Here is a 144,179-nt window from a genome sequence, read left to right as displayed (position 1 = left end):
ACTCTCTCTATAAATATTCTGTAGCTTTAGCCAGAGTCTGGAGGATATCAGACCTGTCTCGGCTTCCAGTTAAAATACCTGTTATGTGTCATGTACAAGTCTGGTCCTTCTTTGTAATAGCCTGAAGGTTTTTTTGCCTAAAGATACTTACCCTGGTATTTAAGACACATCAAGAATTTACATTTACATGTAATTTTCACTTCAGCCAAGTATTTTAAGTCATTTATGATATTATGCCCCATTGAATCGACACCCAACTTCCCCAGGGCTTCCTTTTCTGGACGGAATATCACACATCTCTTAAGTGTTATATTTGGAAGAAGAAAACAGGGAGAAAATAGTAACATTCTTTGCAAAAAGAAGAATGATTGCTGGTGAACATCTTGGTCAAGTAATGTGTTATTAATTCATAATAATGTGTTAGAAAGTGTCACTTCTGTTTAAATATTTTTGACAAAGGATGTAACATAAATCTCTAAGTAAATGTCTGTCTAATATCATCAACAGTTTGTCAGAGAAATGGTTTAAAGGACATATGAGGTCCTTGTTAGGGGCCCAGTAGCAGTTTGCAAGCACTGTTTTCAGGACTTCAGATGGGCAGATGGGCTTCTTTTTCACTGCTGCCTATCAGACTCATTTGGTCCTGTTTTTCTATAGACTTTTAGTCTGTAGTTTTTGTCCTAAGTACAACACCCCCATGCATAACACCCCACTGGAAAGAGTAATCTGGTAATCGCCTGTTCATCCTTGGGAGAGGAGGGGGAATAAGAACACAGTAAATACCCAGAGCAAATGTACAAACCGCACATCAGCAGCCAACACAAGCCGGAATCGAACCCCAGGACTATAGAACACTAAGGTGGCAGTGCTAACCACCATGCCTGGCTGTTACCTTTGGTTTCTTTTCTTGAGCCTAAAGCCTTCTCTAACTAGATTATGGTCAGTGCCCACAACAATCTCACTGAAGCTAGGATGAAACAGACACAGTGCAGAAGCTGTGTTTTACAGGAGGCCTGACTTCATATATGAGCTGGAAGGGGAGGAAGGTTTCCAGATGTCATCTTCTCAAAATACAAGAATGGCATTCGTATCTTTAAGAAATCCTCTGCTGGGGAAACAGTTACACGAATACTAAGTTCAGCCTCACAATGTCTAGGGCTTTAGTCCAAGAAGATACATGTCCACATTCTTTTTAATCACCTTTGCTTCTTCTGACCTTTATATGCAAGAATGTTATTTAAATTGGGTGTGAGGCTGAGCTAAGTCTAGCCAAATTCCTCTATTGCGACACCTCATTATGATAATTTCATTCGTTCATTCAGGGACACCTCATTTGACAATGAGAGGAGTGATCACTCTTGTGTAGCATTAATCAGTATTTTCGTTTTGTCTCCATTTTTGTTCCGCTAACACACGCCAACAAAAACAAAACTTCCCTGATTGTCATGGTAATAATTATTTTTTAAGTTATCCTCTGTGAAGGTGATGCGGTCTTAGCTTTACTATATTGTGAGCCCCTTTTACCTGTCGTGAGAGGCATTAAAAGCACAACAAATGAGTATCAGGGCCAATAGTTTTAATAGCTTTTAGTTTTATGCAGAATTTATCTTGTAGAACTTCAGTGTTTAAGGTGGATGTGATTAAGGAGCTGTGGCTAGAGTTTTGGGTTCAAATCTCAGGGATGAGAGAGTGCTTCTGTAACTTTATGCAAGATATTACACCCAGATACAGGAAATTCAACTGTTTAAATCTGTTTGTTTTCTTTTAAAAAGTCATGCTGGATAAAAGTGTCAACCCAATAAATTGATACGTGCAAAACACTTCCAGCCTATAAAACTTTCAGACTATAAAAAAAAGAACTGTTTGACATGCACTCATATTTACTAGCAATACTAGCAAAGTTCCTAAAATACAGCAACTAACTATAGATTAGTCGCAAGATGTGTGTGATGAAGTCCATATGCTTCAATTGTATTCATCCTCAGATTATGAAACCCTTATTCTAAAACTCTGTATTTCCTTGCTGGCATAATGCACTTTCATATCAACTTCAAAGTAAGTGTAGGAGACGAAGGAGCTTTGAAGCAAATTTGAAGATCTAAAATGTTTGAACTTTAACAACACTGTTTTATCAGGGTTTTACCACACTATCACCCGACTTCATCTTCATGTTACATTTCACTCAGCCAAGTAACTGTGACACGTCCACTGCAAATTACTCGCAACAGCACAGACTGCAAGTGACAGATGAGTCAAAGCACTGAAGCTGTAGTTGAAGTAGTCATAACTGTGACACGGGGTTCAGATTTAAGTCAAAGGTAAAGCAGACTGTGGCTGTAAATTCATCTCATCAAACTTTACCTCTAGCAAGGTTAAAGTTTAACACGTTAACTTTTAAGTATATTTTAAAAGAATGCTGCAAAGACGTTGCTAGTAAAATTTCAGTGGTAAAATGCATTGGAATGGAACAGAAGGCCAGGCTTCAGTGACTAAATGGACAATTAAACTGTCAGTTAGCGAGTCACTGTAATTCAGCAACTTGTAACTCTTCTAAAAGCACCATTGAGAAGCTCAAATCAAGCATGGCCAGGAGCAAAACAGTGTCAGCAAGGAGTACTGAGGGTGGTATTGCGTGCAGAAGACAGCAACTGTTCGTCTCGTTTCATTCGAACAGGTGGTATTTAAACTACAACAGACGGAGCAGAGACCTGTCAAAAAGGACAGAGGGTTTCTTTCACTTTTATCTTCTTCTCTAGACGATATCAGGCATTTCCACATACATTCTTTATGTACTGGTAGATATGAATTTGCCATAGTAACCTTTATTTTAGTTTCATTCCCACTGTTCAGCCAAATGCGTTAGTAAGGAACAAAATCCATAAAAAACAGAAGATATTTCAAATAGTTCTATGACCTTTATTGGAGATTAATTACAACTGAGTATATTTCTGTTTTTTGCCAGATAATTATATTTTTGTATTCTCTCATCATATTTTTGTTTTCCCATTATATTATTATACTGCTCCTCTCCATTATAATGACTAATTCTTTATTTTTTTCTTCTTTGTGCTGTGGACTCAGTGCTAACTCTTTTGTATTGTGGTCTCTTTTATTTCATTTCATTTCAAACTATGTTTTGTAATATGTTTATTTTTCTCAAGTATATTTAATCCTCGGCTGGTTAACCACTAAATTCTGATTACATACAGTATTAGGCAAGCTCCTTAAGTGCTGTAATATCCCATATTACATGTTCCCTTCTATTTGTTCAGCTTACAGGATTCCAGTATGTGCACACACCACTTTCCTATCTATGAAAACGTGCATTAGGTTCAGATCGATGGATTCCCAATTCCAAACACTGGTGGAAATAACTTATGAATGCATGCATGAGGAGAACTGAGGAAGAAAGAAGACACGAAAAGAACACAGTAGTGCCTTCTGGACTCCTGGAAGCATTCTTGATCCATTTCTGAGGAAATGGAGTAATATCTAGTCTGTGTACAGAAAACATGTCATTATGCTATTTCTAATATTGTGCTGTGTAGCATGTTTGTAAGAATGTACTGTACTGTATGTAGTGCCATGTTACTAAACAAGTTTTATTCTCACCTAGTTTGAAACCTCCCGATTTCTTCCCTTCGGAACTTGGTTACAGAAGTTAATACAAATAGAATTATAAACAATTCTAGCCAGGAATAAGGTTATTTCTGTATAATGAGTTTTAAATAACAGGCCTACTGATGCACATGTAGTTAGTCCATTCACATTAACACCAATGACTAATGCTAAGTTCATCAGCCTCTTAAAAATGTAGCAGCATCTATTTGATAATAAAAAGCCATTGTAATGTTACAGTAGTTGCTTCACTTAAGGTTGTAACTATGATTAAATATTATGCTGAATGGCTCAGGTTGTGAAGGTGGTGCACCAAAATGCAGGTAGAGTCCAATTACCCAGATATCAGGCAACTCTGATCAGGATAACTCTAAGGTGCAATGAAATCATCCCCAGAGTAGGAATAGAAGAATAGGAACAGAAGGTTGTTGACTGGTGGCTTCTGGATAAGATATCAGCAGAGGTGGAATTCAGTCAAGGGAATCTTTCACAGCTACATCCCATTATGCAAGTCCCCAAAGAAGCAGAGAGCATTGGTAGAAGAGCCAGATACCCCCCCACCCTCCCAAAGTCAACAGTAATAGACTAGAGAAGACCATCTCAAAGGCTACATGTGGAGACACAAGCCTTCCCTGCGATGACTCACCAGAACGCCTAACTTGGCTCTCCGATGTAGAGTTTCACTTACTGAGAGATTTTATTGTAATCTTGTGCAATAAGCACACAGATATTTCTCACTGACTGATTTCTTACTGGTATTTCATGCAACCAGTGCACTGCTCTCCTGACATAGGATTTCATTTCTGAAACTAATGCTTTCTATTTTGTGCTGAAGCCTCCACAGGAGGCGTTCATACAACAAGAGTGCTGGCCGTGTAGATTTGCTCTGAAGGAGTACAGGATTTTCATTAGAAGCGATGGGAGGAGGCAGCCTCATCGTCTGAGGAATAGTCAACCAAGGGGGTCTTAATCGCGTTGTGAAGAAATTCTGAGATTTCTGTAATGGGGTCAGAGTGTGATAAACTAGAGAGAAGGGCATATCTGAAAACTAATATTTCAGGTCAAAAATCATTTTTGTATCAGTCTATGCCCCCTTTGCCTCTCGAATGAGATTCCTGTCTGTTCCCTCTTGAAACTTGTTGTAACTCTGATATTATTCTGGTACTGTCATGAATCATATACTTAACAAATTGAAGTTGCTTGGGATGAATACTCAATCACAAGCCTCTACAGTGCTGAGAAATTATACATGTATGACTGACTGGTTGTGTGGAAGATATATGATGTGGGTCTAACCCCCCCCCCCAGCTAAGGAATTTATATTTTTTCAGCTCGGCATAAATCAAACTCTAGAACTGACATCATCTTTGGTCTCAAACCCAGTTTTCTGCAGTAAACAATGAGGGAATAAAACCCCATGTTGCTTTCAGATCGCTAACACATAACTAATGTATTAGCAATCATTCATGTCTTTACCTTATCATGGCAGCTATCTTTTAACTGGTAAATTGCTGTCTCCCCACTGGTATTTTTAGTTAATATCTAATATCTAACCCAAGTTAATATCTAATATTAATCAGAATGGTCTTCACTCCCATCCTATGGGACGCTGGGAAACAGTGCAGAAGGCCACAATTAGTACAGGAAAGAAGTAAACATGGCAAGAACAATCAAAGAAATGCACAAGGCTAAAGTAACAAAGTAGTGAAAATGGAGAATAAAAAAACCAATGATGATAATCGGAATGGTAAAGAAAAATAAGTCCTTTAATGGGTTTGCAGTTTTGACCTGCTCTGCTTCCCCATACAGTTTTTCCAGCAAATAATACAATACACCTGTCCTGCCTATAAATTCCTGGGTGTCTCCATGGCTCTTACCGAAATTACATCCTGTTCACATGGGCACACTTTCACAGTCATGCTAAAAAAGAAATGTTCGGGGACAAAAGGGCTAGACTCCACCAAGAAGGGCATTCCTGTTTTACCACCCAATCTTAAGGGTATCATATGGAGCTGACAAACCATTTGGCTCCTCAGCAACTAGCCAACAGCCCCTGTCCCTAGTAAATGTGGATGCTTAACTATAGACTTAATTTCTCATATGTAGCCATGAGACCTACATAAATAAATTAATACATCATGATCAAACAGAATTAGAACACAGCTGACAGCATAACATTTGTCGTCTCCTTCATTATAATTTGTCATACCATTTATATGGAAATACCCTGCTAGTATTTGTAGATAAAATGAACCAGGGATCAGATTTAATTCAAATACTCATTTTGCAAAACCCTCAGTAATAGTGTTTTCTGTCTTCTCGGACACTAGTCAGCAATATCCTTTGTCCCAGTTCGTCATCTTATTAGAGTCCCTCACACAATTGAAGCACTCTGATAGAACTTTGAGTAGTTGAATTAATTTAAAAAAAGCACTGTCTCCTTCTTCTTTGGCTACTGTATGTGGTGAACAACTCGCTATATACACTGTATCTCTGTGCTAGTCAAATGCACCACACTGATATCTTAAAAGCAAGCTTTACATTTTTTTTTTGATATTTTAAAATTATGTTCATAGGTCACAGTTTATTCTGCACAATTTCCAAATGTCTTTTAGCTACTTTCAAAATGTTCGTGTATTTCGGTCTGCAGCTCTGGTTTCTCAACTTCACTGCATTTGTAATACACATTAATATCACATTTACAGGCTTAAAACATTTTTGGTGTTAATTCTACAGCAAACTGTGTTAAACTTATTGGATCTCATGGGAAGTAGCTTTTTAAGTTTAGCTTTTGACTTCAGCTCCTTTGAAAGTTTCTTAAAGAGGTTATTGGCAGTGATATTTTGCGATATCCTGGGATGAAAGGATATCTAGGCTGTTGTGATAGGCAGGCTCTAATATAATAAAGGAGTTGGACACAGGAGCAAACTGAAACTTCATAGCAGAGAAACAGTCCAATATTTTTCAAAACAAAGCAAAAGAAGTCTGGCTTTTTTGGAAGCCTGACCGGACTAGCTAGCACAGTTTAGTATGTGGTGCCATGGGGGTAGTTGACACCGCATTAGGCAGGGGCAGGCTAACACTCTGCCCTGTCACACCCCTTTATAAACTCCTTTGGGTTCCTTTTCTTTACTTACACACACTCTCCTCCAAGAGTGTGGATCACACTGAACCCCTCATCCTGGTAACAGGACACATGACTACATTCCGTTTCTTCTGGGCCCTTTACCTTCGGAGTCTCAAGTTCACCAAGTTCATCGTGTTGTCCCCACTGCTAGGAACCTCCTGCTCCCAGACCCCAACATGGAGCCTCCTGTTCCTACTCCCTTAGGCCACCATTCCATACTCAACTAGTGCCTCGGACTCCCAGGTCCACCTCCAGCCTTGACATCCTCTTCCCAATGCCACCAGGTTGGGTTACACAAACACACACTACCTACATCACCGGGTCTCTTCCGCACTACACACCATGCCGAGACCCAACACACACCTCTCCGGCGTCTCTCTCACATCTCTAGGTTATGAACTCACAGCTGCCAGCGAACCACATTGTGCCCAGCCACTCTCTCCCAGAGGGTGCAGCTAGATAGACCCCACTCACTTTCCCCAATACCAATGTATTGCCAGGGGGAGGGTCCCTCTACCACACAACCCACTCTGGTCCACACACACTAACTCACTAATCAAATCACAACTCCTTCATACAGCGGACATGACGGCCCTGCTCTCGCACCCTAGCAGGATGCTGTCCATTTAAATCTTCCGATTATCTCAAAGCTCCGTTTCTTCCGTCAGTCTCCTCGCCGACTGACGTTCTCACTCTCTCTTACAATCCCCTCCGGAATTGTCGTTCTTCTTCACCCCCTCACGGGGTTGCTACGGCGGATAATCAAGTCTGTGCTCACTCATGCTGTATATGGCGGCACGCTTTTCTAACTTCGCCCCGACTAGTAGCGTCTCACATCCGCTACTGTCATACTTCAGGCCGTCTTTCCCACAGCAGAGCCTCCCTATTTGTCCTCTCAACACTGCAACAACAACAAGACTGAGGTCCTATCGAGTCTTCCCCCCCTTTTAAACCACTTCTACACCTGCCGTTCATTCACTTATTCACGTCAGGTGTGGTTTCCACGGCAACGCGTCTTCCTTAATCCGGGGCTTGGCCTCCCACAACAGACACTCCCGTGCATTGTACCACAAAAGAACACAGTTTTAACGTCTCTCTTTTTTCTTCCTTGGTCACTATACTTTATGTTTCTTTTCATCTGCACATTTATGGCTTTGAACTACCTTTCCCACAGCAGAAAACAATAATAATTCCTTCGGACCAAAACGATGCCCAAACACTTTTCATATGGGAGAGGACCCACTTCATCCACCACTGAAGTGCAGCACACACCTGGGTGATGTACATAGCTGCCATCATGTGCCAGCAGCCTCTCTGTACAGCAGAATAACTAAAGAAAACTAGAAAAATAAATAGAGAGGGAACTTTAAAGTAGTCAAACTGTGCAGACCCATAGTGGAAATAATCCAGGAGCCAGGAGTCTCGTTTTTAAATCTCATCTAAATAATTTTTTTCCAAGATCAGGGTACAAGATGGTAACACTACTGTGCGCACTCTTGGTCGTTCAGTCTAGAAAGCAAACGCAAATTCTAAGAGCATCAAGAGGGTTCTGCAAACTGAGTAATAACGCTTACTCTGAAAATGCCTTATTCAGGCCTGAATATTTATTCCTGAAGATCTCTTAGAATCTCCATTTCTTTCTCTACCGCTTTTGCCACCATGATGTGAGCTCCCTGACAGCAGGCGCAGACTTCCCACAATCCTTGCAGTCTGGCCTGTTTCCTGTAACAGGTGCTGCTTTTGGGAGAAAAATGCAGAAGTGGGAGAATAAGACCTTCCTCCCTTAATCTTTGCAGCCATTTCTGCTCAGGCCTACTGTCCTTCAACCACGGGAGACTAATGAACTACGGTTGTCTGAATGGACCAAGAGTGGCAATGAGATCGTTTCAGCATAAACTCATCCCTAAAAGAGGACTATGCTGTAGTAAAGCTGATCAAGAAATCTGAAGGAAGCATGGGGTCAGTGGCCTAACCACCAGTGCAGTGAAAATTGTCATCCATGTCAGCCAAACTGCAGTGAAACGTGTACAGAGATGTCTGCAGGAGGAAAGAAGGAATTGGCAACTCCACCAGCCACAGAAATGGAGATGATGAGCAAAACACTGTAATTCTAACTGACAATAGTGGCATAGCAACTGGGTACTGACAGCCGGAGTTAGACTTAACAGTCATGCAATCCAGGCGTAATAAGCAGGTTCTGTGCTAGTGGGGTACCCAGAAAAGCAGGCACCTCCTGGGGTGCCTTTAGCCCCCCTTCATGATGTTCTCACCCAACAGCAACACCTTCCCCCCTGAAGACTGCTTAGAATCCCCACAACACCTGTGAACCAGTACCAGCTAAACCTTGTGCCAGTCATTATGTTATCATTGTAGGGCTTCTGCATTCATCTGGGATTTAGACTATAATCTGGTTTCTCCAACTTTCGCAGTTGCTGCATGGAAGCCGTTGAAGCTGTTCCTTGTTAGTCATTTCGTGCTGTTGACTACATTTGGTCCAATCACAGAAGCTTCCTGCCATTTGGCAGCATCACAGGAGCCCTGACAATGGAGAAAACATAGACTCTGAATTACCTCTTCCTGCCAGCAACATCCTTTAAACCAAAGATTGCATTCCAGATTGAACTTCTATAGGTATTGTACTGTACGTGTGTGCAACTCATCTTTTTGAGTCACAATACAGCAGATTATACCGTTCTAGAACGTGAAGATCACAGGCCCAAGTGCAAATATTTTAATGGGCCCCCCCTCTCCTGACATCACAGCTCTGGCAATGCTATAACACATAAAGTGACCTAGTAACCAACTCACTCATCTGAAATTCACGCTCTAAGACTTATGCTCTGCACAAATGTCTTTAAACTCTTTGTTGAGTCCTTGGAGAAAATATATTTGTCCATCTGTTATGTTTTCAGCACAATGTCCTCTGTCATTCAGATATACTGTACATCACCTGGTACACAGTCCTCTGTCTAGGGGATATACATCACCTGGTGCACCGTCCACTGTCATTCTGTTGTACATCACCTGGTACGCTGTCTTCTGTCTATGGGATATAAATCACCTGATACACTGTCCTTTGTCATTCTGTTACACATCATCTGGTACAATGTCCTCTGTCATATTGGGATATACAGTACAGAACATCATCTGTCTCTAGTTCACTGCCCAAGGATTTGCTGGAGGTGAATTCCTTTTCATCTCTCTGTGTTCCAACCTTTTCTCCACAGACTCCACAGGTACAGTGAATGCTCTGTGCAAGCAGTGAGCTAGAGATAACCTAGGCTTACCTCTGTCAGTTGCAACCCATAAAAACTATTTTCTTTTGTCTGTATGGTTGCCACCTCAAGCTTCACTTTGTAAGTTTTAATGAAATGTTCAATGAAAAATAAATAAAAAAGAACTCAAATAAAAAAATAAATATGCTTAATGCATATCCAACTCTGTTCTTAACCAGATTCTTCCTGAAGAAAAACTTTATTATCAAGAAAATGCAAGGAAACTATTTCGAAAGTCCCTTTATGGTAATAGATATTCAGTAATGGTGGTATACTGTAAGTACAAATAGATCACCTAATAAACTTTTTACTGTATTTTTTTGTGCGCTGTATTGTAAATTAAAGATGCGCCCATGCTTAGATACAGTGCCTGTTTCTCCACCAATGCTAAAATATCATCAGTTACTGTACACCAAAGTGTTTCTGTGATTTTCTAAGAAAGAACTACATTAAGGCAGAGCTGAGTTGATTCAGCAAACACTAGAGACCCTGTTGACTTTGGCTAAATCTGGCAGCTGAGAAGACTCTGCATAAAGACACAAAGATGATAACCAATTTTCTCTTCTTTTTCAAGGTTTTTGAACGGGGCAATGAAAAAAGGAAATTTGCAGCTACTGGTAAAGTTTATGTGGCTTTGTGGGATGTTAATGTTACAGACTATACCCAGCACTTTTCTTCCCTTTTCAAAGAGCTAAGGGAAAAGGTGATAAATGTACCTCAGCTGAGATTGTGTGTCACTGTGAATGAAAGACTTTTTTAAAGAATATTGACTTGGTTAAAATATTATACCTTTTAAGGTACAAGATACTCTCAGGTACAGAAGAGCACTATCTGATAAAAGCATCCTGTGCATATTGACGGGTACATACTGTATACCAAAAGACCACATTGTTTAATTATTTCCCTTGCACTTCACTATTTTTTTCTGAATGCCCAGCATGTCTTGGTCGGCATTTTAAACAAGACTTACAGAAAAAAAAAATATTAATTAAAAAATGTTAAGCAGGAAAAAAAAATAATTCAGATCTTATTAAAATCCATTTTCACTTGTGTTTCAAAGACATACTGGTAGGTTAATTGACTTCTAGGATTGGCCCTGGTGTGATTGTGTGTGTCTGGGTCTGCTCTGTGACGGACTGGTGTCCCATCCAGGGTGTATCCCACTCCGTGTCTATTGCTTGCTGGGATAAGCTCCAGCTTCCCTGTAAACCTTTATTGAATAAATTGGCTAGAAAATGTATGGATGATTTAAAAACTAATTAATCATACCATTACTGAGGAAACTGTGGATTCAATTAAGATTGTATATTAAATATACAACAGCGAGAAGGTGTTAGAACTTTATCTTTTTAAATCAATTTATAGTAATGTGTGAAACTGAAAACATGTCATTGCCTTTGACCATGATTTGACATCAGTACAGTATCTGCAAATGAAAGTCCAGCTAGCGTCAGAAAGAAAAAAAGAACAGTTAGCGATATTTGAGTTACACATTAAGCTTTGCTTGGCTTGTAACTTAAAAGAAATGTTTTGCTTTCGGCTTATGAACTCTCGTCCAGTTCAACAACAGTGACTGTTACTCAACTGCTGCACTCCCAGATCTTGACAGAGTTAAAGTACCCCCTACAGGCAAGTGCTTGTTCACTTACTGCATAGTACTGCTGTCGTTTTCCTTTATCCAGACACAGGTTTCAGAGGCTCTTGTTTGGCAAAAGAAAAAGCATGTTAATTTCTACAGTAAGGTGTAAATAAATCAAGCTCCTGTCCCTTTCAATGAGAAATGAAGCAAAATACCTTCATTAATTACGTTAATGAAAAATGACTCAAATGCGAGAGTTGGTCTGCGAATTCTGTCACTTGTGGAGCTCAAAGCATGATTAAGCTCAGCCTCATTCTACAGGTTTTTGTTAGTGAAAGTTGTAGCTTGGGTGACTGATGGCTTTCCTGATAGAAAAAAGATACATTGCGGCATTTTTAAAGGTGTTTTAAATAAAACTTTAAAATAACTGAAGCCATTCCTTTGATTGTCAGACTTTCCGGCATTAATCAGCCCTGTCAGCAAGGCCATGGAGCACGGAAACTGAGAGTGTACATAGCAGAGTCTCAGATAATATTCACTGTTCCTATTCCCTGCATAACCAGAGAATCACAAATTAATCTAGTCCGAAAATAAACTCATTATTATTATCATTTGTGTACATGAAAATCGCAACTACTGAGTATAATCAGTTTTAGATCTATTATCCAAACGCTTGTGTTGTTTTTACTATGATGGGGAATTATTATTTTCTACGAGTGGCAGCACCCTGCTGCTCTGCAGTCTTACTAGACAAGCCCTGCAGTTGCAGTTCTCAGTGTGGAGGAGCAGAAGAAAAGAACTGGTCTCCTGTATGTGTAGTCAGTTGCTAAAGCACTGAAGACTTCTTTTTACCAGAACCTAACTGGCATCCTTCCTTTCCCAAAGACGCTTTGCCAGACCACTGTGGTCCTGCCAGAAGACACAAAGAAACACACCTTTAATGTCTCACATGCTTAGCAGTATTGGTTCACGATTACAGTGCGATAAATTATTTCCTACATCACATGACGCATGTTTTGGCAAGAAGCCCGACAAGTATGCTGCTGCCGCCAGACGCTGCCACACACACAAGCTCTTTCACGTGCGCGCACATAAAACTTTTTTTTCCAAAACAAATACAGCTGTGAGCTGATAATGTGTTGCAAGAAAAATGTAAGATCAAGAGAAGCAAATGGAAAAACAAATTAGCTATGAAAATCTTCACAGTGCCCAGATATTGTATATTAGAAATGATTCCTTATGTGTTTCAAACCTCTTCCTGTAATATCGCCAGTGCCCACTGGAGGACATATGACAGTGATTGGGAACAGCAATGCTGGTATATTGAGCCTGCTTTATATAGCCCCCCCTAGTGTGCACTGTCATTGTGGCTGGCATTGTCCCTGCAGGGTACAGAGAAGAGTCCTGAGACCTGGACTAAGACAGGTAAAAATAAAAAAGCGATGCTTAGGTGTGGCCCAGTCAAAGCCTGCATCTCAATCCGATCAAGTGCCTGAAGCAGGAGTTGCAAATTGCTGTTCAGCAACAGTCCCCACTCAACAAGAGGGAATTTGAGCAATTTTACACAGAAAATTGTGCACAAATTACAGTGACCTGATGTGCAAAGCAGGGAAAGACTTATCCAAGAAGGATCCCAAGAAGTCTTCCCAAGACGATGGTGGCTGTGATTCCTGCCTGTAGTGCCTCTCACAGATATTGGGGAGTGAATACTTATGCAAGCAGTTATTTTCTGTTTTATATTTAATAATTAATATAATTAATATAATTAATTTAGGAGGACATTTCGTTTGTGTTGATTAATGGCAAAAAAATGCTAATAAAATATATTATGATTCCGTATTGTAACACAGCGAAATGTAACAATGGAAGGCTCCACACCTGAAGAAGGCTCCAACGTTGAGTCTCTTTTCTTTTCAGCATGGAATAAACCCTTACTCGTTCCTTTGCAGCCTATGCATGCAGACGCAGCTACTTACTTGAAAATTTAATAATGTCCAAGAGGGGCAAATACTTTTGAAAGCCACCACATGCAAGCACATGTAAGTCTATAAGGCTTGTCCTTTCCATTGCTGCACTTTATTGCAACAGAAAACCAAGCTAATTAAGTGATAACAAATTTGCCACATTCTTAAGAAGCAGTGGCCATGAATCTTCAGACCAAAGGTATCAGGCAGAGGTGGCTATCTGTTATTGAACTCAGTTATTGAACTCAGTTGTCCATATGGTTTATTCAACCAGTACATAAAATCTAAAGGCAGAACACAGTCAAGTGGATAATGTTTAGCTCTGAAGTATCCCTTAGGTATAGGAGACAAATTATTCATGTTTTTTTCATTTTGTCGTCACGCCGTTTAAAGCTGTACATTACTTTTTGATCTGGAAAAATCAGCTCTGAGAAGAAAAGATTTGTCGTAATTCATACAATTTACAAACTGTGCACCAGATCCACACAGCTGGGATGAGTGACATGTGTCGCAGCAGTGGAGAAATGAACATTACCACTAGGTGGCAGTGTTCTCTTTGGCTGCCCCTTTACACAGTGTTCTCCAGAACTATTGGCACAGTAATTGATAACTGTTATTTTAGCTTTACAGTCAAGCAATTTGTTGTTGGCATCATGAGATTAAATTGAATGATTATACAGAAATGCTTTCATTTTGATTCGATAAAACAGTTTCGTAATAAACAATTTGTATTCTATTCAAACGAACTTTTCTTTGAACACCAAACCCTCTGTGTCATCATTTGAGAAGATTTGGTTCTGCCGCGTTGAGCTCTTGCCTGTTTTGGGATGTTTTGACTTAATTATTTTCCTTCCGCATTATAAAATGCGCAGATTGAGAAAATGGAGATTGACTTTGGCCACTGTTTTTTGCTGATGAACTCCGTGGCACATTGGTCATGAGGCTTGGGTCATTGTCATGCTGCACGTTGAAGCAGTAGACCAAGTAGACAAAACATTTCTATAAAAAATAATATCAATAAATATGTTAAACAAGTGAGGCAGTTCCGGTCGTGGCCATATGCTAAGGTGGCAGTGTTCTGAGGTGCATCTTTCCTCCTCCATGACATTACCTACACTGTCCTTCAGAAGTACAAAGAAGTAACAGTAATTTATGAACAGATCAAACCAATGCACCAAAAGCATTGCCGATGATTACACGGGTTTAGCGAGCTCAGTGGGTCACAGACCCATAGTGTCAAAGGGACAGGCAGCCAAACATGAACTTTTACACTCTGAAATTTAGTTGAACTCAAATAATTATGAACACCAGAAATTGCTAGAGTACACACAGTGGTTATATTGCTGTTTGATTATGATGAAAAGTATGGAATTGCCCAAAAATAAAAGACCCATTATAATTCATGTTAATTTCATGATCACAAATCAAAAATGCTTGTTTGTCCAGCAAAGAGATGTTGTTAGTTTGCTTTTCCAAAGCTGGAGGGCACTGTATGTAATAGAATTGTGTACTGGTTGGTGTGTTAGTAGCCAAGATTCAGTACCTTCTAGGTAACAGAGCCTTAGATGTCACCTGAGATCTCTCTGAGGCAGACCTGAGAAGCATTATGACCAGGCACTTGTGTCACGGTGAGAACTGAGATTGCACATGCAAGCTGCTTATCAGTGGAGGTCATCAGCTGCCTTTCCACAAAAACATTCCTCGGAGTACTGTCCCAGCAGTCATGCTGAAACAGCACCAGAGCAACTACCTGTACTTTATTCTGTGATTTGCTCTGGATGAGGCACATTTTGCCCCCCACAACACTGCAAGATCGGTCAGTGAATGTCCAGGTGCAATATCATCCCATTTCCAAAGTGACTGTAGTCCTTTGTCACAGTATCATGACTGACTTCTGGCCCACACTTCACTGAACAACCTATCCCAGACTGTGAAGGCCATTGCAAGCTTCTGCTGAAACCTTTCATACCAGGGCATTAAAGTGACATTCTAATAGCATCAACTTCACGCAAGATGGCAACCTACCAACTCATATTTGCCCCACACCACATTGACAGCTGCAACTTTTCAACTAGATCACATGACCTGCAAAAATGCCCTTGATCAGTTGATTCAGATGTACTGTAGGACATGATATGTAGGATCACATAATTAGATACCCTGTTCAATATGTGAAGGCTGCCATCCCCAGGAATACACTTACAAAATATATTTGCAGTAACATGTAACGCCTTGATTCACTTCTCAGTTAGCGTGCAGTGTGCAATACTGTACATTCAATAGTATGGTGATGTAGCGTCATCTAGTGGTGAGGTCTTCCATTACCATTCACATGACAGCAGCCTGTGAAATGCTTTCAAGTTACTGTGTATCTATCTATATGTTTGTCTGGGACTTTTATTCAAATTGACTTACATTTGTAATTTATACAGCTGAGTTTTTATTTGGACAATTCAAGTGAAGTACTTTTCTCAAGGTTACTCACTTGGGCTTCACAATCCACAATCCTCAATCCTGAATCCACAATCTTCCAGTTACAAGTCCATAAACCTTAACACTGTTACAAACTGCTGCCCTCCAGTTGGGTGAATAGTTACAAAGAACTTTCTGTCGGAGGTGACAGAGAAATAGAAAATAGAAACCCGTAACTTTAAAATGTAATTAATCAAAATACCATAAATATATTTTCTGCCTTCGCTGTTTTATTTAGCATATGTGTTCCACTATTTGACTTTCCAGTATCTGCTGAATCTTAAACATGGTAGCTGCAGAATACAAAACCTCCATACCTCTCTCTTCCTGAAACTCTCAGCATGTCGATGTTATCATGCAGATGTTTTTGAGACCTAAGTTAAAGTGTGATCCTTTTTTAACAGTTTTCAATATAGTGATGTTGCTGCTTAGTGCACTTTGCCAGAACACACTAGATCTCTGTCTCAATTTGTGCATTCTTTGTTGCAAGATAAATAAGGCAAAGTTGTCCAATGGTGTAACTGCACTAGGCGGAAATAGACCTGCCAATACAGTACACTTCACAGCAGCTGTGCTGTTTCCTGTAGAATCTAAAATAAGCTTCTTCAAAACGTATTATACTGTATACTACATCACGCAGTGCGAAATCAGTCTGAGAAAAGGTGGTGCGGCTCATTTATCAACTATGTGTGTTGTCTAATTCAGTAATCACAGTAAAACAGAATTAGTACTAGAAGTGCTGTAAGCTGTAAAAGAACAGCGATAAAAAGCCACACTATCTGATGCTGTGACCCTGAGGTTTCTTTAGGAACGTTACTGTGTCTCTTCCGTTAACCGCCTCCATCCCTGTTACTGGTGTATGATAAGCACACGGTGAGTGAGAGCTGCGCGGCGTGGTTGGTTTCGGAACAGTTTCACAGCGCACTGGAAACAGGAAGCCCCCAAAGGGCCTCTGTGGCAAGAGGGGACGTGCTGCACCTGTTGAGAGGGCAGCGGACCGCGGCCCCCGAAACCTGTCATGTGGAACACCCCCGAGCACATTGGGACAGACACCCAGACCTCAGCCGCCAAATACAACCCTCCCTTGAAAGGCACGGACGAAAAGGAAGTCTATGAGAGGAGTAGGCTTTGATTGAAAACTGTTTTCCAAGGCAGTCAGATAGAATTTCTTGAGTTCCCGATTGCCATACACGTGTGTATTATACATGATGTCCAATAAGAAATACGTTTTGATTTCCATTCTCGTGTCAGTACAGCTTGCCGTAGAGGTCATGTACGCCATGCGGAATGGAAAAGCTCAAACAAGGGGATCCCTTCGCAGCACATATATCTCCTGGAGTGCAAAGAAACTGCACCATTTTGTACAAAGCCAGTCACACTCTTTCTGAAGTTTTGTTTCTTTCCAGGAATTGCACGCATCATTTCTTATAAAATATGCTGAATCTTGGCTCACAGAAAAGGAAAGCTGAAATTCTTGAAGGCATGGCTAGGAATAGCAAAACCTCCAGATTAGATAAGCACTTTACTGCAAAAGCACAGTGTCAGTTTGGTAGTTTGCTTACATGCACAAACTGTACACGTCTTCCAAGTTAAACATTTACTGTCAGGTCAGGCAATGAACTGCTCCCACCTTGCTAGTTCCTAATCACTCATTCATAAATCAGGGACACTGCTATCTTTATTGATCCCATGGGAGAGTACAGCACGTGAGAGAAGTCTTGACTGTGGTTCGGTGGCATGTCTGTGGTTCTGAGCAGGTACGGAGGCTGAATAGGCACAAGAGAAACTGTTGCCAATGCATTGTGGATAATAAGAGGATCTTTCTACTCTGTGAGTGGAGGCTCACAGACTGCATTTCCATGCAGTTTCTGTCTATGTGGGAAGTACCATTGGTCCACTCCTTCTGTAAATTCACAAGCTAGCTTATTTTCTGATGGAGGCTCACTGGCTGAAATTGTATTACGATATAATGGCAACATTTTAATTTAGCTTCCCAGCTGCACAACCGTACGTGATAGGGGGTAGAAGCTTAAAAAGATAACTGAATAGAAGAAAAAGCAACAGATCCTTCGACCAGTGTCTAAACAGTGCTTAGAGCTTCAAGGATTTCATCTCAACATATTTTACTGGGGAGAAATAAACAGAATCTCTCTGTACGTGTGAACCATTTTTCTTTGTTAAGGACTTCAGTTGTAGACTTGAAGACCTACAAGTCATAAGCATAAAAATGGAAGCAACTGGTAAATGAGTGACATGAAGCAGATCGAAAGAAAGGGCTTCTGCACAGGTGTGGCTCATGAGAAATGCAAATTACATCCCTGATATACAGTACATGACACCAGCAGGCCTAGGTGTCATGCACTTTATACAAATACTGGGCAGGCCTGGTTGCCTATAATAACGACTAGCATGGTTTCAGGAGGAGACCTCAGTGACTCTGAAAGAAGAGTGATATCAACATTGACCTGTGAGGGAAACTCCACCACCCCAACACACTTCCTACCCCAGGACTATTAACGACAACTTTCCCATCCTACAGGATGATCCCTCCATTGGGGCCCTCTTTTCTGACCGTCCCATCATCTCATATTGCCGACCACCTAATCTGCGTAACCTCCTTGTTCACATCTCCCTTGACCGCCCTCAGCAACCATCCACACCAGGCACTTTCCCTTGCAACAGAGCTCGCTGTATCACCTGCAAGTACACATCCAACACCACACTCATTCAAGGCCCCTCAGGACAATTCCGGATCACCCAGATGGCATCTTCTATCTCCAGCAACCTTATTTACTGTATCTCTTGCAGTAAATGCCTAGCCATCTACATTGGAGAAACAGGAAGGAGACTCTGAGACCGCTTCAGAGAACACGTCAGGGCTGTGAAGATTAAAGATCTCTCCAAGCCCATTGTTTCCCATTTCACCTCTGATGGCCATGACCACTCTAATCTCTCTGTCTGTGTTCTCAGAGATGGTTTTCCAAACTCATACGTCATAAAGACTACAGAAACCTAAATTATCCTGCAGCTAGGATCACACCTTCCCCCTTCTCTTAACGACAGACTACTTTTCTTTTAAATTTTCTCCATTCATTGGAGGTTTCATTTCACACCTCTCTACACCTATCCTGACTTCACACCTCCTGATTGGCCTCTCTTTCTGTCCCCTGCTCCCGCCCCTCGCTCCTCCTCTCTCCCAGCCTTTGTTCTCCCTCTACATTACCTTTGCCTACTGCCTTGTCTTTCTCACACCTAAAGAAGACTCCACGGCCGAAGCATTGTGTTTTCTTTCTTATTTTTTTCAGCATGGAATAAACCTATTACTTGTTCCTGGGATATATACAGTAGATATATATCTATTAACTGAATCAGGGTGCTTTAGGAGTGGGGTTGGATCCTTGGCCTAAGAGAATAATGATGAACAGAGCTGTAAAACATGTACCTGCAAATGACAGGATCAAAACTGAAACTAAGGAGAACTGCTTGTTGTTTCAACAGCTTCATCAAGCAAATTTCTATCCTGAAGCTGTGGCTTTGCCCTACCTTATCAAGTATACTTAATCACAGAATCTCACAATCATAACCAGGAGCAGCTAATACATAAAGAAGAGAAACTGCCAGGTTTGAGTTCAGCCACCTCCATGCACACAAAGCAGTCTCATCTTGGAATCTGGGCAAGACTTGACAGGCTTGGACTTGACAGGGGATCGCTGGCAATGATCTAAAATGGGCTTTTAGAAGACTTCCTTCAAACAAAAAAAAGTTACTGCTGTGCCATCTTGTCCTTGCATTTCTTACACGGACCAATGCCCTACTCTTACTCACAGAATACAGTATGATATTTAATCTGTGAATCTTAATACAGCTTCTTCACAATCATTGTACTCCAAGAGCTCCAGTCTTGACGTGGTCCTGCAGCTGAATGCGTGACGATGCTGTATTTAGTCAGCTCCTCACAGTCCAGCTGACTATTTACTGTAACTGTAACATAAAAACAGTAGGTATTATTTCTTTAAACGTCATTACCATTCATTTTGATTTATTTCAGTTTTAGATTCAAATCATCACAAGAGTGATTTTAATGCCAAGCTTTGACTGATCACCAGACAGCTTCCTTCCTGTGACAGGTGGCCTTAAACACAGAACTCGACATGTAAAACTATAACAAGAGAAAGAATGGCATGGTTTGGTGTCCATGGAGGTGGGCACCACTTTTCCTTCTGGCTAGGTCCTTGTGGTGACTAACAAGGGGAAGACCTCTTTGAGTAAAGGGGAACACTGTATATAGACAGTACACCTCTAAGGAGAGGCTGCCTGGTGCAGTCAATTTTGTTGGTGAGCCATCTGGCACTCTTCCCCCTGGACCACAATTTACAGACCAATGCCCAGCATGACGACGTTGGACACTGCGCTGTAGGAGGCACCATCATAGAGATGGTAAACCAACCTGATTACTTGGTCATTACCATAACCACGGTAACTCTAGTGTCCTTCCTAAACTCCAGTATGGGCTTGCACACTCTGGCCTATCTAAATCTTCCCTTGAACTGATTCGGTGAAGGAAAAACCTCACTCCCGTGCTTAGTCTGCTAAGTAGTGGGACTCGTGTCACACCAACCTGAAAAACAAAATGCAATGTTGTGGCTACCTATGTTAAATACTGACAGGAAAACTGTATAACGCATTATAACAGTGTTAGGTGTATTTTGCCAGTAGGTTATTTAAAAAAAATAAGCGTTCTGTCGGAAAAGTTGTGACCCTGCAGAGCAGGGAAACAAAGGAAATTGGAACATTTTCAAGAGCTCTTTTCGGTATCTGAAGTTTTTGTTATTCTGGTCAGGACTAGGAGAGGAGAAATAGAGAAGAACAAGGATATTCTGTAAATGGTGTTGGTGGACCAGTAGGAGGCAGTAGTCCTCTGGACTAGAATTTCCAAATCCATGAAATGAGTCCCTAACTGCTTGGATGTGAAATCCTACGGCTCTTTTCCCAAACTGTGGGAGTGTTACCCCTGGTGACCTGCTTAGACTCACGATGGGGGAAATCCTCTGCCCCCAGGAGAGGAGACCTGAGGCATACATGGAGGCTTTCCTGGCTTCGGATGAGGTTTACCGAAGGGTAAGCAAGAAATGTAGAGAGCTGGGATCCAGGTCTCCACTTTGTGATTTCAGGGTGGAGCCCATGCGGAAAGAGAAGCAGAGTGTCACGAGCGGTGTGATGAACTCTATGCAGGCCGGGCAGCGAACGAGTCCAGTAGGGCAAGGTGAGGACAGAACCGGGTATGCAGGCAGGGTCGTATTCAAGAGACGGGCAAGAGAGTGCAACAAATCCAGAGTGAGAGGCGGAGACGTAGTCGGGGAAGCAATCAGTGTCGTTTCCGAGAGGCTAGAAGAAAAAAAGGGAATCTCAAGGCTTTGGAGGTGGGAGCTAGGAAAACAGAAGACTCTTTCATACCAAGCCGTAAAGTGCAGGTTGGGGAGGTTAAAATAGCAGGTGCGGTGGGAAGCGAGAGACGTGATAGGATGATTAATTTGTATGTTGTCGTTTTCGGGAATTGGATCGGGCTGGTGTCTGATTGACAGGGGTCGTGGAAATGCCCCGGCGATTATCCGAAATTATGCGGTTGATTATGAGAGAGCGTGACACAGAGGACCATCACAATGCTCACGTACAAGCTCTCCGCGCTGATGGAGCTGGTAACCGCATTCCTGAAACAGCACGTGAATTGATTTCCCAGCCCCAGGACGTGAGAGACGGGTTCACACGCTTTATCCAGCACTGAAGTGCAACAGCCACCTGTGCGCCAGCCACTACACAGCAGAGTATGGGGAGAAGTCAGAAGCTGCTTCATGAATTGAATGACTTGGTAACATTTATGAGATAATGGACTACACAAGCTCAGAGTGGGATTCACCCAGGTCACCAGGGCTAACACTTCCACTGTTTTGAAAAAGAGCCATAGGATTTTTCACATCCAAGCAGTTGGGGACTCATTTCAATGTCTTATCCAAATGATGGCACCCCCTACTGTATATATTCAAGAGCATTCAACTAGGGCATGGATATGGAAGTCTAAAAAGCATCTGTTACAAGTTGTAAAATCTGTGTGATTTTGGCTGAGGTAGATAAATGCACAAGACAAGAAATTTAACTGGAGAAATAAATGTACTGCAATAAGCAGTCTTATGCTTTACCACTGTAGGCTGTTCTCAGGTGTTGAATGCTTCAGTAAGGAAGAGAGATACTGCTTGGTGATCGATTTTTTTAATGTCCTGCAGTGATATGGGCAGTGGAGGCTGAATGTCTGAAGGTTTGCTGCTTTCTGGGTGGTGGAATATGTTATGGATGAGGAGTTACAGAAGACGGAGTCTGCGATCTTTTAGAGAGCTCTCAAGATCTGAAATCCTAAAATTAATCCCAGGGAGAAATGTAAAGTTCCCAAGAAAGGAAGAGCAGTAGGTTTAGATAGTACAGGATAACTCCATAAACACCATTTCAAGATGGAGATGCGTGATGATGTTGAACTGTATGTTAATACAATTTCCTAATTTTAAAACTTGAATGCTTTATGTAGAAACCTTTTTTTTTAAATAGTTGAAAGATAAATTTTTAAAGCATATATAAAGTTAACAGATCCGTGTAATGCTTTTGAATGATCTTTTACGTACAGTTGGGTGGATTTTGGTTGTTACGGACCTTTTCCACCAGGGGGAGATCAAGTACAGAATTTCTTAAATCGTAACTGCGTTCATGTGTGCGTGTCCAATATTCATGTGTAATGTGGTGGGGGATATTGTAGTACTAGATAATCCAACAAAAACACAAGAATGCATGCAAATGTATCCCGCCAGTAGCAAGGACGTAGTCTAAGTCCACCATTAACAGCAAGAATGTCTCAGCAACTGTACCCTGTGTAGGAAGGTTTATTCTTTTAGGAGGGACAGAGAATTCTTACCAATTATTTTTCTTTTTGTGCTCCTGAGGTTTTAATGTTGTCAATTGTTGATTAAGTGAGGTCGCTGTTACAACCCCCCAAATGACCATATGGGGAATGAGGACTGGGAAGTCTCTTCTTTGACAATTCCACTGTTAAAACCAGCACTGGATACAAACAGGTGGGGGGCATTTTGCCCACCTACATTAGCTCAATTTTAATTCAGTAGTTAACTGATCAAAGCATGATATCCAGGAGTTTCCAGACAGAATGCAGGGTATCAGTTTCAACAATATTGCAAGGGAACTTGTTCCATACTCCCGCAAGCATTTGTGTAAAGAATTGCCTCCTGTTTTCAGTTATAACAGCGCTTTCACATGATTCCACTTGTGTCCCCTGCTGTCAATGAAGTTGACAGGATGAACTATTTAATGTCTTTGAGAACTTTGAATTCTTGAATTGTGTCACGTTCTCTGTTCAAGATTAAAAAGTTTAAATTCTTTTAGCCCGCTTGTGTAGGATATTCCTTTGAGATAAGGAAGGTACTGTACCTGATTGCGCTATGAAAAGGCTGCTTCTGAGAAAAAAAATGTAGGCGTTAATGTAGGTGTTTGTGTCGAATGTCTACTCATTCCAGAAGAGCAATGTCTTTCTTGTATCATGGTGACCATAATTGTGCAGCTTATTCTAAATGAGGCCTTAGAAGTGCTTTGTAAGTATATGACATTTTGTTTAAACATAAGAGTACTTGACTTGAATTCTGCACATTTTTCTAAATTTGAAATATGCAATTGTTGTTTGTTATACCTGTTCAATTTTTGGAATGACCAGTTGTGTGTTTATCATGTCTCATCTCAGCTCCTGGCTAGAAACCCTGCAAACACACACTGCGGACAATGAAGAAGTGTGGGCAGACTCTTCAGACCTGTTTGGTACCGTTGAGCCACTCGTCTTTTAACACATCACAGGCAGCACTGGCCTATAGTGGCGCCCCCTCATGGACGCTATCACAACCCTGCAAGCGACCAAGGGGTGGCTGGCTACCATTTTACTGGTTGAGCTACACTTTATGCCCAAATTACACGCTTACATATTATAAATACTCTCATTCTGGTTGCCTTTTCCTTTTGTAAACACCCAAGCCATTCTCATAAGCAGCCTCTTCAAGCTGAGTATTTCCTATACATTTGTGGTTAATAATTGTGTTATTTGCATGCAACACCCTGCACTTGTCTTCATTAAATGACTTAGCCCACATTTTGAGTTTTTAATTTCTTTTTCGGTGTTTGCACAGCCTCCTACTGTAGTTTGGTATCATCTGCACATTTAATGAGAAATCTAAATCATTAACATAAATTAGGAAGAGCATTGAGCCTAATAAAGATTCATACTCCAACAATTACATCACTCTAATTAGAGCATATACCCCTAATCTGTACCTTCTGTTTCCTGCAAAGGAACAAGTAAATTTATGGTTAATAAATGGTTTATTCCACGCTGAAAAGAGAAGAACATTTCGGCTGTTGAGCCTTTCTTCAGGAAGAAGGTTCCACAGCCGAAAAGCTGTTCTTCTCTTTTCTGCGTGGAATAAACCTTTACTCGTTCCTTTGCAGCCTACGCATGCTGACGCAGATACCCACTTGAACTCCTTCTGTGTATTGTCCATTTACCAGTTCTTAATGGAGCTATGGACTGGAACATCATTCAGTTTCTGACTGAAAACACAGGCACCTTGCAAATCCAAAGTGATCTCATTGAGAGGCAAACCCAAGAGGCCAAATCACTGAGCTGACAGGTCCCTGTTTTGCTGTGTGCTGTGTCAGTTAAGAACTGTAGAGCTGATGATATGTGCACATTGATCTCTATTGGTCAGTTTGCGACAGGTGACTGTGTGATTGAATGGCAGTAAACAGGATGTTTCTGCGGCTGTCAGTGCAACAGCTCTGTCCTCCCTAATTGTGTCAGAAAGGCAGCCGTGGTGAGAAGGCAGTCTTTGAGCGGCAGTGAAGGAAAGATTCATGTGGTTGAAGAAAAGTAAAGATCACAAGAAAACTCTGTGGTTCCTTAAAAATGTTTACTGCAGCATTATGGCCAGCAGCCATATCACCCTGCAACTCACAACTGGCAACCCACTGAAGCTAAGCAGGTGTGAGTCTGGTCAGTACCTGGATGGGAGACCTCCTGGGAAAAACTAAGGTTGCTGCTGGAAGAGGTGTTAGTGGGGCCAGCAGGGGGTGCTCACCCTGTGGTCCACGTGGGTCCTAATGCCCCAGTATAGTGATGGGGACACTATACTGTAAAAAGGTGCCGTCCTTCGGATGAGACGTAAAACCGAGGTCCTGACTCTCTGTGGTCGTTAAAAATCCCAGGGTGTTTCTCGAAAAGAGTAGGGGTGTAACCCCGGTGTCCTGGCCAAATTTCCCATTGGCCTTAACCAATCATGGCCTCCTAATAATCCCCATCTATGAATTGGCTTCATTACTCTCTGCTCTCCTCCCCACTAATAGCTGATGTGTGGTGAGCGTTCTGGCGCACTATGGCTGCCGTCGCATCATCCAGGTGGATGCTGCACATTGGTGGTGTTGGAGGGGAGACCCCATTACCTGTAAAGCGCTTTGAGTGGAGTGTCCAGAAAAGCGCTATATAAGTGTAAGCAATTATTATTATTATTATGGCATGAGAGGTAAAAAAAAAAAATTCTCACTCCAATATAACAGTTGTAGCTTTTCATCCTGTTAGTTTTACAAAATAATGCCCATTAAGAAAATCAAATGCAGTATCATTAATGGAAACTGTCAGACATATAAGCAAGAATAAGAGAAGATAAGGGTTTTAAGGGCAATTCTGTTTATTACAGTGTTTATTATGTGCCTTTTTTAAGACACACCCATTCTATTCTCATAAGTCAAAACTTCTCAGTGTTTTTTCAAATTTTCTGGGAACCTGGGGAAATACTCATTTTAGAGAAGTGACTGTACTGTATGTATGCACTCATGTGTAGTCAGTTGTTATTTGCAAGTATGACTTGTGCTTAAGGTAACAGAATTATATGCCTGTTGTTTATTTAATCATGCTCATCTCATCTTTACAGTCAGTCACTCAGTACACAGTGTGACTCACATTGTGGTCAGGGAACACCTGTAACACACCCCCAGCTCTCCAGCACCAGAGATGACAAGAGCAGCAAATCTGCTTCTGTGAGGGAGGGACGGTTTAACCTTTCTTTTTTTCCTCTTACCAAAGTGCATTTACCAAAGTGCTTGAATTGATGGACTAGAAATATTCCTCTCTTTATATCTTTATGTCTGCCCTCATTATGACAAGACAGCATAAATGTCCCTATTTTTTCTTTTTTAACATTTTAATGCTGCTGTTGCTACTTCTACTACTAAAACTACTACTACTAATAATAATGATAATAATAGCTACATATAATAAAATATAATTTCCAGCTAAAGTCCAGAGCTGAAACTGACTGTGCGGAGTCCAGAAATTCACCATTTGGTTGACTAATTCAATATTCATTAAGTCATTATTGAACCCCCTCCCACTTACTGGCCTTTAAACTCTCCTGCTTCCTGCTTCATCTGTATTTCCCTTGTCGTCCGTGTAGCTCCAGCAGTGGCCTCACTCGAGGGTGAGCTGACTTCCTCCGGCTGCCCTCTGTGAGCGACGCGCGGTTTTCCACTCGGCCACTTCTAGGTACAACAAGTCATCGCGGAGTCTTCTCTGAAATCATCTCCTGCTGCTGGGTGAGGGGATGTCCCGCTTTGCATGAGATGTCATCAGAAGACAAGTGCTCATGCAAAAGGTTACTACTCCGGCTAGCAGTGTGAAGCAGTGGTTAGGGCTCTGTACTGTAACTGTAAAGTTGTGAGTTTACATTTGAGTGGGGGCTCACTGAACAAGCTATTTCACTCAGACGGCTTCAGAAAAAAAGGGCCTTGTTGGAGAAGCGGTACAGTACAAATACAAATTGAAAAACAAGTTCGTCCAAAAAATAATGCAGTATGCTGCAGGTTTCTATTGAATTAATATTGTGGTTAAGTAAGACGTTTTGGAGAGGTTTTCTATCCAACTATGGGTATTGACTCTTAAAAAAGGATGGGTTTGCCAAATATTTTTTAAACGTACTGTAAATGCGGTATTTTCAGCAACCAGAAACAGGCTGAATCCAGAAATAACACAGGATATGTGTGCATTAGTGACAGCCGGGCTTAGTCATTCTGTGACATGAAGCGTGGGCTAGCTAATAACCACTTACATCACAGTAACAATGGCACTTCTTAACCACATTGAAGTTCACTTTCTGTGAAATCATATTCAAGGGGAAAAGAATCTCGCTCTTACAAACTCAAAATGTCTGCCTGAAAATTCCAACTTGCCTGTGCCTCTTGCTCTACAAATAGGATGTAAGACAGTGGGAGTTATAAACAATCATCAGAAATATCGATGTGTGGTTTTCTGCCCCATATTGTCTTGAATAGTGAGCAGAACATGCTAAAAAAATCGTATAGGGATTGCAATTACCAGAAAACAAACACTTTCAAAATAGGAAGCATTAATAAAATAGTCTTCTGAAGCCATAGTTCAACAGTGAATATATAGGAGGAATATAGTTTTGTCTTGGTAGTGAACCAGTTGTACTAGATCATTTGCCAAATCCTGTCACAGACCAAACCAGAGCAAGCACATACAAACATACAAAACACTTCAGTAATTTAAAGAAACTCTAAACTTTTTGTGCATATAGTATCATGACCTATATTGTTTAGATATTAAAATAATTTAAAAAAGCTAACGGACACAGTTTTATTTATGCCTTTTTAAATTATGTCAGATAATTTGTTAGATTTGATTCTTGTGTTCTTTAACTAATGTAATATTAAGCCTTTTAAAGGGAAATTTACAATTTAGAAAGTGAAAGTTAAATTACTCTATGAATGAAAATCCTGTGTTTAAAGCAAATTATCCTTTAGTATAGATTTAGAAGAAGTAAAGAAGTATGTTAGACCAAATATCTAAGAAGTATGTTAAACCAGGGTTTCCCAGACTAAAGAAATGCAATTATTATTACCATCATCATCACAGAACAGTGGTTTGTGTCCCTTTAACGTTCCTAAAAAATCTTTGGAAATACAGCAGTAACACACTGTGGTGTACCAGCTGAAAACTCTTGAGTTTCTTGAATAAAGCATGTTTTTAAGGGCACAGTGGTACAGCCAATTTTAACAGTTCCTTCATCACAAGTGATTTCAATGTTATTGTTTTTTTACATGTTTTGTGTTTGCATGTACTGTACTGAATGCCTTAAACTTATTTCGTGTGAGCTACTCTGTGTAGGACGGTTTCTTTTTTAATCCCCCACTTTCTACCCCTCAGGAAGTCGATCAACAGGGTGTAAATGGCCTGACTGATTTGCACATGCATATAAAAACAAATCCATGCTTTAAGCAAGCTGACTCAAGATTCCTGTATGCAGTGGTAAAGAGAAGGAATATGTGTGAATGCACAGAAGGTAATAATTTATCATACTAGAGGGGGCTGCTCCGAGACAGTTGTTCTAATTACAGGTTAATTGCAGGTTCCATTTCTCCTTCATTCTGTTTCCCTGAGTCTGTTTAGAAAAGACAAATCCTGTGATTGAGGCAACCTTGCCTTCTAAAATGAGCGAGTGATTTAAAACTGGAAGACTTGAATGACCTTGGCCCCTCACTTGTCTTTAAATTGGAATCTTCACTTTGTGAAATTTATAAAGAGATACGAACTTCAACTCGGTAGGATGCCACTGTTTCATAACAACACTTCTTATTCTAATGCGAAAGCCACATGTGTCAAAACACCTTTCCAGTTTTCTTCCCACAGTTGAATCAAGGAGGAGGTGGAGAGAATGGAATGATTATTCTGTTTTCCATTCAGGGTGATCTTTTTCATATAGCCATGGAGATTCTGTTTACAGATCGCGAACTTTGCTCCGTCCATTGAGATCTGCATTCTTCTTTATTCACATATTAACTACATTTTCAAAAACAAATTCTACATTCAGCAGAATGTCAGCAATGCCAGTTTGTGTTTTTCATTTAATGTATATATTACATGATTACACCATGTGTGTTACAAGGTCGATTTAGACAAATTAAATAAAAACAATATTTAAAAATTTAGACAAATTAAATAAAAACAAATACTTGTCTCCTTGTTTCATATACAACATGAATCAAAGTCTAATATATTTTTAGTTTATATGAACTCGAAGTCAAGTTATTTTAAAAGTTGTATTTTCTTGTTGTGTAGGATGTGGCAAATGTGAAGGAATGACACTTTAGTGCATGCAGTATCAAAGCACTGATCGGTTAAAGCATTTGACTCCCTTGTTTCTGAAGCCCAAGCTCTCTCTTCATATTTCTTTTCCAGTTATTTTGTTCTCATTATGCAAAATACTGTACATTTTAAGCTCTATTTAAACTACAAGAATATCTTAAAGTGAAACTTGTCCCAACATGTTAAGAAAACATCACAAATGCAAAGCAAAGTCTAAGAGCAGAGAAGAGTTGTCTGTTTTTACCACTAAAGTAATGAAATAAAGGACAGAGTTGGGAATTATTCATGCAAAGAGATAACATTTGCATAGTAACAGCATGCAACCAGAGATCAAGAGTTTACATAACATTACTCAGTAGTGAAGAAAAAAAGGATCTAAGTTTTTATCTGTAGTGCCAGTTGATATAAAGCTTTAGTCTAACATAATACAGTACGTATACTATTCTATTAACTGAAACTGAACTAGGAAAATTAACTTCCTCTTTAAATAAATTTCCCCTTTATTAGCAGATAACAGCTCAGAGAACACTCAGTATCAACTAAGCAGCATCATCGGTAGTCAGGCTAAGACTAATAGGGAAAAAACTACAAACAGATTTGGAGATTTGGAAACTCAGCCAAAACTACAGACAAAAGATTTCGAAACTTAACCATGTTTTAAATGTGTGATGCATTCAAGACTTGAAAAGTAGAGAAAACCAGCTATAGCAGGAAAAGATGATTACTCTTCTAAAAAATTAAGACACACAAATAAACACAATAATAGAAAACTGGGCAAAACACATTTATAATATAATTCTTAATAACTTCAGTTAAATATTTTATTAGAAATACAATTATAATAGATATTAAAGGATTTATTATATATAATTTTGTGTGCTCTCTCACTTGTAACATGGATATACTTTATATTCCTGCAACCCTCACCTGGATAATCAGCTTTTGATAATAGATGGATCTACAAATGTGGACAGTGTGCAATTAGATATTTATGTACAATATATTTTGACACTGTTCAGAATTAGGGAAACAGATTCTTACATCGTATGCGTGCCTGTGATATAGAGCTACTGTAGACAAATGTGGTTTTCTTTTTACTTTAACCTGCAGACAGATCAGTCATGCTACCGAGATCTTTTATTCTGGTGTCCGATCACCGTTCAAGTGAAAAACAGCTGCTCATTCTGAAACATTCTGAAAAGTAATTGTGTCTCTATGGAAAGGGTGTGACTAGGCACCGTATATAATGATTTTCATCCTAATTCACAGATTGAATTATAGCCATAAGCTAACACCCCCACTTTTATGAAAAGCACTGTGGCTTTCACTATTAATGACCAAATAGACAGGACACTTTCTATTTAACATCTCATCCCAGAGTCCTACAGCACAGATGTTCCCCTTAACCATACTCGGACATTCTTTTGTACATTGTAGTCCAGAAGGAAGAGCTCCACCTATTGGTCCTCTAATATTACTTACAGCTGCAACCTGTTTTTTCTTGGGCAGTTCCTATCCCAGCGCTGTCCAGGTTCTGCCTAGCTTTGCCTCTGAGATGTGACTGGAGCAGGCTACAAGGTAGTAATGCTGGTGTCAGACAGTTTTTTGTAAAGATTTGGGAATATTCTCGTCGTCAGTTATCGAAACATGCCCACTTGTGAAAGAGGAAAAACAGGACGGAAATGCTACTTTTTATTATGTATTTGTAGCTCACTAAAATACAAAGTAAAAAAAAACTCTGCCCAGATGATGTTACAAAAGAATCTTTAATCTTTAACATTTATCTATGTCACAAGCACAAATCCCAAACATGTAAAGGATTAATATTTTCATCTCATCGGATGTACACTGAAAGCTATACAGCCAGTACACTCTGTTATTACACAAACCTATTGCATGGTAAACAGTTTTAGGCAACCTGCACAGCAAATACAAAAGTGTCTCTTCCATAGGAACAAGTACGTAAACACAAGCTAACCTTGTATTTAGAAGCAATATAAAGAGGCAGATCATTGTTTGCCTAGGTGATAGGCAGTGAATCAGCATGAATCATTTCTATTAGAAACATAATATTTGATATGTACACATCACACAAGAATTATCTACCGATATCCCCAAGCATTGCTAGTACCTCTGAAACAGTAGTTGCTGACAATAGCTACATTTTTTATAGTGCACTATTCCGTGTTTAAAAGTTTATAGGTTTATTGATTTTATATGTTTTACATCACATTATACAATGCATAACGCTGTCTTAATGCCTGGAAGCGTCCTCAAATGCTGTTATATGAGAACGTCCCTCAAAACCATGGGTCCAGCTTGTTCACCGTGGGTGCATGGCTGAGCTTGGACACGGGGCTACATTCCACTCGGCTGTCCCTCAAGCACAGGGTCAGGCCTTTCCAAGGCACTGACTCCACAAGTCACCCCAGTAAATGTTCTGGGCCCCTGTCGAATTCTAATTGACTGGCACCTCCCGCGTTCCTCATGAACAGGCCTTCCTGCGCTGGAGGGCCGGTGTCTGCGAGCTAGCCATACTCAGAAGCTGGGGGCCCTCTTACTATGTTGTAGTAGTCTGCTAGGGCACCCAGGTCAATATACAGGGATCCCTTTCTCTTCAGGTGTATAGAGTCTTCATTGCTGCATATAGATGAGTCTGAAAAAAATAATAATTATGATTTAGTGTCCGAAGCATAGATATAAGACCATTGCTCTATGTTAAGTATGAAACCAGCCCATTCAAATGCGTAATATACCAGTCATTTCTTTCAAATATCCCAGAGGGTAGATTGTTCTTCCCTTCACCCACTCCTCCAGACATGCACATACTGCAGAGGCTCAAGAACCCAGCTTTGTGATTAAAATTAACCAGAGACAGAACATTCATCGGGTTTTATTTGTCATTTCATTACTAACGCAGCATGACGGAAAGTGTCACTCATAACCTCAGCAGACGTCACTCGGAAGGGACATGGAGTAACAAACGTTAGGGCAAATTGCGTTGGTCAAGCTGCTGTTTCCAGGACACTGGCTGACACCTTTCTACACACCTGCCTGGGATGTCCCACAAAGTGAGACGTAACATCCCAAATCAAGCACGGGGTAAAATCAACACCCTCACACGGTGAGAGTGCTGATGGTTAAACCTGCTGACCTGCACGCCTGCTTTTCGTACTTCAGAACAGATAGTAAGATTACCTGTGTGGCTGTTTCTTATATCTAACTACACACATCGCATTGGAGTCTTTCTTCAAAGGTGGTCCCCCAGGCAGAAAAGGTTGACAGTCCTGCTCTGGACCACTGAATGATACATCCGATCGCGCAAAGTGAAATAAGGCTGAATTTAATTCGATCCAATCTCCTCAAACGTGACGTACAACCAAAGACAGGTTGTGGAATGAAATATATTCAGAGGGAGCTTGGAACTGGGACCCAGGAGGAAGATTTACAGTTGACCAGACTAGCAGAGAACAGTACCCTGAATGATTATGTCATCTTCCTTTAGAACCGTTTGTTCAAAATTTCTCACAAGCGCTGTAACCAGCTGGAATTCAGTCATCTCGTGAAACCCACGGGACCGCCCCCCCTGGCCTGTTGGAGGAGCAGCGGCGCAGAGGGAGGGGTAGACGTACCCTGGGTGGAGTCAGCCACCTGGCTCTGCTGGCGCAGCATGGGGTGCGTCCCCTCCCACAGGGCGGAGTCCAGGCTCCAGCAGCGCGGCTGATCCGCCCGCGGGGGGTTAACGGCCTCGTCCCGCAGCAGCTCGGCGGCCGAGCGCCGCTGCTTGGGGTTTCTCTCCAGGGCCCCCTCCAGGAACCTCCGCATGGGCGCGCTGCAGTCCTCGGCAATGTCCTCCAGCGGCGGGGCCTGCTTGTGGATCTGCCCGGGGGAGAAAAAAACGAGAGGGGCGTGCCATCAGGGCTGGAAAGCACGAGAAGGGTTATAGAAACGAGAGGAGGCCATTCGGCCCACCTGGCCTGCTGGGCAGTCGGTGCGTAATGGAACAAGTAAAGGTTGATTCCCTGCTGAAAAGAGAAGAAAGGAAACACAACGTTTCAGCTGTGGAGCCTTCTTTGCGTGTGTGCAGAAAGACAGCCGAAACCAAAATTATCCTGAAACTAGGATCACTCCTTCCCCCTTCTCTCAACAACTCATTTCCTTCTAATCCTCTCTTTTCATTTGCAGGTTTTGAGATCACACCTCTTTTCACCTCTCGACTTCGCACCACCTGCCCACGCTGCCTCCCCCCTGCTCCCGCCTCCTCTCCTCTCTCCCGGCTTTTGTTCTCCTGACCTATACTATATCAGCTGCTGACTTCTCTCTCTCACAGCCGACGAAGACTCCACAGCCAAAACGTCTTCTCTTTTCAGCATGAAATAAACCTTTGCTTGTTCCTTTGCAGCCTATACATGCTGACACAGCTACGTACTGGAACAGCTAGCGCTTAATGGATCCAAGGATCTCGCCCAGCTGTTTCTTGACAAAAACCAGGGTAATGGGTTCAACAGCATGACTGGGTAGCTTGTTCAATACTTCCACAACACTTTGGGTCAGACAGTGACTCCTGTTCTTGGGTTTAAAAGCTTTCAAAAGCACAACCCAGGGAAATCTGTCAGCAACCCACTTGTGTAGGGAGTTTCTGGCCCTCCTAAAATACGCAGTGGAAACATCTACAGTATCTAAGTCCCATTTTATTTCTGTTCCCTTTTGTTTTAAGCTATTATGGGATGGGAGCCACACAATATTTTTTTTAAATCAAGCACACACAGGATTTAACAAAGAAACATTTCAAGTTTTCATCGTCCTGTTCACCTCACAATTAATTTGTTGCTTTAAAGCACTTCCTATTTTCTGCATGCACACAACTGAAAGCAGTAATGGAAAACCACAGTTTCAAAATAGTGGTATTTTTGGTTTCAGTAACTTGAAAAAGCAGAACCAGCTGTCTGAGAATGTACTGAAAGTGGAGATGGGTAACAGGATTTGAGAAAAAGAATGAAAAAAAACATTTAGAAAGAATGATTTTAGAACTCTGGCCTCAGTTCACAAAATCTATACTACTGTGTTATTTACTGTTACCTTTAGAATGCATTCTTAAAAAACTGCAAACAAATGAAAAGGGGCATGGTTTTGTTACAACAAAACACTAAATAAACCAGAGGGTAATGACTTGTGAACAGGAATTGAAATTATATTTTTTCCATTTTTCTCAGCTTCTTTTTTTTGAAGAAAAATTAACACCCCCTACCCAGCCACAGCAAAGTGAAGAGAGAATATTTTTTATTATGGAAACAGCTTAACAAAAACAAAACATGACCAAAATGCTACACTTGCAGCAGTCACAAGATTGTATCTCCACCTTACGATGGAACGTACACACTAAGTGTGCAAAGGTGTTGACTGCAACATGTGCAGAGAAATAAAATGAGACAGTCTACTGAAATGACTGAGGCACATGAAGATGGCTACAGAAAGAAAAAGCACAAACACACTGATGATCGTGAAATACTAACTTCTGGATTACAGCAGGATTACAGCCATGAACCTGGCAGGAACATAGCCTTCATACTGTGTATGTGTCTGCATTACTGGTGCACATCAAATCAGACATTCATGCATTAAATCTAACAAAACACAGAAAAACAAAAATACTAACGAGACTTACTATATACAGATAGGAGTGATAGGCAGAAGGAGGGTATCTCTTCACCCAGGGAGGGCTGCCTGTCTGCATGTGAATGACCGTGGCGCCCAGGCTGTAAATGTCGGCCTTCGTCGTGTGACCTCTGCAGAGAACCACCTCGGGGCTCATGTACATCTGCAAACACAATGCCCAGTCTATCAGCTGGCAGAGCTCTTTCCACAGGAGACCTTCTTTTTATCATTTCCATTTCGAACTCAAACGTGAACCCCAAAGCAGTCTTCAGTCCTTCTTTCAATACAATTAAAACAGCACCCACCACCACCAATTGCTATAATGTCAAGGCAGAAACATCATTCAACCCCAAAAATCTCTCTCCCCTTGGCAGTTACACACAATGCTCTTTCTCTCTCCAAGACTTCCCCTTAAAACATGTCAGACATCTTGCTATTAACACCCAGACACCTGGTCACCACTGCTGCCATTCATTTGAGTGGACAAAGACATCTATGGCAAAGTCGGTAGAGAGGAGAGCTAGCGTATTTAAACCATTAAAACCTCTCTGACCCATTTATTGGCATCAATCCATAGAAATGAAGGGAAAAAGAAGGTGGAAATAAACTTCATATCTCAGCATAAACTCTTGTAAACACTGACCATTTAGGCCTTGTGCAAGGACAGGGTACATAACATTACAAACAGACGAACTATTCAACATACTGTAGTCATATAGTAACCTACATCTTTTTATTACACTTCGCTTAAAAACATTAATATAACAATAATGATTTCTTTATGTCCCTTTACATTTTAGAGATATACATTTATTACTAATCAGTTTAACCACATAAAAACACCCAGCGGATATCCAGCAGATGAATCACCTCAGAGGTGACTGCCATTCTCAGCCTTTAAAAGCCCTGACTGTAAATTACTCAGAGCAGCTTTCTTCCTGGTTTCTTCCAACTACTGAAGCCACATTGTCAAACAGCACCCCTTACCTCAGTCCCGCGAAGATCCCTTGGAATGTAGACATCTTCCCTCATTTGGACAGTGAGGCCAAAATCCACCAGAACAGCTTTGGTTGACATCAGCACTATATTGCTGGCTGTAATGGAAAAAGGAAAAACAGAGGTCAGACCGAGCTCTCCAGTAATGGAATTTCAATCAAGCTGACATTTCACAGCGGTGCACAGCAGTAGTTTAAAAAGAGAACTCAGTTGCACACGTGCCATCTGTACAGTATGTTTCAGAGTGGTAAGGCAACTGAACTCTGAATATCTTTTAAACAATACTGTTAGCTTAGCACACGTTGAAAAATATTTGTAATTGTCCACTTCTAAAGCAACGTGCCTGTTATTAAATTATTTCCTTGCATACAGAATGCAGCTGCAGTATCAGGGCAAACAACATCACAAGAATAACCACAGATCCTTCATTCAAATTCAAAGATTTGAATGTAGACACTATTGTAAAAAGAAAGTCCTTAAGAGTGAACATGCCCAAGGGAAGAATATAAAACAAAGTACTTTAAAGAATGAGCCACAGACATGAAAAAAAAAACATCACCACCCTCAGTCACATGCTATAACTAATATTTCAGTGTCCTCATTTCATTGAAGCTCATCTGGAATTTCCAGAAGCCAGCAAGTCTACATTCCAGCACTACACAGTACATTTTTATCTTCTGACAAAAGGAAGGAAACATGAGACTCAAACCACTGATTTCCAGCATCAGGGAGTGTAGCATTACTACATTTACAATAATTATTGCTGAACTTTTCTTACTGACCTCTGTCAATAATTTACCAAGCTCTACTGGCCTTAGTTGGCTTCAACTTTTTAAAGCATGTGTTGATACAGCTTTATTATTAACACATGTGGGGTGGATCTGAGCCAGATTGATTTCATTTTCTGTTCAGCAGTGTTTCAAAAAGAAAAGTTTATTTTTTATCTGACTTAATCAAGGTGGTACAATCTAAATGTATGTCATCTCTTCTACCTCACAATAGCAAATATTCACACACAGAGATTACAGTGAGAGCTTCAATGGAACTGGTAGAGGTTAATTCCATCATGATAAAGTATTTAAAAAAGAAAACAAAAGTCTCAGAAGTGGAGCTTGCTGCATGTGTTCTACCACAATGTTTCAACTACTTGATGTGTGCAATGCCTGAAGAAGATACTGTTTTTGAAACACTGTGCATTTTCTTTTCTATTTATATTCTACTGTGGAATTGACCTCTATTCGTTTCACATACAATGTTGTCTTCCATTATTTGGATCAACTAAAAAAACTGCACTTAAATAACAGACTACGGCACTTTTGGATATCTGCATACTGTATTTCCTCATATAACCAATCAACAGAAATGTAAAATAATATGACCAAGTCTTGTGCAAAAGTGCCAATTATATAATGAATTTGACACACACCATTAAATCCTTAAATCTTCCCATTACTAATTTATTCCATCCGACTTCTGGTTTTGAAAAATGATTACTCTTCTGGTAAAACTGTTTAAAATAATACTGATATTTGCCCATTCACAAAAAATCAGAGATGGTAGTATACTGTATATGCATCATATTGTAACGCAACGGGGGCTCAGGCGGGCGCCCTTGCCGCATCTGGTCGGCCCAAAGTATAGGTGGCTCGAACCCGGGACTTCCGCGTCTCTCTGCAGCGACCTAGCCCCGTGAGCTAGAGAGAGATCTCTCTACAGCCCAGTAGCTGTGGTCCTGCTATCACAGGGAAGGGCGGTGATGTCACCCGCTCTGGTACGCCGGCTCTTACACACACTGCTTGTCGGCCGTAAGCGTTACAATATGCATTTATTAAACCTTCAGAATCATGTAAGAGAAGTACTGTGTTTTGTTCGGATCAGATTCACAGAACATGAATCTGATCATGTTCTCGATGCTCTTGATGGGCTTTGATGCAATCGGACCGACACGACAGCTTACGTTTAATGTCGTGGTGAATAACACTCTTGGAATGCAAATACTCCAGGGCCTTCAGAACTTGCTTGGTGACCCAGATGATCTCAAATTCCCTCATGGGGCCACAGCTCTCCAGCTTCTCCAGTACGGAGCCCCCCTCTCCCGCTTCCATGAAGAGGTGAATCGTCTGGTCCCACAGCAGGGCTCCGTAAAGCTCGGCAATGTTCTCATGCCGGAAGCATGCCTGGATTTCCACATCCGCTGGCTTAAAGTGCTCCACGGGAATCTAGAAGACACAGAGCACAGGGAAAGACTTGCCGTCACTGAATAAAGAAGAGATTTCTGCACAAGTTATTATCTACACAGGTTGCCCTTTGGGAAATCACCATCCCCAGTCTTCCTTCCAACCCACCCACTATACTTTCAGAAGCGTTTTTCCCTTTCCAGCACTTTCGGTTTCCTTTCAGAGCACGCTTGCCAAATCTCTGCTTGGAAAGTACACTTCTGTATTTTTTTGTTTCACATCACGAAGAAAAAAAAAGAACAGAAAACAGTTACCTGGTAAAGTAATTTAAAAAATAATATGGAGAATACATATCTTGTATAGCTTCATTATTCATGAGATGCGGCATTAAATCCAAGATTGCACATGGGTCAAAACAGAAATGTATCTCTTATCCATTACACACTACTGGCAAAACAAAACTATTATAATGTGTGTCATTTGCAGTTAGGATAGACCTCTTTTTCCTTTCATTTTCAGGGCTTTGCTGATATTTACCATATTACATTCAAGTGATTTTTTAACTGATGAAACAAGAAGAAATGCTTCTGAAGTCAGTTTAACCCTCACCCCCTTTTGTTAGGAATTAGAAAGCAGTAGAGTGCATTTCAGGGAAACCCCACCCTCTGCTGCTTTCATGAAAAGATTATGTTTTCTGACTAAATAAAGAATAACTGCATGTGTATGAACTTAAACACTTTGGACAGCTCCCTGTAACTTCCATATTGCTCCAATGTTTTGTTTGTCTGCGTCAATGAACTATAAAGGATATTATGTAGAGTGTAAGTACTAACTGGACTCATGTAGTAGAGCTGGGCAGACAGATAATACAGGCATACTGACACACCACATTCAGGGTGAAGTTATACACCTAAAGTCATACAACAACAGAATCATTGAATGGTGTTTTCATTTTCAGAACCTCTGGAATACTACTGATATCTTACAATACATACAAGTACAGGGTACTTCGGTGTGTTTATGCTTAACGCAATGGTAGAATGAGCTCCGACTGCAGTTTAGAAATCCTGAAATTAGGCTATCAGTTATCTGTAGCATTGGAAATTATACCTTTTATCCTCTCCCTATATCACAACATGAATTAATCTGCAGCTGTTCCTTTATAATCACTGCTCATTTCTACTGTTTGTTGAAGGGAGTTTCTGTTGAGCTTCCTGAGTGGTTAAGTACATTAGTTTCAGTTTGCAGTCTTGTTTTAGGCATTTACGGTGCTTTCCACATCCCATTGCTTTGCTCAAAATCTTTGATCAAAATCTCTCATCTTACTGTTTTTAAAAGTTCATGTGCATTGGTCACTATCCATCTCCAGACCGAGGCTACACCTGAATGTGCTCTACCAAACCTAGAAAAGTTCACTTTTAACTTACGTCAAACGCATTCGTGAACTCCAAATGCTAGAAAAAAAAACATTTTTTCCCGTTTGCAGCACAAATAAAATTAGAAGATACTACACTAACTATAGTTCTCTTTATTCAGTAAATTTTCATTAAACATTACAATCCATTTTTGGGTTAGCTAGCTGTTTTATTTCAAAATATATTTATATTCAGATGGTACAGTGGCACAGTGGTTGGCATTGCTGCCTAGATTCAAATCCTGGACTGCTATGCGTGTGGAGTTTGCATGTTCTCCCATGTTTGTGTGGGTATCCTCTATGAGCTCCAGTTTCCTCCCACAGTTCAAAATATAATGGTAGGTTAACTGGCTTCTGCTAAATTTGGCTGTGGTGTGAGTGTGTGTGTTTCTGTGTCTGTGTTCCTGTGATGGTTTGGCGTCCCATCCAGGATGTTTGTATTCATTATATAAAAAACGTACTAAACATTAGCATGCATCTACTAAAACCTAAAATATTCCTTGAATTATTTTTCCAGCAAGTCAAGCCTATGACGAAACCGAAGAAGATGGTTTTGTATACTGTATAATGTATAATTGTGTAGCTGAGATTCATATGGGTTTTGTCTACCCCACAGAAGAACTATTCTGACAAAACAAGGATGCTAGTCTCACAGCAAGTGGTGAATGTGAACAGTAACAAGCACTCTAGTTATAAAAGCCTCTACAGATTGTACCTTCAACCGGCTCGTGCTTATTGCACAAGACTGCTAAAGAAAACTGTTTTGCAACTGTCAGACTGAAGCACAGCTTGGCTTACTTCCACACACAAGGCAAAGTTACAGTTACCCTAAATGGCACTTTTTCCTTCTTTTTTGTGCATGAGCAGTCTGGGTGGCACTGATTCAGGTCTTCACTTACAAGTTTACATGCCATTCGCTTTCTGGTTTCTGTGTCCTGAGCCAGATGGACTTTCCCAAAAGATCCCTTGGGGATGTGCCCTGAGCCAGGGCTCCTGTAGGTCAGTTTCCAGGGAAACAGGAGCACGTCAGAGTCAAAACGATAGCGCCCATCTTTCACCACCATGTCTTCCTGCAAATAACCACAGAAACTGCTTTCACAGGACTGAAGACGTCGCGTTTGCAAACCTTTGACATAGTATCTCTCACCGCAGCTTCTCGGAAACTGTTCTAATATGCCTTCTGGTATGCCACATGTAACGGTAAATGAAAACAAAATGTATCCGGGATTACAGCAGAAATAAGTGATGCCTATTTCATCTTTGGTTGACATTTTTTTTGTGCAGTTTTGATTTATGAGAATTGAAAAGCTGCTTTGTATGTAATAATCTCAACTATTCAACTGTGCACGTCATTGCACTTTCATTCCAAGCTTTCCTAATTGCAGCACACTACAGGCTTAACACATCTAGCGCCTTGTGAGAAGAACATCTTTTCTTCATTTGAAAACCCAAGCACATCAAGAATAAGTCATTACAGCACAGTACCAAAAAAAACAGATGTTTGAACAGATGTTATACATTTTGCACTTCCAGGCACTTTATCTGCAAACAAGCAGTAAGTATTTGTTCCTTGACATCCCAAACTAAGTGTATTATTGTATCTTTTAGCCCTATCAATGAAATAATGTTGCTTGCTTTGAGTCTCCGAGTAAAAAAAGGAACAATATGAAAGCAATAAGTAAACAAATAAATTAAATGACCCCACCGTGTTAGCAAAAGCAAAGTATGAAAAGAAAGGCAAAAAGGCATATGAATCATGTAGTTATTCAATCTGATAATATTCATCGTGCCACATTTTATGCAATACAAAATCATACATTAAGTCATCTTTATCATTTAATTTAAAGCTTCTGATACTGTGACTCAATTAGCCCTTTTTAAAACTGAATAATATTGGTTATCTAATAAAAATTTCCCTTGCACAGTTTAAAAACTGTGTGCAGTATGTAAAATCTGGCAGATCTGTTTGTAATTACTTTCCAGCCTTTTCCAATTACTCAGGGGGTTCCACACGGCTCTTCCTGGTCCCTGCGTTTTTCATCTTGATTAGTAAAATTACTGTATAAACGTTACCTGGTGCCTGCACAGTTGCCTCTAAACCAACAACACCAACATATTCAATCAGATCCGCTCTATCATCTGCAGTGAATGGCCAGTTTCCTGTATGATTTTGTATTGCATAAAATGTGGCACGGTGAATATTATCAGATTGAATAACTACATGATTCATCTGCATTTTTGCCTTTCTTTTCATACTCCACCTTTGCTTACATGGTGGGGTCATTTAATTTATTTGTTCACTTATTTCTTTCAGATAGTTCCTTTTTTACTCTGAGACTCAAAGCAAGCAACATTATTTCATTGATAGGGCTAAAAGATGCAATCATACACTTAGTTTTGGACATCAAGGAACAATTACTGCTTGTTTGGAAGTTTTACATTTCTGGCATTCGATAAAAATAATTTGAACTAGTCCTGATAACTTTTTTTCCACTTAAAGTCAAATTAAGAGTTGTTGTCAATACTGGTTTATAAATATCTGGGGATTTAAATGCGTAAAGCATAAATTTTCATAACTCATATGAATACATTACAATCTAAAGCCTAGACATAATTTCCCTTATCACAACAACTTTTGCTTTACGCGTTCCTCTGGTTGGAGTTGGACCATCTGTACTCCTCTCCTTGGATGATTGTTTGCCAACTGAAAGGCCACTGAATCTGCAATCCACCATAACATTTATCACATTCATTCTCTGATAGATTCACCATCTCTCCAAACCAGGAGAAAAGCTTAATCGATTTAAGTTACAGACCTTTTACAGGGAAACCCCCTTCTTATCTTTATAACATGCTGTACTGCAATTCTCTGTACCATCCTGCAATGTAAGAAGTTTATCAAACGGAACCTCCTAAGTGCAATTCATGTACTATATTTGGACACAAGCCATCGACTGGAACAATCTGCAGTGTAAACTCCACCTTTGTACTCAAGGGTTTTTTAGTTGTATGGATATATCTTTTCAACCTGACAACTGCACTTGTTGACACTGAAAAGTCCTGTTGGTTCACTGTATGTCCTGTTGTTTTGTTTGCATTTTTGTAATTGCTCTTTTCTGCCTTCAACTGCTTTGTCTTCAGTGCGACAATGACGATAATGTCTGGGTCACGATGTCATTGACGACGCTGTTGTACGGCCTCACCTGTTTAAACAACGTACCTTGTTTAACAGCACGCCCGCCTCTTGTGACTGGTGCTTGAAAACAGCCGGTGGTGTATTAGAAACCCGGTTAGCAAACGTCAGAAGGTCTGCGACTGTTCCATATCTGACTCTTTCCACCAGAAGATTGTCTTTATTATCTTCTGGTACCAAAGAATCCACAATTTCCACATTTTCGTCCATTTCCTCTTGGGTGAGGCTCTCTTCAAACAATTCTGCTCCTTCGTCGGGATAAAAGGTCCCCATAACGCTGATAAAATCCTCCAAATTCATGTGAGCTAATAAAAGTCTTATCCCTTCATTTTCATTCACGTACTCCATAGTGATGCTTTTCTCCACTGTGCCTGAAATGAAACATTTGTGAAACGATTAGTGGGGTTAGCGGAGTGGAGATGTGATTTCATAGTCTGTACACAACCTGTTTGGGAGAATGAACTGTACAGCATACCGAAATAAAGAATGGTGAACACGCGATGAAACTAACGCATTTTCCTTGCAAAGCAAAGGGGATTTCACGAACATCCCTGTGAGGGAACCCCCAGGTAACCCACCCACGCAATCTTCTCATTACACGGCGGGACGCTTTCAAACTTATTCTCCACCTTATGAGCAAACCCCATTCGCCTATTCTACTATATGTTCACAGTTAACTTCAAAGTAGCATACGGGGGGAGTCTGTAGCAATTATGAGCTAGTAATTTCAAAGCAGTTGACCTCGATCTCCTAAGAGTCTGCCGCTTCTTTAAGCATGCAGTGTGCGACAGCAGAAAAGCGTTGCACTCGTTAAGTGTGTTAACTGCCATTCACGGACAAAAACATATACAGTAAACTACAGCAGCCGCCACCTCGATCGTGCGAAAAGCAAGTGTTTTAACAAAATAATGTTGTTCTACAGTCAATATATGAAAATCCCCATTCGAGCAGTACACCGAAAGGTTAACGTTTATTAATCCCAAAGCGATCCACAATGAGGCTTCCCTGTCAATTCTTGAAACCCTAATTTCCAAAGGTGAATGCTCTCTAACGTGAAGTATTTTCAAGCAAAGTCAGTGTGATATTACTAAGGTATGGACAGTAGCACAATAATGTTATGAATCACAACATAACGAGAAAAACCGATTCAATTCATGGTGTATTATTTTACAACATTTACACTAAACATAAATGGAAAAAAAAAACGTTAGGATTTAAACGTTCTTACCCAGAGCAACAGTTACGTTTTAAACCTTTTGAAGTCTACATCGCAGCAGGGTTGCCTTTAGTCCAGCGAGCCGTCATCCAAATTGAGTTTAATCAGCAGCTGCTCGCACGACGTACTGTATTTGATACAGCGGGGGAGGTTCCGAAAATAGAGGAAGTGCAGTGGTTTTGTAGAGGAACGATACAAAATATCGTGCCCTGCTCTTGATCGAATAACCAGTCTTTTAAAAAGTTACCATTTTACGCTTTTGACGTATAGAGAAAAGATTCAAGCGTGTTGAACGATGTTGCTTGATGCCGTGAAAACAGCTTGATCGGAAAATCCCTAGTTGAAGCACATCCTCGCACTCGTAATTATCCGCGTTACATTTTCATCACGAAAGGGGAATGTCGTTTTCATTGAGATTTATTTTTCTTTTTAAAAACGTATTCGTTTTTTGTTTCCCAGACCACAAAATAAATCGTAGTGTCTGAAAAGCACGTTTGACGGCTGCCCGGAGGCTTTTCAGTGTAGTATATTAGTGTTAGCAAGCAGTCACCACAGCAATGATAGCGACTGAATCAAAACAACACTTTTATGGTGTAGCTACACGAGAAACTTTTAAAAGCTTTCAAGACGATTTTTAAATGTAGCTTGTAAATGCCATGTGTTGCTCTGAATTCACCACAAGGATAAGACAAGTAAATGTTAGCCGATCTGTTTACGTCAGTGGTACAGTGTTGAGAAATGTTTCCTCTGGTTTATAAGAACCCCACCTACTCCGAGACCTCCACTGGACAGGAACTTTCCGTTTCATGCGTTTTTGCGCGTCGACCTTTTGAAAGTTAAAAAAAAACGACATGACGTACGGTTTGTGGACTGTGTACAAAAGACTGAGCACCCTGCGAATTAAATTGTAGCAGGAGCTGGCAACTAATTCAACCACTACTGTTTTTTTGTTTAAAAAGAGTGTACAGCCCTTGCAAACAAATCCGGATAGTTCGTTTTTTCCCCACGTTTTAATACATACCCTTTTGGTAATAATAATAATAATAATAATAATAATAATAATAATAATAATAATAATAATAATAATAATAAACTTTATTTTATATAGCGCCTTTAAAGGTGGCTTCTCAAAGCGCTTTACAGGATGACAATAACAATAAATAAGAAGACTACAACAATAAATAAGAAAATTTCACAAGACAGGACACAATTATAATTACAACAATACAACAATAACAATAGAGGAGACCGTGGAAGATGGTATTAAGAAGAGCAGAGGGGTGAAGAATGGAACCAGTTAAGTAAAGGCTTTTCTGAAGAAGAAGGTTTTGAGTCTGGATTTGAAGGAGTTTAGAGAAGGTGACTCTCTAATATCCTTGGGCAAAGAGTTCCAGAGCTTGGGGGCATAGCAGGAGAAAGCCCTGTCGCCCATACAATGTAGACGGGCTTGGGGGACAGTAAGGAGGGCAGAATTTGATGAGCGGAGGTTGCGAGTTGGGGAGTAGGGCGATAAAAGTTCAGACAGGTATTGAGGTGCCAAGCCATGTAAAGCCTTGTAGGTGAGCCTGAGGATTTTAAAGTCTACGCGGAATTTGACCGGAAGCCAGTGCAAGGACTCCAGGATAGGAGTAATGTGAACACTTGCACTAGACCTGGTCAGGATTCTGGCTGCTGAATTTTGGACATACTGCAGCTTGTTCAGAGTTGATTTAGATACCCCAGGGAGTAGAGCATTGCAGTAGTCAATTCGAGAGAATACAAATATGTTGATCAGCTTTTCAGCCACAGTTAATGATAGCATAGGGCGTAGTCTTGCGATATTTCTAAGGTGAAAAAAAGATGTTTTGACAGTATGCTGTACATGTGGGTCGAATGTTAAGCCAGAATCGAATATAACCCCAAGGTTTTTCAATTTTGATTGAAGCTCAAGTACAGAGCCATCTACAGACAGGGTTACAGGACTGGCTTTACGAAGTTGATGGGGGGTACCAATAAGCATGACTTCAGTCTTGTCACAGTTAAGATGAAGGAAGTTTTGAGTCATCCAAATTTTTATGTCAGAGATGCAATTAGATAGAATAGAGGCAGCCACATCAGTGTCGGGTTTGGTATGGATGTAATTTGAGTATCGTCAGCGTAAAAATGAAAGCTGAGGCCATGTGATCTTAAAAGCTGACCAAGTGGGAACATGTAAATGCTGAAGAGCAAGGGGCCCAGTATTGAGCCCTGGGGGACACCAGACTTGACAAGACCAATTTCAGACCTGTACCCATTCAGAGAGACAAAGTGACAGCGATCAGTGAGGTAAGACTTAAACCATTTGAGGGCAGTGTCAGAGACTCCAAACATAGTCTCGAGACGAGAAAGTAAGATGTTATGGTCAACAGTGTCAAAGGCAGCACTGAGATCAAGAAGGATGAGTATGGAAAGAGAACCAGAATCAGAAGCTATTAGGAGATCGTTGGTGACTTTGACTAGGGCGGTTTCTGTGCTGTGAAGTTGATGGAAGCCAGACTGGAGGGGTTCGAAAAGGTTGTTTGTCATGATGTGGTTATGTAACTGAAGTATGACAGCACGTTCTAGAATTTTAGAGAGAAAGGGTAAGTTGGAGATGGGGCAAAAGTTGTTAAGATTGTCGAGAGCCATGTTAGGCTTCTTTGGCACTGGGGTAATAGCAGCAGTTTTGAGGACCGTTGGTACAATGCCGGTGCTCAAGGATTCATGTATTATATTGAGGACAATGGGACAGAGAGAAGAGAAACAGGACTGGAATAAAGTGGTGGGAATGGGATGTAAAATAGATGTGGTGGGTTTCATGCGCGTAACTAGTTTGTTTAGGGATGCTGAGTCAAGAAGAGAGAAGCTGGAGAGACAGGAACCAGAGAAGTTGGATGAGGAGGGAGGAGGTGTGGAAATTATATCCGTAGTGGAGAGAATGTGATGCCGGATGTTGTCAATCTTAGAACTAAAGAAATCTAAGAATGTGTTGCAAAGTTGTGATGAGGCAGATCATGTGGTAGGGCAGTTTGGCTTGAGCAGTCTGTTGATGGTGGAGAAAAGATGTCTGGGATTGTTTTGGTGATTTTCAATGCTGTGAGAGAAGTAGGTGGATCTAGCAGACCCTGTAGTAACCTTATAATCAGATAAGTAATCTCTCCAGGCCTGATAATGTACATTTAGGCTGGAAAGACGCCACCTACGCTCAAGTTTGCGAGAGGCTGCCTTCATGAAACGCAGATGGTCATTGTACCAGGGGGCAGGGCGAGAGAAGGAGATGGTTCGAGTTTTTAAAGGAGCAAAGGTGTCGAGGGTAGATAAAAGAGCATTGTCAAGTAACTGTATTTTGTCCTCTAAAGGGTCAGAGGAAGAGAAACAGGATAAGGAGGACAGAACAGAATTTGCAAACCTTGGGTGATCAATTGATCGCCAGTTGCGGAAATTTACAGAGTGTGAGGGGGAAGTGTTAGAAACAGGTAATTCCAGGTAATTGGATTTAAGTTACATTTGCCACTCACCTTCAAATTTCCAAGTGCAACATTCCTACAGTATCTACAAGTAAAGCATGAAATGTCTGGGGCTGAATGGCACCAACTCAACCACCGTGGGTTTTCTTCCAGTTAAGGTACACAAAACAAACCCGTTTTAAGTGTGTTCAACACACAGTTACCAGTTATTGCAAAATGTGCCTCAGCTATCCTAATTGTGTGTGTGATTGTGTTGTATAACAACAACATAACATTTTTATGTTTGTTTTAATAGGCTGTCCTTAATATACTGTATCATACACCGTATTTAACGATTTTATCTACGTATGCCGAATATTTCGAAAAACTGTTGTTGTATGTAAATCTCCCTCTTTAGGATAAAAAAAAAACTTTAAAAACGCAAATGAAATAAGAAACTTTGTATTTTGTATCTCTGACCTTTATATCCATTCAGACACACACAATACCTATGCTGTGAGCTTGCCAGCTCAAATAACTATCACAAAATCTGTTCTCCACAGAGCTGTGGAATGCGGTCCGCATACAAATACAGTACCGAGTGGTGGAGAATATATTTCCATGAGCAACAACAGAGAACACCCAGAGGAGTGCCCAACAGATAGTACGTCCTAAAACAGCATTGTGTACCATCTGATCACCAATATTGATGTTGGTGTGTTTGCTATGACACACTGATCCACAACTTTCACTTAGAAAAAGGAAACTACCTTTATAAGTATCTTTTATTCAATACACAGTACATTTCTTGGCCAGCCTCTTTTTTTCAACAGCACTGTTTGTGTTGTCATCTAAAAATAGGCTATGGCTCCTCACCACGGAATAAATAGCTATTAAAATATGTTTGTTTTAACAAGCTCCTAAATGTTCTTCCCAGTGGGAAGCACACCTTGACTCAAGAGCAACACCTGGCCAGATGTGCTATTAAAATGAAGACTGTGTTCTTTTCTATAGTCCCATCTTCTTTGTTTTAGAATTCAGTTCAATATACTATAATAGACTTTAAATACTTTTGCAAGTAATATTTTTTGGAGACTTTCTAATTAAAAAATACTTGACACTCCTATCCTTAACATCACATCAGAACCTCCCCATCGATCTTGGCAAGGTGTCGAGATCAAGGTTCCTCAATGACGAATTGTGTGTAAGGTCTTGCAGAGACAATGTCTTACTGGCCGAGAACCCCCCATAGACTGGGCATTGCTTTGTGTATTAGATCCTGTCTGAATTGTTCTTTTCTTGATTCACACCAGACTTGACATTTAAGAGGTTAAATCTTCATAAGTGACCAATCATTTTTTTTCACTCATGTGGTGATTAAGTGTTAATTCAGTTGTCATAGTCACAGTCACTCATTACACCAAAACCAAAATGACACCAAAACCATTTTAATAAATGTCCCAAATCTGTATGCATTCTATTTCTAAAATCATATATGCAGTTAAATGTCTTTTGAAGCACAGTGCATAATCAGTCACAAAAATGCATGTTGGTCAGTTTCATATGCTTTATTATAACATCAGTAATCATGATGATATCAAACTGAATTTCAGTGAAATTATCATTTTAACTGAAATTGACCTTATGATAATAATAATAATTCTTACACTTTTGTTTCATAGTTCTTTTCTGGACACTCTACCAAGGAGAACTCCCCTCCACCACCACCAGTGTGCAGCCCCACTGGATGATGCAAAGGTAGAATCACCACACTTCAGCTATCAGTGGGGAGGAGAACAAAGTAATGAAGCCAATTCAAAGATGGGGATTATTAGGAGGCCATGATTGATAAAGGCCAGGGGGAAATTTGGCCAGGACACTGCGGTAACACCCCTACTCTTTTCGAGAAATGCCCTGGGATTTTTAATGACCACAGGGAGTGAGGACCTCAGTTTTACATCTCATCCAAAGGACAGCACGTTTTTACAGTGTAGTGTCCCTGTCACTATACTGGGACATTAGAACCCACACAGACTGCGCCCCCTTCTAGCCCCAATAACATATTTTCCAGGAGTCTCCCATCTAGGTACTGACCAGGCTCACTTCTGCTGAGTTTCAGTGGGCCGGTGGGCTGATAGTTGTGGAATTGCAGGGTGATCTAGCTGCTGGCATTAAAATTTCTGTTTGTTCGCATAACATTTTAAATGGCTACCTTTGGAAATGATAGGCTGAGACTGAGATCCCCAACCACCATCGTGGCCTTGAAATAGTTAATGTTATAGTACTGTTCTACGTACTGTGCTCAAAAGTGATTTTGAATTTCCCAGAACTGAACGGTGCTCTGCGCTTGCCGTACAACGAGACAACACGCAGGCGCGTTTCTCTTCATGCCGAGTCCAGCAATGGCGTCCTCCTTGTGGATGTGCAGGTTATGTATGAGAGGATGGAGGAGTACTTTGAACAGCATAGAGAGACTGAATTTCACGTCGTGGAGACAGACAAGCTCAAGTAATGTAGCTGTTAAAAAAGAAACAACACGCCGGAAAGACGAACTTGGTATTAGACCTAAATATTTATACAGTACAATGTAAATGATGAAAACGTACCTGATTATGAGCTAGATTTTTGCAAACAACTTGTTTGGTCCACGTGAACGTTTAATAAAAAAACTGCCGGTGAAATCCTTTATAATATCTATGTACTATCGTCCTCTACTATGTACGAAAACTACTGGTGCCTCATTTAAATTTCTTTTTAGAGAAGGGATGAGGCTTTGTCAGAATAATTGAAAACAAACCTTTTTGAAATATGTCTGGTGATTTTAGCGATATCAGTCAGATCTGTAACAGTCCTACTGTTTATGGTGTTGACTGTATTGTAGTACAAACTAAGTTCTAACACCAGTTCGCGAAACGCTATCGATTTTTTGTTGATGTTAATATAACGTTTGATGCCATTGAAAATTGCGTATTGAAAATATGAAATTGTTCACTACTTTTACCCGAATGAATGACAAGGTTCTGAAAGAGCACCTCTTAATTTTTCTGTCAGACTAATAATCGGATTAGTACATTCTAATTTGACTATTTTCCTTCAAGCATGTCAGGAGCACAATTACAAAATCAGCAGGATCAGACAGGGAATCCCCAAATTATATGTATATTATTGCAAGTTAAGGGAACAGTAGTGCCTTGAAAACTAAACTTAATACTTAATCATTTAACATTAGAACGTTTTTCAAACTCAAACCATCATATTCTCTTTAATTACTCTGTGTTAATTGTTTTAGCCTTGACTCAACGTTAATAAAATGTAAAAAATCATCCAAGATGATTGTATGGCATTTTCTTTTGGCCTCATGGGGCTATATGTATTATTTTCTTTTACAAGCAGAACCTGTTGATGAAAGAAAATCGTTTTATATGCTTCAAGAAGAAAGGCAGGAACAAGCAGAACGGTCTGTTCTTATAAGCTGCTCTCACAAAATCACTGAAAAAAGGTTTCTGAACTATTTATCAAGACATGGAGATATCAATACCTTCTTCTTCTATGAAAGTTTTGTAAGTACTTATACTTTACTTTACAGCAGGTGAGATTACTGTACTTTAGATCTGTAATCCACACAAATTCCTTTTTTGGAAGATGGAGAAGACTGCATTTTAAAGGATTTCAATGACTACAATGACTTTCAAAAGGCTACAGAAATTATTTTCTGTTTGTTTCTTTGTGCTCATTCTTATTTTCATTCTTTAGGTGTATTTGTTTTATGTACTGCTTAGGTCGTTTGGCTACAGATAATTTTTTCACATCGGGTAATGTCAAAATTGTAACCTTGATTATATATCATAGAATGTAAGTTGGCTCATGTAGTGTTCTTTTTCTTGAAGGGTGTGTACGCCGTGGTGGAATTTTCTAAGAAAGAAAGTGTTGCATCACTTCAGGATGGAGCCAGCATCCCCAGTATTGAGCATGAAGCGACTGTCCCTTTCAAGTCTAGACTTCTTTCACTTAAATTAAATAACCCTGTTGACCAGTCAGGTTCCCAGCCATCTGTACAGTGCCTACCACAATCTCCTGTTCCTATCAGTGAACTCATTCAGAAGCTCTCCAAAGCAGACAGTGTAAGAATTTACCTTTTTTACAACTCCAGCAATGTTTAAAAAATTATATATTATTTCAGAAAGCCTGTTTCTCAGATTGACTTAACATTCTCAATGTTCTATAGTGGAACTGTAAACATCTTCTGGTTTCAGTATGTCGTGAACTTTTATTTTGTTTCCCGTTGTATCATACTTCAAAAATTCAGAAAATGTGCAATTTGCCTATGGTAACATGCTTTAAGTATTGCGATAATGAATGCCAGAACTGGAAACGAATGGTTTTGAAAAAGAAAGTGTTTGCTATTGGAACCAAAGTTTATTAATTGGTATCTGCTGTGATAGGAGAGAACCTGTGGATCTTTATTACTACTGGAACAAGTTAGGGTTTATTCCACACTGAACAGTAGAAAGATTTTGTTTCAATGCAACATCAGAAATGTTTTTTTTCTCTTTTTCCCCACTCCAACTTCCTAACCTTCATTATATATGTTAAAAACTAAAATGTTGTTCTTATTTTTTTAGCCACAGCCAAATTGTTGGTGCTATAATACTGTATATTTCCAGGCTTAGGATTTTGGAAGTCAATATTGTACAATTGCTGATATCTTCAAATTGTATATTTGTTACAGGATCCTGAAGGTTGATGAATAACTGAAGGTCTTCTGTCTCTTTTTTTTAAATCTCAGATAGACCAACAATTATACACCCTTACAGATACCTACGAGTTGACTGAGGAAAGCATTCGGCTGCGCTTTTTAGTTTGCTCTTTACTGAAGGACATTGCAGCAGCATACTTTCCAGAATGCACAGTGAGGCCGTTCGGCTCCACTGTAAACCAGTTTGGGAAGCTAGGTTGTGACTTGGATATGTTCCTGGATTTGGATGCCATCAGTGGCAGGAATTTAAAGAAGGTAGACTACCATTTCCTTTCGTCATTTATTGCTTTCCCTTTTGTTGTCTGTTCAATTAGTGCATACTAAAGCAGAAATAACACACAAAGAGGTTTATCTAGGGTGGACGTCCTGCAGACTGATTGCATTACAGATGAAAGACTCATTTGCCCAAAGCCAAAGTTTAAATATATACAGAGGTATTGAAATGCAACAAATTCTATTGTTTTAAATGTAATGCCTTTCAGTGTATTATTATTATTATTATTATTATTATTATTATTATTTCGTGGATTCAATTAAACCATTCAGATTTGGATTTTTGGTCATAAAAGTATCATTGTTTTATGAATTTAGACAGTTTTGTGATGTATAAAGAGATTGAAGTAGTCAGCAGAAATTTTCATTCCCTTACAGGTCTCTGTTCCTTCATTTTCATTCATTATTTTTACTTTAATTAATAAATATCCGTTGGGCTTTGAAGCTCTGCAAAGTTATGAACCAAAGATCTGATCTTACTAAAGATAATGCTTTTGAAATTGAGGCTAATTTATATTTTAGATATAATGTAGAGGTCTTTCTTTTTAATTTGTATATACTTTATATCATTAGACAAATGAAATGTTTTTTTTCTGTATAATGAAATTATGCTTACAAGCTTACCTCTTATGCGGACAAGCTGAATTGCCTTACACGGTTGTTATACTGAAGAAGTGAGTCACAGGTGTGTATTGACTCCTAAAACTCATATAAGATCAGTTATAAGTCAGCTTTCTAACCCTCAAAAGCAAGAAGAGATACAGTTCTTAGAGTTCTGTTCCTAGATAGCTTATCGTTCCTGCAACTGCTGTGTGTAACTCAAATGAAGATAAAGTACACAGCTGGTCTTTACTTTAGTTAATTATAATTATATTATAATTGATTATACTGATTATTATAATTATAATTAAACCTATTTTTAAGAGAGTGGTGTAGAATATGTTTAATAAGACTCTTCGGAATCTCTCTTTGTAATATTTATTCAGGTACTTTAGTTTTTTTTTTATGTAATACAGCTTGAATATCAGCTGTCACACTATCCCATCTTTTAAAGGGCATATGTCGTTTGATTTAATTCCCCTTATTTTTCTAATTAGGTTGATTTTTTTAATAAAGCTTTAGATGTATTCTTGAAATACATTAAAAACTGTCAACTGAGCAGTGCATTTAGTAACACAGATTGCACAACACAATCAGTAACACAATAATTAATATACCAATGTCTTGAGCAGAGCAAATGAGAGGCATGTAAGATAACATGCTGTATGTGATGTACACTCTTTCTCATAGCTGCCCCAATGTGCTTAACAATAGTCATTGTACACAAAGTGCAATGACTGTTGTACAGTTAACGGTGCTGTTTCTGCTATCAGCAAAGCAGGTTCAGATCTTCTCATGTCTGTACTCCATCAGGTGACAGATCTCATGCCTTGCCTTCAGCTGCAGTGAAGAGTTTGAAGTAAGCCTGTAAAGATAAAGTGCACAAGACCTAGAGTTGTGCTTGTCGCTTGGTGTACGCTGTGCCAGGTTAGTAACAGGCAGCTGTGAATTTGTCGTCTCGCAGACAGCAGGCGCCTTCTCCCTGGAGTACCAGATGAAGAGGGTTTCCTCCGAAAGAGCCGCCACGCAGAGCATCCTGTCAGTAATTGGGAAGTGCATTGAGCAGTTCGGTCCTGGGTGTGTCGGGGTGCAGAAGATCCTCAATGCCCGCTGTCCGCTGGTCCGCTTTGCTCACCAGCCCTCTGGCTTCCAGTGCGACCTGACGGCCAATAACAGGTGAGTCTCCCGGACTGAGGGGAGAAGGCCTGTGCAGACTAAAAATGACTATCTGTTTTTTATTAAGGCTTGATTGGTCTGGAGTTTAGCATGCCGTTTGCAGGCTGTAAATAGGGGTAAAATACATGGAAGGTCCATATCATACCCACACATTTTGTGGATAAGGTTTACCCATGGTCAAATTGCAGGGACCTATATCTCATCCGGCTGTGAAGGAGGTGCAATATCTTTTTGGCTGTCTTTCAGTTTCCTTTATTCTTGATGAACATATGTAGGAATATACTGTACCATGTACTGTACATAGCGCACAGTAAGTTCTGGACCTGTAGAACCAGGAAACTAAATAGATACATCGAATTATAGATAGTTTTTCCACACTGACGTTTGTGGCCACTGTAAAAGCATCCTGCACTTCAGAACTCTGAGCAGAAGAGCATGTTTTTCACTTCTGCTTTTCATTGCTGTATGGTTACTGTGACATTTGTTACTTTAACCCACCCTATGCAAATAAGCAGAGTTCTAAATGACTTGACATTTAGTATTTTTGCTTCCGCCCAGAAGTTCCTCAGTGATGCAAGCTTAATGAGGTAGCAGTAGCAGCTTTAGAATTGGAGCCTTATCTTTTAAAGTGTCCTTAAATACCAGCAAACACAAAGCTGAGGAGGTCTTTGGAAACTAATTCTGCTGTGGGGAGTAGTTTACAAACTAGTCTCTCAGTGAATGGAGTGCAGAATTAGGCTTGTGACACACCTCTGATACCTGATACAGACGACATTGAAAAGGAGTCCATGTGATGCATAAATTAACAGATTAGACTCGGTAGTCTGCTGCATCTTAAGTATTGTATTTGTATAGGGTGCATATAAATTCTGAGTTTACTTTTTTAGATTTTGTTTTACTTTAACCAGGTGAATTGCAGGATAAGTTCAGCTTGTTCAGTTAATAATTACTGGTCCAATGTCGTAATTTAATGTCTTAATTACCGATTTGTATTTTTGACAAAACAGCCCAATTTGTATGAACTGTTTTCAGTATTAAAGTTTTTTTACACAACATTTTAAAAGTAATAAATGTCAAATATAAAGGTATAAAATTAAATGTTGTACAAGTTTAGAATACTGTTGCCATCTACTGGTAGACAGGGGAATGATGAAGAAAGGTAAAATTATTTCCTGTTCATGTTGTTTCAGTGTTACAGACCCATGTTTGAATAACATGACCGGGATTTGTTTTCTCTTACTTATGTATTTTGATCCCAAGGCATACTTTTCGAATATAGACCTTGAGATAGAAAGATTCTCTTATAAAATTTAATGATTTGTTAGGTACCCCATGAAACATTACAAATAAGAGCCTATCAAGGTAATTTCGTAGTTAGTAGCTAATAAATCTCATCCATCCATTTCTTGGAAGAAATCATCAGCATCAAAACAGCTAGGTAGCTTATTCAAATACTCCCACAACCCAAGAGTGGGAACTCTGTGACACTGTATGTCGTACAATATTGGCAGAACATGAACATTTCCACATGCTCCTTTCCAAAATCTTTCTAGTTTCCTTTTCATTTTATGTTGAAATGATATTAGAACAAATGTTAACAATGTTATGCAATCTCAGCGTTTGTATGTGAAACTGAGAGAGGAAGCCGAACAGCGTTGTGTGCTGATCTGTTTCACCAAAGAGACCTGAAACTACTTTTTTCCTTCACGAAAGCCTTGTGGTTTCCTGGCCCCTATATATCCATATATCCAAAGCAGTGACGACTCTGTTTTCTCAAACAAGACACCAAGCAGTAGAATGACAAGCCTAATACTTCCACTTCCTAATGATCTCACTTTAACCTCCTTCTTGATTTGTTATTGAGGAATGTCATTGGATCTAGGTCAAAGAAAAATAGCTTGCAAAGCACTTTGGGACTTTTTTTGCATCAAAGGATTATATAAAATGTACTATGATGGTTGCTTGGTTGTTGTCAGTGAGACATTGTGTGCATTTTCTAATATAGTTATATTTAAAGTGTTGTGAAATCACTCTAAATTCTTGCTGAAATTATTTCATTTAATTAATTAGCAATTAATTCCACACCACAGTGTTTTCTTCAGGATTAGCCTGGCTTTGATGAAAGCTCCCAGCCCAACTCGTGCATTCTACCCCCGTTTTCACAGCAGCGTTAACACATTGAAGTAAAGGTGTGCTCCTCCTGGCACCAGAGGGGTCGCTGGCCCTGTGTGGTCTGGTCTGGTCTGGTGTGCGCTCAGGCATGCTGTGTGTGTCCCCTCTCCCTGCAGGATTGCCTTGAAGAGCTCGGAGCTGCTCTACCTGTACGGGAGCCTGGACCGGCGGGTCAGAGCCCTGGTGTTCAGCGTCCGCTGCTGGGCTAGAGTTCACGGCATCACCAGCAGCATCCCGGGAGCCTGGCTCACCAACTTCTCCCTCACCGTGATGGTCCTCTTTTTCCTGCAGAAGAGAAACTCTCCTGTCATACCCACCCTCGACAGACTGAAGGAGCTAGCAGGTAGACATTTCACATGCGCTCTGACTGAGATTAATAATAATAATAAAAATAAGTTTTCTGGACACCACCACCAATGTGCAGCCCCACCTGGATGATGCAACGGGCGCCAAACTGCTCCTGTATGCCCACACACGTGGGAGGAAGGGCACAGTACTGAAACCAGTTCATAGATGGGGATTATTAGGAGGCCATGATTGATAAAGGCCAGGATACTGGGGTTTACACCCCTTGTCTTTTCGAGACAAATCCTGGGATTTTTAATGAACACTGGGGCTTGGGACCTCAGTTTTTATGTAAGATCCAGAGGATGGTGCCTTTTTACAGTACAGTAAAAGCTGCTGGAATTTTAGTTTTCTGTGTTATTTAAGCATATTTTTACCTTTACCAAATTAATATATTCCTACTTGCTAAAGCCTAAATATGCTCAAATGCCCTCTTAATAAGAAAAAAACAGTAAATAATAACTGGTCACTGGTTTTTCGTTAACAAAGGCCTATTTCAAAACTTCAATACGAACTTTTGCCAACTTCTTTGCAACACTATAAACAGCTATATGTTAAATATGCTGAAACTATTTCCTTATGTAATCATACAGTGTTATAATGGTGTACAATACTATTCTACAGTCGATGAATTGTACATCCTTTGTAAGTTACGATTGAGTTGTGATTCTGGTGTGTATTTCTAATTTATGGCGATGTGTTACATTTACATAGGTAAGGACATTGTGACAGGATAGATGGCTAAAACTCACCTGTTGATTAAAATGGCACTCTGTGGTTCTCTGAAATAAGACCAGTAAAGCTTAGCTTTCATGTCATCGTAGTGTTTTACCATTCCCCTTAGCTAGATGCAGTTTACAATTAGATAAAAAGATCTTGTCCACTGCATTGCATTCTTTAATGGAGTAAAAAAGATTTTTGTCTTGCAATTTTGACAAGTTTTTGTTTGTTTTAAAAACTGCGATGTCTATTTGCTATCAACCTTCTTTACTGTTTCTTCCTTATATGCTGTACATGTGAAAAGGGGTGATGAATACCCTGATGAAAAATGTAGGCTACATCTTTGAACCACTGCCTAAAAATAAGAAAAGTCTGTACTTTACTTATATCTTCATATAAATGAATGTTTTTAACATTAAGTTAATATATCAGCTGACACACACAACCTTCCCCATTAAAGGAGTACACTGTGTACTGTCATCACTCTTAGATAGTCTGTTGCATATTTAAGAGGAGGTTTAGTGTTGCAAAGAAGTTGTCAAATCTAGGGTTAGAAAAAATTAGCAATAACAGTGGTTTGGAAAATGAAGGCAATTTGTAACTAAAAACCAGTTGCTAGTTATTTATTGGACTTTTCTGAAAAAAATCAATAAGATATCAAGGATCCTAGGAGATGAAAATCAGAAAAGGAGAGGATAGCATGAAAGACTCACACACCAACACAATTCATGGACAATCACTTGCACTTTGAACAAGATGTAGTCTAGTCTTTGTAGTCTATGTCTTCTGTTATCCAATTATTTCCTCCTTAGACCAGGTGCCAGTGGTCACCAAATGAATTGAGCAGTGCAGTCTTACGTTTTCATAAAAACATTAATATATGATTTTATTCTGAAAACTGAATTCTCTTTAACGTGATCCCTAACATTCAACTCATTGAATTTCAGATGCAGTGAGATCTTATAATTTGATGAAACATTGTTGGTTTTTATACCCTTTTCCACTAATTTGATTATGTTATAGAAACTCAAACCCACTGTGAAGAATAAAGGATGCATGTTTTGCATTGACTTTTAAAAATGCATATTTTGTGTTTCAATAAGGACCCATGGATAAAGTTACCATTGAAGGGAACGACTGCACTTTTGTTAGCAACCTCAGCAAGATTAATGTACCAGAAAACACAGAAACCTTAGGTGGGTAAACGTCAGTGCTATTTTGTAGTGTAAATATACCTTTATAGTTCTGTCATTCTCATATATGTCTTCCTCTCTTTGTAGAGCATCTTCTTCAGGAATTCTTTGAATTCTATGCAAACTTTGCCTTTGGTAGATTGTCCATCAACATAAGAAAGGTAAGACTCTGTCATGAGCTTATACTGTAAATAATCTCGAAAACGTAGGGAATGTTTGATCAGTTTTGCAAACAGACCAGAAGGACCAGTATGTCATTCTGCTTGACCCAGAGCAGTTGCCCGTATTTCATTTTAATAGGGATGGTACGTAAGCAGCTGGAATAACGCTTAGAATTTGGAGCGTGTGGTACAGGTTCATACACCTGTGGAAAGTTCATAGAAGAAGGTACACCAGAAACGCAAAAAAGAATTTAAATAATTGTGACTATTGTGCAGCAGTAGTTGTTTAGAAGGCTTGCACTTACAAGACATTTTAAATAATGTGTTGTCTGTGAGCTGTGAGTGTAAGAACACCCCTTTTGCTACAGTTCACTGTGATGCCAGGTGGGCTTGGTTACAGCCTCTACCTGCTAGAGAGTAAATTGGACACCTGCCCTGACTGACTGATTGGACTCCTGTGGAATGGAATTCTCCAGGCAGGAAACGGTTCGTGTGTTTGGCCCTCTGGGTAATTGGACATTCCTCAGGAGAGCAGTCAGAGTATATCTCCAGGCAGGTGCAGAGGTTTGGGAGTTGTATATAAGCTCCTGCAGTTCAGCGAGGGAGTTAATAGTTGAACAGCAGAGAGTTTAGATAGCATAGGACACATTTTCTTCCCCTGTGCTTTAACAGAGGCAGTTCTAACAACAGTTTAAGCTTGTAGAGTTAGACAGAGATAATAAAAAAAAAAACTTGCACAGGTTTTGTTATGGATTGGATTTAGTAAAGCATTTAGTAAAGTATTTTAATTATAATTCTCCAGAGTCTCTGGGGAGCAGTAGATTGGTGCTGCTAATAGTTGGAAACTGGGTGCCAGTGGATAAGCCAGGCAAAGCGTACCAGTAGGACTCAGAGGAGATGGGGAACATGCTTCTTCCTGTGAAGAGAAGACTGGCTGTGGAGTTGTAAGGAAGAAAAACTGAGATCCAAGAAGAGCTTACCTGTTCCTGCTTTCCTGATGATTTTATTGAAGATCGAAGAGCTGTTTTGCAGGAGATGAAGAGAAATTGAACAGACAGTGCTATAAATGCCTCAAGAGTGATTGATTGTTTTTTGGGACTGAGCAGGTTTTTCCGAAAGGAGACTACCGGTACATCGTAGGAGCCCAGGGGGGCTCCATCAACCAAACGCTGATAGATCACCCACAGGCGCACGCGTCATCTGGCGCCTTGCCGGCCTGGGGTGTTTGTGGTTGAGGCGTTTGCATTCACCTTTCACTGGAGTGGACGTGAGGATTCAAGGGCTCTCAAGGACCTTGTTGACTGTGGACTTTGTGTTCCAAGGTATAGAGTGAGGAGCTCTTTCAGCATGAGAGCTGCAGAGGAACAAGTAGAGGTTCATTCCACGCTGAAGAGTAAAGCAAAAGCGGTGACAGCTTTGTGGACTTCGAGCTGTGTGAAGGCACTCTAAGGCAGTTCAGTAAAATCAGCTTCACCAGGGCTGGAGGTCTGACGCTGGTGTGTTCGTAGAAATAAGCACAGCTTTGCAGGTATCTGCTTTAACGGGACCAAGCAAGTGTGGCTTTAAGAAGACACTTCGGAAAGGACGGCCTGGGATTCAGTTTTCAAAGGCTTCTCAAGGGGAATTCAATGGGATAAAATAGCTGTCCTGCTTTCTTTAAGTGGTCATCGTGATTTGTGCCTGTAGGGATTTACATAGCAATCTGAGCGGGAGAACCCAGTTTGTGCCTGTCAGATGGAGGATACCCAGTTCTGTTCAGTCCCCAGTGCGCAGTCCAGTCTGGGAAAGCCGCTGTTACAGTATGTTCGAGCTGTCGCGAATTGGGATGGCACTTCTGACCATCAGCCCTCACAGCCTGTGTTCGCTCTTCAGTTAAATGGGATACATGGATATATGGGCAGGCTGGCCCTTTTAATCCTTCTGACTTTTTAGTCAAGCAGAGGCAGTGAGATTGTGCGTGCAATAATTAATGATTTCCATTTATTTTAAAACTTGAACTAAATCCTACCATTTTATGCCGCAAATCACAGCCTGGTTCAAAGTTTTCCTCATTTCAATACCTACTCTATGTGCTTTAGTGTTTGTGAATGGTGACGGATAACTGTGTTGAACCCTCTGGTCTTCTCACTCCACCTATAGGATTTGTAATCTTATTCTTGTTTGTTTTTTTCTCGTAGAACCACAATGTAAATTGTGTCTCAAATGTGGTAGAAGTACTCTAAATGTACTTCTGATATTGTTATACATTGTACAGGGCAGCTAGTAAGGCTTTTAAATCAATTGAAATCATTTGGGGATGGAAATTTAACTAAAAGTAAAATTGGGACCTGAACCAGTGTGCTGATGAAGCACATTTCTAAAAGTTAAAACACATGGGGATTGATGATAGAATTCAACCACATTACAGATATATCTGCTGTGGATACTTATACACTGTAGCTGGGATTTTAAACTATTCTGACATTTGCGTTTCATGAAAGCACATTTTCATCTCAGTTTACGGCAAGATTTGAGATAAATGCCTGAACGAGGGTTAAACTTAGCCTTTCCACAACATGGACATGTTTGTGTCTTTGCTATGCGTTAGGATGAATTTTGAATGCAGGAAAAGTGTGTTTTTGCTGTTTCAATTTTTGGGCCCAATATTTGCATCTTTTTTCCACATGCTAAACTCTTGTTTTTTTGCATTTCAATGCAAACATTAGGTTACGTTTAGCCAACCTTTAGGGTTAGGATTACAATTACCACTAACGTTTATACGAACGTTATTCCTGTGATCAGGGAGACTTTAAAAAAAGTAATGTTACTGAACCAAATTAGTTTACAGATCTACGTTTAGTTTTGTGCTGCTGCCTTGTTTGAATTGTGATTTTCTGCCATGGATGGTTCAAGCAGTGTGCGGTGAAGCCCGTTCAAATACAACGTTTTGTCTTTAAAGGCTCTTCCAATCCTGGTGTCCATGGGTGGCGAGCCAGAGCAAGACAAGTTCCACATTGAATGTTCTTGCTCCAGTACGACCCCCTGTTGTTATTTGCCAGCAGAGTTATGACGTTCTCTCCCTCTAACTCAAGTGAATAATGTCAGGATTGTAACTGCTGGTTTTCATTATGCGAGTAAAAAATCTCCACTTTTTCAGACCAGAAAACATAATGTGAGAACTGTTTGTTCAGATAATGATTCCGTACCTGGGAGTTTAGATGAAAGGAACACAAGCAGACACACTGGTTCTGTCAGGCCAAGGTTGGGAATCTCTAACTAGACCATTACAAAGCAGCGGCCGCCATATTGTCACCCTCCCTCCTCTGCCCTGCTAGTGGTGTGCCTCGTCTGTGCAGTAACAGGGCTGTTCAGTCCTGCAGTTAGAGTCGGCTCTATTCCCCCATGCTAATTTGATTCTGACTTACTGTCTCGAGAGAGGACTTCGCAGTATGCCCAGTCATGCCAACTGCTCATGGCAAGAGCTAGGGGCTGTATTTTAACACTGGTCACCAGAGATTAAAGCTTGGGAGACATTTAAATACAATTGGATTTGCTTTACCCATCGTTGGGGACATGGATGGGACTTTCAGAAGAGTGTTTCCTTATGATCAGAAATGTCTTGGCTTCACCTTCAGTATTGCACCTGGTATCTTTTTTTTTTCTCGTAGGGTAAGGAGCAGAACAAGCCAGATGCCTCCCCCTTGCACATCCAGAACCCCTTTGAACCATCTCTCAACGTCAGCAAGAATGTGAACCAGACCCAGCTGGAGAGGTTTGTGGAGCTGGCCAAGGAGAGCTCCTGGATCCTGGCGCAGGGTGAATCGAGGAGCCCCTCCAGGACTGGGGACCAAGCCTGGGGCCTGGCTGCTCTCCTGTTGCCCTCCGTCTCCCAGCCGGGAAAGAGCCGGAAGAGGAGGAAAAGGGAGCCTGCCAGTGAAAGGATAAAGAGCCTGCTGGAGTCTCTAAAGACCAATAAGTTACATGGCAAAACTACTGGAAATACAGTGAGCAGTGAGAGGACAGTTCCTAACAAGTCCCACTAGAGGGCACTGTGGAAATTATTTCCCTTCCCTACACTGTGTATTGAAGCCTCTCCTGATAGGATAGGAGAAAAACTAGATATGTCAAGGCAAACTGTTCTGCACCTTCACCGGACAGGTTTGCATATAGAAGAAGAATACCCGAAGTCTTAAAAAGTTTTAAGATTTTAAATTTTCTTCTTCAGTGGATTGCCATGACTGATTTGTATGTTTTTTTATGGTTTCCATATGTGTATGTTTGTACAGAAAATATTCATTTTACGAGAAGGCATGCATATAGAGAGACTCTCCCATGCATACTTTTATAAGCTTCCACAAAAAATAAATACCAGCTTTTATTAATCAGTTATAGTACTCTTGAGATTATCTTGAAACATAATTAGGGATGTGCAAAAAAAAATGAATATTTCATGAAACTAAAAAAAGCGTTCAGGAGCATGAAAGACTGTAAACCCATTTGTCTTTACTAATTTGTTGGTATCTTGATTAACAGGTTTCTCTGGTAGGAAAACATGACTTAAAATGACCTGTATAAAACAAGGTGTAGTAATTTTGTTTTGATATGTACCTATAATGCTGTACAGCAATTCTACAGCAATTCTATAGTTTTTGAAGCTTACATAGGCCAGACACATCTAATTCTCAAGGACCACATAAGTTTTACCAGACCAGGCTCCACAGTTTTTCAGTATTTGGTAAACATTCCCAGTGTTGTCTTTCAGGGAGCTGCAGAAATAAACTTTTGCACATGTCCGTACATTTTTTAATTGGGTGTTCAGATTGCAAACAAGACTTTCTAGCTTTGGGGTTTCTGTAGACTTTGTGGGGCTGCCTGTGGTTTTCTTTGTTTGAACTTCCTCTGATGTATTCTAGTGTGTAAACAAAATAAGAGGCATTTGTTCCACTAAACAAATTCTGAGCATAAAAATCTTGTTTTTACATATTGTTGTATTTAATGTAAAATGTCAAACTTTCTTATTGCAAGTTGAAACGCTCATGGGAGCTGAGCAATTCCCTTTAAAAACCTAAATTAATTTGCTGCAAAAAAGGGAATATTTGTTGCCTAAGCCTTTCAAAAACTGTGATGTGTAGTTATGTGTGGATAAACTAGCTGTTAAGTAATTGGCCTATGGAGTTGACTATTTCAAGAATAGATATTAATTGCTGTTCAAACAGTGTTCTCTTAACAGTAATTGAGCAGTTGTTTTAATACAGCAACAAATACTAATCATATATTAAATTATACTGTAGTTTCATTAGGGTAACTATATTATAAAATTCTGTACCTTGTTGTAAAATTGTTTCCCTAGGGAGATCCTTTATGGAGTCATTTAGCTCCAAAAGAGTAAATGACTCTATGGTGTATGAAGATGTTTTAGAAGAATCACTGCATTGAAAACACGCATAGTTGCACTGTTTCTCAGCTTAGTATGATGCAAGTTTAACAATTAAAATCCCTTTTGTCATCCCACCCAATAGCCCAGAAAACAAGCAAGTGAGTTGAATGTGTTTCATTGTCTTGTTTTTGTCATGGATCACAAAGACTTCGGGTAGAAGTTTGTAATACTTAACTAATGGTCTCCCCAGTTACAAGGTCCAATTGCAAGGTGAGCTTTATAAATACACAGGTACCTCCTGACCTCCTATAATGGACAGCAGCTGTCCTCATAAATTAATTTCTCACTTCTGCAAGTCATGTCTTCAGCAAGGACACTCAGAATTTGCAAGGTAGCTGGAATTGGCTGTTTAATTCATATTTGTAAAAAGCCAAGTAATACTAATCATTTATTGTGCTCATTAAGGCGCAGTACTGTACGGGCTGGTTGACCTGACACAGTTGTGAATGCCCTTTTATAATGACGCAAGGAGTATGTTCAAATGGGGTGGAGCTGTGGCACTGTGACTAAGGATCTGCAACTGTGGCTGCAAGGTTGCCGGTTCAAACCCTCGGCTGGCAGAGGAATCCTACCCCGTTGGGCCCATAGCAAGGCCCTTAACCCCAGTTGCTCCAGGGGCACCGTATAAATGGCTGACCCTACACTCTGACCCCAAGCTTCTCTCTCCCTGTCTGTGTGTCTCATGGAGAGCAAGCTGGGGTATGCGAAAAGACAAAATCCTCATACAAGAAATTGTATATGGCTAATAAAGTGATCTCTCTCTCTTATAAATGGAAGGTGTAGCCTAAGTGTTTTTGGTGGTCTCTTCCTCTCCTAGTTTTAAAGAGTTTAGAGGCTATGTGAGGGGCAGAAGGTGAAGAGAAGATTAAGATAAAAGAGATGGGGTTTGCTTTCAGCTTAAAAGTTGAGAAGCTTCTCACAACCCACAGCTTTTTGGTAGATTCAGTCTTTCAATCTTGCCGTTTTAGAAAAGCTTACTATCCTTTACTTATGCCTCATTATTAAAAAAAGGAATCGTTTTTTTTTTTCTAAGGAACAAGTATCAGATGTTTCAAGGCTTAGCTGATATATCCAGAACCACGTAACCAAATCAGAAAAGATCATTGGGGAGTGAAACAAAATTGCTTTTCAGGAGCCAACAATCTACAGTGCGTAGATGAAGTTCATAGTTTAAAGGCATTCCATTTAAATGGAAAGTATTTAACTTAATTTAAAAATAATTGATCATGCAATTCTAAATAGATATTTCTCATTGTGTAATTCATTTGTTAAACTTTAGTCTTTACCTTTCTGTTGGTGGTGTCTATTGTTTTACTGGCAAGTGTGAAGCTGCTATTCCATTACTCAGCTGTGATTTACAAACAAAGGCCTTTGCGTTTGGTAAAGCAATCTGTAGTCACTTCCTCCTCAGTTCCATGAATTGTTTTAGTGACATTGTGTAAACTTTCTAGTTTAACTTCCTCAGCCTGTGGAGGATAAGTTGGTTTCTTCAAGTTATTTTCCTTTGCTAACATTCAACCCATGAAAGAGACATTGTCCAATTTTTTGTCAAAATGGGAATCTTTTATTTTATCTAAAGAATCCTTTCAATCCATACATTTTCATTTTGGAAGACCTGCATCCTGTTGTATTATTTGAAATTTCACACATGCGTGAGCCACGTTTGGTGCTGCCGACACTTGGATTTTGATGACAGAAAACTGCTCACACTCCTGTTTCATGACCTTAAAAATTAGAAATTTCTAAAGGGAGAAAAGCAAGACAGGCAGTAGAGCAGTGATTTATTATTCATGTATAGTTTGTGCAATATATATGCATTCACTTATGGTCTGGTATTTATTGAAGGTGGGAAGAACAATCAATTTTCTGACAGAATTTATCCAAGGTCACAGGCTGACTTATGCCTGTGTGCTTTGCAGGATAGTGAGTTTCTCAATCGCAGTGGGCAGTGCTGTACAAAGAGTAGCAGCTCTGTAAATGAACACTTCCACAACTTGATGAGTCCAACTCAGTTTCCACACAGATTATTGCTAGTATTATTATTATTATTATTATTATTATTATTATTATTACTTAGCACATTCATTCTTGATCGTAACATGTTAGAGGTCTTTTATCGTCCCAGTCAGCACTTGTGAACAGATTCGGTGGTGTTGTTGATGTCCTGTCCCAGCAGAGAGACCCATGGCTTTTGGACTGGGTCCAGTTTAGGGCTCTGAAAAGGACACCGATGAGTCACTGTGGAAATATGTGTTCAACACTCCACAGATTTGCTTTTTGTTTTTGTAGCTAATCAACATCAGCCAGAGCGCAAAGCTGAGTGTTTATTTTTTATATCAAGGCGGGTGGACACTAGCTGTAGAAAAACAGTTGGCAATGCTCTTCATTAAAGTATATTTATTTTACTGTATTTTATGCGCACTGTCATTTTGGAAAAGCTGATCATAGTTATCTGAAATCATGCTGTAGGGTAGTTCTTTAGGCCTTAACCCCAGTTATTATTTCTTTCGAATAATTGAATCTTCAGTAATCTTCCATATTTTCAAACATCATTGCCTTGCAACTACAGTATGTTTCTTGGCTGAACCTGCTGTACTTGGTAAATCCTGTTTGTACACATGTATCTTCCTTTTCTTGGTTTTATGGTTATTTGATTAAATTTCTGTATGTTGATGGTTTGTTTTTGGAGCTGATGAAAGCAGTTGTTCAGCAGTTTATACATTTTAATAAATGCAGTTACCATTAACTCTGTGATTAGATTAGAGCAGATATTCTCTTCTGATTATGGTGGGTTGCCATACATCAGGTTATATGGATAATGCACAATCTTCAGTAGCTTAAAGGCCTGTTAACAGTGGTATTCTACACCAGTTTGATTCAAATAAAGTTTCCTGCCGTGCTGCTCAGTTTGGGCGAACTGATCAGAAGAATTCCGGCGTTGTACAATGCATCTTCTACTTCTGAATGATCGGATTTGCTGTGCTGATCGGCACATGTTTTTCTACTTTGCACTTTGAATCTCTACTACTTGGTTCCTGACATGTTTTCAAGAGCTCCTTGGTGTTCGGTTTCTGGATGCATTTTTGACCTTTTTCAATTTGGAGTACTCTGTTTATTTTACGTATACTGTCTTGATTTGAAAGCTTTGTAAAGCACATTCAGGTTGAAATAAAACATGAAAGTACTGCAGGAAAGGTAAATACATCTGCAGACTGCTGCACAGTTCTGTAGTGGGGCTTAAACTCATGTCCTTCCCCTGTTTCGTGTCGAGCCTTCTCAGAAGGCAGCCTGTATTATTGTAACATGTTAGAAGTCCTCTGTATCTTTCCTCCTGTGTGTTAATATTCAAAGTATTCATTTTTGAAAGCCAAAATTAGAAAACAAAGGTCACTCAGTCTATTCATATCATGGGACTTTCAGTTGTTTTCTGGTGTTTTTCCCCTTCCAAAGTTTTGAGGCATCAAAAGGGCATTTGAGGCATTAGGTTTTAAGTGATCCTCTTGGTTGAGATGCTGAACCGTTGAGATTTATATGGATTATGGAAAGGATTTGGAATTTACATGTGTACTTCTGAACCCTTTTGCTGTTTTCTAGCGTGTCTGTCGCTGATAGTTTCTCTGGGTGGTATAATCACCCCTGATAGCACTTTATCTTCATAATTAAGTTCCAGCGGGTGTTTGTAAGTTACAAAAACAGCCAGCTAGATGGTCATTCAATCGTCGAGGTGGTGGAATGTAATTTTCAGAGTTTGCTCTTCGTCTCTGTTGCAGGATATAATTGAAGAGTGCATCTGAACGTTCAGCTGCCGCAAAGGGACCTATTGTACTGTGTAGCCGACTGGCTGCAGGCCAACAGCATCATCAGCTGAGTACTGTCCTTGGGAGCTGAACCCTAGATAGACCTCCTCTGAATCTGTGGGTCTGCATCAGCTTAATCTATTACCAGTAACAGTCCTGACAATTCTATCACCCCTACACTCTGCAGCTGGTGTGACTTCTCGCACGTCTGCTTTCCTGTGGAGCCTCTGTGCATCCTTCTTCCAGGACCATGAGATCGGCCACAGTGGGCTCAGTTGCTGTTGTAACATCTGTGCAACTTGTTCCGACCGGCTCCGTTGGCGTTGGTGTTAGCAAACACAGGTGGAACGGCTTCCGTCTTGTGCCATGAGCCCAATGCCTTCTGGTCTGCTCTTACAATCTGAGTAACGTAAGAGGAGAATGAGTTTTGCTTTTTTGAGATGTCTGTTTTTATGATGGAAGTACAATATGTGGCGCAATTCTTTTATATTTTTAATAGCTTCCATTTTTTTCTCTTCCTTTACTGGAATAACTTGAAACAACCTTTAAGTTCACACATGTCCAGTCCATAGATGAGTGCTTTACTTAAACCATGATAGATATGTCCCTTTAAATATTGTAATGCATATTGCCGACATTACAGGGTGTGCGAGCCGGCTTGCCAGCGCGGTGACGTCACCGCCCTCCCCTGTAAATAGCAGGGACCTCAGCTGTCAGGCTGAGGGGAGATTTCCCTTTAGCTCAACTGGCTGGGTCCCTGTTGAGTAACACAGGGGACCCAGGTTCAAGTCCCCAGCAGTGGGAGGACTCGAGAGGACCTGAGGCGGCAGTGGCGAGAGCACTACAATATGCTAGATTTTTATTACTTCAAAAACTGAAAACAGGGGAGCACACAAACACAAAAATGCCACAACCTTGATACTGAGGGCAATGCCCAAAATATGACACACTGCTTTGTGTCCTCCAATATGCCTTAAATTGTATGTTGACAAAATTAAGCTTTGAATAAGAATTTTACATATTTTATGCTCTACTTATTTGTAGGAATGTTATTGCCAGTACGATTGCTTCAAATTTATGATTCTTTATGTTTTTTTTAACTCCCTGCTTAGTACCTTTAATATATGAGCACCCTCTAAAATTAACTGTTCCTTTAAACAATATAATTATTAGTAGAGAAACCACTTTACAAATAAAGTGTTAGATTCTATAATACGATTTTAAAATCTTTTGTTAGATTTTACTATAACAGATCAGTGATAATATATTTTCACTTTGTCATTTTGCTGGCAACAATTTCAGCAATTATACACAACACATTTAAGAGCAGTTTCATTCGCAAGTACTTGTCTTTGTTTATATTTATAACTTCTTTATTCTTCCATCATTCCACTGTTAAAGAATATAAATCTTCACCCATGTTAGTCAGCTCTCAATTAACTGAAATATTGGCTTGTAATGTACCTAATTTAATGTAAGCAAGATGTGCATTTCTTAGAAGCAACTTAGAAGAATGTGGCACAGAAAGGTATTCAAAATGAAATTGGAAAGACTGAATAAAATAGCTGTAAGGGCACTGTGTTATGCTATATGCTTCTGCAATCATGATAACCCCATCTGGAAAAGGAAAGGCATTTTTGGAAATGTAAGGGTGCTTCAGGGGAACAAGATTAACCTTTGAACAAGAAGAGCATTCAGAATTTTAATAGCTGTTCTTTGAGTATAGAAAAGGGAAGATGCAAAATCGGTTTGAAAGCTCACCGTGCGTTCGTGATAGGCAAATGTCAAGTTGTCTGTTTGAAAGCAAGTTCAACTAAAAAAAAAATGATAGAAAAAATAAACACTAAAGAGACAGAAAAAAGTGTTACAAAAGTCTTAAATCATACATCTGTGTGTTATAGCTCCAGGTTCTAATGGGCTTTCGGCAGACACTGAGGAACAAAAATAGATCACAACTGTGGCTGATGACACTTAATAGATATGTTGAAATAAAGTTGCTTCCAGGCACAGACTTGTGATCCTATTCTGTGACCTCACTGGCTTTCTTTGTAGTAGGAGACAAGCACAGTAACAACCAGGGTATTTTCCTCGCTGCTCCTCTGCGGTGCCAGGGTAGATCTGTTCTTCCTGTGAACTCAATGAAATTTCACCGATGCAAAACCTGCACAGGAAAAGGCAGTTTTGTGGGGGGACAGCTCACAACATGACATTTTAACACAGCCCTCATGATTGTCTCTTCCAGTAGGTTTTGTGACACATCAACCATCAGGAATGGTGTGCCCTAAATGGACTTTTATTGCCATCCATTTCATCTATTTTCTAACCAGTTTATCCAATTCGCGGTCACTGAGGAACTGGTGCCTGTTCTGGCACGCAACAGCTGCAAGTCAGGGTACACCCTGGACAGGATGCCAGTCCATCACAGGGCAGAAACGGAGACACACACTCACACTAGGGCTGATTGTCCCAAAAGCCAATTAGCCTACCAGCATGTCTCAGGACTGTGGGACCAAAGTGGCACATGCAGCAAAAACCCATGAGAACACAGGAAGAATACACAAACTCTGCGCAGGTCTGGAATTGAACTCAGGGGCCCAGCGCTGCAAGACGACAGCTTTAACAACTACACCAGGGTGCATGTCGATAAATTTCCATCCAGAGACCAGGGTGGCTGTCCTGGACATACTGTACTAATCGGCGATGTTTGTCAAACTGATCAACAGTACATGCTTTATTCAAAAGTCTGTTTTGTTACCTGCGTTTACAATACTGGGAGAGTTAGAGTATATTATCATTATAGTTTTTCTTCACATTTGTATTACTATTGTTTCGCTTTATTGTTTCCTCTAGTCCTCACAATGAAATGAATATAGTGAGTAATTCTGTCTTCTAGATTTTGGATAGATTAATTAGGTATGACTTTCTGAACAGTGAGCTATCCTTAAACCAAACTATAAGTACTAAGCCAAGTGGTACCTAACATGGCAGGTAATGAAAACTGTATTAGCTAAAACAATAAAGACAAAGTCTACTTAAGCACTTGGAATGTGCTAAGTTTTCAGGCTTACATAAATACCGTTAGTTGAACTAACAGTGAAGCTGAATTGTATTCCAAGCCTTTTTTTTTGGCATTCATACTTGATAGGTTGCTCTCTAGAGTGGTTGAGGGGTTAATACTCAAGTGACCCCATTGCATGCTTTCAAAATGAAGAGCTTAATGGGTGTCATTAAACATCTTTATGATGTTATTGAAGACTTGTTTTTTCGGCTGGAGAAAGTGGAAGACCTTCAACGGTTTTCTCCCGGGGACATCAGTCGTTGGCGTACGAGAAGACCACTTTTCTCAGGGAAACGTGTGAAAGAGAAGAGTTTCATGTGCTGAGAACGAATGAAATCAGTACATGTTCCCAGTTTGAAAGCTGAAACCAGAGAAATCTCACATTACATATCCAGCAGTTAAATTGCAGAAATTAAATTTTCGCACTGATCCATAATAAATGTTTACAAATGCTACGGCATCTGTAGTAGCATGTGCTTTCCAAACTGTGCTTAATTTAATCCAGAATAAATGTGGCTGAACTGTAAATGCTGCTTGCTCAACAAACTATCTAGCATATCAGTAGGGTTGTAAATTCTTGATATGATGTATGTATTGATTTTTTTTATTCCCCTCTGGCATTAAATATAAACATGACTTGGTTAAAAACATTGAAATAAAACTGCAATGAGAAGGTTTAGATTGGCCTCACCCCAAACTTGTGTGAAAAGATCTAAGACCATGTTGAGTGGTCATAACAGGATAAAGAAAACAAATTGAACGGATCTTGGAATTTTTTGCCCTTAACTGTTGCTACACATTTGTAAAATGCTATTAGCATGAGGTGTCGAGTGCCTCTGTCCATAGCTGCTAAATCATGGAAAATTACAAGACAGGAACTGTACTGTGGATAGCTAAATTCGTTCCTTTATTTTGATCTGGATCAGAACAAGGAACAAAACCCCAGAAGGCACTTCACTCCAATGGTATGAGTCCTGGACACCAGAGTCTAACACAATACCTCCCAACTGGCTCGTTTTCATGCTCCAGGTGAAAAGTGTCTGAGACAATACACCTGTCTGGTCGTCTTAGTCTCAGACACAACCACACTATTTTGGTGCTTGGGCTCCAAAGCTGCCCTGCCTTAATTTCCAGTATCTTGTGCAACTCAACCAAAGAATTACATTTTAGAGAAGAACTGAAACCTGTAATAAGACTGTGGCAACAGATGAGGATTACTCATTCTTATTGGATATTTTGTAATTGAGTAAATGAATGTGGAGCCCTATACTTATAGGATGCTGTGTGACATACATTATACTCCAGCATAAGTGTTAAAAAACAAACTACAGACACAGCAAAAAAAATGTTTGACAATTAAAGAACCACATACTATAAGTCTGTTGATACTTTTACTTCATCAGCACTTAGAATGTTTGTTTGTTTTTTGTTTCTCATCTAACAATACAAGTAATGGAAGCATTTAAAACTTGATTTTATCCTTTGTAAAACAAAATAATATCTGACTGTCAACAAAAACAGCCTTTTGCTGAGTACTTCCTTTATAAGATTCCAAACCACAACACAACACTCACTTGGCCAAGAGTCCACAAGAAGAAAGCAGTAAAGCATATAGAATGTTGAAAATGTTACAATATGGTAGAAACTGAACATTCATTAATCCTGGATTGCAGGCTTAACAGGACGATATAGAAAGCACATCTATGGCTCTTCAGTTTCCTTTAATGGCATTATGGGACAACAGTGAAGTTAAACAGCACCATTTTCCACATGATCATGTTGTCCTTTCTTAGGATCTGAAGGATAAAAAGATCGTTTTGAGATCTGAAATATGAGGAGCCCAGTTTGCAAGATTTGGCCAGCAGCCATATCACCCTGCAACTCACAACTGGCAACCCACTGAAGCTAAGCAGGTGTGAGCCTGGTCAGTACCTGGATGGGAGAACTCCTGGGAAAAACTAAGGTTGCTGCTAGAAGAGGTGTTAGTGGGGCCAGCAGGGGGCGCTCACCCTGCAGTCCATGTGGGTCCTAATGCCCCAGTATAGTGACAGGGACACTATACTTTAAACAGGGCCGTCCTTTGGATGAGACGTAAAACCAAAGTCCTGACTCTCTGTGGTCATTAAAAATCCCAGGGTGTTTCTCAAAAAGAGTAACCCCGACATCCTGGCCAGATTTCCCCCTGGCTTTTATCCATCATGGCCTCCTAATAATCCCCATCTCTGAACTAGCTTCATCACTCTGCTCTCCTCCCCACTGAGAACTGGTATGTGGTGAATGTACTGGAGCACTACGGCTGCCATCGCATCATGCAGGTGGGGGCTGCACATTGCTGGTGATGGAGGGGAGTCCCTATTATCTGTAAAGCACTATGAGTGGCTTGTCCAGCAAAGTATTATATAATCGTAAGGAATAATAATTATTAAAGAATTGTCTCCTGTTCTCGGAAGTTAAAAAAACATTTCCCTGGAGTTTTTTTAACTTCTGTCCTATAGTAACTGTTGACTGAAGAAGTCCACAGGGTTGAGTTTGTCAGTGCCATTGAGGATTTCAGTACTTGGACACATTGACCACGTCAAAGTTTCATATTTAGTAGTTCATTTCATTTACTGACTTTGTTTTGTGATACCAGGCTGACTTCACTTTCTTAAGAAACTTGTTTTAAATACCTGTGCTTAGAAAATGTATTTCATTCCCTCCATTACCACGTACACATTCAGAGAACTCACCTTGTTCTTGAAAGCCTGGTCCAGAATGAGCCCAGGCAAGACCCAAAGGCTGATGGGCATACGCACATAAACATAATCCAATTAAAAAAAAAACTAGGCAGGTTGTCTTATGGTGTAACTGTTATTTGAACTTGAAAAGTTCATTTTCTTTGGATTAAACTGGCATTTGGGGCATGCAGACCTCTGATTAGAAAACATAATGGCTGTACTGTCCTCATGTTTCAGGGGTGCTGATGCAGAGAAAGGAAGCACATGTGCTCCTTCTCCTTTTTTAGATAGTACCCTGCTTTTATTCCCCCCGCCCCACCTCCCCTGTCAGTATCTGGCATGAAATTCCACACATGCCTTTAATTTAGAGAGGGAGCACAGGAGTAAGTTATCTTACTCCTCTGGAATTTTCCACCGTTACTTCCAATGTTAGCCCAGATGCAATTAAGAGAAGGGGTAACAGTTGTGTGAAAATTAGATGTGCTTTCAAGTGCTGTCCTGCATATGTGCTGGAGGATGCTTAAAATACAGAGAGACATGCAAAGAGAGAGGGAGATTTGTTGAAGAGAAGATCTGCAAATTTACCTTATCCAGAACCTCCCCTTCTTTGGCAGCCCCTTGGTTAAAATAACAGAGCATACAGTACATACAGAGTACAAAATATAAGCTGCAAGGGGAGAGACAGACTTGGGATTTAGAGGATGCACACCAGAAAACGTTGTTAGGCCTTTTCCAGCTGCCTTTTTTTGTTTCAGTGCTGTACATTTTTTTATTTGCCGATTAGCAGAGACCAATGTCTCCTCAGTTTGCATCTGAGGTAAGCTTTTCTTTATTCCCTATCCTGAAGGTTGTTTGTGTACAGAGCAAGAGAAATGCATAGAAGCTGTGTCTCAGTCATGTGCTGTGTTTCTGTGCAAGGACTTCAAAAGAACTGTACCAGTATGAGCAAAGCTCTACATTTGTGTGCAAGCGTTAAAAAGGGCCTTTTTAAGGACAGCAGTGCCTAGCACTGTACAGCTAGAAATAGCAGGCTCCTGCTCAGGGCTGGGATTGGGCCAGCTGAATATTTTATTGCTGATTTATCCCATTCTGATTTTAATGAAGGGATGCCTCACTCTGCACTGCAGTGTCTGAAAGGAGCCCTGATGCCGGTGTGGGCAAGCATGCTCTGATAGCTCCCACGGAACCATTCAGACAAGAGTCTCCGTGTTAATTATTAAGCTAAGGATTATTTAGACCACTGACTCTTCAGATCCTGCAGTGGTCCAGTCATTTGCTGCCCTAGCTGGTACAGTACGTGCTGGGTTTAACATTTCGGGATGTGGATTACAGCAGTCCGATGATAAGATTAGTAAGGGTTTTGCACCCCATGTCCTGCAGAATTTCTCATTGCTTGTTGTGTTGGGGCTTCTTTAAAAAATAACACCCTAATAAAGAATTGTGAGGTCTTAATGTTTCTGCTAATACCTTGAGATGAAATTGGGAAATAAATAAGATCCTTCAACTTGAAAGAGTACTTACAGGTGTTTTATTATGCTTTGTGTCCTGTTGGCCTTCTGTCCTTAAATGCCAAAAGAAGGCTTTCTTCAAGGAATCACATTAAAAACAGGCCAACATTTCTTTCACACATTGTTTTCTAAAATATAACTATTGCATAACTATAAAAAACTAAAGATTGAACTATAAGATTGAACTATAAAAAGTATAAGATTGAACTATCTCTAACTTCTGAAACTTATTTTATTTGTGGTCATTTGAAATGCTAGTGGAAGATGCTTTTTTTGTTCCCTCTCCTTTTTAGAAGAGACTATTACTTGTTTTTTGCTTGTATTTCCTTTATGGTTTATTTGGAAGGATTGAGTCTTGAATTTAGGAGATCTGCAGCTTTTCTCAGAAAATAACTTTTTAACCCTATACTGAATGCATGGAATGTAATTTCCTAAAGATTTTTCTGAAGTAACAACAAACAACAACAAAATCATTATTATGATATTTCTTTTTGAACTAGCAATATTTGACATCCACTAACATATATTTGTAGCAGTGTTACAGTACATGTTGGGCAGGACTGCCCAGAAAAAATCCAGGACGAGAGTTAATGTTGTTTTTCTTGAATAATTTGACTGCTAAATGTTCTGCTTCCTACCTTTTTCAATAATCCCTCTTTACCCATCACCCATACGTTATGGTCTAAAATAACAGACATAAAATTTTAAAAATGAGAGTGTGCATTGGAAAAAATCTTCTTTCTAGAAAATAACTACAGTAAATGGTTACTGATGATTAGAAGAGCACCACTCACAAATCTTACATTTCTTGAAGATTCCTACACTGAAGAGTAATGTTTTTGTATTTTTCAATGAAAACTATTTTTATGGTCCTAAAAAAAAAAGCTTATGTTCTCCGACAGTGTCCAGTGGCTGTTCAAAAATACAGAGCTTCTGTGGCCGGGTGGGGCTCTTGTTCCTCCTCTGATACTCAGGCTTGGCTGTGTACATACAGTACAGCATCAAAGAGACGCAGAGCAGTTTGCTGACCGATAAATATCAGTCAGCGCTGTGTTCATCTCTTTTACACAGTAATGGAGAGATGTGGCATTAAATCAGGTCAAATAACTAGCTATTCCAAGGTGGATGGAACATAAAAAATAAATTATTAGGATTTCTATGAAAAAAAACAGGGAAAGGAGAGAATGGATAAGTAATCCCATAAATTTGAAAATATTGGTGTGAATATCAAGTGATGGCAGTGCTGTGCTGCTCATCGTTACCTTTTCTTGTGGGTCCAAAACAGATGGAATTAACTGCATTCAGTGCATCTAAGCTTTCGGCCTTAGAAAATATTGCACTACATAAATAACTTCTTACGAAGTCAGAACACAATAAAATTGTGTGCATCGTGCATGATCTTTTAAGAATCGTTGTGTGGTGCAGCAATTGTACAGCACTGACCCATAGAGGGACTTCCACAGTGTAAACTGTAGTCAGCTTTTGTGTTTGCTTCTTGTCATTTCTGGCAAATGTATTTTGCAAATGAGTGATTATTTTTGCATTAAGAAGCGGCAGTACTATAGGTTTTCATTAATCTTCGGTAATCAAACTGCTCCAGCGTTCATTTTTAGCAGAAGCTGCACAAATGTACTTTCCCCAAACTAAAGTCAGACGTTTATTTTATTTAGCCAGACATTATTAAGAAAGATGCACCCAAATACACATTCAGCAGAAACACTGATAAGTGCTTGTCTGGAGTATATCACTGGACCAACCTGCACTGACACAAGCCCTGTCTTCCTCTGTATCATGCTGTGAACTGGCACCTACTATCTAAAAGAGGCATGCTTGTGTCCTGTTACTGTTTACAGAGAAGAGGCTCTGAAACCACAATAGTTACTGACAGTCTACTTGAAGACTTTAAAATCTTCATTTCGTCATGCCACGACTTCCTTTCATGTGTAATGTACTTTCAAATAAATAAGCACTGAAATAGAATAACTGGGAATCTCATGAAGTGTTGCTTGTGATAAGGAAGCAAAGATGCACTTGACAAGATAACTTGAAGTTGCAGCTGTGTTTTCTGTTATTAACAATGAGAAACTTCACGCATTGAATCTAGAATTTGGACATGTACTTAATAATGACCTCATCACCGATGGGTTTCTGTTTTTTTTTTTTATTTAAAGGACAATTACAGCACAACTGAAAGAACATTAATCCCTCATAGAAGATTCTTGAGTCACATTTTACAAAATAATTTTCGTATGGCAAATAGAGATAAATGAACATTGCCTCAAGATCAATCATCAGGAATTGACACACAATATATACACGTTTTATTGCCCTAAAAATGATCAATTTCTTTCCTATGAAATTATGCAAAACTATGTTAATTATGCATATAAATTATATGTCTTCTATACTTCCTTTTATCGTTGTATTTTAATTGTATATATTCACTTCTTAGGAAGTATAATGTGTGTTTTTTTTTGTTAAATTAACCTGGAAAGGATTCACTGAGCACAGACTAGTTAAGTCAGATGACTGGAGTGAGACAGCAGGAGCCACTTTTTCACAAGGGGTACTGCAGTAGAAGATGTATTCAGACTTTATTGCCTCTCTTGATATGCTGGAATGTTCAGGATTAAACCGTTATGATTTCAACTCCCAATAATGTAACTGACATACTTCCACTTGTGAAATATTTGCGATGTCATGGGTTGTGATTCGCCAAGGTGTTTTTTACATTTGCTATGTCCACCATGGTTGCACTTGGAGATGGAAACTTTGAATGCTAATTAATCAATATCACTATGACATAAATCAGCTATGAAATTCAAAGCTGTGAAGGAAGTAATGAAACAGAAGTGAATATGCGATGAAGGCCGGACCTTTGAACATTTTTCATGTTTGTGTCTGACGTACCTTTTATTTATTCGGTTCGAATTTTTATAGTTGTTGTTCTTGTGAAAATGGATGTGAGCTGTAAAACTGGATGCACTAAAAATGGATATGATTTTCATTAAAGCTTCAACTACTTCTGATTATGTCCTGACATCTCTTACTCCTTTGGCTTATCTACAAGAATGTAGTTCCTGATAACAGCTCATAACATTCCGACTGGATTGAAACAGACCTCACCCTGGATGGCTCTCTTCAGTTTTGAAGTGTTGTAAACCCTTATGTCTGCTCATTACTTGCCCTTGGCACAATATTCAGGGTACTTAAACTCATTACAAGGCACAGCTGTTCTCTTTATAGCTTTATTAAAAAAAAAAGTTTATTAGTTGCTTTCTATTGTGTCATCCATTCATAATGCTCCCAGAGATTAATGACAGTGATTGTTCCGTGGCCTACCCATCTTCCTACTGTACATGCCCATGTTCAGACAACAGTTATCATTTTTGCCTCAATGAAAGAAAAGAACCTTACTGTATACTGTAGGCACCTCATTTAGAAGTAAAAAGATGCTAGAGTGTTCATGTATCTTACACCACTGTGTTCATGTTTCTTTCTAGTTTTGAGGATTAGTGGTTCTGAGCTTTTTAATTCCCTTTTTCAAAGGCTCCAAACTGTGTCTCTGTCCTTTATGTTTACTGCTAGATGACAACTTATGGCTTATAGCTATATAAGCTTATAGTATTTTAAGCATTCAAGCTAGGGTCATTTTCCCCTCAGTCTGACATTTTAAAGTTTAAGGCTCAGACTGCTTATGCGAATGGTTAAAGAGCCAAGAGGAGCATGATTTTTCCTATAGCCCAGTCTGGGTCACTCTGGATGTCAATGCAGCTCTGTGCAAGCACAGAAAACATCTTCACACTTCCCAGTGAGCTAACCCTGTGACAGAACAAAAGGGCAGTGTCCTCTTAGCTTCTGGAAATAGTTTCACAGTTGCTCCTCAAGCAAAATTATTAATTTATACAAATGTGACAATGGGAGCAACTCCTTTTGCTGAAGCAGCAGGGGTATGCAATCCGATGTCAAATGGAGCAGCCCACTGTATTCTTTTTCTTTTTCAAGTTTTTAGCTTTTTGAAAGTTGGAAGCTCCCTCCTGCAACCTCCTCGTTTTTCATAATGGCGTCAATTACAGTTCCTGCCACAGAATGGTATGTCAGTTTTACAAGTTATTCTTGAGTGGTTTTTGAAACCCGTCCTGCTCGCTCAGCAAAACAAAACAAAAAAGTAAGGCATAAAAGTGGACATGCAGAGCGAGACAGGATTAGTAATTTATTTTCCAAAGACAATAAGCAAGGGCTGCACTCCGGTGAGTAATAATATCGGCCCCTTTACAAGGCGCAGCTGGGTTGCAGATTAGGACTGTTTACAAAGGAAAAGGGAGGTGGTGGGTCTGGCTTTTGATCATAAGTTATTTTAATCTAGAGCTTTAAAAAGAACAAGTGCCAAAGCAGTATGAAGCATGGTCAATATGGTTTGCAGGACTGTTTCGATTGCATTATTAAATCCCAGTTGGACAAACCCAATATACAGTGTCACCTACAGTATGGACAGTAAAGCTTTAAAAGGGAATTTGTTGTAAAACCACTTTCTACTAAACAGCTTTTCACAATTTAGCTGTACCTGCACATTGACCTCTCAAAGGCCTATATTTCATAAAATAGTCCAAAAGTCCTTGTCTGTAGCATTGCCTACAGACAGCGCAGGGTGGAGGTGTGAGAGATCTGTCCAGATACAGATTCCTGTGCAATGGAGGGCACACAGATGGGTCTCATGATGTACATAATCTGCTAGCGGGAGACCAAGAAGCCTGGATTGTGATTTTATCATTAATCCAATAATAACTTAGTTCGCTGTGCTAATCTTTCTGGAAACACCTCTTTTAGTTTTTGCATTTTGAAGAAAACAAAAAAGGCTCTCACTTTTGTGCCAACTGCCTCGTACACCTATAAAGCAATCCTGAGGAGGGCAGCAGTGGCGGGGGGAGGTAGTTCTGTAAATCGTAATGATTTCACGAATGAACAGAGCGGAGAGCAGTATGACATTTTGTGAGCTTGTTTTCTATGACTGAAACTAGGACAGCTCTCCATGCTCTATGATTGTCGCTGCAGAAGCAAACTAGGGCATAGCCTTAATCAACTGCAGAGAGTTGACAAAAAATGGAACCACAAATGCAATGACTCTTCCGTGTTAGGAAAACTTACAACTTCTTCTGAAACGTCTTGGCAACCTGCAGCACTGATTCTTGATTTCCAGACACAGCTAAGTGTCAGAAATAGAATAGTATGTCCATCCCGTTAAAACCTTTCATGATCAATGACTTAAAGTGGCTGCTTAGACTTGATTCATCTTTGTCACACGTACAACACAAAAGATCAACAGGTAACAGACACATCATTGTGTCAAGGGTAGAAAGTGTGCTCTTGTGATTTTTTTCACATTGGGTAAGCAAATGGTAAGCATCGCTCAGAGGGTTGACAGGTTTGAAGCAAGACAGGCTGAATTTTGAGCACGGATAAAAATTGTGACTTTTCATTTCATAATCTGGGATGGATGCTCACCTCAGATTTAAAGGCTGTGGATTGGGAAGGGACATGTGCTGGCTGTAAAGCTTTCTCAGCCAGGCCTCAGTAACTGCTAGCCCATACTGAGAAAGAGAACAGCACTCCTTCCAATTACATATGTAAAACATAAATCTGGGATAATCCATGTTGTGTTTTGTTTTGTTTCGCTGTCATTCTCCTGTTCCACATGAACTGCAGAAAAGTATGGAAAAGTTCAAGTTAAAAGGGGAGAACTACAATAGCAGGACAACAGTAAGGCACTTAAGTGCCTTACGTAAGTAGGTTTGCTTGCTTAAGAAACCATCAAGAATGTTGCTTGAAGTCAGTTAATCCTCATACCACATATTTCGAGAGGCTGATTTTTCAGGAGCTGTGGCAAACTTTACTTGTTTATTGAAGATGTGAATTTTGTTCGCAATGTGCAATTATAGAGCAATGAAGATGTAGCAGTGAGTAGGTACAGTAACTCTAGTCTCCCAGGCCTCCAAGTACCAATCTCCTGGATGTTTTTGAGCTAAATATGAATTATCACCTACAGTAGTTAAGACCTGGGAATCTCTAGTTTGTCTTCTTCTTCTTCTTAACTTCAATTAAATTAAGTCACCTTTTTCAGTGTTTTTTCACATATATTTAGGCTGAGTGTGAATAATATTGATTTGAGCCCAACCATTTCAGCCATAGCACCCACAACTCTACACATCTCCCAACTTCTTTTTAGAACATGTACAGGTACACATTAATTCCATAGTGAAAAACAGAAAGGAAAAACACAATGTTTCATCCATACAACCTTCTTTAGGTACACTGAATAACATTTGCTGTTTTTTTTTTCTTTATAGTTCATGTTACTGTACATGCCTTACAGTGCTCTGAATATTGCACACCCACGGGTTTTCACTGAATTTTGCTGCTTTGCAGATTTTGGCACAAGAATTTAACAAATATGTAACAAGAAAAAGAGGTATGTGTGCCTGAACTTTAAGGCTTTAATTGAGTACACAAACATTACTCTGTAGAGTGCCTCACCATTAATGCTGTGAACGAAAGGATAGTCCTCTTCCTGTTATTTATCTTCTTCGGGTTGGCTCTTGAAAATATAGGAAGACCAGCTCCAGGGGCATGATTAAAATTAAAAATGTTTAAAGTATCAGAAGCTGTGTGAAAATGTGAAAAATATTACATTTGCTATCTTACATTCACATAAAATAGGTACAGTGTTTATCATCTAGAATTTTCAGACGTAATACCACTAAGATTGAATTCAATATTGCAAATAAGGAAAGGAAGGGTGACCTTGAATTGAAATAACTGTGCACAGAAATAAGTATCGTCAAGATGCTACTGTATACATACAGTATGAGAACATTTTGGTTGTTTCTGTCAGTTGTTTCAATCTTGTCTCATTTTCATTGAGGAGTGGTGCAACATTTTGCCTGGGAGTCAGTTGCTTTCCAATGAAACCATGAAGTTCGTTCCTCACTGTCCCTTTGTATGCTGTCAGTGTAGAAACAGGAGGAAGAATGTGCTACAGTATACAATGTTAGTATTCAGGGCTGGCAGCTGTAATCTGATTGGGCTTTGAAAGCAAGGATGGAGCTGAGAGCTCCAAGGACAGACACTGTGTTGTCATCACTTAAAGCAAAAGATGCCGGTTTTTAGCAAGAGCATAGCGGACAACAGCAGTTCTCTAACTGTTTAACATTTTAAAAACCTTACTCTGTTCTCACCAGTTTCTCCAGCTGGCTTAATTTAGTAAACCATCAAAACGGCGAGAGACCGTGCCCAGTAAAAGTTTGCCTCAGTACGTGTGGAAGAGATTTCACAGTTTTACCACATTTCAAATATGTATACTGTACCTTGCACTTACTTTTCAATGTCGCCCCACAATCTTTTATGCTATTGCAAACTTCATAGGTACCTATGAACAGCAAAAACATAACTTTTATATAAAACAAACCTGTACTCCCACACTAAATCTGAAAGTGCTGTTAATGCTCTGCACTTGTGCTGCATTGTCTCTGTGACCCTGTGATACAAGTTATGCCGACTGTGAGTTTATTTTAAACGTGCGTTGTTGGGACTTTATCAACGAGGTTTTCCTATGACTTCTTCTCCCTCCTCCTTGTATAAATTCTACATTGACTCCTCTACCTGCCCCGCAAATGATCTGTTTGAGCTGTGATTGAAGTGCAATCAAATCTGCCCACTCAGTCACGCTGCAGCTCTTCACACTCACACTCACACACACACACGCCCTGTGTTAGTACCCAGGGGCATGCCTGGCTAGGTCCCAGGTGTAACGCACTCGAGCCCAGCACAGTTCACGTGGTTGTGAGGACACACATTGTTGTCCATTTTCCTACACAAAAGAAAGCGATTCAGAGAGCAGCCTTTGTTAGTCTCCAGTGCAGCACAGTAATGGCCCAACACCAGATGTGCATTATCTCATTGAGCGTCGATGCCTCTTGAGGACTTTACTTTCTCTCCTCCCTGTGGCTGAGCCCAGCCTGGTACCACCAGTGCGGGATGATATCAGTAATAAACAGCCTTTACATCACTTCATACTCATGAAACTCTGCACGCTGTCTTTATCCTTCCTCTTCCCTTGCAGAAATGTGGGGCGCCTCAGCTGTTAACTAACATGTAGCCTTATTTTTGATCTATCTGGAAATTCTTCTGAATGTGTTGTATACTCAGAGTAAATTGAGTACAGAGATTAGATGGATCCCCAATGAGTAGGTTTGAAAAAGGCGCACAAGGGCAGAAGTTAGAGGCTGGCTGCAAAAACACACAACATTCAAGAGGTTGTATTCACACCATGATGGAGTGTTTTGTTCATAACAAACATGTACATCAACAGCACGCCTGAAGATGTCTTTAAAGCTATTGATACTTTAGCTATTGATGGCTCTCTGGCTAAGGATCTGTGCCTGTGGTTGGGCTGGGAGGTTGCAGGTTCGTATCCTGCGAATCCTACTCTGTTGGGCCCCTAAGCGAGGCCCTTAACCCCAGCTGCTCCAGGGGCGCTGTATAAATGGCTGACCCTGCGCTCTGACCCCAAGCTTCTCTCCCTGCCTGTATGTCGGTGTGTCTCATGGAGAGCAAGTTGGGGCATTCGAAAAGACAAATTCCTAACACAGGAAATTGTATACGGCCAATAAAGTGATCTCTTAGCAAACATTGAAGAAGCTGTAGAGGATATTCAGAAATGTTCTGGGAAATCTGAGACGGGGCAAACACCTGGCATATGATGTTTAATGTAGGCAAATGCAAAGTGTTACATGCTGGTAGTAACAAAAAATCCAAAATGCGAAGTGTTGAACTTGAAGAGGCTACTTATGAAAAAGACAAATGAACAACCTCTCATCTTGTAGACAATGTGGAGAAGCAATAAGAATTTCAGGACTAAAAGCAGATAATGAAAATCAAGGGATATAATATTACAATTGTACAGTGCACTAGTTAAACCTCATTTGGTGTGTTACATTCATTTTTTACTTTATGAAAAAAGAGAGTGCTGTTCAATCCAGGAAAAAAAAAAACAACCAGGTGCATTCCTAGGCACACAGCAATAGCCAGAACTAAACCTTTTAGCCTTAAAAAGAGAAAACTGTGAGGGACCTTGATTCAGGTTTTCAGAATACTAAAACACTCCGACAAAGTTAAGCCTATGGACTCCTTCTTCTGAAGCATGAAACAAATAGAGACTTAGGGGAAGTGCAACATGGAAACGTAATTCAGGGCTACAAGTCCCTCCCACAAGATAAGGATATGAGAAGGTAATGAATAATTACCATGATCATTTTACCTGTGGCTATGACCCTCACCAGTACAAGGAGACTAAGAATTGATGGATTTTGTTAGATAGTTTTACTTGTATTCCATTAAATATATCAATATATTAAATTGAAATATATATGAAACACTTTTGCATTTCCTCTGCAGTTGCCAGTGTTCTAAAAAAAAAATGTAATTGTTTTTTCAATTCTGTAAAAGACACCCCCTGCCTCATTCATTGGCATACTCTACCAACAAAACTGTCAAAGAAAGTTCACTGTTCACTGCACTTGGGTGCTTTCTCAGGTTGGCTACATTTCACCAAACCCTCATTATGTATAGCATTTTGTTATATTGCATTATTTATTCTTTAAGGTACAACATAAAAAAACAACCATACCATAAATGAATCTTTCTGATCCTTCAATGGAATATATTGGTGTACATACCATACTGGATGCCATGCAGAACTTCTCCAATTTACAGTACCTTCACATAAAGTTAGTAAATCTTTACTTAACCTGACCCGAGTCAATGGAGAACAAAATTCTCTTTTACTGTGATGGAAACCACAGAATGTGTATTTATTGAGCTGTGCATTGCGCTGCACCAATCTGAGTGATGTACCTTCTTCCAGGGCACAATAGCAATGTTCCACCAGTAATTTGAACCCACAGCTGTCCAGTTGGTCCAGAGTCCTACTACTTGATGATTTCTTAAGGGGGCCTGCTGTCTAAGGAATTGTATGGCTACTGTGTTCTATTAAAATGAAGGTGAACTACTTTTTATACTTCAGCAGAGGCTTGAGAGTGTAAAGGTCAGATGCTGTATTTTGCTTCGGTTGCTTTCCAAAAATAACCAAATTCCACATCTGATCAAAATAAAAACGATCAGATCCACAATCTCTATGGTTATTCCTTCCCAATGGTAATATAATACAACCAGACCACATACAGCTCTACATCTGTGATGTGTTATGGAAAGTGCTTACGCTGTCAAACTCAGTCATTTAGAATTTGTTTTGGAAAGGCAAAATGTTTTCAGGTTTCATTTCAAGTTAAGCCCTAAGGCTGTAGAGAAGATATGAATCCATAGAAGCTCAAAGACATATGCTTAGGACCATAGGAGTTTGTGGCATTATTTTGTTGAAGAAAATAATATGCTATTTTCCTCACAGATGTTGGGATGAATACTGAGTCTTAATCCTGAATTACAAGGCTACATTTTTTCATGTTCTTTAATTACTGACAGCTTCTATCATTATATGTATATCTCATTACATATAACATGTATTACCAATATTCATTTTGATCTCTTTGATTAAGCAATGGTGTAAAACTAATTACAAATTAGAAGAAGGAACTCACAAAACAGAATGTGGCAGATTAGATATACAAAGATTTTAAAAGGTAAATTCTACAAGAATTTGTATGAGAAGATTACAATATATTTACATCTTTATAATGTACTTATTATAAAGAAGCATCAGTCTCAATTGCTTTTAAGCAAAAAATAGATTTTTTTTCTTCAGCAAAAAGTCATCTACAGTATCTAGTTGTGTTGTGAGACATGGATTAATCCTTCTGTAACATGCAGTATGTGCTTTCAGTATAGTCCCACTGAAATCAGTATTGTGAAGTTTTCCATTTTATATCTTAAATGGTTAAAATTTACTTTGGATTTCAGATATTTTACAAAGTTGTCCCCTACCTGATCTTTTTTAATCTGTTTTTACTTTTGTGTAGGTTGATATTATCTGTGGTTCAAGACTAAAATAACTGGCTTTCAAAATACTTTGTTTTTTTTTCCTTAATGTGATGTGGTCAACTTCATTTGAAATCAACAGGAAATTAAGTGATATCAGAGGTATACCACAAGTTAAGAGTCAATCATTAAAAGAAAAAAAAATGGTGCTTAGTAAAGTAAAACTAAGATTAAACCACGACTCTGTCCTTACAGAGGAAAAACTGAATAGATTAGATAACAGTGTAATGGCTGTGAACAAAATGTTGATTTAGTCACTTCAGACATTAGACAAGGCAAAACTTTGAATTTGCTTCTTTTATCACAGTCCAATTTCTATATATTGTTGCCAATTTTGGCATTGGTTTTCATGGCTGAGGCAAGCCTGATCATGAGGTACAGTGTAGAGAAATATTTAATGCATACTACATCGGACATCAGTGTAAAGTAAAACTTACAACATCAAATGCGTTTCTGGTACCAATCATCTGTATGTCAGGTTTTGAAAGATGCTGTGTACTTCGGAATTGTTTTACAGAATTGTTTCTAACTACCATAGTAGGAAAGCTGCTAGGATTTTGCAGAGCTATCCATGCAGTACATCCACTTCAGAGATGACTGCACATCAACCCCAGCTGCACCCTACTGCAGTGTCAGAAAGAAAGAGTTCTCTTCAAGAGTTTCGTCCTTCGGATGAGATGAGAAACCAAGGTCCTGACTCCCGGTGGTCATTAAAAATCCCAGGGCGGTTCTCGAAAAGAGTAGGGGTGTAACCCCGGCGTCCTGGCCAAATTTCCCTTTGGCCCTCACCAATCATGGCCTCCAAATAATCCCTGTCTTTAAATTGGCTACATCACTCTGTTCTCCTCCCCACTGATAGCTGATGTGTGGTGAGCGTTCTGGTGCACTGTGGCTGCCGTCACATCATCGTGCACATTGGTGGTGGTGGAGGGGAGTCCCCATTATCTGTAAAGCGCTTTGAGTGGAGTGTCCAGAAAAGTGCTACAGTATATAAGTGTAAGCAATTATTAATATTATTAAAGATGTTAAGCAAAGCTCCTGACTAGAGATCATTAAGGATCTTGATACCTTGGATAGATTGCAATTCATGGGGTTTGATTTTTCCCATTTCTCTCTCAAAGCTATGCAGAACTACTGGTGCAACTGATTTCTATGTATTACCCAAAGGATTCTGAACCTTAATGGTACATAAAGCTATCTCCTCTTATTTTCTAAGTGCTTACAGACTCGGAGAGATAGATGTTAAACTCAATGTATATCAGCCAACAGATCACCTCGACTCAAAATTATTTTACTCTTACTGTCTAGGAAGACTAATTAAAGAAGTCCAAAGCTGTACAGCGAACATATCTGATGACCCACCCCATCCCTAAAGAGAGAATACAATATTTTCTTAGTGTACAATATTGGGTATACACAAGAATATAGAATTAGTGGTCTGTTTTTTCAATTTACCCATTTCAGGAAATAAAGCAGTAACTGGGGTATATAAAGACATGTCCTGTGACACTATGTTCCTGCAACTTAAGACTCAAAGCTTGTGTCTCAGTGACCCTATTCCGAGATCACATCCTTGCACATCTTGACACCCTCTGCAGCTGAGCACAACCTTCTCACTGGAATCGAGCTACAGTATAAGGTTGAGGAACAGCTGAAAGGAATACAGAATGGACCACTGCTTACAGATTTTAAACACCCCCTGTTTTCATTCAGCTGCAACTTCGCCTGACGTTACATTCAAATTAATCTTTTTAAAGCACTTGAATCATATTTTGGCTTCATCCATTTGCCTGGAATGTCATTTCAAAAAGGGTTTTCTTGTGTATTTTCCACTTGAAATGGAGATAGTGTTCTAATGACATTATCAGAGGATAAAAATAGATTTATTCCATTTTAACTGAATACATAATAATTTATTTTGAAAAAATACGGCTTTTTGAATGACGTGAAATACTTGATATCTTTAGATGCTTAGGTTTTGAACATTCGAACTTATGATTTTATTTTATTATTTAATACTGAATTTGTTGTAAAATCAAGTTAAAATAGCTTTTTTTAAATGTACATCTTGTCTTTTGATATCGGTTATGAACTAAATATTGAGAAATGTGCCGTGGAAAGCTGATTTGTTGCATCTACACTAAGTATTTGAAGACATCTAAAAGTACAGCAAATACTTCAAAAACCAGTCACCACTTTGCAAGTCAATCTCATTTAGTTTAGGACATCATCACTGCACATGTTAGCTTGTGTGGATTATGAAACCACAGGGCAATCTGAAAACCCAGGAATAGTCATAACAAGTTGGAGATCTCCAAATGATTGGGTAGGACGATTCTAGGAGGAGGCGTAGGTTTGTAATTACTGTAAGTGTGAGCTAAGCACACTTCATCGAGAAAAAAGGATGATGCGCTAAGTAGCAAAAGTTCACGTTTTTAAAATCAGCGCAGCTGCTGAGCACTTTGTTCAGATGTTCGTTTCTGAATGTTTTGATTCTGGACAGATTTATCCAGAATAAAAAGATGTGTTCGCAGGTGCTTCAGACTAATCACAGTATTGTGCAGGCTATTGTGTTCTCTTGGACCTGGTTGGGAAAACAGCTTGGGCCAGTATGGGGAGTTGGAACCCCCTCTTTCCTCTTGCAACGGTTGGAATGGAAGGAGGCTACTGGACTGTGAAGGATGGGATAGAACATGATGCATGCTGGGAGATGAGAGCCTGTTACCTGTATGTACACTTACATTCATACTACCTGCTAGGCATGGCTGAAGGGTTAGCCCCTCACTTTTTAAACTATTTATTTATTATACACTGCTTACTGGTTTCTTTCATAACCTACAAAAGCTTCAAAAAGAGGAATAAGGGAGAAGGTGTTCATAAGCACACAATTGGTAGCAGAAGCTATGGTGGCCCAAAACATTAACTTACAAAAAGCTTTAAAATATAAATAATTTATTTTTTAAAATAATTTTAAAATGCTGGTTGTTCCAATACCATTTGGTTCCATTTATGATTCTTAGTATATTTGAGTGTTTTTTAATATATCAGTTTCTAGTAAACTGAAATGTCAGCAGAAGCCCAATCTCACTTTTGCAGTCTGATTTTGTCTTTCTCTGATGACCTTAAGGTTGATAATGTTGCCTTGAACAGAAGCCACTCTTGAATGAATACCACACAACAGCTTTGAAATGAGATCGTTTTATTCTTGAACTGCACCTGAAATATTGATTACATTCTGTTTTGAATGTTGTCTTTTTTTCTCACCAAAACATAATTTGTCCAAAACCAGCTCTCCTAAACATCACTGCAGTGACTACTGTGCTTGTCGCCGGGTACTTCGTGCTGGAATTACAACTTACCCTACATTCTTAGTCACTGTTAGATGGTGTTTTTACATAAATCTTAAATTAGATTATTTAATTACATAAATTAGACTTGAATCGAATTCCCTACAGTTTTAATGGAGTTTATAACAAAAGTTTGGGAGGGATGACAACAACCAAGCCCAATTGGACTCAGCTGTCAGTAATTAGCAATGGCTCCTCACAATCCATTTCTCTCCCAAACGCTATAAATACCTACAGTACAACATCCCTGTGTCTCTCTCTCTTGCATGTCTCTTGCATCCCACCTCCACCCCATCACCACCTCTGCAGCTGCCCCTTGGTCACCCTGCAGGGGGGTCCTGATCTTGTCCTCTGGCCGGGAGGCCAGCCCTCAGCCAAGCGGGTTAAGCCACAATTTCGCTCCATGACGCTTTATTCTTGGGTGTTTGTCATTCTTCGTGAAATGTGAAAGCAGAGAAATATCTGCTTTCCAATTCAATAAAAGAGTTTTTCTGTAAATGCAACATAGTTACCTTTTATTAATTACCACACATGAAAGGTCTCCTCAGTGAACATCCATTTATGGCCAGTTCCACCACAGAATTTTGGTCCAACAGCCCCTTAATTGTTGTATTGATCCTACTAATTATCAATTAAATAATTAAGGGGGAGTTGCTAATTGACTAATTCTGGCACAGAGCAGTAGCCTTGGTTTGTACAACAGCTAACCACTGCCACCTAATAAATCATTTAAAACATGTTTAAAATTGTATATATTAAATATATGATAACTTTTAAAATATATTTTCCAAAATAGTATACTATTCAGTCTCTTCATCGCACCATAACTCCATAAAAATGATGCACCTTCAACAGAGAGTGTGTGTTTATAATTCTATACTTGTGAGCCCATGGACTCTCATTCTATTTATATTTTCCACTCTAAGCTTTTCTGAAAAAGGAGTCGACCTGGGGTGAAAGGAGAAACTAATATGTCTGGCACTTTGAAATTTCGACGATAGAAGACACTATTTGGTTTACAAAAAGAAAGTAGTCTGCCTTGTGAGGGGTCTCTTTGACTGTACCCATAATTCCTGTTTCTCAGGGTTTACCGCCTCTGTGTGGATATTTTCTGAAATTTCTATAGTGTGGACACACGTTAATACATTCAGCCAACAAGTCACAATGACCATGGAGCTGCTAAAGATATATTAACAAGGAGCCATGACACATTTTCCTAATTAAACAACAGCTGGCACATCCTCCTTCCAGCCACAGGTTAATATGAAGCACAACAGTGCTGGAGCCAAGTCAGATAACTTTGTTGCATTTTTTAAAGTACTTGTTTGGGTGCAAAACATTGATCTATGAAGACACGTCCTCTACAATCGTATCAAATGATTTGTGAAAAGGTATATTTAAAACTGGATGAATCTACATCTCACTGTGTGGCATCAACACCATAACAGGAACATCCAAAATAAACTGGGCAGTATACTGTACGTTCTTGTGTGATGTGGACTGGAACAGCATGGCCGCCATGTTTCACCCACAGAAAGAACGATTCATTGTTTGCTGGGGATTATTATAGTAAAATGCTTTGGCAACTCTGGGTAGAAGGAAAAATGAAACTTACATTGTATGATTATAATATTATTTCTGGTTGTGACATTACAGTAAATATTTATTTCTTTCACATAAAGATTATGAAAAGAAACATTTGCTTTTGGCAGAGACAAGGTTTTGGAAAAATTACAGGCGTTTTATTTTTTTTACCAATCACCTACTGATTGCTTAATCAACTAGACTGCCAAGAGGAAAGTAAGTAAAAAGATTAATAGTGACCATGCTCAGATATTACATATTTTGGGAACTATGGATAAGCTCTTTTCTCTGTTGTGCCAGGTACCTTGTAAGAAGGAACTAAGATGGTGCTGCAGCTCACAATACACCCTTACTGGCTTTACAAAGCCCATTAATTTGTGTTCTATTTTAGACCACCAAGCCTCTTTGTTATTGTGCTTGAGCCCAGATTTAAAGGCCCAGAAAAAAATCTCATGCTTTACAAATAAGTAGGCTTTGTGGTTTTCACGTGAAACCTCAAAAACCTCTGAAAATGTGACAAAAACCTCTGAAAATGACCTACAGTGCCCATGGTTTGTGATTTATTTGTTTTTAATAAAAATCACACCATGTACAGTATGTAGTCCATCTGGGAAAAATCAGTCTCTAAAGAAGCTCAAAATACACATCCAGGAGATAAATGCTACTTACTGTAAATTATTACAGAAAGAGTTTCTGTAAAAAAAAAGTTTAGAAGATACTGCAGGTAAGCCTGTTATCCACTTTCAGAGCAGGATGCCCTAAATTTTCATATTGCAGAGATATGATCTCTGACCTCCAATCCGAAAAACGTACAAATGGAAAAGTATTTTGGAAGTTCATCCCTGTCTTATGATTACTGTACATGTTTTTAGATCTAGGGCTGGGATTCTTGCGTGATTTTTAAGAAAGGTGTCAACGCTAATCAATCTCAAAATCGATTTACATAAATACGCAAATAGCAGACATTGGGCACAGTAGCAGCTGCGGAATTACTCCGAAAAATAAAATAAACGCATAAACGAAAAAATCTCGCACATCTACAGATTTCGTTGAAAAATAAAGAAAAAATCATTGAGGGTTTAGCCTTCAAATAGTTTAGTGGTGTTCCTTACTTTTCGAAACAGAACATTAAAAAATAGAGTACGTAAAATAGCATGGTCTAGTGAAAACTACACTCAGGACACGAGAGGAGAAATTCCTCTTTTAAATCTAAACACTTGGTTCCCATACATGACTGTATGGTACTAAAAGACAAGTCTTGGCTTTCCCAAACACTAAAGTAGTCCTATTAACCTGTATGCACATTTAAGCAAAAACAGGACACAGTATTTGTAGTCAGGGGGTATGTGTTGTATATAGAGGATGGCATCCCATAATCTTCCACAATTGGTTAACAATGAACGTTTTTAAGGGTAAAACCTCTGCGACGAAGCGTAACCTAGACATAACCTAGCTATATATATATATGCGTGTTACCTAGCATGACTTAAGTGGGATACATACTGAAAAATGTAAACAATGTCGTAAGCAGAAAAAAAGCCTGCTAAATGAAGTGAGGAAATGTCTGTCTCCGCCGGTCAGGTTGTGGAAGCAGCGCGTTCAGTCCTTAAACGGTGAGGAAAACTCATTCCCTCCAGTTCCCTTCCCGATGACTCCCTCCAATCCCAGGCATGCTCAGCACAACCCACCACTACAGGGCTCTCAGCGACGGGAGCTGAGCGCAGGGGGACTGCAGGACTTGGGCTGGAAAGCATCGGCTGGGTATGTGACCGCCGTCTTTCCGTGTCTGCAGACACGGTACCGAATTAGCGCCGGTTGTTTTCGCTGCTTCATGTCCAGGGCTCACGCCAAGGGCTCTGACGGAGACGGTCGGTTCGACGTGTTGTGTACAGAAAACGTAGCCAGGACAGGACAGTGAAACTGGCAGCCGAGGCGCATCTGCTAATGCTTAATATAACGGCGCTTAAACTTGCAACCTGTAAGAGAACCTCTCTCAGTGTTTTTCTGTGTTGTTAATGTCTGGTAAAGCGAGATTTTAGTTTCCCGCCGATGTTATACTGGGATGTATAGCGTCATATTGCCGTTTTGATAGAGCACCGTGCATTTTTTTTAATGTTTGCAAGAATGACCTCTTGCTAATGTATTTTAAAGTTAGCACTGGTCTATACATTGTGTGGCTGCGGCGCAGTCTGTATCGTTCCCTGCATTATAACGTGTTATTTTTTTACAAAACTGTTTTTATAAACTGTACATCTAAAAGGAGCTTCTGTTTTACAAAAAAATAATGCAAGAACCGAAAGATTTTTCTGGGACTGCGTTAGAGTGGTGAGCAGGGTTGTAAGCCCTTTCTCCTTTTGATGTCACTGTCTGTAGAGAGGAAAGTGGATAAGACAGTATACGAAACAATGAAAAAGTATGTTCAGTTGTTAAGACCCAAATACTCCAGGGTTGGAGAGAGAAGATAAATTCCTGCGTGCAATGCTTGGCCTCACAACTCGCGGAAAAATGAAGTTGACTCTAAAAGTACAGAAATCCAACTCCTGACTGTATGCATTAGTCTTCAAAAGAGGAATTTACGAAGGCACTTAGACTGTGGACGTGTAGCATTTACATGAAAAATTGGCTGCTTTGACTGTAGCGATTGTCTGGCTGGGGAAAATGAACTACAGTATAACAGCCAGGTGTGCATGGGGTCCCGCCAGCCAAGTGCTATTAAAGTTTAGAGCTCAAACAGCGGGGGTCTTTCGCCGAAGCGTCCCAACGTAAATAATCAAAAGACCAGGACAGGAGAGGGGTTGAGAACTGCGAGGTCTTAGGTCTTATCAATATGCTATGTGTGTGTTGCCGTAGGAAGCATATTCCTAAATTCCTATTCCCTCCCAGTGACCCTGCGAAGAGAGGCAACACATGATCTTCTATGGGCTTGGTCCTACCTTCACTTCTTCGGAACTTGTTTCGTTATTGTTCTGCTCGCCTACCTTCTCGACTACATAACACAGGAGATGTACAGTATGCATCGTTTTGCGCGCATGTAAAGTGTATCGCTCGATCCGAACTGTTCTCGTTTTATTTATTTTTTCTTTTCACTTCTGCAGATTTATCAGAAAGACAGGGTCACGCAGGCCACCCAGAGCATCAAGTGTTGTTGCCTGAATTTCCTTGCAAGGAAGTTTGACATCCGTTCTAACGAAAGCAATCACATCACCGAAATGTTGTGTCTCCCGTGACCTCGCAACCGCCTTACAGACCCTAATGACCACTTCATATGAGTTCAGTTTGACGAGACAAAATAATTAAAATCAGACTTGTTTCCTGAATGTTTTCATCCTCTGGGTTTCGAATGTACAGCGTCATATCAAATGTCTGTCTGTCTCCTGCAGGGAATGACGTAATTTCTCTGGAAGTAATTGCACAGGGCGTCATTTGTCTATAGTACTCCAGGAGGAAAAAAGCCAAAACTAAACTATGTGTGGTTTTGTGAAAATGGAAAAAGCCTTTCAAGTTTCAGATCTTTATGCATCAAGCATCAGACTAAGGCTCTGTTAATTTCAGGTTCACGATTACCAAATGCACAATTTAATAGCCAAATATATTAATTAATGGACACTCTGAAATATGTTATTATTTAAGATTTTAGTACCACACTTAAACTTTTAAAATATGTAGACAATAGATTTGATATTATCCAATTTTGGTTTGCCTAGAACTTATTGTTAAACCCAATTCATTGACTCATTTGTTATGGTTGATAACTTTAAGAATTATTACTTAACCAGCAAAGTATCCTTTGAAACTGAATTCTCATTAACATGAGGGTACTAATGCACCCATATTAAATTCTTTGAACAATAAGTGGACTACTTCTAAAACTATGTAAATATTTTCTTGGATCTTTCTCCAGATAAACCCTAGCTATAAATTCCAAATTCTGCTTAAACTGTATGAAAAAACTCCTACTATTTCTCCTTTTTTTGTTCCATGTCACTTGGAAGGTTTGTATTTCTAAACTCTTACGGTTATGGTCGTAAATTATCCAGCAACAAGGTTGCTGACAAATCGTAATAAAAGCAGGTGGTTCCGAAATAGGACCTTAGATGGGGGCTCTCAACTGCAACGGGAGAAGACAAAGCCAGTTGGAAAAATATACAGTTATGTTTTATTCTGGCTAGTCACGCCAATTTCACATTGGTAAAAGCTGCAGCTTGTCTTCGGTGCTGCTTAGTTTACAATAACTGTTGATCTTAAGAGCTCTACATCAGTGAGCTTTGAAAGTAAGGTCTTGCCAGAAAACACTTATCCATCCATGATGATGTAGAGAATAAGGAAAGGTTAGATCATGTCTAAAGAATGTTATACACGGCTCTGCAGTGTCTTGATAGCTTTGGATCACTACCATACCTGTTATCATTCCTGAGGTTGTAAGTTTACACTCGTTTTATACTTTAAAGACAGACGCCTCTTTTACTTAAACAGCTGAGAGATACTGTAGTCACTTCTGACACTTCTGATATAAGACTATGGATTTTAGGTGAGACATTATAATTCCTTCTCCCATTTAGCTATACGGTAGTTTTAAGCCTAATCATCATGCTCTTTTAAAGCAAGTGTACAGGATGACCAGTCATTGATGCTGCACGTCTTCATCCGCAGTCCCCTTTTCAGAACTCATCATCATTTATTTGTTTATCATCATTCTGATCATTAGCTCAGGGTGTAAGCAGTGTTAATCCTGAAACTTTAGTCTGTGTCCTGAGCCGTTTCTGAGTTTTAGCCCTGTTCAGGGCGACAGAGGAAGTTAAGTCAAGAGGAAACAATTGTCTTCCTGTGTTGTATTGCATAGACAGCGTTAAGCCCCCTGCCTTTGGGGATTCTATCTTTAGACTGTTTCTCGACCAGCTGCTGCCGACCCCAAACACACAGCGCACTTTTCTCCCACCCGTCGCGTTTCGAAGGGGGTGAGGTCGGACACCTCTCAGGTGGTAGGTTTTTGTAACGAGTCTGAATCCTGCTGCCAGCACACTTTGTTGTGCGGAGAGCTGCTCATAAATAGAGGCCTGAAGGAAGGTGGCTCATTAGTTCCAGCAGCAGAGGAAGAAGGGCTGGTCAGTGTTCCAAAACAGCGGGAATGATGTGAATTAGTCACAAGTTAGCTTTCAGCCATCATCCAAGAAGCTGGATGATTACATTTATTGAGAGGGTCACAGCTCCAGATGAATACTCCTTTCCTCATTCCTTTCCCTGTAGTCTCCGCTGTTTTACATTTTCATTTTGTTAACTAAAGTTTATGGAAGGAGAATGTTGCCAGTATAAAAAAGGGGAAAGGTTGGCATACAGTACGTTAAAATTGTGTGCCCCTCTGAAACCTGCATGAACAGAACAATATGTGAGAAACCACGGGTGACTGCATTTCATTGTGATTGCAGTGTCCATACTGCAGTAGTGCTAAATTTAATGAACAGTCTTTAGAAGTATTTTAAAGCATTTTAATGTATTAACTCTTAAAATGAGGTACTGTATGGTGGCACAGCGGTAAGCAGGGCTGGGGCCCTGGATTCAGTTCCAGACCTTGGCTGCTGTGTGTGTGTGGAGTTTGCATGTTCCCCCCATGTTCTGGTGGGTTTCCTCTTGGCACTCCAGTTTCCCCCCACAGTCAACAAACTTACTAGTAAGTTATTTGGCTTCTTGGAAACATTGCCCTGGTATGTGTCTGTGTGTGCCCTGCAATGGATTTGTGTCTTGTCCAGGGTGTGTCCCACTTTGCAGCTGTTGCTGGCCAAGGTAGGCTTGAGCTCTCTCGTGACCCTGCATTGGATCTAGCAGTTAGAAAATGGACAGATGGATGAATCAGAAAACTCCTAGGAAATATTTCGGCTCTATAGTAAGGCAGGGCTTCTGGACATTGGAATGCACATGGCCTTATAAACCCACTTGTTATCTGCGAGTTCATTACCTTTGTGTCAGTGCATCGAGCTCTGTGATGACATGGCCAAGCTGCAGTTAGGAAATCAAATTCAGAATGTCGTGGTGACTCCATTATGGGCCGCTTCCTTCAATTGTAGGTTAACTACAACGAGTTTTGTTCAATATTACGCTCTGATCATAATTATTATTACTTTTCATAATAGAGTGAAACTATTTGCAGCCAAAATGTCATATCTAGACGTCCACCATCTCACCATCCATATAGGATCGGTTATGAGGTTGCCTAAATGCTGTTGAAATGTCCCCCAAAACGATCTATGCAATACATAAATACCAGCAGCTACATAAAGTATTACACAGTCCACACTGAGTGGATTTGTTAAAATGGTGGTTATGAGCTCAGTGACGATATATAGTTGTTAAAGAATTTGTTCACGTTCAGATGACGGTGGCAGTATGCATGGATTCACTGCATTGTTACAGAAACGCGATGTTTTAAAATAGCTCGGATCCATGCTGGACGCAGGAGTATATCGGCACACGTCAGAAGTCCAGATTGATCCGTTCTTGTCCGAGTGGAGCAAGTGGTGAAGCAGAATCAATCTGAAAAACCAATAACGGAAGAGCAAGCAGCAGCGAGATGTGTTATCTGATGCCTTCTTGCTGGGCGCCAAAGAGGAGGGAAGTGGAAAAATGAAACATCTGCAAATGTATTTGACCGAGAATTGGAATGAGCGGACAGTAGTGACGTATTATAAAGCATTTCTAATCCACAGCAGTTATCATGTCTCTATCAATTAAGGGATTTGTATAAAGTATCCATATGCGGGAGACAAGGAGGACCTGTGTAGTGTAGTGTAACCATAAATAACATAAAATACAAGACAAATTATTATTAATTAAGTAACTTATTAGGTATGAAGTAGAATGATTAGTACACAATAAAACTACTTTAAGTGGAAAAAAAGTGTTAAAGGGATAATTGTCTTGGATATGAGTGTACAGGTTTTGGATTGCTTCATACCCTTTTTCATATGGCTTTCATTTTGTTGCAGTTTTGGGGTCCTACGTTTGTGAGAGAAAATGTGTGTTTCTGTGTGAGTTTAGTCCTCTTACTAGGCTGGACCTCACTGGTGTTCCTCAGGGCTTTATATTAAGACCTGTATTTTGTTTAGCGTTTATGGAAGCTCTCAATTATTCAAAATCTTACTCGTCGGGACGCAGTCGTCCATATTTGTACTGATGATGTCTGTCTCTGTGCTTACCGATTTTATCGCTGCTGTTGGGAACATCACTGGAATGTCTGCCTTTTGTCTTATCAGAACTGCTTGGCGACATCCTGTATTCTCAATACTCGTTTAAGGTAACACAGTGGTCAGGAGTGCTGCTTCATAGCTAAAGGTTCTGGGTTCAATTCTGGCCTTTAGTGCCTTTCAGGTTGGAGTTTGCAAATTACCGCTTCATTCATACAGCTTTTCTCTAAAGCATTAAAGATATACAAATATCCAGGGTCTACTGGTATTCTACCCTCGCGTGTAAGAGAAGCATGGATGTCGTAGGGCGTTATCAGAACTCTTCCAACAGTTGCTCAAGACAGGGCTAACACCCTTTGTCTGCAAAAGTGCTGCATGCTAATTCCAAGCCATAAAAAGGGCCACAAAACTCAAGTAATCGTAGAGAAATAAATCTTATATAATGTATATGGTGGTGGAGAGAATAATTAGAACTAATCTAGAGGAACATCTAATTGGAAACAGTAATCCTAAGGGATAGTCAGTGTGGTATTATAAAAAATAGGTCTTATATTACTAGAATTCTTGCAATAAGCAACAGCGCCAAAGGACTCACAGAGCTGATATGGTTAGTTTTTCACAAGAAGTTTAGGATAATCATAAATGATTAATGAATTGCAAGCAGTAGGCATTGAAAGTAATGCTTATATTTGGATTAGGAGCTGGATAATGCACTTTAAACAGAATATAGATAGGATAAGATCACTTTATTAGCCATATACAATTTCTTGCATTAGGAATTGTCTTTTCGCATACCCCAGCTTGCTCTCCATGAGACACACAGACAGGGAGAGAAGCTTGGGGTTAGAGCGCAGGGTCAGCCATTGTACAGCGCAGGGTTAAATGTTCATATTTTGAGTAGTAAAGTACCATAAGGATCTGTATTAGGACTACTGCACTTAATGATTTATTATTTTTTCTAATGTTGTTCCCAATTAGATTCTGGTATATTCAATAAGCTAGTCGGGTTTGTAGGTGATACCTAAATAAGGGGATTAACAAGCACTGCAAAAGTTGCAAAAGAAAGATTTAGATACAATTCTAGACTGAGTAACCACTTGGCAGATGATATATAATGTAGGTATGGACAGAGTACTGCATATAGGAAGTAAAACATACACTATAGATATACTGTAAAATGAAAAATACTGAGCTTGAAGAAACTACTGTATGAGAAAGACTAACAGTAGGTGTTTATGTTGATTGTGAAGGAGACCCTCATATAGCCTGCGCGCAACCTTTCTCTACAGACCGTTGCATAAAAATAACTTAGAGGTTTAAAAAATGCTCATACCTGTTACTGGCAGATCCATATCCATCAGTCTTAAATATTTGCTTGATGGTTGGGTTTCTAGGCCTGCAGTAAAAATCTCACTTGCCTACACTATAGACCCAAACCACACTGAACATTAGATATAAATATGGTCATTGCAGAAACCAGACAGCTTCTGGCACACTTCCACAGTGCCCTCTTGTAGTGTGGAGGAGAGCTGGCTTATAGTAATAATCAGAATACTTTTGGTAGATGGTCACTAAATAAAGTCTTACCCATAGTCTGTTAATTCCTATCTGAAACATTAATGGACTACCTAGAGTCCAGTGCTTGTTCTGAGAGATTTAGGTTGTCTTGAATCCACCTGTTGGTGAGTTGTTCCTTGTGGGATCAGTCAACCTTTGGAACTTGCAAAAGCTCCCTTTTTCTCCAAAAGACTTTGGACTTTAAATTTGCTGTTGCTGTGTCTCATTTCTGTCCTCTGCTGCCTGAAAAGGTGTTTGTTTACATGTCTTCATTTCCTGAATTGAAGACTGCAAGGCTAGCCAAGTCTATACCTGATTAGCAGAATGCTAATGCATGTGATTCCTTTGATCACAATGTGTCTGCTTTATAAGCCATGTCACTGTCATCTCAAAGCAGTGAAAGCTGGTGATGGACCCTAATTAATATAAGACAGGCCAGCCTGGGTTTAAGTACAGCCCTGCAAGTACAACAACTGGGATCATTAGGAATAATATAGTAACACTAAGCCCTATGCCTTTTGGCAGGCATTTCATTAAATAAACTATGAAGTCATTTACTCTTTTTATAATATTAATGGTTTGTTCTGTTTTTGCTGTAAATATGATCAAATGCCTTTTTATTTAGACCTTGTTCTCTTAGGCAAATGTCTTTTACTTTTTTTCTTTCATTGGTGAATCAAACATTGAAAAATAGCATCATGGGGGGTTGCTCGCTTTCTAGCACTTGTCGTTAATGGAAAAGCAAAGAAGCAATTTTTTAGGTGGAAAATCAAGTTTTTTTTTCTGTGTATAATGTGTTATATTTTAAGGACCACAAAGACAAGACGATATGACAACAGGAACTAAAATATTGGAAGTAAAATTATAGGATTGCAAGTGATGTCGCAGCGTCCTGGACATCATTGAACATTAAACACAATGTTTAGATTCCCACTTAATCAGAATTAAGCCATCCAACAAATGTCTTTAGCATTTAGTTGCAAAGGTCCTAGATGGATGAAGTAAAAAAAATGCAGAGATAAAGAACAGCAGATTAAAAGCCATCACGCACAGTTTTCTATAACATGCAACTAGCTCATGTTAAAATATAGTTTTACAGGTCTTTCATGGTTTGTAATTTTTTTCACACAGATTCTCATTAAACAAGAACATTGTAAGAACATTTGCCTAGCTTTGAATAAATCTAAGTTAGCAACTTGGAAACTAGAGTGCTTAAGGTATTTAAATGTCTTATTACATGGGAATGTAATACTATATATCTAAACACTTTGTCCAATTCACAGTCATGGGGGGAACTAGAGTCTATCTTGGCAAGTAACGCCTGCAAGGCAGGATATACCCTGGACAGAGTACTAGTCCATTACAGGGCAGACAGTCACAGTCACACCAGGGCCAGTTTTCCCAGAAGCCAGTTAACATACCTGTATTTTTGGACTGTGGGAGGAAACTGGAGGACCTGGAGGAAACCCACACAAACACAAAGAGGCAGTAGACCAGGAGTTGAACCCGGGGCCCAGCACTGCAAGGCAGCAATGCTAACCACTGCGCCACTGTGCCACCCATCCCATATAATATCCATTTAACAATCCTATAGAAGAAATTAACTGGAGTCAATTGTATGTACATTGCCAAATGTTCCTCTTCAAAGGAGGATGCTACTCTTGAGTGGTGCCGGGTAAAATAACTTCCGCTGAATGTTTAATCAGCTCTGCTGTGGTGTTTTATTAAAACTGGCCAGAGTGTACATTATATGATGTACAACTGTTTAGCAAACACAGAAAAAAAACATTGATTAAAATGAAATGGAGTCACCGAATACTATAGGTGCCCACAGTTCCTTTAAAAACATTACAAAGCTGTTAGGTTTACTTAAATCATGTATTTAATGGAGTTTTTGCTTCTAGAAATAAAGTGAAAACTCTCTGGGATTAATAGCTTTCTTATAACATTTCATTCCCCTTATGGAAGTAGAAACGTACAGCATGCTGAAACAAGCAATATACAGTATATTAAGTATGTGGCGTTTATTTGACTTTGTGAATGTGCGACATGGCAGCAGTCATTGTTCTGAAAATGTGACACAGGAATTTATGACTTATGTTCTTCTTCAGAAGAGGTTACAGCAACAGATGCATTGCTATAATTAGTACACGGCGATAGTAATGATGGTGTAAGATTACTGAATCAAATTTGTTCAGAAATGAGCAATGCTAATATATTACATTGTCATTTGAAAAATAGTGCTGTACAGCGCCCTCTAATATATTAATATGGTGTGAGGTAGGAGTGTTATGGTTAGGGGAAGATTGGCAGAATGAATGTGGAAGCATGGAGACTACATCATTCAGAAAAGGAACTGATATAGACATGAAATGATTTTTAGGTGTTTGCTTAGGGGAATGAAAAACGTATTTTTACACTTGATTGCAAACATGAAATTCTGTACACAGTGACTCCTGTGTGCTCATAGGTTTTTTTTTCCTGTTAGAACTTCCATATTTGTAAAATAATCCGAACATAATGCCTTAACCTAGGACATAAGGATTTATGCATGACTTGAGACTGAATTTGTACAGCTGTGTAGGACTCGGAACTCTTAATTTCTTAATGATTCTCTTTCAGCATTCAGTTTCTGGGGTTACAGTAGGTGAAAAAATGTTGGTGTTTTTTATTAATGGCATAATGCAGTTATTTGTCTGTTTTCCTTCCTTTTTCGGCTTCATCATAATGAGCTTTGGCTCACTGTTTTACATTTAATTGCACATAGATCTGAAACACTTGCAATTAAGTCCTTTGGGCAACACACATCCTGAGGAAGCAGAGTTGACTGGGTGATGTCATTGACAAAACCAAATGTTGCTTGAGAAAAACACAAAGTATTTAGTATTTTCTTACAACCTGTCTCTGTTACAGTACTGAAATAATATAGATGTAAAGAATGGATTTTGATTGATTAATGCAGACAATATAATATATTTCTTGAAAGAAGATGATGTGTTTTCCTCAAACCTTAAGAAGTCTATGTGACTGTGTATGTGTCATAGTGTGTGAGTGAGATTGAAGATCTCTGGTGTTAACATTTTAAAGACACAGTGGAAGACCCTTTACAAGTGTTTCAAGACAAGTTTAGGATCTGTTCTGTTCTTCTGTAACCTTTTCATTTTACAAGGCTAAATACTTTGATATACTGTAAAACATTGATACCTGAAAGAATACAAGGTAGACTTGGACACTTTAGGAATACAACCTGTATTAGTCTGTACTACAACATGTGCATTGTGCTTGTTCAGATAGTGGATACACTCGATATTGATGACTTTTGTATTGGTATCAGAATTGAATGCTTAGGACAAGCCATACTATACGTGACCATTAGATTTTCTTGACAGTGTTAATAAATGACAAAGTGATGTCAGAGCCAAAACCTACCTACTTTACCAGCATATTTGCTTAACTTAACCCTGTATGGATTTTTTTTCTAAGCTTTTCATCAGTAGTGGCTTCAATTTACATTTTGTTTTTTTCAGTGTTTTTGAGATATTAAAGCCTACACTAATTCTAACCCAACTAAACTGAAATATTATAATTAATCATGGTTTTGTAAGCTAGAGTTTTTTTTCTGTTTTATCCTTAGGCTGTTTTACAAGTACCTGTTATAAATATTTAATTTACAATTTCATGCAGTGCAAATAGTTAATAGTGTAAGCTTCTGAGACAACCCCCAGAAAGCCTAAACAAGGAACATTTAAATATGACAGCTCCCAATAATCTCATCCATTTTTTAGTGCAATAACTGAGGAATTTTCCGAGACTTAACTGACCTCTCTGCTGTATTTTGTAATTAATATTATAACAGACTGCTGTGTGTGCTGACTGTAAAAGGCAGACGGAAATCAACCAGTAAGTTCCATGGAGGTTTGTGTTAGAGGAAAACCTGGGTAGTCCTTCACCCCCAGTCTGTCCTCTCTGTCATCAAGTGCCAGTGACACACAGAATGGGACTCACAAGTGAAGAGACTTTTGCCCATCAGACACATTGTCAGATTGTATTATGTTTATATATGATGTCACAAAGCGTTCTTTCAGGACCCTATGCAGACAACACAATCCGGGGGGAAGTGAAGAAAACACTGGGAAAAAGGCATGCTAGGGGATGGAAGAAAAACAGGGGGCGTGTCCATGGTGCGCTGGTGTTCGGGGGAGGTGTGGCCCAGGCAAACAGTCCAAGGGAGTCCGAGGCAAATCCATAAGTATAGCAAATGTCCAAGACCAGGTGATCCATCCTAACAGACAAACAGAGTTAAAAGCTGGAGCGGGATCTGGCAGAGGGTCAGTGGAATAAAAAGGGGGTAACGGGATCAGGGATCAGGGATCAGTAGGTCAGGACGCAGTGATGAAGCCTGTGCCATCAAGTCGCTCATGGACTCACAGAAAGGCAGGCTTCCGGGCGTCCATCTTCCAAAGCTGAGCCCCGATAGGCAGGAACGTCTGGCTTATATAGGACGGGGGGCAGGAACCGGAGGCAGGTGCAGGACATAAATACAAAACTAGGAAGGGCTGGAGCGTCCTTAAGAGGAGGGGTTTACGATCATGACATATGAATATTCAAATATATATAATAATATGTAACAAAATGAGATTAAAGAACATGATCAATAAAAATGTGTCACACCCGAAGAAGGCTCCGCAGCCGAAACGTTGCGTTTCCTTTCTTCTCTTTTCAGCCTGGAATAAATCTTTACTTGTTCCTAATTTAAATATAATCTGACTGTAAACATAAAGCATAAGTCTGTAAATAAGATTATACAATATAATACATTCTTAATACATTCAGTCTCTATTATATTAGCCGGAGTATTTGAGATGCTGTGGTTTATAGAGGGCCAAAAGTTTTTTTATAAAAGTAGTTTTATTAATGTACTTTGGTGTGTACAGTAGTATTTCTTACAGTATTACTCAAATGTACTTACACTGTCGATGAAACGAATTAGTGCTGAGTAACTATAGTCCTCTACTTTCTGCCCTTAAGTAGAAAGAAAGCAGTTGCTTGTTCATAACCGTGGAAACTAGACCACACAGCACATGTGTCCTATGCTGTATCATACAGTGTCATGTATGCTGTAGAGAGGTGTCAGATGCTGAGTGTACCATATAGTACCATGAGGTACCATATAGTGTGTAATGTAAATGTTTTTAACAATGTTAATGTGTAAAATCCTTAAGAGCAAGATGTTAATACTGGCAGCATAGGGTTCTGATGGACTATCCCCAGAGAACACTGAAACGATACAAACATTTTTTCAGTTATATGTGTTGTGTGTTGTAATACTCAGATGTAAGAATAATTCTTACAATATGTAAATATTTTCAATTGAGGATAGTTTTCATGTCATCAGCCTGCTCATTTAGTAATTGCAAATTTCCCCAAGAAAACTGAGACATAGGAGTATGTCAAATTCAGATGAAATGTCAGGTTCGTTAAGCAGTGCAGTTACTTTATTTGTGAGTAGTTGATGGGGGAATTCTTTTAATAGCCCAGCTCATAATGTTCTTATATATTGTTGACTTTTATTGTTCTCTACTGAAGGATGTGTTTTGGAACATTAAGGCTGTATAACAAGAATCTTTTTGTAGTGAAGTATTTTTTCCTGTGAAGTAGATCCTGGGAAACTTTACAAGGGCAATTTGTTATTCCTGGATTAAATTGCTGCCCTCTAGTGGATATTGTGTAGAACCCCTTGTGTATATCAATAAATCAATAAGCCACACAGAATCCATTAAGATTAGGAACCATAGAGCTGCTACCCAAGCTTAATGAATGCTGGTTTTCCGAATCAGGGCCCACATTTAGGCCTGCTGTCTTTCTGTTCTAATGTTATCTCAGAAAGATCTCACCATTGTCTATAAATCAGTGTCTGGCACAAAAATATCAGCCTGGGAACTGTCATGATTTGCAGACAACATTCTTTCATCTTTTTAGCAATTTCAGTGTCAGTGTGTGTCTATTGTTATGTGAAACTGAGGTTATTTATTTATATGCAAGGCGTTGTCTCATTCAGTGCATATTTGTGAAACCATAAACTCCTATAAGCTTTTGGCTCTTATCTTCTTTGGCAGCTTAGTAGCAAATTTGCAAAATTGCAGGAAGCCACAAACTCAGAAACAGATGGGGATCTGCAAGAGGGGAAAAAAAATTAACGTTTTTTTATTTACAAAACCTCTTCATCTGATTGTGTACAACAAGCTGTCTTTACTTTTGCCTCTCCCAAAGCTTCAAAATAAAGCGTTTCAGTTCGGACACAGAAGAATGTTGGTTGTGCTTGTAGAAATCGTTCAAAGGCATTTCTGACATTTAACATGACCCGTTTTTGATTAAAGAGTAAATATATAAACTTATTGTTTTGCGTAAAATTCAGAAATCTGCCAGAAGAAAAATTTTGAGGCCCAATAACTTTCCTTCTGCCCATTGTAGAGCAAGTATTTCTGCAACTTCCCATGAGCTTTTAATTTCCTTTTATGTAATCTTTTACTGTATATAAGATGTTGTCATTGTTGACTATATTTCCCACTTGTAGGCTCCTGAATATTTACTGTATGTTAGAAAATGGTTTAATTGCTTCTTTGTTGGTTTTCTTTTTTTCTTGATTCCTTTAAAACTTCACTGTCTGCAAGGACAAGAACAGGAAGCCACCCAGATATTCAGTAGCTGGATGTGAGCCTTTTCATTTCCTGACTTTGACCAGGGATGCCTCAGTCACAGGCAGAAAACCATAGTCCTGATGGTTCTCACTGTTTCTGCTTTTCTTCCTATCTCACCTTACCTTGGTGACTTCACTGAACTAATTAAGAGGATAGGATAATGAAATGAGATGCATTCTCCACATTTTAATCGGGCGCTAATTGGGAGATACCTGACTGACTGACCACCACCTGGACTGGGAGGGTATAATGTTCACCAGGGTTCAACAAGTTTTTGGGGGATGTTTTCTGTTGGCCTAGATCACTTTGCAACATGTACCTGCAGCCTGTGAATTTGCATCACTGGGCCTGTCTCTCCTGTGAAAAGGGAGACGTGACAAGTCAGCTTAAGTGTCTCAGCTGTTAAGAAAAACATAAACAATAGGACTCTTGGGCTTTAAACATCCTAGAAATTTGTTTTAATTTACTTTGGTCCATAGAAATATTTTATATTATACATTAGCACTGATGCCATCAGTTTCACCCCTTTCTGTCCTTCTGGAGAATTCTTGCTGTCTTGTTGTCCAGAGCTGTCTGAAAGCAGTCTCTGTCCTTCCTTAATAAACCGCTTAGTAAGAGCTGCCTTTGCCTCCTAGAACCACTGCTTACTGCTGTGCTTATTAGACACAGCCCAGGTTTTCTGTGAACCCTGGTCTTGCTGGGCACCTGTGAGCCGAGCTTGCAGTGTTATAAGCCAGGGTGGCACCTTGCCGATGTGAAAGGACATGGTCTGGCATTAGTCACCATGCATGCCATCTATTTCGCTCCTCTCCAAGAGCTAGATGGTGGGAACTCAGGGATTTAAGCATTTTTAGATAAAAGGGTGTGTCTAGGATTTCATAGGATTTTTGTTCTCCATGATGAAAACAACAGTGGAGCATCCAACTTCACTTTCAGCAGTATTACAGAAAATCAAACTTAGCATGATTAGGGATAAAAAAAAAAGCCCAAGTGGCCTGTAAAGCTTTTTGTACTCCCTGTTACGCTGGGGACCAGCAAGTAAAATAAAATAGATGGACCCTATGCGGGTGACGCGATAACAAGGAAGCCGTTAACAGGGCGATCAGAAATCATGGTCAAAAGGGAAAGCGAGAAGGTCCAAAAGCCAGAACCAGCAACAAATCTTCAACATCCAGAACAGGTTCCAGGATAGGTCAAGTAGCCTATCCAAAAGTCCATAAACAAGGAAGCAGTCAAGTTACGAGAAGGCTCTGATGTGACACAAGATTTAACCCCCAACTGAGCTGGGTAGAAACAGACAGCAGGATTTGAAGTAGGCTGAAGGGGAGGCGTGGCGATGGGTTAACGAGGCCTGGTTCACCTACGCCTCCCCTGAATGGAGGAAGAAGGCCACAACCGTGTAGGTGCCCTCTGGTGGTGGGATGCCGGTACTGTAACTCTCTGCAGTCACACCCTTCAAGCCACCAGGACTCATCTCTGAGCACTGCTCGGTGTGTATCTAACACTTTGTAGTGGAGTGTCACGATCGCAAACCCCTCCTCTTGAGGGCGCTCCAGCCCTTCCTTGTTTGCCTCATTCCCCGCACCTGTTCCTTGTTCCAGCCCCTTTTCAGTTCCCCCTTAAAAGCCAGACACAGATGCTAATCTGGGCTCTGCATTGGTTCCCGTATCATGCGAGCCCGGGTCCTGGATACGTCTGGCTCCGTCATGCTTTTAAGTTTCTGTTCCTGTTCCAGTTTCCCCTGCCGGTCCCGACCCGGTTCTGGTTTTTAATCTCCTGTCTTGGATGGATCTCCTGGCCATGGACTTTTGCCTTGTTTTTGGACTTCTCTTTGGACTCGTCCCCGGATTGTTTGCCTCGCTACACCCTCCCCGACCACCAGCACTCCTTAGACACGCACCCCTGTTTTTATTCCCGTATCCTGCATGACTTTTTCCCAGTGTTTCCTCAGTCAACCCCGGATTGTGTCGTCTGCATAGGGTCCGGAAAGAACGCTTTCGTGACATGGAGCTGCAGTCGCAAGTCCCCGGCAGGACTCAAAAACAGCCTCCTTGAATTGCTGGGGCTGTCAATACAGTACAGTATGTGCTCAAAGCAGCATTAACACGGCTCATTAACACGATACAGATAAGCTTTGAAAGCTGAAATTCTGCGCGAGCGTGGTTTCATATTCCAAAAAGTGGTGCTTAATTTATTACCTTTATTTCAAGTCAGATATTGGACCTTAAATTCCATTGGATAATTCCTTTGGACTATCTGAAAACAGTTGATTAGTCCCAGAAAACCGAAATGTAAATCAATATAAGTATTAAACAAATAGTTTAATAAGCTTTGAATCAACATTCTCTTATGCCTAATGTTAAGTATTCTTAACTCAATGTTAAATATTCTAGAAACTTACTACAATGTTATGTGTTCTAAAATACTGTATGCTGGAGCTTACTTACAGTCATTTTACATAATCTAACAAGTGTAATGTTCCTTTGCTGAAGGCAGGATTTTTCTGCCATAGGTTTTATATGAGCATGTAATTCCATTGCATAAGGGATTTGGGAGTGTTTTAAGTGGGCTTTGTTTGAGCTGCTGATGTAGGATCAACAGGGTCAGAAACAGCAGTGAATTGTGGAGCACCTACTGTACTGTTTCTAGAGAACAGTAGTTGACATTATTAACAGTGACAGAACAGCTAAAAACTGATCTTCATTTGCCTTAAAGCTTTGAACTCCAAAGTTTTTTTAACTCTGTCTTTGGAATTGTGTCACAAACACCTGCAACCAAGGTGTCAAACTAGGAACCTTTGTTAGACAGGAACAATGATGTGGTAAAGATAGAGAAGGATAGAAGTCAACTTTTGTGACATAATAGGATTAGCCATACCATCCTCTATGGTTTCTGTTGTATTCCTGTTATCTGTTAAAGTACTTAACTTCATGTAGGAGGTAAAACATGCACTGCTTTTATCAAACCTCCAATAAAATTGGCATACTGTACTGTACAAAGTATACAGAGCGGACAAAAACAAAAAACATTTTTAAATCAAAATCCTTGGTGTTCAGTTCTTGCAATGTTTGTGATGTACAGTTATTTCTTTATTTTGATTAACTTTTAAATATATCCACAGGACTGAAAAACTAAAGAAAAATGCTCCATGAAAAGCACTGGAGTCTCTAACTGAAGGTTAAAGGTCAAATCTCCAAAGTCTCCAGTGCTAATAGGTTTAAAGTTTTAATTTAAAAGCCTTAACGTATTAAATTCTCTGGCATACACTTAGGAAAGAAAGTCCACAGTTAGGGGGCTACTAGCTGAGCACTTTGTTTCCTTACTGTTAAAACTGCCTTTGAACCTTGATTAAAACCCACTGAGACCTAGCAGGTTGAGGTGCTCGTTGGTGTTCGGTGCTGGCAGTCTAAAAGTTTCCATTTCACTGCTTTTGAGAAAACTGTTATGTGTATTTATGTAATAGGAACTTAAATATAGATGTAAATGTGGAAGGATACTTATTCTGCTCATTATATTGCAATATGAATGATAACCTTGATGATTTTTTAAAATATGCTAAAAAGCAGACTTTTCTTAGGTATTCATAGACTTATAAAGTAATAACTACTAAAAAATCAGCTCTGCATGTTGAAGTTATGAAATACTAAAGCCGATGGCAAGTTGTAATACACAGATTATTTGGGGTATTATCTGAGTGGTTGACTGTAAACACTCCACAAATCCATTATATCTAAATATAAACAAGGTTATTATTTTTTTTATTTTGAAGTAATGTGGTTTCGTTCCACTTCACACTTGAGTTTTTCCTGGGAAAAGTTTACAGTGTGCCGGATATTTGACTCACTCAATTTTAAGCTTTCTTAGGTAATCATTACAGAACGCAGACATTGTCACTCACAGAAGGGGTTCCATTCACTTCATCGTGAATATCATGGAGTTCACACTTCAACGTGATTCGTTTTTGATCAGATTAGATTCGATTCAGAGGGACAACCTTTACGAAAAGCCCGCGAGCCTGCGTGAAGACTTGTCTGCGTAACATCTAAAAGCTGCCATCCCAATCCCAACTACTGATGTTCCAAACCCTCTGAGTCAGCAGCTCTCTGCAGCTGCCTCTGGGCTGGAAAAGCCGGGAGTTAATATCTGTGGGAAAAGTACAAAAAATATCGATAGGATTTTGACAAGCCTTCATGAGCAGTTTAGGATCTTAAATACATCAGTCAGATCGAAACCGCATCTGCATGGGGCTGAATGGCATGGGGGAGAGCAGTCTGGCTGTGTGACCGTTGCAGGGGTAAAATGTGGGATTTTGTTCTCTTCTTGCAGTCCTGCCTGTCAGTCCTCACAGGGAAGGATATTGGCGATCATCACTTTAATGCTACCTTCTTCTGTTTCCTCCTGTTTTCCCAGTGATGGCTTCTGCTGCACACTTTTGCTCCAGCCCGAAGTGCTGTGCATAGAAAATCACACTCACCACTACAAGAGCAACAAAACAACATGTACAGCGTGGAGGATCTCCTGATTTCTCATGGATACAAATTGCCCAAAACCGCTTCTTCATCCAACGAGAATCGCTACGCCGATTGCCACCATGAAATCGTAGAGAACAGGTCTGGTCATGGAACAGCGAACGGATATGAAACAGACACAGGGGCCTACTTTTACAGCAGGCAGGCACCGGCAAAGGGCTACTTCAGTGACAATGAATGCAGGGAAAGCAACCAAAGGAGAAAAGCTGGCAGCGGTAACCAAGGTGACACACAGCCCTTGGGTGATTTTCTTACTTCAAACACTGGGTAAGTTCCCTTACTCTGCCTTTGCTGGCCCTCAGCAGTGTCTGAAATCCTGACCCCCCTCTGTGTTTGTGTGGCATTGCTGTTTCACTGAATGCTGCCTGTGCTGCTGTTTTTCGGAAGCATCATGGTAAGATAGAATCAGTCCCAGACTCGTAAGCTGTCGAACAGTTTGCATCACGAAATGAATTAATACTTAAATCTTTAACGCTCTCTTTCATTTTTGCGGTGAAACCAGGCGACTTTGCACCAAAATAATGCATTCAGAACATTAATTGGGTGCACAGGATTGAATATTTTATACATAGATCATAAATGGATGTCTGATGCATACTGTTCAGACAAGTATGTCTGTAAATACATTTACAGCAGAAGTCCTACATCAGGTGCAATATATATATATATTTTAATATGGGTTTAAAATAATGGCCTTAAGTACAAATTGAAACTGCTTGAAAAATTCTAATAGATATTGATTTGCAAAATAAGAAAGTTTTTAAAAATATATCGTCGCTGAAGTTTAAATATAAAGCTATATCCCTATAGAATTATTTTATTTAAAATAATATTTAGACCGGAAACACAGACCCTTGGCATTAATTTTTACTCGGTGGCAATAAGTATCACCACACTCAATTTTTTCTTTCCTGTTTTCTACCAACTTTCAACCTTAGCAAAACATTTATTTTTTAAACATTTACCAAGCCTTTTTGGAATGCTGTTTTCTAATTGGAATGATTGTATGTATTGTTTCAAAACATTCAATTAAATTAGGTATTACTGCCTCCCAGCGCTGAGGCACTGGGTTCAATTCCTGGGGTGCTATCTGGTTGTATATTCTCCTTATTTTTGCGTAGGCTGCTATGGGGTGCTCTGGTTTCCTCCCATAGGCCAAAGACATGCTGGTGGGTTAATTGTCTTCTGGGAAAATGGGCTCTGGTGTGTGTGTGTGCGTGTCTGTGCTTGTGTTTGTGCGTGCCCTGTGATGGACAGTTGTCCCATCCAGGGTCTATCCTGCTTTTTGTGCCTGTTGCTTGCTGTGATAGGCTCTGGCTCCCTTGCGGCCCTCTATCGGATGAAGCAGTTAGAAATGGATGGATGGATTCAATTAAATTATTGGAAGTGGTGATATAATGATGATCAGTTGATCATCATTTAGTTTATTGCAGTACACTGTATGTATTATGGCATATTAATAGCAATATTGCTTTATGTAAAATGTGATCAAATTATGTCTCGCGCACAAAAGTACTTTTTTCTCTGATGGCTTTTGGATGGCAGTTTAAGCTTTTACCGATACATATTAGAGCACTGTCATTTTTAGAATGATTAAAAGTGCATATTGTAGGCTGAAAACTGAACAATAGTGTTGCATTGCAGGCTTTGCAAATAGGGTCTGCAGCACAGAGGCATCTGGAAGGTCATTTCTATAGCTATGCAGTGATGTTGTGCAGTTCTATAGTCACAATGAGTTTATCTGTCGACCATGTAGAATCCAGCCTAACATGCACAGGGCCTTGCCACATTGTCTTCATATTTACAACAGGTTAGGTTTTAGAACAGATGGCCATATTGTTAAAAATGGTTGTTTTTGTTTCTTATGTGTAGAGAACCTTAAGTGTATTTGAACTCCAACATATATTAGTGTTGGGTTTTCCAGTTCACCTAATCAGCACTATATTTTCAAGATCAAGGGGATAATCAGTAAGTTTAAATATCTGAGAATTCACATGGAATTCTCAAACACTGAATTTACCAACGCTGATACAGATTCTAATAGACCACGGAATACACCAGACATTACCGATTCCAGGATCAACAGATCAGTTCAGCTGCTTCAAACCATAAAATGCTCCTTGCAGCAGTAGGTTGTGGACAATCTTTGGACTGTATTTGAATGTAAGACTTATTCTGCAACACAGATCATCACCGGGCCAGATCCTTTGAGAGCTATGGGCTTGAGAGTATAAATCTAACTTCTGAAGACTGAAGAGGAAGCTGCTCTATTATTCCATTATAATTTCCTTTTTTAAGTCTTGTTTTCTTTTTCCGAGGTTTCTTGATTTGTTTTACAGCCTTCTGTGTATTTTGCCTTTGTAATTTCTGTTTATATTATTGTATTCCATACTAAATATTTCAGCAAAAAATATGTACAGTAAATCAGCTTCAGAAGCCTTAACGACAGTATATTTTACATTTAGGAATGTAGAAGGAAGCATGCAGTCAACACATTTAAATACAGTGTATGTTATCATCAGTGGAAGAGAAAATTCAGATGATATAATGTCTTACCCATTTCATGACAGTCTATCTAAAATATTTGTATGCATGAATAGCATGTTTGAGCTATGCAGCAGTGATTTATTACCTCATAAAAGAGGTCAAGAAACCTGTGAAAAGTCAGAAACATTTGGATTTGTTCAACATAGAAAATCTATCCTAATAGAAATAGATCAAAATGCAAAATCTGTCCTTGCAAAGGTTTAAATAGGGACAAACTGGAGAGATGTAGTAGACAATTCTGAAAACAGATGGAATTGTTTGTGTGAACTGTCAGGATAGGGACAACGTAAGCATTCTGGCGATTAGCATGAGAAAACATGCAGTAGAAAGGGATGTATAATTTGCAGATTTGGAAATCACATACCCTATCCTGACAATTACACCTGCATTTCACATCTGCAGTTGTGATGTGTGTTTGACATGCACTGACTGGGTATTTTCTAGTATAATGAGAAATAAAATAAGCTTTAGCTCTCAGTTTATGCACGTTTGTTTAGAGAAAAAACAATCAGTGTTTTGCTTATCAAATCTGGGATTTTGGAGTCATTTTCAATAATTGATCATTGACTGAGAGCCCAAAGGGCACTGGAGATGAGTTAAATTAATCTGCTGAAAATTAAGAAACAAACACAGAAAGGAATCAGACCAGCCATCTGATCAAGAGAACGATGCCTTTGTGTGTTTCAGTATGTTTAGCAACCTGACTGCACAGCCCTACGCTGATGAAGTCCTGGGACCTCACTTGATGTCAGTGCTGTGGGTCATCCTTAGACTGTGACCCTGTGACTTTCATATCACAGGAGCCCCTCTGTTGATCACCACAGCTGATGATAAAACAGGAATCAATATAAGGAACTTACCTGCGTTGTCTTGTCTTCGATAAAATGTCAGAGCGCCTGCTACAAAACAGATTCTGTAATTTTCTTGATAATAACTTTGTGAACTGAAGTGATGAGTCTCGTTTGATGCTAAATAATATAAAACTTAGGATACTTGCATATATTTCATACTGTATATGGTAAACAAATTGTTTTAGGCAGTTCTTGGAGAAAACGTTTTTACACACAAATAATATTGTTTGAAAAAAGTTTGGTTTTTGCTTTGGTGCTGGGAAGTACCAAAGTTCATATGTGATACCAGGTTAAGATTCGCAGAGATACTTTTTTATATCACTTACTGTAGATGTCTGTTATCAGGAAATGAGTTTCTACTATAATTATAAATTCTCTTACAGTACCTGAAAGACACTTTTAAGACAAGTTTCAGATCCTTCCACACTAAAGTAGTGGTAAATTCCAAAGAAGCACTCTGTTTTATTGGCATACAGAATGAAGAAAAACACAAGCGAAACAAAAAAACTGAATCTGGAGAACAGCTTGTTCGAAAAGGTTAGCGAGAAGGAAATGTCACAGGAGAAAAAGTTACAAAAAGGAAACCAGACTAAACAATTATCTCTGAAAAAACACACCCAGTCTTAGGAGTAAGGGACCTTTGACAATGGTAACCATTGTTTAAAGCAATGTTTGTTTACAGTTATGTGGTGTTCCACGTCTGTTGTCATACAGTTTGGGTTTGAAGTTGATCACGTCTTTGTCCACTCTAAATGCATACTCTGACTAGTACTTTGTAAAGTATTTTATTTAAGAAATGTTGAAAATTTTAACAAGATTAAGAAAAACTAAGACGCATGAAAGCAACACAAAAAACATAAAAGACTAAAAACCCAACAGTGAGACAATGGCCAAAAAGGTTGATCTTTTTGAACCTTTTTACACTTTTCTTGTTAAGATAAGAATAAAATCATGGACTGACTATGTATAACAATCAGGAGTACATACAAAGCTCAGTCTTTTTCAAAACATTCAAGAAAGGGACAACAGGATCCCATGGAAACGCACCAGAGATCCTGAAACGAATCTTCTCAATTGTAGTTGAGGATCATCTCATTGAGCCACAGTGACCTACTTTTTACTTCACAATTCGGCAACCGTTCTGTCACATCAGTCCTTAAACCAGACAGAAAGAGTTAACATATGATGCTAAAGGATCACTTATTTCAGGGCCTATTTACGGTAACCTGCCTCTCAGTCCCGCAGTTTCACAGTTGATAAACTGTATGTACAGTACATATGATTGTGTGTATTTGTTGGTCAGAAGCTGAATGAGACTCCCTGACAAATATTCTGTTTGATAGAATGGAGATGTTTGTTGTGTACAATAATCACAACTATAGTTAATTATTAACTACAAGTTGTTTTTAGGAATAATACAAACATATCCTCTGTATGGGAGTGTGACAGAGCAATTTTCTATGCTTGAAACTCAAAGTGAAGCAGGTAGTTTTCTCAGTAATAGGAATTCCCTGAAGTGACGGAGAAGGCGCTGGGCATGAGGAAATACAGGAATAGTTCTGGCGCCAACACCCAGGAGCACGAGGTGCACAGGCTGGTTCCCAGGGCCCTGAGACAGTTTCTCGGGTGTGTCCTGAGCGTACAGGGACAGATCAAACAGGAGCGGAAGAGCATCGGTTGGCAGAAGGTCACAAAAGGAATCAAGTTATGGCTATAGAAATGGGAGATTAAGATTTAGAACGGATTTAGATGCACAGTAAGAAAAGATGGCACAATCCTTGCTGATGTTAGAAGTAGCCGTTCTCGAATTCAGAAACCAGTTAACTCGGTGACAGCCTGTTATCATTTGAAGAGAGGTGTCCAGTTGGAAAACACTGAAAATATGGAGCACTTTTTATTTGTATCTCAAATTATGCAGTAACGCGAGAGGACAGCAAACATAATGAACATTCGCAAAGACATACAGAAGCAGACATATTTTATTGCATTTAAAGAATGATGGTACTTCTTCACTAATGATACTTTTTCAGTGTGGCCATGCAGGTTTTGGTTTTTAAAAAGGATGTGAAAACTGGGGGCTTTCTTTAAAAACTGTGGCTCAATTTATTAAAGTGTCACGCTTCAAGAATAGCCTAAATGTCCCTGTGTTATGAGCTGAATGTGACCAGGATTCCCCAGCTGCTGGTGTGCTGTTGACTTAGCTTTGTCTTGGCCCTGAGTGGGCCTTCTATGGCTAGTGCAGATGCAGCCACTGAGAATGCGAGTTAATCCTCATGACTGTGTTAGCGGTACCACAGTGTGGCATGGTGTGTGGTTCACTGGCCAAAGACGATCGATACTGTAGGTGGCACTTGTGGTGCATTAGATTTTAGTGAAACAATCGCTTAATTTAATCTGTTTCCATACCCTGCACCTTTAAATCCACTTAATATGGAATTTTGTAACTGAAGGTAGATTTTGGTAGTTGACATTGAAAATAGCAGGACTGTAACATCTTTGAATGTCATCATTGATATTAATTTATGAATATAAATAGATCCTACATATTGTTGGTGCTTAAGTGCTTACCTGCTACTTGAGTGGTTTGATTATTGAAAATTTGTACAAAGCAGAATTAGTCAGCTGGATATAAAAATAGTTTATTATTATGCCTTGTTGTCATGCCATGATGTGCATTTTTCTGGTTTAAATCTGTATAATAATCTATATTTTAATACTAATTTCAGCAACAAGTAATTTGGAAGCAATTTTACTTTAGATTTTGATTATGAAAAATATATTTCACACATGCTGTACTGTAGTGGCTTTAAAACAATATGGTATCATACTGCTTTTACCATATATACAGTATACGCTAAGTGTTTTGGCATATCTGTAGATATGACTTCATGTGATTCGCTTGTGTGGCACGTCGGGAGTTGTAGTCTTTGTTTACGTATGTGATTCATGTGGCCAGTGTTTTAAAACTACAGTACATGCTGTGATTGAAATATGTTCTGTTTCAAAGAGACCATACCATCTCATAATAACAATGGAGTTTGACCGCCTTTAATCGCACAATGTGCTGCTTTTAGCTCACGATGTACTGGAACTGTTCCGTCGCAGCCCTGAGGTTTTAGGGCAGAAGGCAAGAGGAGTCTCCCTGGGGAATGCCGTTAAAAGATGATGAAGTAATAAAGCAGACTGATTTATTATAACACAGCACGTGCATATTTTTGTAGAAAGAGTTACAACAGATAAAAATTTTAAAAGAAATGTATTAACACTCCTGTATTTCACACCTGCATGAGAGATCACGGTGCACCCAGCGGTTGTTTTGTTTTGATTATGCTGAGGTTATAAAGATGCAATGCACCAGGGCACTATTTCACGAAGTAAGTAAGATTGCTCAGCCTGAAAATTTTAGTAAATATGTTCACAAAAGTCTGGATTTTCAGTTTCACAAGGCAAGTTCAAATTGTATCCAGTTGGGAATTAGCTGAAGTTGACCCCAAGTTGAAACAATGAACCCCACTACATTCATTCATGTTCCATTTGTGCCGGTTAGTGCCATTAAAGTAGTATTTTGTTCCCGAGCCACAGCTCCTTATTTTTTGCCTTATTGGAAGTCAGCTGTTGGATCATGTCTGATGAGAATTTTAGGATCTTGTTAGTTGTCTGGCACTGGTATGTGTTTTAAATGTTTTTAGGGATGTTATGTGGGGGGGGTGATTTGTTTTATTTTTTCCTTGTTGCATCAGAACTCGTAACTTTGCAACCTAAAGCCCCTACATAATTCATTCTCTTGCATTATCTTGCAAATGTCTGCAACACTCTGCGGCCCTGCCCCCTTTGAAATAACTGGACAGTTAACGCATTCTTCTTCTTCGCATTTTTCCCACTTATGTGGGGTCTGCTTGTTTGCACCGATTTTTCCACTTCGTATGGTCTGCGGCGTCTCGGCAGGTGACTTTTGCGAGGCGCATGTCGTCTTTCAGCCGATCCAGCCAGCGCGTAAATGGTCGCCCATGGGGCTGGCGGCCTTCCACATTCAATTCGAGGGTGGTCTTTGCCATTGATGTGTCATTGCTGCGGAGCACGCGTCCATACTATCGCAGGCGCGATTCCCTCATTTTCTCAGTGATTGGGGCGACTTTGAGTGTTTTTCGCACCTCTTCATTCATGACATGGTCTAGCCTTGTCAAGCCGAGGGTCTGTCGCGGCATCTTCATTTCCATCGTATGGAGTGCCTGTTCATGTTTTTTTGTCGTTGGCCAGCATTCAGTTCCGTATAGGTCCACTGGTCTGACCACTGAGTGGTAGACTTTGGATTTTAGGCGCAAAGGGATCTTCTTGTCTCACAGTACTCCAGTGACCTGCCGCCATTTCATCCAAGCGGCTCTGACTCACGTCTTGGTGTCTTGAAGGGTAGTGCAGTCGGAGTTGACACATGAGCCTAGGTACTTGGACTGGGTCACTTTGTTCAGTTGGACCCCACCAGCTGCGATTGTGCCATCGGTTTGATCACCGCATTCCAGGAACTCCATCTTCTTGATGTTCAATTTCATCCCGAATCGTTCAAGGTGCATCTTCCACTCCTGTACTTGCTGTTCGAGGCCGTGTCGTGTTTCACTTGCTATCATAACATCATCAGCATACAATAGCGTCCATGGATGTCTCGTTTGGATATCCTTGGTTACTGTATCCATGCAAAGTATGAATAGCAGAGGAGACAAGGCTGAGGTTTGGTTGACGCCAACATTGATCGGGAAGGTGTCTGGGGTTCCAGCTGCGCAACGTACTGAGCTAGTGGCCTTTTGGTACAGGAGCTTTGTCCAGCTGACATAGGCTTCGGGGACGTGGTGCTGTCGCAGCGCCAGCCAGATGAGATCGTGTGGTACCCTCTCGAATGCCTTTTCCAGGTCGAGAAATGCCACGTGGATCGTTTTCCTCTTCTCGTGGTGCCTTTCCATCAGTAGGCGGGCTGCGTGTATGGCGTCTGTTGTTCCGCAGTTTTTCACAAAGCCGCATTGGTTTGGCAAGATATCAACGATTGGTTCTTAGTCGTGCGTTCAGCACATGCTCGAAAATCTTCATTGTATGGCACAGCAGCCGGATAGGCCTGTAAATTGGAGCAGTCGTTAACATCGCCTTTGTCTTTCCAAATTGGCACTGTGATGCTGGTTTGCCATGTTTCCGGGAGTGCCTTTTCCTCAATGATCTTATTGAAGCCATGCTGCTCCTTGTGTTCCAAGGAGCTTCCATACTTCGGCTGGGATGTCGTCCGGACCAGTTGCTTTGCCACTTTTCATCTTGTTGATGGCGGTGGTTACTTCTGCGATTGTGATGGTGGGTACTGGGCCGGAGATGGTATCGGCTGCTGGTAGTGGAGGATGCGGAAATTCCTCGTTGCATATTTTCTCGAAGTAGTCCTTCCAGCGCCGGAGGATGTCTTTTGGCTTCTGCACCGTCTGCCCATTTTCATCTTTGATGGTGATAACGTGTCCTAGGTCTTGTGTGGCGCGGTCGCGTGCGCGGGCGAGTTCGTAGATCTTGTTTGCCCCACCAGGCATGTCCAGTTGGTCATAGAGGTCCTGGTAGTGCGCCGCCGCCTTTGCAGTCGCCACGGTTCGCTTTGCGGTGGATTTCAGTGCGCTGTATCGTACAAGATCGTCTGGGCATTTTGATGCATTATAATGCATTATTCGTCTCACTTTCTGAGTGGCTGGATCTGTATATCCTGAGTTTACCTGGACTGAAGTGCTCAACCAGGTCCTAACATTATATCTTCCCAGTTAAAATGCTTACTTCACTATAAACTTGTAACATTTCATGTCTTGCAACAACCAGACACCAGGTAAAGCACACTCAGAAAACTGAACAACTGAAGGTATAATGATTAGTACTATGTCAAAGTACTTTCTTTCAAAATGATGTTACTTTAACTTTCCTGCGGACTGGAATGCCTTCCAGGGTATGTCCCCCATGAACCTGTACTGGATGAAGTGGTTAGAAAATTAATAATTTCCTACTCCTTCCTTTGCACTCAAGTTACAATAAAATATGCTTCCATGCTATTCAAGTTACAGTATTAGATATGGTGGCAAAAATAAGCAAGACTATTGACGTTCTTTAATTGCCTTAGACAGCAATTTAAATTGTTTAGACAGCAAATCTGGGGGAGGAGTGGTGGTTCTGTGGCTAAGGATCTGTGCTTGTGGCCGGGAGGTTGCTGGTTCAAATCCCACAGCTGGCAGAGGACTCCTACTCCATTGTCCCCATGAGCAAGGACCTTAACCCCAGCTGCTTCAGGGGTGCTGTATAAATGGCTGACTCTCCACTCTGTCCTGATGTTTCTGTGTGCTTGTGTATCTGGTGTGTTTATTTTCTTCTCTCTTCAGCCTGGAATAAACCTTTACCTGTTCCTTTGCAGCCTACGCATGCTGACACACCTCCCTACTTGAGTTGTTTAGCTATATCAGTTATGGAATGTTGTTGTCCTCATTTGAGGGTGACTTCAATCATCACCTTTGGTCCAGGCTGGAGCTGGAATAAAAAAAATGTACAGAATTCTTGCAATGTAATTATGCTGTGGTGCTTAATATTTATGCCTCTTTTCATTTTCTTTTCGTTACAGTGCTTTTAATAAAGCTGTGCATGAAGTATATTAGAAAGTTCTATAATAATACAGTCTTAGTAACGGGGAAACAGAGTATTAGATCAGCACTATTGTTTTGCCCTTGTTTAAACATCTGATTTTTTCTTTGCGAATCAGCCCAGGATGACAGCTGACTTGAGATTCGTCGAACAAGTCTCATTTTTGCTATATTTTTGTCTTGATTATGAATGCTGAGCATCAAAAGAAACATCCCTTACCCCTGCAACAAATTGATAAATGTTGATGTTAAATCGCCTCATTACTTGTGCCCAATCAACTCGCTCACTAGTGAGGAAATTTAGTGCTTAATCAACATAGTCACTCACGGATATCAGTCGGCCATGAATGATCAATTAATCAAAATGATACCAAGCACATTTCCTCAATATCTAAAATCTATGTACAGTATGTACACCTATAGTGATAAGTGATACAGTAAGTTACTCAGTACTGTATATATACAGTATAATCAGTGCAGGGGAAGGAGGTTATGACACTGGGAGTCTGTACCTTTCTATAGTGTTTCATGTTCAAAGGCCTCAATATAACCAGTTTGACATTTGCCTTCTTCACTAAATGCTGACACATTTCCTAGCAGGCCAACCTTAAGTTTCTGACAGGTTTAATGGTATGCAGCAAGGCTAAGGCAGGTCTGCCCTGTGTTCAAGGGTCTTCAGCTGGGCTGTCTCTCTCTCTCATGTCATAGAGCTTCACTTAAACATGCAGGCAGGGCAGCTACTGCACCAGGACCCACTGAAATGAAGAGCAATTCAAAACCAAACCAAACCTGCACGGCAATCTAGTTCATTTAAGGCGAAATGAGTTTAGTAACTGGGAATTAAGAGTTGACACTTCAGTGCATTACACATGCTTCCTGTGAATTAAGGTCAGGGTTGTTTTATATGCAGATTGTACTGCAGCAGACTTCCAGTATCACATCTTCAAGGCAGTCAGAGAGCTGACTCAAGCAATTCCATCAGACTTCTGCTTGTTCCCCCTCAGGGACTCAGGGAGCAGACTCTGTAAACTCTCATGGAAACTGTATTGAATGTGAATTGCAAAAAGGGTTTGGAATTGTATCCTTCATTGTGTGTGTACAAACTGAAAGGTGTGTTATGTAACATTTGCAAACTTACATTACTCTATAAGCATAACCAATGTGTATCTTTTTTCCTCAGGTTTTTCACATAGGTATGAGCAATGTTTAGGCTCAGGGCTTCCTGATATTCTATTAATTTGTACAGCAAGGTGACAGGTTGTGTTAATCTCTTTGTAAATAGATATTTTGTGTGTTTGTTAATAGTTGCAGTTACCTAAACACCAGCTCATACTTTGGCTTGTCTTTGGAAAGGATTACATATTGTAGGAATAGAGACAACTGTGTATAGCGAGCAACTCCGGCAAGAATGCGTTCGTTTTTTGAATGTTTAATGTTTGTTTTTTTTAATTCCATCTTATGCAGTGCAAGAAAATAGAAACTGAAAACTGGAATGTGTATTTTGTACATTGTTTACCATATGATTTAATCTGTGTTTTTTCAGCACTCAAGTGCCATTCATGTAAACTGTAAACAGGATATTGCTTCACAGAATATTTTCCTCAGTGTTTTTTCAGATGTGAGATATAATAGTGGACTACCATGACTTTTTCGTCACATAAAAGCAAGTTTATCTCCCAGTAACTCTGTTGTGAATTTGATTCTGGTGTATAAAAAGAACAGAAATATATTCTCAAAATAATGAATGACTCTTCTGCTGTGATAGGAGTTCCAGGTCATGTCAGGACAGTTAGTGCTGTTTGTAGTGCATTGCTGGTTTGCTTCTTTAAGCTTCTGATGTAAATCTGTCTGATGCTTTCCTAGACAGAATTTATAGATCACACTTTTGAGAAATCAAAGAAAAATTTAACTGTAAAATACTCTTTGAAGCTCTTTCATACCTGCATACTGTAGGTCTGTTTTCATGTTGAAATAACTGCATAAAGAATACTATTTTTGTAAGGAAAAAATGATTATCATATGAATTTGTTTTTAAAAATAAATATGGATGTTTTTTTTACTTTATGCCCGCCCAAATTAGAATTGTTAATTGTCTCATTATGTCTTAGTTGACTTTACAAATCCCAGTACCCACATTGAGAACTTGAGTAAGAATAGACAGCTCCCCCATCTTGGCTATCCACTGAGCCATTTATCAGCTGGTATACAGTACTACAGGCTTCACTCATAGGGGTTCAGCACCTATTGGAGGAGTGTCACATCCCTCACTAATGTCACCATAAACCTGCTAGTGTAGAGGAAGGTGTTTGAGAAGAGTAGATAGGAGCCCCAAGAGCTCCGTCTAACTAATTTTAACCCTACCTGTGGAGAGAGTGATATAATCAGCATTTTTAAATCTTTCTTTGTTATTGCATACAACACAATAACAATGTTATTACATATGTGATATAGTGAATCTTTAATACCTACAGAGTGCTGACCTTGAATTAGTCCATCCCCTTCTCCAGCCATAACTGCTGATTCCTTAGATCTGTTTAATATTTGTTCCATGATTTGTTCTGCCACTGCTCTGATGTGGTCATTTGCTTTCTTTAAAGGCCCTGTGATGGACCGAGGGGAATGTATTCTGCTCAGCCGAGGACACAGAGAGATGTGGCCTACTGGAGGAGACGGGGGCAGGACTTCAGCGTCCTACTGGATTACACTGACAGGGGAGAGAAGAGAGGAAGTAGCTTCGCAAAACCAGAAGGGACGAGAAGGGCACACGAGCTGCCTGCAAAAGAAGGAAGAAACGACAGGGAGTGGTGGGAAGAGAGTGCAGTTTTGAAAGAGAGGAGCAAAGTGCAGGAGAAATGGAGGATGGCAGGCGATAGGAAATGGCAAAGTCTGGGCACAGAGGAGTGGAGGCCCGCTGTGGGCATAGGACGGCAGCTGTCAGATGGCGATAATGACAAGTGGGCACAAGATCAGCGTGGCATGAAGGCGGAACTAGGTGCCGGTCACCCGAAAGCCAAGGGAAAGTCACAGTCTCTTCCAAGAGTGCTGTCACCAGAGAGTCTGCAGTATGTTGACATGCCTTTATCCAGTCAGGACGTGTTTAGTAGCCAAAGGATGAATGGAAAATGTTCAGATGGACCTTACAGTAAGTATCACGAAGAAGTGGCTGGCAGAGAACCGTGGACTGAAAAGTGTCGGGCAGGTGGTCACCCTGCCCTTTTACCAAAGCCCAGGTTTAGCAGGCCACTCAAGCCTCCATCGTATGAGGCTCACCAGCAAACAAGGGGGAGTTCTGAAATGATAGCTGGAGATCAGGAATCCAGATCAAAAGACAAGGTTTCGTATTTCTGCAAGAGTGCCGAATCAAGGCAGGACTTTCTTCCATATGAACCTCCAGGGTCGAACACGGAGCCTCCAGTTTATATACCTCCTCCGTCTTACAAAAAGCCCCAGCAACAGAAAGGAAGCCAAAAGAATATCAACGAAGTGTCTGATTACAAGTTCAAGAGAGAAGTGCAGCAGGTGCCAGAAAGAAAGGATGCAGGGAAGTGCTTTTCCAGACAGACAGGAAACTCTTGGATTGAATACCAGAAGGACAGAAATGTACCTGGCAGGAAACAGATGTATCCTGGATACATAGATGACCATCTGGGATGTATTCAGTACATACCCTTTGATGATCCGCGTGTGAAACACATTCAAGGAGATCTATGTGGAAACTCTCTAACTGACTCAGACAAAATCAAAAATATCAGCAAACGGATTCCTAAAGTGTTAGAACAATCTTCCCATGATAGTGCCTTTTCCCCCCCTGAGGGACTATTTTTTGATATGGACACAAGCAAACGATCATTTCATGAACATGACAGTGGCAGTAATAGTGGTTTACACAAAGAGAGTGGCAATTCAATGGACCAAAGCTGTGTTAAGTATGAACAAGAGCGATCCAATGCAATTTATCAGAACAGAACAGCCAGGCAGATGCCAAACATGGACCAAGGTTTCTCTGAAAGTGTTACCAAGGTAAAAAAGTTTGAACCTGGTTCTGAAGCAGACAACAAAAGAAATACAAAGAAAAGACTCAATGAGACCATATTCTGCTTAGTCTCTGTTCCAGTTCACTTGCAGCCGAATGGTGACAGGTCAGATCAGAATAATAATGAGAAAGATCTGAGCCACGTAGAAAGTTCCATTGATAAAAGTATTGGAAATCTGCAAAACCAAAGTCTCCTAAGCACATCGTCTACTGATTTAGAGTTACAAGCACTTACTGGTGGCATGATGAATGACAAAAGCCTCAAAAAACCACAGCAAAGGAAAGACACAGATGACACGAAGTCCCAACAACCAAATAGACACAAAGAACTTAAATATTCTGGGTCTTGGCCTGGAGATCAGTACCGAGATCAGGAGACACAAACTAGCTTCCCTGAGGCTTCCAAAGGTGCCCCTCAGGGTTCTCCAAATAACCAAGCACAAATCCATAGCTCTCCTGCCTCTGAATCCACAATAGAAGTGAATTTAAGTCACGGATATGGGTATCCTATGAAAGGGCAGATGCACTTGAACCCCTCCAGCAACAGTGCTTTTTCAAGGACAACGTCTTTTTCCAACCAGGTAAAGAGCACAGCTCTTCAAGTTCCACCCTCAGGAAATCTAGACGAGAAAACCTACATTGCAGCAAAGAAGAGTGAAAGTAAACCTGTGGCCAGCAATGGTAAAGAAGCTTTTGGGCAGTTTCTCTTGAAGCCTGTTAGCCGTCGCCCATGGGATGCAATTGAAGAACTGGAAACTTTCAACAAGGAGCTTCAGGAACAGATTGGGAAACGAGCCAGCGTGGATAAGTCCATCGATGAACTTGACGTGGCTTACAGAGATATTCTGGATTTAAACACTGCTAGCGCTAACACTGAACATACTAAATCACAAGTTTGTGACCATAAAAATGGTACAAGTATTTTGGAAGCACCACGCTGCAAACCAAGCAGCTGGAAAAACATGTTAGAAAGCAGGAGTGCAGCAACAGAAACTGACTTCGGAGATGTTAGTGCTTTTTCACGCCTTTCAAAAAAGACAGTAAGTTTTAGCAAGCCATCAAAAGAAGAGGTGTCTATGCTGCCCCAAAACTCCCCGAGTGACTGCAGAGTAGTTAACCAGGGTAACCTGCTTTCAAAAGAGTTCTTGCACAGAGATGTCAGTATTCCTTCGTGTATCTCCTCAGCTGAAGCACCGCGTTTCGCCAGACAAATGAAGCAAGATGCGTCAACTCACACAAACCCCCCCAGCTATGAAGACATATGTTACTCTCTACAGCTATCACGGGAAGCCATGGGGACAAACAGAGCACCTAAACAAGATGACTTTAAACCGGTGGAATCTAAGTTTGCGAGCTTTAATGCCGTTTCTCAGACCTCAGTTAAAATCACTGGCCTCAAAAAACAGGAGGGTGTTCCTCTCAAAACGGAGCCTGACAGAAGGATAAAAAAAGAACACCTGGTTCCCAAACGCAGCGAGGACAAAAGTTCCAGCATCAGCAGTCAGAGTGATAGGTTTCAAGGTGATGAGGGCCTACATTGTAAAGTCACCCGTAAGTCATGGGAGGGCAGAGATATGAATGGAGGATCATTTGTTATTGATGATGATGCGGAAAGCGCCGGCTGGATGAAGCAGTTTTCATTAGCCGAAACGCAGCTTCCAACCAACAAGAAAGCAGAGAGCGAGCAGAGTGAGGACCTGAGCAATCTCTTTGAAGTCAAAAAGGCTGAGGGGATTCCTGAGAACGAATCCATAGAGCAAAGAGCAGCTAGGATCTTAGGAATAGATGTACCAACTGAGTGTCTTTGTGTGGCAGAACAGAAAGGAGCCAAACAGGGAACAGAAGATCAGGTTACTACAGGAAACAGGTCTTTGATGAAGGCCATGTTTTCCGAAGAAGGACTGGAGCGTAGTGCAGGTGGAAAAATATTGTGCCTGAAAGGAAAGCACGAGGAACTGAGCCCACATTCCAGGGTGCTGAAGCGGCAACAGCAAGAAAACGGTTTAGCAAACTCAAGAAGAGAAAATAGCTCCTGTTGTACGCTGGAAAAAAACAGTGTAGAAAACAACCTAAAGATTTTTCTCAGGAGCCATGACATGTCATCGGAAAAGCCACTGGTCACTAACGCCGAGGAAAATATGGTCCAAGCCTCCAGTTGTGATAAGAAAGGCAGAGTTGCCTCAAGAATGATCGAAGCCCTGCAGGACAAGCTAGCTTCCTCCCCCAGCCGCACAGTCATGGAGCGTATCATCCGCATGAAAGAGGTGGATTCGGTCTCCCGCATGAGGCGCCTCAGCATCAAGAGCTCGGACTCGGGGGACGAAGCCGAGAGCGAAAAGTCGGCCAAGCAACCAGAGGAGGTGGAGGAGCTCTTCACCTTTACCACTCGGCAGGAAGCACGGAATGGCGCTGTCGCCAAGAGAGAGATAACTCTGTCCCAAGAACGCCATGTTTCTTTGAAGGGCAGCGAACCGCAGGACGATGAGGTCTCTCCCCCTTCAGGTAATCGCTTAGGCAAGCAGGTGAACATGTGGGTGCCCAGCTGGGACATCTTTGACATGCTCTTAAGTGCGACAAATCCCCCAAATTGTGACATTTTGCTTCCATTTTGGCAAACTGTGCACAAATTAAAGGGGCAAATGTAACAAGAGTCAATAGGTGTGGAAAACAGGAATACAAACATTTTGTCACTAATATACATTGTGCTGGATTTATTGGGAGATAAAACATGAAGCAAACGTTGCACAGGACCAAAAAGCCTTAGAGGTTCCCTGAGAGCTGATCCAAAGTCACAGTTAAAGTAAATTAAATTGTGTTAAGACTTTCGCTGGAAGAACTATAAAGCAGAAGTGTTGACCTTCTGACTCAAGCCGAATTTGTTACTGAATGTGCATTTTATCTGTTGAAAAACAACTTAGGGCTATTCTTTTTCCTGGTTATTTCTTGCCAGTTTGCCTGCTTTTAAAGCTGTAATTAATCACTGCTTAGTCTTTGACTATAAGTCTTTGACTAGTTAATGGTGACTATTACAGTACTAAAAAAAGTAGAAGGAGGTCTTGGCAGCTTCAGAGACAATGCTTGTAATTGCTGCTAATTCATGTTGTTTGAACAGGATGTGGTTTTTTCTTGGTTTACAATGAACTCCAAAACATACATATGTTCAAAACATTCAGTGTGTTAAACCAAAAAAAAAACAATTAATACACATTCAGAGTTTAAGGATACAGTGAAAGCTAGTCAGTAGTTACTTCATTCAATACTGCTGTAATCAGATGCCCTTTTTACTGTCACCATTCTCTCTATTAATGGTGATAAATGTAACTAAGATCAATAGCTTTCTGTTTTATCTTCATTAATTATCCATTGCATGTATATCTTCTGATATATTATATAATTTTATGATATCTAATATAACATACAGTAGGTAAATGTCTATATCTAGTTTTGCTGGTGAATGAAAACCTATGTATGAAGTATGGTGTGAGTGTGCTGTTTGAAACCTTCCAACTGGCTTAGACTATAATGTGGCTTGTTCAGAGTGCAGGCTGGGCTCTGTGGTCCAGGTGTTGCTGATGTAAGCCTGGGTCATGACCATGATTCCTCAGGCAAGAAATCTCGCAGGTGAGTGTTAGGCTTGAGGCAGCCAGTTTCCTCAATGGTCCACGACAACAGCGCCCCCTGGCGGTTGGACGAATGCCTGTGAGCTTACAGTGATGTCTGTGGGAGACGTGCATCTTCGCAGCAGTAGTACTGACACAGCTGTGTGGCGCTGTGGAACTTGTAACGAGCAAGCATGGCGCTTGTTGGAAGGGATTCCACGCATGTATAGTACAAAAGTCCATATTGATTGACGACTTTGCATTTCAAATTGTGTTGATATAAAATAGAAGAGAAATTGAAATCAAGTAAAACTTGTTAATATGTTTCAGAGTTATCTCTACTTTCCAGTGTCTCTTCTGATTTTTGGTTTTAAACAGTCATACAATTAAGAGTCACAGGAAGACCTTGGCAGATTAAATCACATCGCAAGAACAGTCTCTGGTCTTACCTGCCCTAAATCCTTCCATTAACCATTTAAATGAATAAAAACATTTTAAAAACAAGCAGCTTTTTACAGTGCAATCTTATCAGTGTCCACAGATAGCAGAAAAGCCAAGACAAAAGAGAAAAAGTAATAAAAAAATGCAGTACACAAGGCAGTGACTTGCGCCTTGACCAGGAGGATAATGGAGATAACCTACATGAAAGGATCAGTGTCCAGACAGGGCCAAAAAAATCAATAAGCCAGGCAGTTTGAGTTGAGTGTTTCGTCTGCCAAACATATGCTCAGGCCTCTCTGAGTGCTGCCAAAAATTAAACCAGAGATCATTTTCAAATCGCTGATAACTTGTCCTTGTTCGCAGACCCATTACAGCCTATCCTACAGCTGCAAAAGGGAGTTGGTCATGTTTGTTTTTCCAATTACAATAAATAATTCAGTTAAGAGCAAGGGGTTGCAATTATTACAAAACAACTCGTTTTAAATGCCAGAAAACTATTAAGAGACTAAATTGTTGATATGTTTTGATCAAAGGTGTATTATACAGCAAACCAACTATAACATTAAATATTCGTGATCCGAAGACTGATTTTGTACCATTTTATAATCGGATTACCTGTCTTATTAGAGTGAACTAGAGTGAACCGGTCGGTGAAGTCTTCAACACCCAGACCAATTACAGACAGATCAAATAAGATTTTTCAGATAGAGGGGTTTTAGCACCTTTGGTAGATGTGTAAGAGTGCAAGACTGTGTAATGTGTGGGGATCCAAAGAAAAGAGAGTTTTAGGAGAATGGAATGTTTTGGGTAGAATGATGTAATACGATATAGGCCTATTCTGATGACTGTGCTATTGCTCTGTGATTTTCCTCATCATTCTGTGCTCCTATATTTGTTTATTATTTGACCGCATCTGTACTGTAAGTGAACATTATTATAAAACTAATTCCAACTTATTCTTGAGTGCACTTTTTCATTAGATCTTTAGGAAATTGTTCATCGGCAATGCTATTCCTCAAAACATGAAAAGGACTCATACTGTATGTTAAATCAGACAAACTATTTATTGTAATCAATATATTGTAACTGGTGACAAAACTGAGAAAGCATTGACCCATAATTTGCAAATGACAAAGGCACATACCAAGAGCAATAGTAAGGCTAGCCAGATAGTAAAATCCCTTCAAATTTGAATGTTAGATTTATTACATTTTAGGACTCATTCTACACATCAGCAATAAGACTGAATCAGTTAATTGGAAGAATAAATCTAGCTAAATCAAGGTGATAGTTGAGGGATTAATCTGTGTTTTTAAACATTTTGTTTAGATTAAGAGGCTGATAAATTGGTAAAGATACTTATGGGAACCCATAAGGAAGGATGCTTATGTAAAGGCTTCATGCTTTTATCTCTGTTACGAAAATACAATAAAACTTCCCTGAAATGTGGGAGTTGTAGGCCTATTTCCTTGCTAAGCGAATATGCACCCAAGAACTATTTCCCCTCTAGTGAGGCACCAATATAGATTTACAAGTATTAGTAGATCTTAGAAAACAGAAATGTGAATAAGACAGTATTCCCAAACTAATACATTTTTGTTAAAGACAAGATTTAATCATTGAACAATTAAAATTAAGGTGTTAAGCATTTTCTTCATACTGTTTTGGAGCAAATTATGAATCTTTTTGAAGATTTTTTCTAACTTTTGAAAACGTTTTCTAAAAAGAAAACTTGATTCATAGACATTGTAGGGGGAAATGAATAAGATAACCTCATAAATATACAAAAGGCAGAGCAAAATCGGTAGAGCTTTGAACTGTTAGACAAGTCAGTTTTGTTATATGTATTGTGGACTGAGCCTTGAGAGTATTCGAAGTGCTGATGTGTTTTTTGTTGTTATTTAAAAAAAATAAGTTTTGCATAATTGTGCAGTATGTAAAGAGAAAAATAACCATATATGAAAAGGGAAAGTATGCTGAGCTTTGCAAACAAGTAATGATAATACCAAGGTTAATAGCATTGTTTTATGTGTACAGTACCTATATTGTTACTAGTATTAGAGGCACTGAGATGTCATTGCTGGAGGAAAAAAAAGATTTAGCTTTTCTGCACAAGTTATGTGACAGCCTCCAAGTGAACCTGTTCTACAAAAACAGAAATTGAAGAGGTGGATTGTCCTCAAAACAGTACTGCTGTGGTGAATCAGGAAAGGTTGAACCAAGCTAGAACATTAACATGTCTTTGCCACAAGAGGGAGCTCTTGGCTATTCTGTTTGAATTTTGGTGGAACAATACATAGTAGATGAGTTTTTAGATGCTAGGAAATTCTGAAATTGAATAATGATACTTAAGTATGTTTTGTTTGCTTTACTAATCAAAAGCTACACATTCTAAGGCCTTCTCCTATAATGTAATAGGAAGAATATGCACTTCTCAGTTCAGAGATTTAGGGGATATTGGAGTCAAAATGCTTGTAAGGAAAGGGGGACTGACAAAGCCCATGAACCATGATAAAAATTAAACCAAGTCAGAACAGTGTTTGTTGGGACAGAAAATATCAAGCAATTTTCTAGCTCATTGTTTTGTAGCACTCAAGACGCATGTGGTAAAGTTGTAGAAATCTTATTGAGAGATAAGAATCATGGAGACCCAGTCTTCAGTCCCTTGCTGCCAGTTCAGAGTGGAGGCAGTTCACTGAACCTGGAATAGACACAAGACACTTTAATGTCTAGTGTTAATAAAGGCTGCCTTCAAACTTTGTTGCAAGCTTATTTCAATGTGTTTATAAAAAAATATTAATACAACATGGTCCACACCATGTGGTTAGCATTGCTGCCTCACAGATCTGAGACTTTGGGCTGGGTTTCTGGGGTGCTATCTGTGTGGAGTTTGTATGTTCTCCTCATGTTCATATAGGTTTCCTCTGTGTGCTCTGGTGTCCTCCACAGTCCAAAGACATAGAAATAGGTAAATTGGCTTCTGGGAAAGCTGGCCCTGGTGTGAGTGTGTGTGTCTGCCCTGTGATGGACTGGTGTCCTGTCCAGGGTTTATCCTGTTTTTTACCCTCTAATGCTTTCTGGGTTAGGCTCCAGCTCCCCCATGATCCTGAATTGAATAAAGCAGTTAGAAAATAAACAGATGGATAAATGCAACTTTTTTTCTTCTGTTTGCAGATTCCTATGATCCCAGCAGAGTTGAGAGAGTTTAGAACAACAAGGACTGCGCATCTGACTGTCATTTACATCAGAAATTCTGTTCAAGCACTGTGACCTGGCTGCCCACTGTAATGCCTTCATTTCATCTTCCTCTAATGAAAATTGCCTTCTTCGACCCAGGAATTGTTACTTTCATCTGGTTTTGTGATGAAAGTGGTGTTTCACTGCCAGTGGGGAACAGCTCTCTCGGCCAGGGAGGCTCCCGGCCGTGAGAAATGTTTCCTTTTCCCATTTTCCAAACTTTGCTTTTCATGGACCAACTTATGCAATGCTGTAATGAAAACATAACAGTTTCAGCCTATTCCCTAACAAAAGCAAAACACTATAAAATGTGATTGTTTCTAGATGTAGATGCAATTGTATGAATTGCTCAAATATGAATGTATTGTAAGTACTTGTATTTTCTAAATGAAATGGTCACAGAAGAGGAGGATAATGGGAATTGCTTTGTTACAATCAGCAATGTACATGCTGTTAGAAAGAGGTGCCTGGCCACTTAACAGAGTCCATTAATTAGGACTCCAGACATACGGGCTAGAAAACTGTTTATTTTTATAAGACTGTAAATACTATTACCCATTCAACTTGACTAAAAGTGTTATACTGTGCAGTATATCAAAACCCCATAAGCAAACACTATTATTATAACCCTGCATTTTGGGAATTCATGTTTATAGATGGAGAATGTACGTATAATAGCAAACAGATTCAATTTAAAAACACTGTGGTTCACTACATCGTCTCCTTAGATAACGCAATATTTGTTGTACAGAGCTAATTTTGTTGTTTCTGCAACTAATAGCCAGCAGCAGGACTGACCTCCAATAAGTTTTTGATGGAAAAAATAAATTGAATTTGTGTATGTGTGTTCATTTCGGGATAGCAAACAACGTGTTCAGCATTTTCACCCAATGTTTATTTTTCTGTTATTTCATCGAATTGTTAATCAGTCTGCGTTATGTACAAAATAAAGTCTATTTTAACAATATTTTAAGAGAAATTTTGTATTTAACCCATTGTATTTGCCTGATTCAATTAAGCCTTGAATTATATTATACCTAGATTATATCGTTTTAGGATTATTAATATAATATGACTATATCTTTTTTTATATAATTATAACGCATACGAACGGATGAGTGCTGTTAATTGTGATCTGGTCTTCTATGTAAAGATGATTGATTCTTAAAATAAGTTTTTTTTTTCTGAACCTTTTCTCTAATAACTTTGTGAGTAGCTATTTCATTTGCTCACTATATTACAAGAAATAGGAGGCTTTCAAAAGTTCACTCTCTTCATGGAATTTATATGGTGATATCTCTCTTTATGAAATAGTACAGTTTAATTTAAGCATGGTCTTCACTGGGAAAAGTCTGTGAATCATTTTTCATGTTTAAACTTCATATGCTGGCATTGTCCTTATTTCAGCACGGTCCAGTGTGAGGCAGACAGTAGATTTTAAATAATAGGTTTCTGAGAAGTTTCATTACTTTTCATTCTTAGCAGAAACAGAAAGAAATACGTGGATCTAAAAAAGATCAAAACTCACATTAAAGGCGTTATAATTATGCAGCTCACCAAGCCCACGTTATTTCATTTGTTGTGTAGTGCGTGGCTTATTTTAGCAGCACTCCTTTGTTAAATTCAGATTCGTTCTTTCAATAGTATTAATATGGTTACAATGTCTGTAAATTAACATTTCTTAGAAATAAAAGATGTTCTGATTTCTGTTTTAGATGCGTAACTTACTTCTATAGTTTTCCAGTATAGGCTTTTTTGATATTAATATGGTATGCAGAAATAAGGATGGTATAATTAAAAACAATTAAAGTTGCTTTTTATTGGGTTTTCACTATTTGTACTCATTACTTGAAGCAGTACTTTATTCATAGTAAGTCTTTGCAATAATAAACTGGAATATTTTATATGGTATTACTTGCGGAACTATATGCTTTCAGATTGCTGGTAACTGGTTCCAGAAATCATTGGGAACACTGCTACTAATGTTATTGCTACTACTAATGGTAATACAGTAAATAGTGAATATCCGTCCATGCTTTGTACACATAGTGCCACTAACATCCATCTTTATGCCTTTACATAGAATTTTGAAAACCTTGTCAGTGTAATCTGTTGAAAAGAGAGCAGGGCAAGAAACGTCATTTAGTGTTTGACACTTTTTACTGAATTGATTAACTAGCATAACAAGTGAAAGGATGCTTATAGTAGTCGTACATTGTAGTTGTCTTCACGTCTGGCTACTCACATTGCTGGATGTTGAGGGGGATCTTGAATTTTCGCTTCTCGTTAAATTCCTGAAATCAGTGACTTGGAAGGCAGAGGTCTGGAAGACACTGGTGACACTTTCAACCTTTTATTCATGGGTTTCGGTGAACAGGACAGCCTGTTCAGTCATCGTGAAAGGAGGGTGCTTGACCTTCTAGAGCAATCTATTTTTTGACCTTGGCATGTCTAGCAGACTGTTGTATTTTGGTGTCATTAATATTTTATATTGCCACCACTGCGCAGCACGGATAATTTTGCACATCTTGTTGTAATATTTTCTATTTTCATACAAAATTGAAGTGCTTTTTGTATACAGGGGGACTGTTGTTTCTTGCATGGATGAAATATGACAGAATTTGCATTTGGGACTTTTGTCTACCCAAAAAGCAAACCATTATCTTTCATACAGCATATTTTTATTTACAAAAATGATGCCAAGTATTTAAATTGACAAGCTACCAGGCTATTTTCAGAGTATATTAAAAGGGAACTCATTTATTTTTCTTTGAGGCACATCAATACCTTTGTATTTAAAACATGTACATAATATATTGGCATATGATTGTGCTGCTGTTGTATAATAATGCAGATTATTCATAAATAAAGTATTTGCATGGATGTTGTGTTTGTTTTCATTTTTTTTATTTTGAATATGCATGAAATGACAGCATGTGATCTGGTTTAATACTGTATGAACATTTCATGTGTAAAATAGCTGAGTCCCTGTCACGGATGTCGGAGGGGGCGAACCGTGGAGAGGCAGGAGAGTGGAAAGAGACCCATATGTGTAGCGGCGGAACAGGGGATTAACCCGGACTCAGCAGTTCAGGAGTTGTATAGAAACCAATGCCCTCAGGCAGCGGACTTCAGGCGACCTGGATGCTAGGCGGGTCTCAGGACACCCGAACGTCAATGCTGAGCGTAGGTGAATCAGTGACCCGGAAATATATAGCCCCAAAGAGAGAGACACACTGGAAGGACAGCAAAGCGCAGGAAACTAGGGACAGGACAGAGTAGGAGCGTCCTCTGGCTGCAGAGGGCATGACAGTCCCAGTATACAGTATTAAGTTTAGCACCAGCATAAAATAATGGGCCACTTCCTCACAGTTCATCTGAATGGGTATAAATGTCAGCCATCAGGGTGAGAATTTTAACCCAGTGTGTGGAGTTTGCTTTTCTCATGTGTGTATTTTCTGCCAGTGTTGTGTATTTAAACACAAAAGGGTTCAGTAGAGAACAATAGAGACTTGAAAACCTAACCTGTTTGTCTTAGACGTACCGGTTGCTCTCTTATTTCTGAAGAAACGTTTTTCTGTTGCACCAAATAAATACTATTGTTCTTTAAATGGACTTTTTAACATTGTGAAAAGAGAAATGGTCTGAACTTAAAAGCACAGTTATTAAAAATAGCATTAGGCTTCATTTGGTCTAGTGTGTCTCTGAATGCATAACTAGTTACTCTTGGTATGAATATGAATGATACTGTGCTGGAGGAGGTGGGGAGGACTCTGGGGTCGTTCTCTGAAGGAGAAGCACGATTAAGTTACACAAGCTTGCCAGCTCAGGGAGTCTGAATCCCAAGGAGGCAGGCTTCTGCTCTGGAAGAACTAAAGCAATTCCACCTTACATACACACAGAGCTAAGCCACAGCCTCTTCTACAACATTTGAGATTGACGTTGGTAATAAGATCACAAAGAGTGAAGTGACCTACTTGCCACATTCACTTCTATAAAATTGGAAAGAAGTTCCCACCTTTTACCATTCCTAAACATTGCATCATGAACACTTTAAATAATCCTTTGATGCATTCTTTAGAAATGTCTATAAGAAAAGAAAACCCTGTAAGATCCAGCAGTTTCTTCTCACGTGTTTTCACCTTAACTTTCAGACCTCTGTCTGCTGCAGGACTTACTGTAGGCTGCAGGTTTGCTGAGCTGGTTCTAGCATTGACTCAACAATCAGGTAAGGAGGTAAATACTCATACGCCTTATGTAATAGTATTTTTCAGTCATGTGCAAAGGGAAATATTGCACTACATTTACACCTCATACATTCCATTTATAGGATTTTGCAATCAATAATCTTGATATTTTGATAGTTTTGATATTATCTCGTCCTTCTTTGTTTTAATATAATGTCTTTACAAAATACCTAATGCTAATGCAGAGCACTCTAGACCAGAATTAAAAGCATGTTACAGTACAAAGACATTTATTCTCATACAAAAAGGAAATGGTCCCGAAAAAGCATGCCTCTTTCTCTGAATATTTAATTAGAGGTCTTATTAATATTCTTGTGTGAAGGAAAGGCTTTAAGTCTGTAGTTTGAGCCCTAGGATTTGCTCTTTTCTTTGAAGTGCAAAAGATTCTTGCAGTTAGATTCAGAACAAAAGCAGAACATTTCCCAGAATACCTTTCACCACAATTTGTTACCTACTTGGATGTGTCCTGAATGCTTCAATCCACAAATATGAAAAAGAACAGTACTTAAGGTCAGCTCATTTAAACTGATTAATTACAAGCGCTATTATATGTTTGTAATTATAAGCCACCCATTCACTATTTCTAAATGATCAAACTTGTCATCTTAAGGTGAATTGGCTGGAATAAAAAGGCAAATAGTACATTAGGGAGCAAAACTGAGATACTGCAAGTGATAAATAGGCTATATTTGTTACGATCCCTGCCTCCCGGAGCGCTACTCCTACTTCTACCCTGTGTTCGTCTTGGCTTTCGGTTTTCGGTTTTTCCCTTTGGACTTCGGCTTTTTGGATCTCGGCTTGGCTTGGTTACTTACGCTCTGTTTCGGATCACTGGCTACCCCTGGATTATTGGATTGCTCTACTGTCTACGACTTCGGATCATGCTTCGGCTTCGGTACTCGTTCCCTTTCGGATATCTGGCTTCCCCTGGACTCTCGGCTCGTTCCTACGATTACGGCTTGCTTTTGGATTACGGCTTGGCTTTGTTCGCTCCTGCAAGTGGGTTCACTCACTGGTTCGGTCCCTCTTACCGAATCCATAGCAGAATACTGAGCCGCTTAACATGGACCCAGCGGAGCAAGAGGAGATTCGCTCGGCTTTGGATCAGCACGGGCAAGCCTTACTCCAGCTACAGGCTTCCGTCCAACAGATCTCTGCGCACCTGTCTGCAATGCCGCCCATCGGCAATCGAGGAAGCAACGCTGGAGCTGCCGCTTCGGCTCCGCCCCCTCCAGCTCCTACACCTGCGCCTCGACCTCTTCCACTAACTCCACCTGACAGGTTTGACGGCAACCCTACGAAATGTCGGGGCTTCTTAGCACAGTGTGCGCTGGTTTTCAGGCTCCATCCGGAAACTTTTTTTCTCCTCAGGACAAGATCGCCTTCATAGTTTCACTGCTAACCGGCCGCGCTTTGGAATGGGCTACTGCTCTGCTTGATCGCGGGGCTCCTGAAATTCAGGATTATTTTTAGGAAAATTTAAGGGGTTTTTTTGTCGTCCCGTAGTTGGCCAAGACTCTGCCTTCCGCCTCTCCTCCATCCACCAAGGCCGCCGGTCTGTACATGATTATGCTATAGATTTTCGAGTAGCAGCAGCAGAGATTCACTGTGACAATGAGGTCCTTATTTTTCTTTTCCGTCAAGGACTCAGTGAAGAAATAAAGGCCCATCTGGTAAATATGCCGCAATTGGGCAATACCTTGGAGGAAGTTATTTCACAGGTATTGCAATTAGAACTCAGAATTCGTCATAGGAGTGCTGAGAGATCTCGGTCCCCAATACTAGAGGCTCCTCGGCTATCACCTTTCAGATCTGTCGCCTCAGAACAACCTATGGAAATAGCCCGCACCCGGATAAACCCCTGAAGAACGAGAGAGGCGCCAACGAGAGGGTCGCTGCATGTACTGTGGGAAATTTGGACACTTTAAAGCGGCCTGCCCTGCTTCATACTCATCCTTGAGGCGCCGCCCACCTTCTCAGAATCCTAAGGTGAGTGAAAATACTCAATTCCCTCACCTTTCCTCAGGATTTTTTATTCGTTCTACACTATTCTGGGGTAATGAAAGGAGACCTCTTCTTGCTTTTATAGACTCAGGGGCGGCAGGAAACTTTATAGACGCCTCCATCGCTCGAGCTTGGAAACTACCCTTGACCCTGGTGACTACCCCTCTTCGTGTTCAGTCTATTGATGGCTCCCCCGTATCTCCAGGACTTATTAGGTGGCAAACGGAAATTATAAGCCTGCAGATAGGCGCCACCCATAAGGAAGACATCTGGTTTTATCTCCTTGAGACCCCAACACATCCTCTGGTGCTAGGCTTTCCTTGGCTACTGCAGCATGACCCTAACATTTCTTGGTCCCGTAAAGAAATTGTAGCTTGGGGACCCAGATGTATTAGAAATTGCTGTCGTCTACCAGTGAAGATTGCACTCACGGCGACGTCCCCTTCAGGGGTTCCTACCATACCCCCTCAATATTCTGATCTACAAGCAGCCTTTAATGAGCAGGAGGCCTTGGCCCTCCCCCCTCATCGACCATACGATTGTGCCATTGACCTTTTGCCAGGTACAGTACTATCCCTCCGAAAGGTCGTATTTTTCCACTCTCCAATTCTGAGTCTGAGGCCCTGAAAGTCTATATACAAGATTCTCTGAAGGCTGGACTTATACGTCCATCCACTTCACCAGCATGTGCCAGTTTTTTTTTTGTGGAAAAGAAGGATGGTGGGCTCCGTCCCTGCATCGACTATCGTGGCCTCAATGAGATCACAATCAAGAATCGGTAACCTTTGCCTCTAATTCCAGCAGCACTTGAGTCTGTGCATGGAGCCAAGATCTTAACCAAACTGGATTTACGAGGGGCCTATAACCTAATCCGCATTCGGGAGGGGGATGAGTGGAAGACGGCATTCATGACAACCCATGGACATTACGAATATTTGGTCATGCCCTTTGGTTTGGTTAATGCTCCAACAGTGTTTCAGTCTTTTATTAATGACATCTTTCGTGATCTCCTACAAAGATTTGTCTTGGTTTATCTAGATGACATACTATTTTTTTCTGATTCCTTCCAGGACCATGTTCTCCATGTCAGAGAAGTACTCTACCGGCTCATTAAGAATAAACTATATGTCAAACTAGAGAAGTGTACCTTCCATGCTTCGAGGATTCACTTTTTAGGGTACGTCATCTCTCCGGAGGGGGTGGAAATGGATTCGAGTAAAGTCTCGGCGATTACTGATTGGCCCACTCCCAAGAATCTCAAACACATTCAACGATTTCTCGGCTTTGCTAACTTTTACAGGAAGTTTATTCGAAACTTCAGCTCAGTGGTCACTCCCATAACCTCTTTGACCCATAAAGGACCAAAACAAGGCAAATGGACCCCTCAAGCCGAAGAAGCATTTCAGCGTCTGAAACACCTGTTCACAACAGCCCCCATCCTAAAACACCCTGATCCAACTTTGCCTTTTGTGGTCGAAGTGGATGCTTCTGGTCATGGTGTGGGTGCTGATCTCTCCAAACGTCATGGAGAAAAACAGATTCATCATCCCTGTGCCTTCTTCTCTAAGAAGTTATCCCCTGCCCAAATGAACTATGACGTTGGTAACCGTGAGCTCTTGGCCATTAAGCTGGCATTGGAGGAATGGAGGCACTGGTTAGAGGGTGCTCATCACCCTTTTTTGATTTACACTGATCACAAAAACCTGGAGTATCTGCAGTCGGCCAAACGTCTTTGTCCTCGCCAGGCTAGGTGGTCCCTTTTTTTTTCCAGATTTAATTTCTTGATCACCTACACTCCAGGTTCTAAGAACATCAAAGCAGATGCCCTCTCACGGATCCACGACCCCCCTGAGACCGAATTGATTCCAGAACCCATCATCCCGTCTGGTAAGTTCCTGGCAGCTGTAAGATGGGACATTGAGGTAATTGTCCGATGAGCCTTGGTTGGGCAGACTGTACCTCCTCAGTGCCCTCAGGACAAGTTATTTGTCTCTAATTCCGTCAGATCACCAGTTTTACAATGGGGACATGACTCCCGCTTCGGTTCAGGACTACATCACTAACCTGCAGACCTTCTGAAGGAAGGCCAAAGCCACCCTTCTTCGCACCTCAGCTCAGCAGAAGAAGGTGACTGATCGGCGCCGTCGTATCCCACCCAGACTTAGACGTGGTCAGATTGTTTGGTTTTCTACCCGTAACCTTCCTCTTAAGCAACCTTCTGGCAAGCTTGCTCCCAGGTACATTGGTCCTCTTCGTGTCCTCGCCCAGATTACCCCAGTAACTTACCGGCTGGCCTTGCCTCCTACCCTTCGGATCCACCCTACTTTCCATGTTTCCCTCCTTAAACCCTTTCACAGATCCACCCTCTCTAAACCGCAACAAAGACCCCCACTGCCTCGAGTAATTGATGGACTCCCTGCTTACATGGTCAATAAAATCCTAGATTCCCGATGGTCTCGTGGATTCCTACAATATCTCGTCGATTGGGAAGGCTACGGTCCGGAGGAGCGCTCGTGGGTACCGGAGAAGGATATTCTGGACCCCAACCTCATCCAAGACTTCCACCTTAACTTCCCGGATCGTCCCGCTAGGGCGTCAGGAGCCGCCCGTAGAGGGGGGGGTAATGTTACGATCCCTGCCTCCCGGCAACGGAGGAGGCAGAAGTAGGCGTAGCCCCTATCCATCAGTTCACCTATCAGTTTTCCTATTCACCACCACACCCCCGTCTCATCCTACTTAAACACCTGTCCTTCCCTACCTCTTTGCTCAGTATTGGTTTTTCCTTTCGAGCTTCCTGGTTGCGCTACTCCTACTTCTACCCTGTGTTCGTCTTGGCTTTCGGTTCTCGGTTTTTCCCTTTGGACTTCGGCTTTTCGGATCTTGGTTTGGCTTGGTTACTTACGCTCTGTTTCGGATCACTGGCTACCCCTGGATTATTGGATTGCTCTACTGTCTACGACTTTGGATCACGCTTCGGCTTCGGTACTCGTTCCCTTTCGGATATCTGGCTTCCCCTGGACTCTCGGCTCGTTCCTACGATTACGGCTTGCTTTTGGATTACGGCTTGGCTTTGTTCGCTCCTGCAAGTGGGTTCACTCACTGGTTCGGTCCCTCTTACCGAATCCATAACAATATTTTTGGAAATACTATCCCTTATAGAATATTGTAAAATAACTCCACCATTTGTTAACTTTACAAACCCAGAAGACTATCCATCTAGTTTTTAACCACCTCATCCAATTCAGGCTCTACAAGCAACAGGCACAAGGCAGGGTACGGCCTAGAAGATCAGTAAAAGATAGTTCTACACTGACAAAATGCAATGAACAAATGTGTACAGGGGTCGGGAGATATGAAAAATAAATACTTATTTCCACAATGTGTGTAGCATGTCAAAATCTTACCAGGTTTAGACCTGTATTTAAAATTAAACTTTAGTGCAAAACACTAAGCAGTTGTTCAGTTAGTGAATCCAGATTCTAGGAATATAGCCCACTAGATAAAAAGCAGATAACAATACAACATCAGATAGGCATTAAACTGTTAATCTAAGCCCTGATATGAACAATGTCACCTTAACCTTAAAACTATTAATTTGCTGAGCTTTTTTCCAGTAGTTTTGTTCCTCCATGAATCTGTTCTTCCCGTTTACCATTATGAGACTAAGGTGCATAGTTTATACACACATTAATAACTTTATCAACATTTTAAAATTACCATTCTTCAAGGTTGACATACTTGTAGTACCATTTTGCTTGTAAATAAGCAAACATTTATGCATTTAAATTAACAATTATAGTTTCACTCTGATATCCTTCACAATGATTAACTCAAGAAAACGCTAACACCAATCTAAAAATGCTAATGAGATGAAGTGATGTTCTAAACTGCTGCAATTTATTGTCTATGTTGTGTAATTACTGACAAGCCACATCAAATTCCTTCATTACCAGGATACAAACTACTGCAGCTGTTCAGAGCTGTAAAGTGGACTCAGATCACAGGATAAATAAAACTGCCTTGCGATGTTCCACCTTCTAATGATTAATTTCTTATTGCAGGGAGTTGTGTTTATCACTGCTTAAGGACACATAAAATTAGAAGGGTGTGTAAAAGGATGAAAGCAAAAGAAATGTATCTGCTCAGATTAGCTGTAAAGCATGAACCACAGTAGCACACAAAGTGCAACTTATTACATCAGTATGTTCTTCCAATACTGTTTGATGTAAGAATAAAATTCATAAATGTACTTTTAACCATTTTTAAACAAGAAGCTTTGTTGAAGGTACAGTATTCGAAATGAAGACGGATACATCACTGATGAGTGATTTTCTGAATAATGAAACTTGTTCAGAAACACTTCACAAAAATGTCACATGTGGCTGATTAAAAGTTTCAGTCTCTTGTGGAATAGAACAAAATAATAAATATAATTATAAAATGTGAATATATTTAGATGTTCAGAATAATTGATGCCCGAAATTTCTTTTGCATTTTAGAAAGAGAAAAAAAAGTTTCTTTTGTCTTCAGTGATAGATTCATTTTATACATAAAGAGGAAAATGTCTTATCTCTTTAGACATGGACAATACATTAAAAAACCACATGTAATGTAAGTCCAGGATCTCTTGTGAATGCCCTCTAAGCAAGGATAAACAAAGGACAGATACAGAAATCAATGCAGAAAGATAGATGTTACTTATATTTGATGTGACAGAGAAGCATCTAATTTCTTTGTTCAGCAAGGAAATATGATCTCACAAAAATAAAATGCTAACATGCTCGTTCATCATTGAAAAACTGAGAGATTGGTTTTGTATTTCTTTCTCCTGCACTTACAGATGTTTCAGAGAGAAATACAAAAGAGGTCTTTGTTCTATTCTGACAGTGTCAACATGGGTCTGAAACCCAGCCAGCAGGAGGATTTATTAAACGTCTCTGGAAGAGAGTCAGCTGTCAACTTTTGACAGGGACACGGTGCATACATACTGTATCTTATTTTGTGGATTTTAGCCTCAAAGCAAACTGAATAGGATCTCTGTTATAAAAATGTTTAGGTGTGATTTGTTTTGGTCATGTTCTTAATGAACACAATAGATTCAAACAGCTCGTATTACAATAGGCAGCTATGACAACTATTTCAATGACAGCTCAGTGACACTGGGGGCTCCACATGAAAATTAATATCCAGAGTATCTTGGTTTCTTCTTTGGGCTTTTCACTGGTGACAGTGAAAGGGGTTACAGCATGTCTGCAGGTTTTGTAAATCTTAAAACTACCTAACCCGAAGAGCTCTGAGAAGCTGTTAATTGGTCCAATTAAGACACTAAGGAGCTGACTCAGGTCACTACCAGCCCTCATGGACTAAAACCCT

The 144,179-nt window shown here is 40.0% G+C and overlaps 3 protein-coding genes across 8 annotated transcripts; 2 read left to right on the top strand and 1 right to left on the bottom strand.

The window, feature by feature from the left end:
* Window positions 1-31,037: 31,037 nt before the first annotated feature.
* map3k8 (mitogen-activated protein kinase kinase kinase 8) lies at window positions 31,038-44,724 on the bottom strand. 2 transcript variants are annotated; one of them, XM_006634086.3, is made up of 8 exons: window positions 43,954-44,723; window positions 42,753-43,096; window positions 40,432-40,602; window positions 37,899-38,160; window positions 35,933-36,039; window positions 34,956-35,108; window positions 32,923-33,169; window positions 31,038-31,946 (listed from the first exon to the last, which is right to left on the bottom strand). In XM_006634086.3, exons 2-8 carry the CDS (start codon window positions 43,071-43,073, stop codon window positions 31,819-31,821), a joined length of 1,389 nt encoding a protein of 462 aa, XP_006634149.1. In that variant the 5' UTR covers window positions 43,074-43,096; window positions 43,954-44,723; the 3' UTR covers window positions 31,038-31,818. The 2 variants fall into 2 exon arrangements, with proteins under 2 accessions (XP_006634149.1, XP_015209410.1); XM_015353924.2 differs by lacking the exon at window positions 40,432-40,602 and having other exon boundaries at window positions 43,954-44,724.
* Window positions 44,725-49,721: 4,997 nt separating this feature from the next.
* Window positions 49,722-64,967, top strand: mtpap (mitochondrial poly(A) polymerase). Of its 3 annotated transcripts, none has more exons than XM_015353928.2 (9): window positions 49,722-49,892; window positions 50,778-50,944; window positions 51,272-51,505; window positions 52,171-52,395; window positions 53,978-54,189; window positions 56,478-56,704; window positions 58,530-58,622; window positions 58,707-58,780; window positions 62,428-64,967. In XM_015353928.2, exons 1-9 carry the CDS (start codon window positions 49,772-49,774, stop codon window positions 62,800-62,802), a joined length of 1,728 nt encoding a protein of 575 aa, XP_015209414.1. In that variant the 5' UTR covers window positions 49,722-49,771; the 3' UTR covers window positions 62,803-64,967. The 3 variants fall into 3 exon arrangements, with proteins under 3 accessions (XP_015209414.1, XP_015209413.1, XP_015209412.1); XM_015353927.2 differs by having other exon boundaries at window positions 49,723-49,940; XM_015353926.2 differs by having other exon boundaries at window positions 49,723-49,940; window positions 50,775-50,944.
* A 9,120-nt stretch (window positions 64,968-74,087) lies between these two features.
* Window positions 74,088-134,417, top strand: jcada (junctional cadherin 5 associated a). 3 transcript variants are annotated; one of them, XM_015354042.2, is made up of 5 exons: window positions 74,088-74,585; window positions 92,835-93,014; window positions 111,094-111,479; window positions 123,843-127,780; window positions 132,493-134,417. In XM_015354042.2, exons 3-5 carry the CDS (start codon window positions 111,181-111,183, stop codon window positions 132,525-132,527), a joined length of 4,272 nt encoding a protein of 1,423 aa, XP_015209528.2. In that variant the 5' UTR covers window positions 74,088-74,585; window positions 92,835-93,014; window positions 111,094-111,180; the 3' UTR covers window positions 132,528-134,417. The 3 variants fall into 3 exon arrangements, with proteins under 3 accessions (XP_015209528.2, XP_015209529.2, XP_069047354.1); XM_015354043.2 differs by lacking the exon at window positions 92,835-93,014; XM_069191253.1 differs by lacking the exon at window positions 74,088-74,585 and having other exon boundaries at window positions 92,572-93,014.
* Window positions 134,418-144,179: the final 9,762 nt, after the last annotated feature.

The sequence above is a fragment of the Lepisosteus oculatus genome, chromosome 6, assembly GCF_040954835.1.
Source record: "Lepisosteus oculatus isolate fLepOcu1 chromosome 6, fLepOcu1.hap2, whole genome shotgun sequence".
Classification (NCBI taxonomy): Eukaryota; Metazoa; Chordata; class Actinopteri; order Semionotiformes; family Lepisosteidae; genus Lepisosteus; species Lepisosteus oculatus.
Note: the sequence above shows the minus strand (reverse complement) of the source record. Positions and strands in the feature narration are given on the sequence as shown.

Coding starts and splice junctions, on each gene's coding strand:
- map3k8 (XM_006634086.3), bottom strand. CDS start 43,073: ATGGAGTACGTGAATGAAAATGAAGGGATAAGACTTTTATTAGCTCAC. Junction 36,040..37,898: donor TATTCACCACGACATTAAAC/GTAAGCTGTCGT, acceptor TTTCCATTACAG/CCAGCAATATAGTGCTGATG. Junction 33,170..34,955: donor ATCACTCCTATCTGTATATA/GTAAGTCTCGTT, acceptor TCCCCCGGGCAG/ATCCACAAGCAGGCCCCGCC.
- mtpap (XM_015353926.2), top strand. CDS start 49,772: ATGCCGAGTCCAGCAATGGCGTCCTCCTTGTGGATGTGCAGGTTATGT. Junction 51,506..52,170: donor AGCTCTCCAAAGCAGACAGT/GTAAGAATTTAC, acceptor TTTAAATCTCAG/ATAGACCAACAATTATACAC. Junction 58,781..62,427: donor TGTCCATCAACATAAGAAAG/GTAAGACTCTGT, acceptor TTTTTCTCGTAG/GGTAAGGAGCAGAACAAGCC.
- jcada (XM_015354043.2), top strand. CDS start 111,181: ATGTACAGCGTGGAGGATCTCCTGATTTCTCATGGATACAAATTGCCC. Junction 111,480..123,842: donor TTTCTTACTTCAAACACTGG/GTAAGTTCCCTT, acceptor CTTTCTTTAAAG/GCCCTGTGATGGACCGAGGG. Junction 127,781..132,492: donor TGAGGTCTCTCCCCCTTCAG/GTAATCGCTTAG, acceptor TTCTGTTTGCAG/ATTCCTATGATCCCAGCAGA.